Source organism: Sabethes cyaneus, chromosome 2 (assembly GCF_943734655.1).
Source record: "Sabethes cyaneus chromosome 2, idSabCyanKW18_F2, whole genome shotgun sequence".
Taxonomy (NCBI): domain Eukaryota; kingdom Metazoa; phylum Arthropoda; class Insecta; order Diptera; family Culicidae; genus Sabethes; species Sabethes cyaneus.
Window position 1 is genome coordinate 104,145,340 of NC_071354.1, and position 144,179 is coordinate 104,289,518.

Genomic DNA, 144,179 nt, shown 5'->3' on the forward strand with positions numbered 1-144,179 from the left:
TGGTGCGACTTGCATGAATAATCCAAAACACTTTAGATTTCGGTTTGTTATTCGCACAACCGCTCGAGTGCAAGGCAAAAGCCATAAAAACTTAAACCCCAGCCACGGTCTAGGTTACTTCGATACGATCAAATATTGATAATTTACAGCATTTCAGAATAGCAGATAGTGTCATGCTCATGCTCGCTAGTCACCGCAGTAGTGCTATTGGCCCGACTCATCCTGTGTTATCCGTAACTGAAAACAGCATCGAATTGCTTCGTGATTGTTTATTCTGCAAACGTAATTCTCTTCCTGCATCAACTAAGCGCTAAAAGTACTCATCGTGCCAGAACCTGAAAATGCAAAACAAATATCACAAAAACGCTACGAAAAAAAACGGTTGTGAAGCCATCATCGTGACGAAGGAATGCATCACGTTTGCTGGCTGTCACCACTGCGATATCCTGATCCGAAGGCATATGACTAGGTATCTCGGCAACCAACGGGACCACACCATCAGGCATCAGTACCTCATGTGAAGGCAGAGCAGGCAAGTTGCTTGCACAATCGGGCCTTTTTCTAATATAAATGCATTGCACTTCTCAGTTAGGTTAGTGTTCCGCCCAGTATGTTGTGCCGTTTCATGTATAAACGCAAATATGTTCGATAGCCTTGACACATGCGAAAAACACTCGAATTTTTCATAATTGAAATTATAAAACATTCATTTGAATGCGAGCGATAAAATAAAGAATCTGTGGAAATTATCCAATTTGGCTATTCTACGACAGCTTTAATTTTTCTAAAGTTCATTATAATGTGAATTACAAAACGCTTTTTATGCATAATTTTATTATCCTCTTCAGTTATCAAAATGTACTTAGAATGTGGAATGGATCAATACAATTCCGTAGGAATTTGTGTACATCTTTGAAAAAATAATCTGGATGCAATCACTTGTGGAATTTCCAAATTGCGTATGTCTCAAGATCAAAGTTGAGAACTGAGTAAAAATTAGATCCCATATTATCACTAGACTTTTCAATAACGGCAGGTAATCTATGTAATTTTGATGTCATGCAAACGTTAATGGAAAAATAAATGTAGAACACAAAATCCATTTCAAAAGTTCATTCCGATTCATTTCCTCCCTTTCTCCCTGTAATGCAGCAACGTGACTAAATTGGGACTGCATAAAGCATAACCAATCTAAAAAATTATTTGTGAATCAATTCGTTCGTTGCTTTAATTGCCGCCGTAAAAGACTTGTACCGATAAAATGACAGGCATAGCATAACCATTCACTAGAAAATCGATATATTAGTGCCTGTCAATAATCTATAACAAATTACGTTTTAATTGTGCACCACCTGCTTCCCCGATGTGTCGACATGACAAATGAGCGTCCGATGGAGTGAAACTCATTAAAGACATATTACAATAATTAAAGTTGCTCTTGAGTTGCTCTTGAGTCGAGTATAATGAAATCAATTACGACGAGCTCGTGTAACTTATTTTTAAAACATCCAGCACTTTTTAATTAATTCGACGCCAAGAGAATGCGGGAGAAGAATAGGTACGTTACAGCTGGGCTGCTATGTACTTACTTAACACAATGCGGATAGGTCAGTGCTTGCCATCAGAAGCCAGCCAGACAGCTATCCTTCAAGTCGGATAGCCGCAGAACATTCCCCCAGTGAGCGGGATAAGCTAATTAATGTGCACGCCAATGGATTTCGCTTTACTCATGAGAACGGCAAACTGAGTCAGTACCGGAGCCAGTTTCTCAGAGCTTCTGTCAATTTTCCAAACTTTCAGGGTAACTTTAAGCTACTCAAGAAGCATATATTTTGAAAAGTAAACGGCATCCTCAATGTTTAGGCTGCAAAAAAAGGATTAATGAAAAAAATTTAAAAAAAGGAAAAAAGGATTATTCCATGAACTTACATGAAGTTTTTAGGCCAAAAACTTTATAATTTCTAGACAAGTGATGTCCCTGGTTTCGCTGAATTTATACCTACCTGATAATAAATATAGCATGGCTTTTTACGCAATGTGCTACAAGCGTCGTTTTGTCAAGTGCTCACCGCACAAGTAAGATGTACAGTGCTCTCAGACAGTACGGATCGTTGAATTCCTTGGAAATCCGGATGATAAGCCCAACATTGCGATTAGCCTTCGCTATGATATAAGAGTAGTGCTCCCTAAATGCCAAACAAAATTCCAAGGTTCTTGAAAGATGAAACTAGTTCAATTATTTCATCCTCAATCTCGTACTGCCAATGCAATGGATGCTTTTCAGAAGTGATGGAAATTACGGCACGTGCAAACTAGGCTACCATCCATTGTAGCTGCTTGCAGTCTTCAACGGATCTCTCCCGCAAGAAAATTTTCAGGTCATCTGCATAGAACAGTTTGCATGCTTCGGGTACTAAGAGGCAAACATCGTTGATGAATATGGAGAAAAACAACGGTCCGAGATTGCTCCCTTATGGTACACCAGAAAGGTTTCCCAAAGCGTTCGTTTGATGAGACCCAAGTTTCACACACAGTCGACGGTTTGCGAGATATGACGTTATCCCTTCCACAAAGCTAATTTGTGCACCTAGCCGATTTAAAAGGCGATTAAAATTTTATGATTGACTCTATCAAATGCTGATCTTAGATCCGTGTAGACGGTATCAATTTGAGCACCTTCACTCATGCTTTTACTGGGCAGTGCGACGTAAACTGTAGTTGATTTGTAAAAACAGATCTTACAGGATAGAAACTGTGCTGATCAGTTAAGATGGTGCATTTGACTGCTTGTATCAGTTGCCTACTAACTAACGTTTCTTAGCAGTTTTGAGGCAGCACTTAGCGAAGTAACTGAATTAAACTGAACTGAACTAAATTGTAAGCGATAGTCAAGCAGTGGAACCACCAACAAAGGCGAAGGTTTAGAAGGCTCCCGGAGTCCCTCAAATATATCCAGATATGACCAAACCTGACCTTAGATAGCAGACTTGGCTTCCATTAACCTAGTTTTTAAATTTTAGTGTGATTTAAGGAGTCGCACGATGAGTTTTTGTTCATGGACGAAACTGGCCACTTGTCCGGGTGTTCCAGAAGTGCCCGGAACTTGTCCAGATGTAACCAACGTGGTACTAGGTCTTGATCTAATTTTTTAACCCTGGCGCAATTTGAGGTTTCGCATGATAAGTTTTTATTCGTGTTTGATACTGGCCATTTCCCACAGCGATAACTTAATCCGGAACATTTCCGGTTAGTCCCTATACACCACAAAACTCCTAAAATGGTCGCCAATGGGCATATGTTGCATAAAAAATCAATTTCGACTGTGATTTATATTCATTTTGGAAGTGCTCTTGAAGATTTTCATTCACTTTATATGAGCAATCTGCTCTTCAAAAATTGGCTCAGAGGTGTAGGATGGCAATACAAACCAACTGGCATTGGCCGTTTTAATGATCTATTTTATTTTTCAATAACGGTATTTTGAATACCGTGATTCACACGTAAGTGGCGTTCTACAGAACACTAATCTTCCCGGTGGCACTCTACGAACATGAATCATGGACGCTACAGGAAGCTGATAAACGAGTTCTTGGGACTTTGAACGTTAAAAATTCTGAGATCTATAGTTATAGTGGCAACATGGATAATGAAGTGTAGCACAGACGCATGAATCACGAGCTGCATTAAGTGTACAAATACACAGAAGCCGCTTTTTACGTAGCGTGTAGGGCGCTTTATCACTGCATATTAACGTTGGTGTTGCTTAGCAACTTAGGAACTATATTGGCTCATTTCATTTTGTCTGATTTTTATTTTCAGGTATGAAAAATTCAAATATGTCACTTTGTAAATCTCGCATGTGCATAGTAGTTTTTGTTGTTGAAAAAATGCTGTGAGACTTTGAAATCGCCAATCGCTTCATTGCTCAGTCTCTCTATGCAATGCCCTCAATTTCCTCGCAGCTGAAAGACCTCCTTTATGTTTCCTGTTTTTAAAAAAGGAAACAGGCGTAATGTCGAACACTACCGCGGAATTACTTCTCTGTGTGCTTGCTCCAAGGTTTTGGAGGCAATTGTTTATAAGCATCTCTTGTTCCATTCCAAGAACAATATATCTACATCGCAGCATGGCTTTTTTCCTGGAAGATCAGTATCAACTAATCTGATGGAGTTTACCTCTGTATGCTTACGTGCAATGGACCAGCGTCATCAAGTTGACGCAATTTACACAGACTTAAAGGCAGCTTTTGATCGCGTCGACCACGGAATTTTACTTGCTAAACTCAGTAAATTGGGCGTCTTCGCTGGTTTAATTGCTTGGTTTGAATCCTATTTACGAGACCGCAGAATGGTTGTTAATGTTGGTTCTTAAACAATACTGGAGTACTTCAGGGCAGCACTTTAGGACCGCTAATGTGTTCTTTGTTTGTCAACGATATCTCTCGTCTATTACCACCGGGCACGAGATTACTATATGCGGATGATGCCAAAATCTATATGATTTTTTGTAACAACGACGATTGCCGGAGACTTCAAGAATTGATCAACCGGTTTGCAGAGTGATGCGATTGCAATTGTATGACAATAAGCATTCCAAAATGTGCCGTTATCAGTTTCTCTCGAAAAAAACCCGAATTAATCCACCTAGCGGCGTGACCTAGCCTTTCTACTGCCACAATAATCATTATTTAATTTCTCAGGAACATCTATAATTAACTTGACTATATTTTTAAATATCCGTATTCCTCAAAATCCTTATTTGCCAGTAAAATTCACAACGTATTGCGTAGAATAATTATATTTTCTTTCCTTGGGTGCGTAAATACTTGTAAGCGTCATTTATGTTATTTGATGAACACCTTATTTAGTTTTATAATCGGTCGGCCTTAACTTTTGGGTTTCAGAGCCACATACGAAACTTGTTTTGAACTGACAATATGAAATATATGTTCATAACAGATTTTTTGATATTTTTTTTGAGTGGTTTTAGCCCAAAGGGTAGATTTTTTTTGATATTTTGATATTAATACCATGCGTTCAAAAGTTAGCATCTTTGAAAAACAAGAGCTCAGAAAAATTATTATATACTTCACTTGTGAGAAAAAGGATTTCGACAACAAAATGATTAATCTCAAAATTTTACTATTAGTTCGCTTGGCTTCAATTTTGCAATATATCTGAATTAGAAAAAATAACTGAATAGAGCATTAGATATGAAAAAGAGAAATTGAACTTTTTCTTAGCTGGCGCTCCTTCAGATAATTATTTTTGCATGAAAATCAAAACTTGAGCTTCTTTTGAATGTACTTTCATGAAAAGATAGTCATTAGCTTGATCGCATCGTTTTTACAATGTTAGAGGGTTAGGAAAAAATAGTGCAAAAGCTTAACCATAAACATGCTTGAGAATAGGAAATATGATCGATATGATTTCCAGTGCTTGTCATTTTTGATTTATTTATTAAAACATGCTACATGACATAAGACATCTGTCCTTTAAAATGTCACTAACGAAAACAAATCTTACAAAGTTACTACCGTGCAACGTGTACTTCCTATTTTTCATATAACATTTCTAAGCTCTAGTATCTATGGATTGAAAAGAGCATATATTGATGCGCAAAATTTGTTTGAAATTTGTATAAATTTATTTGGAAAAATCAACTCACTAGTATTTTGATCCTATACATCACTATACTTATATACTTAAATTAACTGCTTTTCTCCGCTTTTTGCTTTTCGTGTACAATTGTGAGTAACAGCAAGTGAAGAAAATGACAATTGAAATCTAAAATCAAAGAAAAGAAAAAACTTTGCAATTGAATCCCGCTATTTAATATTTATTTGCAACAGATACGTAGTTCGCCTACGACGTGCAGGCTTCATCAGTGTCTTATTTCAAAGCGTATACGTATCTGTCGCGAATAAATATTAAATAGTGGAATTTAGTCGGTAAAAGTTTTTTTATTTTCTTTTATTTCAGAGTTCGTATTCCACTAAGAGGCTTCAAAAACTTCTGACTATTGACATGTTTCTCACTTTTCTTGAATTTCATTGCAAATTGTCATCACATACACATACATACATACATACATACATGCATACATACATACATACATACATACATACATACATGCATACATGCATACATGCATACATGCATACATACATACATACATACATACATACATACATACATACATACATACATACATACATACATACATACATACATACATACATACATACATACATACATACATACATACATACATACATACATACATACATCGTACACATTGAATACAATCAACATTTGATTGATACGTTTTGATTTCACACGTTTTAACGGTTTAATATACGGTGCTTAAGTGTTAAAGTTTTAATAACTTTTGAATGAACCGTCCGATTTTAAATAACTCGGTTTCGTTTGATAGATCTCAGCAGTAATTTTCAAATAATAATAAAATGTGTGATGTTTTTCATTGAATTAATTCTTAAATGTTACAAAAATATGTTTTAAATACTATTTTTTCACATTTCTTTATGTAACTTTCAAACTGCAAGTCCAATCATCATGAAATTTGGAAGTTAAGGGTTTGTAAGGCTCCTCTTTCATATGCAATCAATTTTGTTTAAATCGGTTAAGGGATCTATGAGATAATGAAGTCCCATATTTTTCGTATTTTTATACATAACTTTTGAACTAAAAGTCCGATCAGTATGAAATTCAATAGCGACCAATGGGACACCTAGACCTTTCATTTGACACTAAGAACATTAAAATCGGTCCAGCCATCTCCGAGAAAAGTGAGTGAGATTAAAAGCGTTACATACACACACACACACACACACACACACACATACATACACACACACAGAAAATGCTCAGTTTTCGAAACTGAGTCGAATGGTATATAACATTCGGCCCGCAGGACCTTCTTTCCATTTTCGGTTTTCCAAGTGATTTCTATACCTTTATACTATATATTTATATAGTAGAAAGGCAAAACATACATTGTTGTATGATTACCGCATTAACGGTCAAATTCTACAACGTAGTGATAGTGTTACCGATCTTGGAGTTGTTTTGGATAAACAATTAACTTCTTTAGATTTTAGACTTTAGACTTCACTATGAACTGATCATCAACAAAGCTTCACGACAGCTAGGAACGATACCTAGGATTGGTAACGAGTTTCAGGACCCCGGGACTTTACGAACTTTATATTGCTCGCTGGTTCGCTCGGTTTTGGAAACAAGCTGCGCCGTTTGGAAGCCCCATTTTGAGAGTTGGTCTCTTCGTATTGAAAGAACCCAGAAACGTTTCGTCCGAAAAATATGCCGCAAGTTACCTTGGAAGAATCCTGACAATCTGCTATCGTACGAGAATTTGTGCCTTTTAATTGGTATTGCTCCGCTTCAGCAACGACGGAAAGACATCGTCGCTAATACGGTACACAAAATACTAGTGGGGAAATACGACAGTCCCGCTATACTCTCATCACTCCTGCTACACTGCCCGCTGCGACCTCAACAACACCAACAGCTTTTACATGTGGGAACACACCGCACCAACTACGGCATGCACCAATCGATCCGTTATTTGGCAACTGAATACAACCATCGAAGGCAGAATTTTAATTTTTGACACTTGACCAATGTTATTTTTCTTTGTATTGTATCAATGTTTTACGTATATTGTACACAAGAAAAGATGCTGGGGGTTTGCGCCACCTAGAGAATGCATAGTTTGTGCAACTCTAGGTGGCTTTTCCCAGCCTATTTCATTCAGGCCACGTTTCGGTTGAAATTAAAATGAATAAATAAATAAAAAACTAAAAATATAAATTAATAAATTAAGGTTATTTATGTAATACCATTACCATGATATTGAATTTATAAAGGTGTATTTTTTATCTTAATTTTCGAATATCCAGGTTGGTGCAATATAACCGGTGCTTACATACTGAGTATCGCTTCGTATGGCAATTTAGCATCGTTTGCTTCGTGCCTCGTTCGTTGCATTTTTCCGAAAGTGGTTGTTTTTGAATGTCATTTTGAATTCACTAGAGTACACTTAGCAATGACGCGTTTACGAACCGGAACTTATATTGAAGCGTTATAAACGGGGTATCTCGTTCGTTCGAGTCATGAAATCGGTTACCTAGCTTTTGTACATCTCCCTGATAAAGTAGTCAGGATATTTAAGTATGTTTTATCTAATAATTCTTCGCGCGCGTTTTCGAAAAGTTGATAGCACATAATCTTCATAATCGTCTCGGTAAACTAATTTCTCGTAGTTTTTTTTCTTATATCGACATCTCGAATTTATACTTCCTGTTTCACAATGGCCACGTAACCAAACACATCCTCAAACCGTTGGTGAGCTCGAATGACAGTTATCGCACCACCTACCTTGCTGGATCCAAATCAATTCCTTTCCACTAACAACAATTTCTTCTTCTGACAATTGTGGATGATGCAGAGGATTTCTCGGTCTCTAGTAGCAGCAAGTGTCGGACTAACACTCCATTCCCTCCCAAATTGACCTACACTAGACGTGGTCAGCTTTGCTGTTGATTATCACAAAGAAATGAATCACCAGAAAATGCACACTGAGAATGATATGCTACTCCCAAGTATCATTCTGATGGTTCTTTGTGAAATTTCAGCTGCTCTAGATCAATCGCAGGCAACACACGAGCGGTCAAACTACGCTATGCTGCTAAATGCACTAAAGTCGCTTTTTACGCGGTTTGTTTTTTACGTGATTAATTTTACGCGAATTTCGGAATTTACGCGGTTTTTTTCGCGCATTTTAGAATTTACACGGTTTTTACACGATTTTTGGAATTAACACAGAAGTACCCTATGAGTCTATATTTACGCGTAGTTTTGGAATTTACGAGGTTTTTTTTACGCGGTTTTGATTTACGCAGAACGTATGCTTTGCGGAAAAAGCGACTTAAGTGTGCTAAAATAGTGGAAGTAGTGCAATGCTATAGCAGGCTGCGGTGAGCTGTGAATGTGACCAGAATGCCCGACGAAAGAGTAGCCAAAAGTATTTTCAACAGAGTAGCAAGAAAAGGCCAACTTCGGGGCAGACCTAGCAACCAATAGATGTGCGCTGTCGGGGACGATGCTCATTCAACTGGTATTCCAAGATCGATACCAGACTGTCGCCACTAAAGTAAAAGTAAATTATGTTTCACCAGTATTTAGCATATAAATTATTATATACTTATTTATAGAAAATTTCAATACTATAACTCTTTGATTTTTTAAAATAAAAATTGAGATTATTATTTTGTATAATAATACACTTAATTATAACTTTTCTTTAAGAAATTAAGCCGTCGTTCTCAATTATGATAATGCAAAAGAGGCGATTAGGAGGGGTTTCAATATAGAAGATTTTGACACCAAAATTTTATGGTGAGTGCCTAAGAACAAGAAAAAGCTGCATGAAAACTTTATCTTTCTTTGAAGGCCTTGTCAATGACATTAACGAAGACCACATTTAAATGAAAGGTAGAACTGAAAAGTGCGTAACAAATCGGATATAACTAGAATCAACTGTTTTTGATCAATGCTTCCTGGAATTACTCTATAGATAAAACGGTCGAGATAAAGTAGCACATCCAAATCAATAGTTTTGCCATCGCATCCCTTGTCTAGCCTAAGTTAGGTTCTGTCTGACGATTATTCGTTTTATCTGTAGCAACAGGCAGCAGATTCTGAGTATGTTTTTTATCTCACTACTATGCTGTGCTCTCTTTCAGCTTAAGTGGAAAGTAACCCTTACTCGACGACTTCGCTGCCGCGAATGACTGGACTCGTCACCGCTGATTAATCAATTTGTCGCCGCTTATATGTGGCTATTTACAGTCTGTTAGAAACTCAATCGGCCATTAAATTGTTATGTGCTAAACGTTTGCACATGATAGCACCCCACGAACCAATGCAGCATGATCTGCACTTACAGGACCCGCGGCAATGCGAAATCTAGCTATCTCTCCAGTGAGGATGCGGAGGTTTATTCCCATACTCCCGCTTCACGATGTCACACTGGATGGCTGTGAGCTGCATACAAATCCAATTCCCTACAGGCGATTGGCCGGCAGCATCAGCATCTGTTTGCAAAAGAGAATAAATTTTGCACTCCAAAGCCTGAGGTCAATGGATTAGTACAAAGGCGAAAAGTGACACAACAATACCCGTCAGACAACCGGCTATGGATGTGATTAAACACTTCCTGCACATTTTTAATTGTGTCATTAATTATCGTGCTGCGTGATTAATTTCATGTGATATACCGGTTTGACTTCTATATAACAGGGCATGTAGTATTTATTACTGCGGAAAGGAATAACGTTTGGGTTTCATCCCACCTCTAAATGAGCAAAATAAGATTGGAATGCAATGAGAAAATGATAGCTTTACATTATGTTAAAAACCATCTTTCTATTGGCAGCAGACACCTGTTTCAACATAAACTTCTTATAAAATTTAAATTTTAAGGTAGTTTTAACTATTAACCTAGAATTGGAATGTAAGTTACTTGCACGGTATAATGCGGTTGAGAAAAATTCATCAGTATTACCAAATTATGTTGTAGGAAAGATGTATGATCCGTGAGTAAGGTCTGTTGGAGCTATTTGCTATCAAGCTATATAATTTGGTAAAGCTGTTGTAAGTATTCCAATTCTTTTTGCTATCCAATTAGAAAACATTAAATTGTTGCTCACTAAACTTTTTGCGAAATGTCGAAAGCATGCCATCAGTATCTGTCGGCCGTACAGTAGTTTGTAATGTACTTGAAAAGGATATGAAACTTTTAAACGGCATCAGCAAAAAGTGTAAGATATTATGTGTATGATTATATAAAACATAATTGGAAGGATTCTGAAAATTTTTAATCATTGCTGTACTCTATTCTTAGTCTAAAGGATTTTGCTAAAGGATATTTTACATAATTTACTTTCGACCGTAACATTATAGCTAACAAAAAGTATCATGCAAAAGGCAAAGGGACGACCTGAATCACGCACTTTTGCGGTTTAGGAAGCTGCAAACCATAAAAGAAGCGCGTAATATGGCAGAGAAACCACGTGCTGCACAATACGTACACACTCAAAGGTTAACAGAAACAAATGAGACTTACTAGATTATTTTTATTTGGAGAGTTCGAAAACTCGAAATGAAAAATTTAGTTGCATACAAGGGGTTTGGACCTAATGGACAAATCACTAAAATTCAGAAAGTTCACAATATATGGAAAAACTGATTCCTAGTAACAACGTTAAAATCTGGCTGGGAATCTAGCGTACCATCGATTCGGGCGAAATTGATCAGCCGGGTGAAATTGATCACCGCGGACCAACGAGTAAAAACTCATTATTCTACGTTTATACTGATTCATAAAGTTGTGTATGCACCCATTCATATAAAGATTGAGTAACAGATCAAAGTCACTTGGATTTCAGCAAGATTGATCTTGTAAATGGCTTGATTTTTGAAAATTTACTATTTTAATCGACTCGCAATTTTCAACATGCCCGATAAAACTCTTTGCCGTTAACACAAATTTTGTTGCAGCAGGAAGTTTTAATGGAACTAATTCGGTTCTCTAATTATCTGGCTGTGCTTTGATAGTTTCCATAAATAAAATAATGCGATGGAAATTGTTTAATTTGACCTTTTACAAAATAAAACGATTGATAACATCATGAACTGAGACAACATAGATTTCTAGTTCGCTATGGCTGCGAAATGGAGCTGCCACCTGCGATGGTTTGTTCTTTCTGTGAAGCAGAATTGAGATTCATAAAAGAGTGCAAAAGACAGACAATACTTCGCACAAATTTTACAAACGATCGGTATGGCAGTTGCATGAGAGTGCCAGAGATCGGTTTGTGCTTAGGGGCATTAGGGGCATAATGAGCACCCTAACTTGTTGGCTGATTTAAGCACCCAAAATGACAGAATTTTTAAAGTGCCGTCATTGCAAAACATACATTCACTATCGATAATTAAAGGCATACTGTTAACAAATTGAAAAATAATTGATATGATGACGAAAATTGCAATTTAAACTTATGCTTCAAAAACTAAAAATCGGTCAGTGTGTGGGGCACAATGAGCACCCCCTGGGGCATAATGAGCACCCTTATAAACACATGCTTGAAGGGTGTATATAAGAACAACAACCACACACACACTCACACACATGCATATACACATATATAAACACATACATACTCATATACACATACACATACACACCCATACAAACAGAAGCATAAAACGTATCAAAACGCCGATAAAACTATTGACCGCAAGCCACTTAAAGGCAATTAAGCCGTGGAGGTTGCTCCTGGAGCACACAAGGAAAGTTTCGGATGACGATTAAGTTAGCTGTGTTTTAGTGTTGAAGACATATGATTTTCCGTTTCTCTCTAACAGCTGGTATACGAGGGTTCTGATTTCGCGGGTAGTAATATCGTAGCATCGAACCTCCATATACAAAATATGGACCACCAGCTCTTGTTCTGCAGTGGGAGCGAAAACAGTTTTGAAGGAATCAATTTGGTCCACCTCCTGCCCCGAGATTGCCCTTTCGTATGGCCTCATATACCGAGCTAACGTCTGCCGCAGAATGCCGTGGTACCTGACGGCTTGTTTTGTAAGTATTCCGTCTTACCTTAGAGTGGTCAAGGCCACTTGCAAAGCCTTTTCGACCAATTATGTCTTCCGGATTCTCTTGGCATATTCATACCACCACTGTAAACAAGCATTGACGCGATAAACAAAGAAACTGACAGTTTAGTTAATGTGACATAGTGCTCATTTCACCCCACCTAAGGGTGCCCATTTCGCCCCCAGTCAATTAGTTAAAGTAAAAATGGGTTTTTACACTAATTATAGTATAAAATCAAAACTTCAATGAAGGTGAAATTTGAGATACAATGTATACATCATGTTGCAGTGTGCACTTGATAGTTTAAGATATTAAAATTGTCGTAAAAGCTTATTTAGTAGTGCACCAAAATTATAATTTTTTCAGCGTCTGAGAACCAAGTTGAGTTTTTAATATAACTCCGTGTTTTAAAAGTAGAGATCACTCATTTTTTGATAAATAGATACTGTAGTACCTACAGCAGTGTTTCGCATGCCATAGAATGTTACAAAATGCGTACTTCCGTAAAAAAGAGGGGTGCCCATTTCGCCCCGTGTGCTCATTATGCCCCTAATCCCCCTACATAGCGAAATGCAACTACAGTGAGGAAAATTCGTTTAAACGCATGGTAATATTTTAATGTTTTAACCTAACAAAATATTATAAACAAACCATAATAATATCAAATCGTGGTTGCCTAAATTTGTAATATGCAGCAATACCGATTTCAATTTTAAGTCCTTCGAGAGTTGAGAAAAGGACAAAAATGGGTTTTAATAAAGGAAATTCGTTTAAACGCATTTTAACTTTTATTGGTTCCAACAAGGATGTGAGCAATATTTTAACAGTTAACAATACTTAACATTTCGTTAGCTTTACGCTATTTTGAATTGTTTCGAAAATCCTGTCCGCAATCTAATCGACGAGCTTTTGTAGTATTGCGACATGAATGGATCTCCAAAGATTCTTTAACTGCAGTTTCGAGCTCCCGTACTGTTCCAAACTGTCATCCATCTTGGTTAACAAGCTGCACTAGAATCCTCCAAAGGGTTTCAATTGGGTTTAACTCTGGGATACGTGTAGGCCATTTCAAAACATTGATTTCTCGCTCGCAATGTTCTCTTACTAACGTGGAAGGCTGCGTTATCTTACTGGAAAATGAAATCTTCTGCCATAATATTCTCGGTAAAGGGAGCCAAGACCTCTTGCAACAATTCTACGTACTTTTCGGACTCCATCGTGGTTGAAATCGTCACACTAGGTGTTATTCAGTTACGCGAAATGCAGCTCAAACCACAAGCATTCCGCCATCAAAGATTCTGTTCAGTTTGACTTCTGGTTCCTTCCTCAAATCACTCCAGTAATAAGCCCAGTAGTCGGGGCAAGCGAGATTGAATTTCTTCTCGACCGAAAAATTTACACTGCTCCATTCTTTTTTCCACAACATGTGCTTTTGGGCGAATTCCATCCTAGCTTGGATATGAGATGGAGTAAGATTAGGTTTTTTGGACTTTTATGTGTACTTTAAGTGTCCACATCCTCGCAATATTTGTGCAATTCGCTTCTTTGTAATCGAGAGCCTAAGTTCCTCCTCTATTTCTGCAGAAAAATACCATCCTGTTTCGCCCAGCTGCACTATTCGATGACGGATAGTTTTTTATTTGGGCGTTCCTCTTGGTATACTTCTTTATACCAATATTTTTCACCTTTCTTGACTAGATTTCGTATTATTAGTTCGAATCGGTTTATTCTGCTTGCTATTTCACGGTTGCTTGATTCAACATCCTTCAATTTACGGGCCACTTTTGCTCTGAGTCACTTAAATACTTTCCTTTCACTATTTTGCCTTCTGACCAACAACATAAAAGTACCAGTCTATGTTTTGCTTACCTATGCAATCATAGTATACTAAAATGACAGCTAGCTAAGGATTTGTCCTCTCAGGAACGACCAAAAGCGGTTTTTGTTAGTATGCGCTTAAACGAATTTCCCAAACCATTATTAAATATGTTGGTTTATCGGAGTCATGAGTAGCATTCAAACCAAATCAATATATACACAAAATCTACTCTCAATTACCAGTCGCATAAAGTTGTACTGACATATTCTTTTTTGGTTGTTGAATCATATCAGCCAAAATTGACCATGCGTTTAAACGAATTTTCCCCACTGTATACATTCAAAGAGACAGTCAAGCTCCCGTATATGAGGAGAATAAAATTATTTGTTTCACTAAATAGGTGAAGATTATATACGTAAATCGTACATTTACACATATATACAGCTATGTTTAAACAAAAAATCGCGAATGCGATGCTAAAATTTGCTTAATATCTTTTTTATCGTTCATATTTATTTAGCAGCCGCATCATCCATGCTAATGTAGAGCTGTCTGTCTGATTTTTGTGCTAGTTGCTATACGCGACATTGTTGCATATATGCAGGATGTTATATTGCCTATCTCGATTACGCCAGATTTTATACTGCACGCTAGGTTATTACTGTCAGAGCATATGGTTTGATAGCAATATCGTCTTGATTTCTGCGTGATCAATTTCACCCGTTATTTGTGATTTTTCAATTTCACGATTACATTAAGTTTTATCTAAAATAACACTATTTATATACGATGTACATGATACTGTCGTGTAGCCAGTACTACAGTACTTATTTTAAAATTCAATTATCTTCCTAAATATGTTTCTATTCAAAGATATTAAAAAAATACTCGAAAAAGTGATCAATTTCACCCGAATTCACGGTATGTGATTACTTTGTGAATAAGATATTAGAAGTGTAGCGTTTGAATGAAAGATTTCAAATGCTAATAGCTACTATACTACTGAACGAAACATAACATTAATGTCGTTGGATAAATAAAATGTCCAGCAATTTTATAGTAACACTAGCTGAATGCCCGATCTTACTCAGGGCGCCTTTGTCTCACAGCCAATTGTACATCAGTTATTGTAACCGAAACGTTTATGCAATAATATAACGCTTGTTTCCCTTTTGGACGTACCTCCCCATTCGTCAGCTCCACCTCTTTTGTCAACCCGGCCACTGGCACATCTGTTTTCTTTACGGAAATCCCTTTAAAACCCTATAAAGAAAGAGAAACAAACACATTTTTCCTATTTGCGTTTTTTTTATTCAGCCGAGAGCCGGGGTGGCTCTTGCCGTATCAAGAATTCCTCTCCATTGTACTCGGTCCTGGGCTACTCGTCGCCAATTCGTTGCGCGTCTCGACACACACAAGTCAGCTTCAACCTGGTCGAGCCATCTAGCAGGTTGAGCCCTTCTATTCCTGATGCCGGTGGGGTTCTTGAAGAGAACGGATTTCACTACACAGTCGTCCGGCATCCTTGCGACGTGGCCGGCCCACCGAAGTCTCCCAACTTTCGCCAGGTGTACGATGGGAACCTCTCCAAGCAGCGCCTGTAGCTCGTGACTCATACGCCTAAAAATAGTCCGCAACGCCATTCGTTCAAAGACGGTAAGTGCACGTATGTCTTCCGTAAGCAAAACTACTGTCTCAAGTCCGTAGAGGACTACCGGTCTTATTAGCGTTTTGTACATCGTCAGCTTTGTGCGGCGGCGTATGCTCTTGGATCGAAGCGTCTTGCGGAGGGAAAATCAGGCTCGATTTCCAGCTTGAATGCGTCGTTGAATCTCCTTACTCGTATTATTGTGTCAACTCTCAACTCATCAACCACTTCCAGTTCATCGCCGTCAATAGTCACTGTCCGTGGGAGGCAAGCGTTGCTTTCTCGGGAGCCTCTTCCTACCATATATTTGGTTTTCGACGCATTAATTTGTAACCCTATCCTCCTAGCCTCCGTTTTAAGACTGGCGTAGATTACCTCCGCCGTCCCACGGTCTCTGGTAATGATGTCGAGGTCGTCTGCAAAGGCTAGGAGTTGGCTACTCTTGCTGAAGATCGTTCCTCTCGTTTCGATGCCCACTCACCGGATCACACCTTCAATAGCGATATTGAACAACATACAGGACAGTCCATCTCCTTGCCGTAACCCTCTGCGCCATTCGAAAGGACTTGATAGTGTCCCCGAAACGCGCACGTAGCACATCACTCGTTCCAGAGTAGCTTTGATCAGCCGCGTTCCTCTTTGCACCTTCCGCTTTTAATAATGGCCACATGCATAATTACACTTGACAAATCTACAGCTGCGAGCATCACAGTTTAGTGTTTTGTATTCTTAGTTTTTCTGTTGTACGGATAAATTGTTACAGTGATGTGGGCGTTACTCCCCATTCCTATCAGCAACCTCCGGTCATCAGCTCCCCCTTTTGTCTCGTCATCACTCATGGGAGAACCGTCCAAACATTTCGGAGCCTCCCCGCTGTTATGAACCCCCTCCCCCTTTTGTCAACCCCTTCATGTATGCCAAGTTTCATAAAGAACGGTTAAGACGTTTCGGAGTTATGGTGTCCCCTCTATTAGCCCCCCCCTCTTTGTCAACCGCAAGTGCTAATTCCCTGATGTCAAGGAACATGTGTGCCAAGTTTGGTGGAGATCGGTCAAGGCGTTCTGAAGTTATTGTGGAACATACGAACAAACAAGTGGAACAAACTTTAAATGCATGTAAAGTTTCAAAGCCGATTTTCTCCATACATTTCCCTTGTGATCGCTTTGCTTCACAGGTACGAACAACAATTATGTACTCCAAGCGATTTGGATCCAAATGATAACGTATGAGACCACTTTGTAACCACACCCCCTTTCCAATGCGTGCCATTATAATAATCGGTAAGCTGTGAAACAGTGGCCAGAGTTGAAAGGAGAATAGTTGAGTCAACTAGAAGTTAGTTAGGCGCGTTGCGCAGTCTCCTTTTGTCCAGCGCCTCTATGGCTCAAAGGTACAAGTACCAGCGAGCCACACGCCCTGGCGGGTGTTGTGGGTTCGAATCCGGTTATAATCTCTGATTATAGCTTGGTTCGACCCATGCACCTTTCAGCATTGGACAAAAGGTAGGAGTCACAATGACGACTTGTTAAACGTAGCTACGTATCCCCCCCTTACCTTTCCACTTTTACCCCTTCATTTTCCAAAAAAAATCATTACTTTCCCCTACTGTCCCTTCATCAATTGTAAAACCATCGTTTCAAAAAATATTAAACAATTAGAAGTGTTTTTTATTCGCCTGAATTGTCGGTCCTCCCAGAGGATATCGATAACGGCAAATCTGACGCCAAAAAGGAACGCGTGGCCCCGCTCTTCACCCCTAATATGGATTTCATCAAGCTCGAGGCCGAGCTCACTAAAGCAGGCCAGCGACAGCGCTTCTAGTTGTGCAGTGTGCAGTTCGAGCAGATGAAAAAAATTTCTGGTTGAAACCCAAACGCCACACTATACTCATGACATTCCCTGGACGAAACTACTGAAGATGGTCCTACGTGGTCTGCCACCAATTGAGGTGACAATCGTACAAATTGAACTGTGGAGAATATTGGACTGCAGCCACATGCCATCTACCCTATGAATCGTCGAGCTAAAGCCAAGAGCAGGTCTCGGGATCAGTTGATTCTGGTCCACTTCACCACCATCGGGGCAGTGCTCAACATTCGGGACTTGTTTCGAATTATTGTGAAGTGGGAGCCCTACCGCTCGCGGCATCGCATCGTGATGTGACCCAATGTACCAAATGCTCACTAAGCAGCAAGCATATTGAACTGCTCGACTTTCTCAACGTGAAGAAGATCAACATCGCCTTCACGACGGAAACCCACCTCAAACCGAAGGCTAACCTCCACCTACCCGACTTTCGACTTCGACTTTTGAGACTCGATCGAACAAGTGCAGTAAGAGGAGGTGTAGTTGCTGCGAGGCGCACGTAAAATTCCGCCTACTGCCGAGCTTCAACCTGAAGGTCATCGAGGCCACAGGAGTCGAAATCAGTACGCCGATGGACCCAATCAACTAACTAACTTGGTGGTGGGAGAAGTACGTTATTGTCGGTGACCTCAATGTTCGCCGTGAAGTGTGGGCCAACCGAAGGATCAAAATGGAACAATATTGGTGGAAGATTTTAAGGCCGACCACTATAACATCCTGGCGCCGGACAGTCCAACTAGAATCTCTAGATCAAGACTCCAGTTCATTTTGGACCTTTTTATAACGAACGGCCATCTCCGTAGTACCAGAGATCTTCGAAGCCGACCGTTCGGTAAAATTTTTTATGTTCCCAAACGTTACTAAAGATCCGTAAATGTCGATATACACCATCGACATTTTTACCAAACGTTCGGCTGTTGAGATTTCGCCGAAATTTTACCGAACTCGGTGCTTATTTTTAAGTGTGTACCCGTGATGCTGAAGCGTACTGCCTCAACCGATACGGCAGACAGTCGACCCTGACAAAACTACCATCGTGCCAACTGGATCGAACTTCAACGTATCTTCCACGACAACATCGATTCCGAACAGCCTCTGCGTATGCCGGAACTGATCAATCAGGCGCTGGAATCCCTGCATCCCCCGTTGCCCAGCTCAACAACACCAGATGAGCTCCTTTTTTCAAATAGATTCCACCGCCAAACATTTGATGAGATTGCGTAATATATACCGACGCCAATACCAGCGTACTGGTGACCGGCCGAAAAAAAATCCTAAAAAAGAAGCCAAAGCCTATCCCTCCTCTTGTCTCGTCAGATGACTCAGGCGATGGAATTTTACTGATCGCTCCAAGTGAAAAGGGGATGCGGTGGGTCAGCAGTTTGGAATGTCTCACAATCTGGGACAGAATATTGTCAGCCCACACGAGTATTCTCGAATCGGAGGTTGATCGATCAGACATTTTGGTACCTGAAGAAGAAACAATCACCGCTGATGACCTGATGGTCGATGCCAAGGGATCTAAAAACATGAAGACCCCCGGATGTGATAGCACGATCAACATCGAGCTCAAGCATTTGAGCTACGACTCGTTTACTTTTGTAGCAAACCGGTTCAACCGGTGCTGGGAGTTCGGCTACTTCCCGTCGATGTGGAATTTAGCTAAACTTATCCCAGGACTGAAACCGGGGAAAGATCCTGCTGTTTCCTAGAACTATAGGCCCATTAGCTTGCTCTCTGCCCTCTCCAAGCTGTTTGAAAAGTCAATCCAAAGCCGTAAGCTTTCGTTCGCTGATGAGAATGGTATCTTCCTGGAGGAACAATTTGGATTTCACAAAGGAAGGTCCACCATCCATCAACATCATCGAGTTACCAACATAATCCAGCGAAACACGCCGGTATCCAAGACGTCAGCAATGGCGTTCTTGGATATCGAAAAGGCATTCGACAATGTGTGGCATTGTTTAAACTGCATCGACACTATTTTCCAATGATCAGATCATCAGAAGCTATCTGTCAGACAGAGTGTTCCGGATATCTCTGGATAGTGCCTGTTCCTCTGAATAGTGTCACACCTGCATGTGTGCCCTCTGACATCTGACATCCCTGATCCCTCCCCTCCCCGAAGGCGGGATATGGTCTCAGTTTGCGGATAACACAGCAATCATGTTCGAAGATCGTGTCATACATGCCCTCAAATGCAATCTTCAGAGAGATCTGGATACTCCGACAGAATATTTTACGAGCTGGTGAATCGTCATCAATGCGGTTAAAACTCAGGCTATCCTTTTCCAACACTCGGCTGATTCCGCTCGATTGCAGAAGACAATGTGAATCGATGCCGATAATCCACGTACCTGTGGCCATTCATGCCAAAAGGGAAGGACATCTGACTGGTACGTCGCATTAGCCAAGAAGAGCTTGATGTTATTAGTTACCAATGGCCATTCTCAGGGCCACAAACAATTGAAGAAGGTCAAATGCATTTTTTCTCGTGCAAGTTCGGTAAGCACTCATAATTGAAAATTACTTTTGTCGTTATAAATTTTAGTTAATGTACCTAAAACGTAGCACCAAGTACAGGCAAGCCTTAGCGGCAGTTGTGCAACTACTAAGCTATAACAAAATACCATAAAACCTGAGACGAGACGTAACATCTCGTAGCAGTTTTTAAGACCATTTTAGGCCAGCACTGATTGGCCAAATTGGACTGCTTTGCATGCATGAAAAAAAAAACAAAAAGGGCACTATTGTACTTACATTCATTTTCTATATAGGCTTCATCAATATCAATTATATTTAAAAAATCAAAAGCTCTTAAAGCTCTTAAAGTGCACCCTTCACTGAGATAATCGAATAAAAATATGGATGGCACCCAAACTCATATTGCAGAGGCTTATCAAAATTCTACCAACGATTTTTATTCGCGGGGTTGCTGATTGCAGGCGAATATTCAATATTCCATATTGAATATATTGATTCATTACGTGTATAATGCGGAAATTAGGGTACCATTTCTGCGCCTTATAGACTGTATCATTCAATCAGACTTCACCTTTCTGCGACAGCTGATTCAGGAGACCAGAATTAACGGCAGATCGTGGGCGGTTTCATGTTTTGTTTGCCCAAGACAAAAGCGAATAATTGAAAAGCTAGGGCCTGCAATGTAAAATTGTGACGAACGACAGCGAAGCGCGAACGACTAGAAAGGTGTATAATCGGATTTACATAATAACATCGTTTAAATGCATGATATCGATTCTTTTTCAGCAAACAGATTACTAAGCACTCATATTTTCGTCTTCGCATCCCATCAAAACCAGTCATCAGACGAGTGTGCTAAGTGATGCAAAATTACGTGCTGCTTTTTTCAGTTTCCGTTCGCGAATATAAAACCTCCATCCGTCCCTAGCGGGAATATTAAACAAAGTCTTCCCCATCCGCTGGGGCGAAAGAACGGCTTGAAGACAACTTTTGTGATTTTACGGCGCGGCGGAAGTCAAGCCTCTTGAGTTACTTTCTCTTCTTATTCCAGTCATTCATTATAACAGGTTAACACACGCCCTTCAGTTTTATCATAATTACGGAATTATCATAGCTACGTGAATAAAAGTTATTATTGCTTCTGAATCTGAACTAATAGAATATTCAGTTTCGCTCTTTGAACAACCCGGTTTTTTAGTCTTGATATACCTACATGCTTTTCAGACATGTGATTTCAATAATTGATTTTAATTAGCCTTATTTTGGGTGACAAACGGTAAATTTAAAGTTAATCAACATGCAAGTCACGAAAAGAATGCTGACTTTCGAGTAAGTACATATGCATGCAGTGACCGGCTGGAACTTTGGTCAACAAAGCAATAAATGAATCAATAACCTTGAGAATCGAGAATTCATTTAGGCCTATCAAAAGAGAAGTGTGGAATTAATGAATTTCGTATCGGTTCAGCTTTAGAATTGCTTCTCCCAAAATCCAGTTATTGGAGTAGACTCTAGACTGCAGAATTTATCTATCTATTTTAGCAAATTTGCATACTTCGTATTTCGAATATCATTTAAAGAAGATATGGTCTAGAGCAGTAGTTCCTTTTTTGGTTCGCGAACCCCCTGGTGGAACTACTACTCGTATACTATTTTGCTGCGAGCTAAATTTTTGGCGAATCCTTGGAGTTCACGAACTCCCATTTGGGAAACGTTGGTCTAGAAGGTTAAAAAACTACAAGGTATACAGCCCTTAGGGTTGTACGAAAGGGTGACGTAGGACTATATCAGATCATTACATCAAAGTCTAATGTAAACTGCATTTCTGGCATATGTATGTTTATAGGAATCTGTGAGTGTCATTGTTTAAGTCAATGTTTAAAAGAGAAGAGCGAAATATTCAGATTCAAGTCTTCATTGACTGTAATGGTGGCTTGGAAAATAGGTGGACGGGGGTTCTTAAGTACAACGCCTGCAACCATTGAGACATAGAATTTTCTTTTAAAAATCACTTGTGTGCATCATAAAGGTTGAAATAGTAATGAATGATCTGCCCACAGATTATTGTATTGAATATTATTATGCGCAGTTTGACATGTTTCAATAATCTTACTTTAAGTCGCTTGTGGCCTTTAAAAGGGCCATTGGTTACAAATAACATTAAAGCCAAATCACGTTCATCGTAAATATGACTTGTCATTCGAATGTCCTTCTCTTTTGACATGAATGGCAACAGGCGTGTAAGTTAACTGCGTCGATTCACTGTCTTTTGCTCCGAGAAGGTTTTATTAGTTTACTTTCACAGCTTACCGCTTGTTACATAGCAGAAAATATGGCACACACGCCAAAATTTCTGTTTTATTTGTATGAGAGTCCTTATCCTCCTACCACAGGGGTTCTCGAACCATCATAAAATAAATTCATGCCTCCAAAAACCCCCTCATGGTCCCTTTTGCTTGGTTAGTTCTCGAGTTATAAGGAAATTTGTATATTAATTGTATGGAAGCCATCCCCCCCCCGCTTCGAAGGGGAAGGGGTCTCAGTACTCCATAGAAAAAAATCCTGCCTTCTAGAACCTTGACATGCCAAATGTGGCTCCATTTGCATGATTAGTTCTCGAGTTTTGAGGATTTGTCTTTCATTTGTATGGGAGCCCCTCCCCCTCTTAGAAAGGGAAAGGAGAAAGGGGTCTCTCAGTACACCATAGAAAACAATCCTGCCGTCTAAAACCCCCACATGCCAAATTTGGTAACATAACTTTCGTAATGATTGATATATTTCCACAATATTAATGTATATTCATTGTGTATGTATATGCAACTCTTAGGCAAAATATTAGCCAAATTACTTGAAAAATAAAAATTTATTTCCCATAGTGATTAAAAAATCCCCTTCAGAGATAGCTGGGGGCTACTTTTGACATCTCTAAGCAAATGAATAAATTTTATTATAACAACATTATTTGGTCAAATATATGATTAGTTTTAATGAATTAATTAAGATTCATATATATCTAGATATTTTCCAATAATTGACTTTATTTTATTTAGAAGAAAACCAAATTTGAAATAGATTCGGGTAAGGGATCTAGTTTTTGACCCTGTGCTAGTTTTCACACCACTGCTGAAACATTCATCAAATAGATTCCTAAGAAAAAGGTAGAGAAAAGCTATTATGTGGGATATTGTCAAGGTTGTTATTTAGCTAGAAATTTTGCAATACCCCACCATAATTTGAGTCTGTACGTCCAAATAATCAAGTTTTTTAAACTGGGACTGGAGTTCGAGTGTTTTCTTTTCGTCTAGTGAAAACAGATAGCGAATCAAAATTTCCATAAATTGTGTATATTAGGACACTGAATTCATGCAATATGTTATTATACAAAGAAAAGGCAATATTTCTGTCCAATTTTCTTTTGTTGCAGTTCGTATTTGTTTTTTTATGATGTAATTAAAGACGTTTAAAAAAGTACGAAAATTGAAACGCGTAATTGTTTGTGTTCTAGATTTCGACCGATCGAAAAAGCCTGCTGTATGCGTTCAAAGACGCTTGTTTCATTTTTCGACCTCGTTCAAAAGCCTTGGAAGTGGAAACTAACCAGACCCGAAAGTAATTGTATGATTTCAGGCGTTTTCCGGGATTGCATTTCATACATTTTCCATCTGTTCATTCAAAGGAGAAGGGTAATTGAAATAGTCTACAAAAAAGGTTTACGGTTTAGTTTTAAAAAATATAATACCAATGTGATATTACAGAAACGTTGCAGTTATTTTTTTGCATTAAATTCGTAAATTTAAACAACCCTCGACTTTGAAAAAACATTACTTTGTACTTGGGTCGAATATTAGAACACGCAAGGGTCGAAAACTAAAACGACGGGTCGAAAATTAGCCCAATGAGATATTGAATTGAAACGGAAAAATGAGTGAAAAATATACATCGACTAGTATTTCCTTTTAAATGTTAATTGAATATATATATCCTTTTGTACTATTCTATCATATTTTCGAAAAAATAGCGCTATTTGGAAGGTATATTGCATTTTGTTAGCCATGCGTTGATTTCGTAGGTCGAATTATAGTGTCCTTACCCTGTACTCTTAACAACGCGACTATTTTGGACTTCTTTGTTCGCTTGTTGGCAGTTTAAGATGAAGTTTTCGTGTCTCGGTTTGGTATTTCATCTGTCGAAACACTGTTTCCAGGGAGCCCTTTCAATTTTTTCTTTGGTTTACACTTTAGATAACTCTTTAGAAATTCCTTGAATGACCAGCCACCCAGTCTCGTGAAGGTTTATTATTTACGAAACTGGAACAATTCTGTCCTGTTTTGTCCAATAAATTCGAATAATTTCCTGGAGATCAGATGTTCCTACGCAAAAGCCCCATTTGGACAATGTACAGAGATGGTCCGCAAAATGATACCTCCCGCAATTCCCGCCCGCATGTCTAACAGCTTCTGCATGGGACATCTGACCGCATCTTACCAACTTGAGACATTCCTGTAAATTTACCAAAGAAACCGCAATATATCTTCGACTATTGTTAGCTTTACGATAATTCCGCACCATTTTTCAACTTAGAAGAAGTAAACAAATATAAAGTATAAAGAAGTAAACAAATATAAACAAATATAAATTTTTTCAAAATATCAATTGATTTCGATTTGCAATTTACACAGCAATTTCCAGAATATGATAAAAGAATAGTTTTTGAATATAAATTGAGATATTACCGTTATCTGGAATAGCGTGAACAATGTTTACACAGAATAAGTTCCAGTAGCTGATAATTACCTCCGTGCGACTTTCAGAGTTCTTCTTGTTTTGACAAACAGCAGTGGCAGATTTTTAAAACTTATTCTACGCCCAGAGGTAGATTAAATGTTTTTTCATAAAATGACATGGATGTGATATGAAATCTATCAGGCTTTCTGTTGAAAATAATTAAAAATTTAAAGTGTCCAAATTAGCCCCGCGGAACAACGATTCCATTTGCTTGATTAGTTTTCGAGTTCTAAGGATATTTGTGTTTCATTTGTATAAGAGCCCTCCTCTTACACCCTCGATAAAATTGCTCTCTTACCCCCTACATAAAATTGCTGGTCCTTTTATCTATCCAACGACATATAAATTATTCAGTTCCGTTAAGTAGTTTAGTAGTTATTAGCATTTGAAATAAATTTTTCATTCAAACGTTACGGTTCTATTTTCGTTTTCACAAAGTGCTACCCAGTCCCAGTATAGTAAACAAAGACGCAGTCCTACGTCAAAAGAGATGTTTTTGTGATTGTACCTTGAAGCAACGATAAAAGTTTATATATATGGGTCATTCCACGGGAAATTTACAGTCAAAATTTTTTTTTCTCCGAAATATTTTTTTACGTTCTTTGTTCAAAAAAAATCGACACGTATTTTTTTATTTCGATGTTACTGTTGGAATTCGTAGGATATGATTTTTTAAAGCATTGAAATCCGAAAAAACCCGAATTAATCCACCTAGCGGTGTGACCTAGCCTTTCTACTGCCGCAATAATTATTTTTTAATTTCTCAGGAACATCCATAATTAACTTGACTATATTTTTAAATATCCGTTCCTTATTTTTCAAATTCCTTATTCAAAAAAGTAATATCTGAATTTGAAAAAATAACTGAGTAGAGCATTAGATATGAAAAACGAAAAAGAGAAATTGGACTTTTTCTTAGTTGGCGTTCTTTCAGTTAATTATTTTTGCATGAAAATCAAAACTTGAGCTTCTTTTGAATAAACTTTAATGAAAAAATAGTCATTAGCTTGATCGTATCGTTTATACGATATTGCCCGTTAGATGTTTTAAGAAACGATGAGATCAAAGAAATAACAGCAGCACCATAAACATGCTTGAGGATGGCCATATGATCGATATAATTTTCGGTGCTTGTTATTTTTGCTGGTATGAGTGGACCCATATTTATTTATTTATTAAAACATGATACATGACATATGATATTATCTTTTAAAGTGTCACTAGCGAAAACAAATCGTACAGAATTATTAGTAACCTTTCTTCCTCTTTTTCATATAAAATTTCTAAGCTCTAGCATCTATCGATTGGAAAAGCATCGATTGATGCGAAAAATTTGTTTGAAATTGGTATAAGTTAATTTGGGAAAATCAACTCATTAGGGGCCGTGCAATAATTACGTAAGGGCTTTTTCCTCATTTTTGAACCCCCCTCCCGCTATATAAGATTTTGTAAGATTTTGGCCAATCCCCCCTCCCCCCATAAAAAAATCTTAGTAAGATTTTTTGAAACATCAAAACTCAAGTTTTATTCAAAAAGTTATACACTGAAAGAATATTGAAACAGTTAACAAAGTTTAAACAAGTTTATAAAAACCAAAGTTCAAAAAAATTAATAAAAAAAAAACCAAAATCCATTATCTGTTGTAAATCTCTTTATGGGCCTCTCACGAACAGAACGTATTTCAGCATTGAGGTTATCAATAAATGTTGGTGTATGCTCAAAAACTCACTAGCGTTCACTTAATTCGCATTGATCCACTCTAAATCGTCTAAACACGTGTCCTCGTCAAGTAGCGTACAAAGAACTTCTTTGCCTCTTCTAGATGATACGCGGCATGGTCTTATGTTGGAATTGGCACTCCGTTGCGTCTAATGTACAGATCTGTAATGATCACCCGCGGTTTCCTTTGAAGCAAAATACTGACCCCACTCTGGTCACATGCGGCATTCAAGATCTATAGGAACAGAAGAACAATACATCCCAAGAAACATTTTTGTTGTATAGTAGCTTAGCACTAGTTCCATTGGTATAGCATAAGCAATTGCAACGAAATATGTTGGAATAATCCCGCTTTCCACGAGCGATAATGGCGGCTGATGGGTACAACTTTCTGAAGGGCGTAGTTAGGTTATGACATTCAATGCAGGAGCGGTTACTGCGGTTACTATGGAAGCCACTACGGTTGTTTGGTGATTGGTAAACATTGTTTAGTTTTCGCAGACCAGCCGAAAAGGAATTTAGTTGAAGAGAATCGAATTTTTGTACTTTCTTGGCTATCATTTTGTGAAATAGTCTTTGCATTGGGTCAATGTGACAATATTTCAGCAAAGAATAGTTACAAAACTGCGCTTCCGTATAACTAAATTCCTTTTCGGCTGGTCTACGAAAACTAAACAATGTTTACATTTTTCCACTCAACCAGCAAACAACCGTAGTGGTTTCCATAGTAACCGCAGTAACCGCTCCTGCATTGAATGTCAAAACCGAGCTGTGCCCTTCAGAAAGTTGTACCCATCAGCCACCCTCATCGCTCGTGGAAAGCTGGATAGCATAAACCGATGACATCAGATGGCTCAAGAACAAGTAGCTCAACTGTTGTTTCCCTGAGTGGGCAAGGCTAAAATACTCAGCAGGTTGCTGTGCCTTTCCTTGCAGTATGAAGGATTTCGACACTTCAAAACTTATCTATTTGAAATTTTTAGTAACAAGTAATATGGGTTGCTATTGAAAATGTGAATTTTTCATAATTTTTTCGAGTGTGAAAATCTTACGTAAGAAATGATTAAACCCCCCTCCCCCTCAAATAAGATTTTGTAAAATTTCGCGGAACACCCCCTCCCCCCATTATGCCTTACGTAATTAGTGCACGGCCCCAAAGCAGCGATATTGGGAGTTGGGACTTAGCATTAACACCGCCAAAACGAAGTACATCCCAGTATCTTTTGAACAGTCTACAAACACAACAGATAATACAAAGTCAATAAATAACTTAAGTTTACTATAAACTCAAACACCATACGAACCGTTGCTTTTCAAGTGATGGCACTTTTCTAGAGGTAGGAAAATCAAAATTTCTCACTTATCTACCTTAAGTTTACTTACCTGAAAAACAATCTTTCATCATATTTTATTTGTGGTACAGTTACTCTGTTATACTTAATTTTCATGACTTCTGCCTAATTTTGATAAAAAATCAGAGGGGTTGTGTACAAGACACGACCGCATATATAGGTAACGCAGGACTACGTAAGTCTCTTTGTAGTGATAGTAGCATGCACTCTTAAAAGATTCTACCTGTAAATAGTTCGGATTTAGTTAAAGCTAGGTTGAAACTGCTCAAAATGCCCTTAAAGTGTACAAACTCAAACTTTGGGTAAAAATTTCAACCAATTTTGGCTACTTGCTACCGATAATTGAATTATTCTCTATGACAAATAACGCAATTTTAAGTTCCTACTACCAATTTTTTGGTTGAAAAACTACTCAAAATCTGAGTTTGTACACTTTAAGGGCATTTTGAGTAGTTTCAACCTAACTTTAACTAAATCCGACCAATTTACAGGTAGAATCATTTAAGAGTGTGTATTCATGCTTGTAATCATTCGATTCTTCATGTATACAAGCTATATGCAACATATATACATGCTACATGCGTTATATGTAACATTTATCAAAGTAGTAACATTGCATACGTTTAGTTCTCAAAACATTGTGCATTTGAAAACAATTTAACAAAATCAAGAACACAAACTATTGCTTGCCTGCTACCTTACAGAAATCAAAGATTGTTTTTATTACCCATGGTTCCCCACGTTGAAGGGAATTTACCAATTCAATCCTATTTTATCAACAGTACATCTTTTCACTACACTTCTAATGAAACGGCAAGCATGCGTATTCATACAGAGTCGTATTATAACCGAATAGTACAGCTGTAGCATATTTTTCCAACACAGATATCGACTTCGCCGAGGTTTAATCGTCTCGCAGTAAAGAATTTGCGATCTGTTGGGACAACGAACTTGTGTCATTTTTTCTGGCACACTTACCTAACACAGACATCAAATTGGACTAGGTTTGATCGCGTTCGTAAGAAATCTGATGGCTCGAGAGGGCTTTGTTACTCTTTCTGGTGTACTTCCCAAGCAAGGACATCAAAATGGTCTAGGTTGAACCGCGGTGTTAAGAAATCTTGTTGAAATGAGGAAACTTTGTCACTTATTTTGGCTTACTTCCCAAGCACAGATGTCAAATTGGTATAGGTTTAGATCATCGTAAAGAATCTACCAACCAATCACGAAGCGAGAATTCTGGTAAAACATAGGTTCATTATTTTCAATTTTTCAATAGTTCAACATCAAGAATCCATACTTTTCTTCATTTGGGTCAATTCTTAGAAGATTTTCCGATCGATTGGTGTAAGAATATTGAAAATCGATCGGAAAACCGCTGAGCTATTAGCGCTCAAAACCTTTCATTTTTCGTGACGCTCGCATTTTTCGATTTTTTGGAATGACACCCTATCTCAAAACTTGCCGTAAGACGTAGTCCTACGTCAAAACCAACATTTCCTATACCTCTCCATAGCATCTTACTACCAGTCATCCGAGAGCCCTGAAAAGTGATTTGATACCGTACGAGAGCCTGAATATGTTTGCGACATTTCAATTCGAAAAAATTAAATTTCGCAACATGAACGCAATATATAAAAGCAATGTATAGTTGTATAGTTGGTAAAACTATTTATTGGTTCAGGCGTCAAACATTATATTGCGATTAGCGATAAACACAAAAGAAACTAAGATGCATGGGAGAGTAATGTTTCTGCGTTGAATAAATTTATTGTCGCGCAAAATTGAGCTGTTTCCGAAATGTACAATATGCGCTGCAAAGTAACGACATCTGTTGTATTCAACAGGGAAACATTGATAGTTTCAAGCATACTGTCACGCATGACGCATGATAAAACACTAGCGCCAACTTCTGTTATTTATTATCAGAAACTAGAGGCGATGTCCTATTGCACAATAATTTGCTAAAATGCCATATTATTTTCGCGACGATTGTACTCCAAAACCATCCGACGAATTGGGTCATGAAATCCAAAGTTAATGCTGTATGAATCGATACGTCGAAGATATCTGGAGATCTGGAGATAAAGGACCTTTTTGCAATAAAATCCCCATTATGCACTGCGACGAGTTTTTGCGAGCGTGTGTTTAGCTATCAGCCACGGTCGTTCATCTTGTTCGCCACTGCAACACTGCAGTTGATACCGCATCGCTCGCGAAACCCGTCACAGTAAACTACAAACAGATAAATAGTAGAGATGAAGCAAAATCTGTATCCATACATCTTAGTATGCCGCTCGCGCTTATGTGCTGTTGGCATTGGGTTGCTTCGTGAGCAGACTGTGCAGAAAGATGCTTGCGAGTATTAGGTATTAGATTGCATTTTTTTTTTTTTTTTTTACGAGTTGGGAAATCTGCTGAGCACCTTAGAAGATACGGTACTATCAGACACCTGAAAAGATACCTCAGGGAGTGGGGTTTAGGTATCCCGACCCCCCTAATGGGGCGTGAGGATCCCGACCCACTAAAACCCTACTCGAGTCTCCAGCCTCAATCCCCCCTGGCACCACCTTATCGGTATTACTTCAGGGAGGGGCTATTGTGCTTAATGCACTCGCTTAGATAACTACTGGACTATGATAGTTAGGCTGTTTATTCGCCGTTGATCGGCTCTCCAGTGGTTTTGTAGCTCGAGTACAATCTGGGTAGCAGCCGCATTGACCGCTCCCCAGATGTCCGAGCTGGAACACATCTTTTGGACTAGGTTATCCGGGGTAGTGTCCTGTCCGCTCACTGCCATCATGCTGCTTCTCGCGCCCGCGAAACGAGGGCATATGAAGAAAGCATGTTCTGCCGTTTCCTCAACATCCACGCATTCGGGACACGCGGGGGACTCCGCATGCCCAAACTTATGCAGATACTGTCTGAAGCAACCATGCCCTGACAGAATCTGTGTCAGGTGGAAGTTGACTTCGCCGTGGCGCCTGTTGACCCACCCAGATAGTTCCGGGATAAGTCGATGTGTCCACCGACCTTTTGTGGAATTAGACCATGCCCGCTGCCATGTGGTCATCGAGGCCGATCTTGTGGTACTCCGTATGCCTCTAGTTCCACGTTGGTTGAAGCACTCTACGTCTTCGCTGATGATAATGCCAATAGGCATCATACCTGCTAAGACGCAGATTGCGTCATGTGAAACTATGCGATATGCACTCGCCACTCTCAAGCACATGAGACGATAGGTGCTTTCCAGCTTGGCTAGATAGCTTTTGGTACCTAACGCCGATGACCACACCGGTCCGCCATACCTAAGTATAGACTGGACCACGTTGGCTAATAGCCTTCGCTTGCTGCCATATACCGCAGAGCTATTAGACATCATACGAGACAATGCCGAAATAGCTGTGGAAGCCTTCTTGCAGGCATAGTCGACGTGGCTCCCGAACTTGAGCTTGTCGTCGACCATGACTCCCAAAAGTTTTAAGGACCGCGTTGACGAAATAGTGCAGTCCCCGACGCTGATCTTTGCTTGCTGTACCGACTTGCGGTTGTTCACCACGATAACCTCCGTTTTATGATGCGCTAGCTCCAGTTTCCTGGATCGCATCCAATCTTCAACAATGCTTATAGAGTGGGCAGCCGTCAACTCAACCTCTCTGATAGATTCACCATAGACTTCCAGGGTGATATCATCCGCAAAGCCGACAATCACCACCCCTACCGGGAACTTTAGCTTCAACACCTCGTCATACATGACGTTCCACAACACCGGGCCCAGTATGGAACCTTGCGGAACCCCTGCGGTGATTGGAACGCACTTCTGACCCTCCTCCGTGTTGTAGCATAGCACACGATTCTGGAAATAATTTTCCAGGATCCTGTACAGCGACACCGGCACTTGGACGTTCCGAAGCGAGTTGGCTATGGAGTCCCAGCTAGCGCTATTAAACGCATTTCTCACGTCAAGCGTGACAACTGCGCAATAGCGGATACCTGTCCTCTTGCGCTGGATTGCCACCTCGGCTGTCTTAGTGACAGACAAGATTGCATCCACCGTAGATTTGCCTTTTCGGAAGCCGAATTGATTCCTTGACAGACCGTTTGTACCCTCCGTGTACTGTACGAGTCTGTTAAGGATAACCTTCTCCAGCACCTTACCGGCAGTATCGAGCAGACAGATCGGCCTATATGACGAGGGAACACCCGGAGGTTTTCCCGGCTTCGGCAACAGCACGAGGTTCTGTCGCTTCCATCTGTCCGGGAAGTGGCCAGCTTCCAGGCATCTCCTCATTACTGCTCCAAATAACTCGGGAGCCTCTAACATAGCCGCTTTAATGGCCATATTCGGGATTCCGTCTGGCCCCGGTGCCTTGCTCACCTTAAGGGATTTAGCGATCTCAATGAGCTCCTCATTCGTAACCGTCACTTCGTCCCCGACCGCCAAACCGCCGTCGCCCACGTTACTTTGGATGTTCGGCTGGGAGGCCGACCATCCTGCGCTATGGTCTGAGATACAGGAACGTCGGCCGTGGGACGACTCAGCGGCCTGGGGCCAGGGCCTTGGCTCGTGGCGCGGAAAGAGGCCCTCGATGATCCGCTCCAGCATCTCTGGCGATTGCTCTGAGGGCGCCATCACTCCCTTGGTCTTTGCCATTACGACCCTGTAGGCATCACCCCACGGGTTCGCATTGGCACTAGCACATAACCTTTCAAAGCAGGCTCGTTTACTAGCTTTTATCCCACTCTTAAGCGCTGCGCGTGCAGCAGCAAGTGCTACTCGACATTCAGCCCTGCCTTCGTCCGAACGAGCTCTTTGCATAATTCTCCTCGCACGAAAGCAGGCTCCGCGGAGTTCCGCAATTTCATCTGTCCACCAGTAAGCCGGTGACCTGCCATACCTATGTCGACCTTTCCTAGGCATGGTAGCGTCACATGCTCGCGACAGTACCTCAACCAAATGATCAGCGTTCGGATCGGGCATACCACGATCACCGCACTCTCTTCGGATTGCTTCCACAAATACTTCGGGATCGAAGTATGAAGTCTTCCATCCACGGGTGGTTGGAGTGTCGGCTCTACTCGCCGCCTGCCGTCTCGTTATCTGACCGACACCATAGCGGACCGCCTGATGGTCGCTGTGAGTGTAGCCATTGTCTACCCTCCAGTCTCCTATCAGACCAGGACTGCCGAATGTCACGTCGATGATAGACTCCGCACCGCTCCTACTGAAGGTACTTGTGGTGCCGACGTTGACCAGATCTACGTTGAGCTTTGCCAGAGCTTCAAGCAGAATCCGGCCCCTGTGGTTCGTGCGACGACTTCCCCACTCTACCGCCCAAGCGTTAAAGTCGCCCGCCACAACCAACGGCCTTAGACCAGTCAGCACAACTGATACTCGGTCTACCATCCGCGTGAACTGCTCGATAGACCAACTCGGCGGAGCATAGCAGCTGCAGTAGAACACTCCACCCACTTTGGCAACCACGAATCCCTCGTCTGCAGTTGACACAACATCTTGAACCGGGAACCTGCTTGTCGTCCATATAGCCGCCGTCCCGGACCTATCCGACACCCAGTTACCGTTTCCGGCAGGGATGCGGTATGGGTCCGAGATGATTGCAATGTCCGTCAACGACTCAGTAACTGCTTGGTACAACAGCTGCTGAGCCGCGTGGCAGTGGTTCAAGTTCAGTTGCGTTACCTGCACTACGCCCGGGTTTTAGTCGCCAGCGCGCCTGCCGGGCACTTCGGGCCTCCTGTTGTGTGCTTAGCGTCCCGTTGGCCGGTACATATCAGGCACTTGGGTGGCGCAGTACAGTCCCTCGCTATATGACCCGTACCGCCACATCTCCTACACAAGTGGCTTCGGTCTGGCCCCTTACAGCTCCAGGATCTGTGCCCTCTCTCAAAGCACCGGAAGCAGGCCTCCGGCTGCTGGAACACGCTCAGTGGGCACACGGACCATCCCACCTTCAGCTTAGCCACCTTCAGGGCTGCATTTCGGTCTTCCAGTGGAAGTCTTATAGTTGCTACCTGGGTTCCCGCCGGTCCCTTACGCAGACGAACTGCCTCGGTAGTCACCACCACTTTGCATTGCTCGTTGAGAGCTCGTGCTAATTCGCCCGCTTGGGTGATCTCGTCCAGGTTTTTAAGCTGGAGAGTCATCTCGGGCGTTAGTGCGCGGATCTGCACGCTATCGCCAAGGACCTTTTCTGCCAGCACTTTGTAAGCGGAACCCTTTTCAGTGGCGTTCTTTTTGAGTTCAAGAATCATGTCGCCTGTGCGAGAGCGGCGGATACTCCGCACATCCGCGCCAAGACCCTTCAACTGATCATGCCCTCTCATGGCCTTTAAAACTTCCGCATATTTCGGCCCCTCAGTTTTGAGGATAAGGGCATCGCCTTTGCTCCTTTTTTTCCTAGCCACTTTCGGTGGAGCTCGATCCTCCTCTTTCTTCCTGGCCTTCTTCTTTTTAACCAACTCCCACTGGTTGTCGGACGCTAACAGCGTCTTGTTACCCTCAGTAGGTTCTTCAGTTGGCTTACGACCCTCTGCTATCATGCGCTTCTTTGGACCCGTGGGGGTTTCTTCCCCTGGGGACTGCCTTGCGCGTTTGGCGGATGCCTTGTCGTTAGACTGCTCCGTAGTCGCGAGTGCCACGGAATGGTCAGTCATTGACGGGCAGGCATCTGTTTGTGCAGACCTTGATACAAGCGTCTTCTCTTTCTCTGCAACTTTTACTCGCGCTTCGAGTTCGCTGTGCTCCTTCGTCGCAGCACGCATGGTGCTCCGAAGCATGAGCAGACTTTGTTTCAGGTCCTTCGCTAAGGTGCTGCGACCTGCCACGAACTCGATAATGGCATCGAGTTGATGAGACGCCGCTACCACTCTTGGTAGCATGTCTCTCTTGCCTGCCACTGCTTTTATTAGCGACGGGCCGTTCATTGCTGCGTCCGGCGTAGATGCAGTTGGAGCGACAGGTGTGCCGTTTCCTTTTCCGCTTACGCTGGCGCTTCTACTGGTATCCATCGGCGGAGACCTCTGGATACCACTTCTTGCGAACGGATTGTCTAATCCGTCCGCGCTCACTGAAGTTATTATTTTATTTTGATTGCTCATATAGAATCCCACGAGTTGAGGGGAAAGAAGAGTCCGCCGCATCAGAGCCCCTCATGATGCGGTAAGGGCTGTTTACTGTGGAGGGCGCTCTGGTACTCCACAGGCTCCGTTTGAGGCTGAGTATTTATGAACCCCCCCCACCATTCATCCCTCGGCACGGGTCGCATGACACCTTGGATTAGGGGTTTATCCATTCTTGTTTTTACTTTTAGCCATGGATAACAGCTATTAAAACCATCCTCCTTTGGGGGCTTTGGACCCTCTGCTCAGGTTCTCAGTATTTTCAGGTTCATCGAACATGCTTCTACCGAGATCCGTCATTTGCAGGCGGAGAGTTTACACTCAGCCTTCGCGTGAGTGCCCCCTTCTCTGTCCGCATACGACCCTAGTTTCCACCGGTTGTCCGATTTCCACTAAGGAACGTATCCCGGATGGTACCACGGGGAGGTAGAGAGAGGAGTTGCTAAATAAGAGGCTGTGGAACTTCGTGGTAGTTCTGGAGCGCATTATTCAACCATTTACCATCCAGGTATTAGATTGCATGCATAGATAGCAACAACGGTTGTTTGTCGTACACTTTTGTCAGTGGAGTAAGCATTGGAATCTTTGCTTCTCGCACGCGCTCGCCTCTGGCTCGATTTGCAACATTCGAGATAAACTCAATATGAAAGAAAATATGCAAAGTTTGGAAGCTTTTAATTGATGTCAAGAAATAAATGGAACGTTCATACTCCATTGTGATATTAAACCATAGTTATCCTTCACGTACGGCTTCTTACTGTAAATATAAAACGTTAAAATACACATACGTGTTACCATTCAGGTCCGATTTAATTCTTGTAAATTGTCAATAAAATCGATTAAAAAGTAGTTTTACAGTTTTACATGTATCATGTATGTATCTAATAACCTGCAAGTCCAGAATTATCATTTCAGTAGCCGGTATCTTGGCGATAGGCAAACTTATTGCGTAAAGGTAGAACCGGTTAGTCTCAAGTTCAATTTCCAGTCCAAATTAATTCCATTTTCAACTAGATTTAAAGCCCAGTTTCGTGTCGTATTTTAACTCGAATTTCAAGTCTAGTGTACAATTTGAACCGGTCTTCGTGTCCTATTTTAAGCCCAACTTCATCTTCGATGTTGAGATCAATTTCAAGTCTAATTTAATTCTACTTTCAACACCGATTTTTAGTCTTATATTAAGTACCATTTCAAGGTCAATTCAGATCCAATTTCATATTCCATTATTGGTCCAAATTCATTTCTGATTGAATTACAAATTCAAATCCCAATTTTAAGTCCGATGAATTCTGAATTCAATTTCGTGTTCTCTGATGCGCCCAGGCTGGTATATGTTTTCCGCCTTCTCTATAAAATTCAATGTGTAAAAATCTTGCAACTAGACTCTGAAATTCGAAGTTTTCGATCTATTTGACCAGCTTATTTACGATAAGTAAATTAATTGCGAGAAAATAAATCCGCCATCTTACGATTTTCTGATTTTACCAGGCCAAAACATGCTTTTGAAAAGTCCGTGCCCACCCTTGTTTTATTTCTATCTGGGCATATTTGTGAATATATGATACTTACTAAACATTCGACGTGTATGGATATTCTTTCATGCAAAGCAAACATACCACTGTTAGAGAAGACGTATCTATTTCAAATGTTTAATGTGTTATCTGTAATTCTTTTATCAAAATTATGTACATGTTTTTGAATTATGACGTCCACTGACGATAAAGTCATAGAGTTCTGTTATTATTTATGACGGTAGTGTCTTGTTTTTGGCCACATTAAATCATCTGCGACCTAGGCAGACCTACTCTGCCATCCCCATCCTTTCAAACCGCTTGCAATTTTCATGATAATTATGCATCGCCTGCATCACACCTTATCGCTCCGTGCAGTATTAAAGCTCACAGCATCATTTAGGTGTTGACCCCTGTGTCGCTTGCAATCCAGCTTGGAGCTGCTGGTCACACTTTTAAACAAAGACAAACCGAGCCTCGTTTGTGTTGCACTTTTTCGGCAGCCCCACCGTTAACCGCAACCACTTTCCATGGCACGAGGGCATAGTCAAGGCAGAGAACTGTGTATTTCTTCCCGTGAGGCCTTCCCCTAAGCACCGGCGATATAACACTGTCTGCTGGGCTACCCCAACGGTGCTATTGGTGTGGCTGTCATACTCCATACTGTAGTCGTAACTGTTCTCATCACCAATCCCGTTCCCATAGCCGTCACCGTCACTATCCTCGTTTTCCGTACGTTCTCTGGAAATAGAGTTGTTGGATAGTTCGTCGTAGATAGAGGAGCCACCACCGTCGACACTAAATAGACTTAAGCCGCACCGTACGACCACACGGTCTCCCTCGGATAATAGTCGAAAGTCGGGATCTCTTTGACAGTGTTTGCTCGCCTTCATGACCTCGAACGAAACGCAGTGCCTGTAGAGTACAAGAGAAAACAGTTACTGTTGACAAATATCAATATTTTGCTTGAAAGTTTTTTGCTTTGTTTACTATGTATATTACGACAACGATGTAAATGAATTGATGTACAAAACATGGTTAAATATTTATTATGTGAAATATTTCAATTGCACGTGAAGCATGAACATAAATTTACATATCGCACAATATCCAAAAATGAACCTAAACATGAGATCCTAATTTCAATTTCTCTATATCAACGTAATCGCAATCTAGAAACTCACATATGTAAGCTTACACGTGCGTGTGTGTGGCTTATGCACCTGAAACGGGATTCTTAAGACTAGCAGACAGCTACCCTACTCTTCGTGCAACGAAAATGCCTTCACAGCACACCGTGCAAGGAAAGGTAAAGAAACATTCTCTTCCGCCCACCGTTTTGTTCGTGAAAGGATTCAGTTGAATCCAAAGCAGGCCGAGACATTTCTGTTACATTGTGTGAGCATTTTCGCTCCAGTGTTCATGTTACACATGTTTATGTTTAGATTTCCACCAGCGCTGCACGTGACTGGAGTTTCTGACGAGCCAGCAAGAAATTGTTCTCCACTTTATCCTTCAGCCGGCCACCGTTCACCGACCGGGCGGGAATTTCTACGAGTGTAAGCGCAGTGAATGGCATCTTCGTTTCGCCACGACGCCGACGAGTATTACCGGATCGGATGAAATTACTTTTAGGAGCAATTTCACTCGGTTGCACGCTTTTTGGCACCGAGATGTGGAAGAGGACAAATAAGAAAATGAATATTCTTCTGAGCTGTGGCAAAAGAGTGTGACGATTGTCGAGTAATGAGTTGCATGTATTTTTGGACAGCTCTATTGCGCAAAATTATGTATTTAACATAGATTAAAGGCTCGGCTGAACACCTCTCCATCTAACATTATCACATAGAACTGAACCCATGGTATACTCGAAATACAAGATCGGCTACAAGACATATGTTTTGTTAACTAAAGTCTGTTTCAGTTAATAATTGGCTGCTTCTTCCAAGTTACTACAGCGTCTTTAATTGTCGTACCAAGAAACTAGTCAGGAAGAATGATCGCTAACGCTCTCAAATTTCCAAAATAGACTGTAAAAAACCGTGCTCAAACGTTTCCGGAAAATATTGATGCGCAAAGCAAACCAAACGTAGAAATGTAACATATGACCGAAAACTACGAGTGAAGATCATCAGGGCAGTCCGAAATCTTCCTCACATCTCCGGACGTGATTCGGCGAAAAGGTTCGCTGCGGTGCGAATTTGCACACGAAAAGGATTTTGGTCATACCATTCGAACAAACAACAAAGCGATGAAACAGAACCTGTTTGCCAAAAACCGAGCAAGGAAATTGTACGACCAAGTTCTGACCAAAAATCGGGTCAAAAATATTACCTTGCTAAACGTTTCATTAGGTATATTCTACTGTAATATATGAATTCCAGAAACTCTACAGCCAATGAATGAATTTCAGAAAATGCTTTTTGACGAAATTTTGAAATTACTATGATAAGCAACATAGGTAGGTATTTTATATAGTGACATCAAATTTCTAATAAAAGAAAGATTAATTTGGTGGTTAGAATTCAAAATCTAATGCACTATGGGCAAAAATGAGCTCATTTTCCCAATAATTAGAGGCCGCTGGTTTGGAATCTTACAAGATACCTAATCCTATGTAAAAAAATGCAAGGAATCGATTGGTGGTAGCCCCATCTTGTGCAGACTTTGTGAATTCTGTCCATTCTGCCGTCATATCCCCAAAAATCAAGTCAAAAGCTTATTAAACAGTTTAAAAACTTATTTGCCGCCCGTGAAACGAACTCATATAATTTCGAAATGTGCTCAAAACAGTAGAAGAATCAAATCCCATCCATTCCATGCTGTGCGAAATGAAAGCATAGTCCATTTTGCCCAATTCACCCCTAAATATAGCAAGACACATCAAATTGCATCACCGAAGAAAGCTGTAGAAAAATACCTATTCCTTTTCAAACTTTTAGACAATAAAATATAACCAATCAGTACCCAGCTAGCATTTTCATACGTATAAAAAAGGTAAAAATCAGCATTACGTACAGATATACATGCTAATAAATCGTATTTGATGCGCAAAATTGGCATATCCGTACTATTTTGGAGGTGATATACGTGATTACGAATAATTTTGAGCGTTACGACTATATAAGTATTTATATACGATAATATCCTATTAAGCGCGAGTCGCTCTGTACTACTATACGATTTTGTACAGAAAATTCTGAAATTTTGTTCATGTCTTCCTCAGTTTTGACCTCCTTGGGATGGTTCCATAGTGCCTGCTTCATAATAGCCCAGTATTTTTTAATGGGCCTTAGTTCCGATGCGTTGGAGGGATTCATGTCTTTGGGTACGAAACTAACCCCGTTCGTATCACTCCGGGACATTCTTTGAATAGTGACACGAAGCTAGATCCGGCCAGAAGATCGTAGGGCCCTTGTATTGCTTCAACAGAGAAAACAGACGCCTCTGTAGACAGTAGATGAAATAGATTTGCCCGTTTACAGTCCCTGTAGTCACGAACGGCGCACCCCGTTTGCCATATGAGCAGATCGCTTGCCAAATCATGTATTCCTGTATGTAAACTTTTAAAGTTTGTGCATCCCTACTTCCTACGGTACATTAAACTTGTGCTGGGCGGTGATGTACAGTAGCCTCGGAAGCTGCCGAAAGTCCGCCTTGACATAAGTCTCATCTTCCATGATGAGACAATGAGGCTTCGTCAGCATCTCGATGTACAGTTTCCGGGCCCGTGACTTTCCCACCGTATTTTGCTGTTCGTTACAATTCGGAGCCTCCTGCATTTTGTACGTATGAAGTCCCGCCTGGTCCTTGGCTCTCTGAACGAAAGACTTGGACAGATTCAACATTTTGGTCACCTCCCTGACCGAAGCATTGGGATTCTTCCTAAAACGCTTCCACGCCATGCAAGTGATCCTGATCAGTAATAGAATACCCATTTTGACCGCATTTCTCCTTCCGTTCGATGCTCAGAGTTTCATAGTAACGTTTAATCACTCGACTCACCGTTGACTGCACGGTTCCGTGTTGTTTTCCGATGTCCCGATGAGAGAGTTGAGCGTTTCTTCCGTGGTGCAATTTGATGTGGGAATAGCATCAGTTCATTTGAAAAACATGAGGAGAATTGAATGTCATCGATTTTGTACCGTAAAGAATTCACAAGCGGTCCATTTTGCCTGATTCTCTCCCAGGTCTGCACGTTCATTAGGTATTGCATAAAAAATGCGTAATTTTTCAACGATGTTGTCTTAGAGCGCATCTTCTAATACTATTGGGGTGGCCATAAATTCACCTTAGGGTAATACAAACTTTTGTTTCTTTGAATACGTCCAAAATATTTTTTTTTCTTCAGTAAAATTGTAGAACATACTAAAATAGGTAACTTTGCTGAATACAGTAGCTATACATCTTTTACTAGTTGCGAGATATAATAATTTTAAGAATTTAAAAATAACACTATAAAATCAATTCTGCCCAATAACTTTACATCCAATTTTTTTTATTGCTTTCAACTGTTCTCCAAAGTTATTCAGTATGTTAAGTTACACATTATTTCAATGTTTTTCAATAAATAAGTTGGATCGAGCTTTAATCGCTTTAATTAGGTTTTACTATGTATTTAGGGGTGAATTGGACAAAATGGACTATTCTTGCATTTCGTACAGTATGGAATGGATGGAAGTTGATTCTTCAGATATTTAGACAACATTTGGAAGTTATTTGAGTTTATTTCACGAGCGGCAAATAAGTTTTTATACTGTTTAATTAACTTTTGCCATAATTTTTGGGGATTATAAGGCAAAATGGACGTCTTCCCAAAGTATGTACAAAATGGAACTAACATGTAAGACTCCAAACCGGGGACTTCTAAGTATTGGGATTACGAGCTCATTTTTGCCCATTGTGCAATGTTCCAGCAGTTTTCCAGTGCTCAACTTTACATTGCGTAATATGCTTTGGCACGCTAAGGCACGTGCCCCACCGTCTCTAAAAATTCAATGTGCCGTAAGCGCACCTAATTCCGCACATTGTTCCTAATTCTGCGCACCTTACATTTTAGTTAAAAGCCCCAAATTCCGCCAATTTTTTAATATGATATATGAAATACGGATAATATATAAATGCGAGAGACATTTACAGTGAGACACTTTCTTCAAATCTAGTTTTTGAATTCTAGTGTGATTTGAGGTTTCGCATGATGTGTTTTGGTTAAGGTCGCAAAGTGACCATTTCCTTCGGGGCACTTAAACAGGAACACCTCCGGATGGTCCTAATATGGCTCGAAATCCCTAAAATAGTTGTCAATGGATAAAAAAGCAAAACCTAAGTGCTACATTCCGTTATCAAAACGACAGACTTCGCAGCCAACTGTTAGAGTGCAGGACAATTGCAGGGCCAGTTGCTACGATCCTATTGACTCTAACAACCTCTCCTAGTCGAGATTCGAGCATACGACGACTGGTTTATTAAGCCAGTGTCATACCTTGAAGCCAACTGGAACATCAATAGATATAAGATACAAAAAAAACAATATCAATAGAAAATTTTCTCTAGTACTTGATTGGTTGAGCATGGTTAGAAAATGTATTTTCTTTCGAATTCGAAAGAAAATACAAAAGAATACGGTGATCAAAACAATTGAAACATGGTTAGAAAAATAGAACTACTCTTTTAATACCTCGAAATAGTAAACAGTTTAAAAAAAGTTGAATTTTTGCGAACCTTGATTTCAATATCATATGATATTTCTTAAATTTGCAACGAAACTAACAAATGGCATCTAAGATGGCCATCAATTTATTTTTCACTTCATTTGAAAACCCTATCTTTCTCGAGTTCTTTAGGCTATAGAGCCCACAGATAATTGATTGTATACAAAAAAATTTACTAATATTCCACTAATTTTTTTTTGCGCCCGAATTTTCCAATTCCATTTTAAAGGGGGAGGGAGGTGGCAAAAAATTTAAAAATAATTTGCAATGGCCTAACTGCAGCAAAATAACACGAATGGTCAGAAAATAAGAATTATTCTTTTAATACCTGGAAATAGTGGATCCCTCGTTCGCCAAGGGGCCTGACAGTTTCAAAAACAGTGGAATTTTTAGCAAATTTGGAGATCTATATCATGTGGTATTTCCTAAATTTGCAATGAAATAACTATCAAATGGTCCGGTTCTGTAAAGAACAAGAACAGGGCTTGCAAATGGAGTGAAAATTTTTTTGGCGGTCATCTTGGATAAGGTCGCCATATTGGATTTCATCAATAAATCGCCGTTTTCGCCATGAGCCCCCCAACCAATTTTCATTTTAGGACCACCATTGGAAAGCTGAGAAAAAATGCAACAAGAAACATTCATAAAATTAGTTGTATATTGTCATTAACTGAATGAAACAACCAGTTATCTATAGCAAGGTTTTCAATTTTCATAAGAAATACACATGAATTTAGTCAAAAAAAGACCTCGTGTCAATAGTCGCCCCGTTTCAACGAGAATTACTCATATGAGTTATAACCATTTTAGGTAATTTTGCTTTACTAAAAATGATGTAGACCTTAGAATTTAAGTTCAATTTCAGGTTTAATTTAATTCCAATTTCACCTGCGATTTCAAGTATATTTTGAACTTCAAATTCAAGTCACTTGGAGGTTCAATTAAAATTTTATATCATGACCAATCCCATTTTAAGACTATTTTCAAGTCTTTTAGCGATCTCGTTTACCGCTTAGTTGGTTTTGATGTACGAAGCTGGTCCAATAAGTCAGTCGTCGTATGTTTGAATCTCTGCTAGAAGGGCCTGCAAGATAAAGTCAGTAGGTTTGTTGCACCGTAACTGTCTTGTACTCTAATAGCCGGACGTGAAGTCTATCGATAAAGAAGGGTCAAGTCTTAGAAAGGATGTTTATGCTCAAGGCTTTTTGTAGCTCCGATCTCAAGTCCAATTTCAAATCCGATTCAATGTCCGATTTTAAAACCAATTTGATGTCGATTTTAATTTCAATTTCAACTCCGATTTAAAGTTAGGCCTAATTGAATATCCAATTTGAAGCTTTCTAAGTCCAATTTAAAATCCAATTTTGTGTCAAATTTCAATCCCAATTTCAAGTTTATTTTCAAGTCAGATTTCACGGAGAGTAACCGTCGACAGTGGAGATCTCTGATTTCATCCCTTTGTTTTGCCGGACCAGTGGACATGGTCACATAAGTATACCGTCATCCGGGGATACTTGTAACACTTTTGAACTTTGACTTAGTATAACTTTCGAAGTATACCGTTTAGGTCCAAGTGTAAGTAGCCAAAACTTGTATAGTGGTGAGTACTTTTGATTTATGATTATGAGAAAAAATATAAACTAAATGAATCTGTACAATGAACCGAAAATAGGGGTGTTGCAAGTTACCCAGTAAACGGGGTTACTTGCAACACTTTTCTGATTTTGCGTTTCTTATGATTTTATATCTGATTTCAAACCGCGAATGACTATTTTGAATGTATTTTTAGTAAAACAAGAGATACTGGAGGCGTTTTTTGTTTCCCAATTTCGTCTATCGCTTTTTTAAAGCTATTCGGTGAAAATGCAGCATGTTGGCGAACTCCAAATTGCCGTTTCAAGACATGTGGAATTTTTCACAATGTTAATTTTTCTGGAGATGGTGGTAGACAAAATAATATCGTACAGATGCAAACTTACTTTGTACATACTGTTTATTACGATAATTTTCATTTTTACAAGTGCTGCAAGCCGTGTCATATTCGAAGTAACAACACGAATTCATCGTTTCTTCTCCAAGTTCAAAATATAAACAAAGCTCAAAGTTGCTATTTGTTAGCTTATATGATGCACTTATTGTGTACAAGAACCAAACAATAAAAAATAATTCCATGTCAATGAACTGACGCAACTTTGCACATCCATTTTTCCTACTCTGAAAGTGAAATTACTTTCCAATCGTATAAAAGCAAGCAAAACAATGATGTAATGGATTAAACTTAACTAAACAATAGGTAAACGTCCCGTCTTTAAAATGGGAATGGGTACAAATGGTTATGTTAACAAACAAATGCGTTAGAGCTGTCAAAAGCGCGATGCGCCAAAGTGTTGCAAGTAACCCCGGTGTTGCAAGTATCCCCGGATGACGGTACTTAACAAAAAGCACCGATGTCGGTAAAGTTTTACCGTAATCCGAACAGCTAAACCTACGGTAAATTTTTTTATGCTGCCAAATATTTTTAATGATTCGCAAACGTCGATATACACCACCGAAATATTTACCGAACATTCGGCTGTTTAATTTTACCGAAATTAAATTTTACCGAATCTTTTGAGTGTGTAAGTAAGTAAAATTTCATATCGTATTTTAAGTCCGATTTGCAATCTAACTGAATTCTAATTCATGTCCAACTTAAAATCTGTTTTCAACTCCAATTTGATTCCATTTTCATGTTCAATTTCGTGGTTCAATGTAAGGTCTAATTTTAGGTTCAGTTTGAAACCCAATTTCAAGTTCAAGTTCAAATTAAAATCAAAATTCTAATATAATGTCAAGGTAACTTTTAAGTTTAATTTCGAATCCAATTTCAAGTCTACGGGCCAGACTAACGTACATTTCCCGCCTGTTCCGTAAAAGATATTGTAAAAAATGTCTTCATGGTGGAGCTGGGTGTCCAGAGTTTTTAACTTAATCTGATGGTAATTTTGCGATAAGTAAGTAAATTAATTGCGTGAAAAAGATTCGCCATCCTAAGGTTACTTGACAATCTTCAGGCCAAACCTTGCTTTTAAAAGGCCGTTACCCCACTTTCTGTTTATATCTGGGTACGCCAGGGGTATGTAACACGTTTGCACAAAACTCCAAACCTGTTGAATATTTTACCAATTGTAATATTTCAATTGATTGCGAGTTTCATGCTCAAATACTTTAAAATATTTCAATCTCATAGCACATACAGCACATTGTTGAAGCTTTTACAAGACACGTACAATTTTCTTCTCAAGCATGTCATTTCTCATGGGTTGAACAAGGAAACATTCCAATCACGTTGGAAATAACAAAAAGATAACTGATATGACACACCCGGGCTTGAGTCAATCAACCATTGATTGCTGCAGTAGAGTTACCACCGTAGAGCGACAACACTGTTGACGTCACGCTACTAAATTTGCAAACCATTTCAACCAATCAATCTAATCTAAATGTAATCTTGCTGCTGTTAGTATCAACAAATAAATTACTAAATTGTTAATTTCTTAATATTAAAAGTGATGGTTCGCTTCTAGTATTTTAGTTCTATTTCCAAAACTGTTCTCGGTTTGTTCGCACGACGATTGGATTGACATCTCGGTTTGAGTGCATTTGTGTAACGAGATGGATTTGACTAGAGTGCTTGATCATATCATTCATAACTGAAAACATGTCAACCTGAAGATAATTGTGAAGTATATCGGTTAAGCAAACAGTTTGCATCTCTAGGTAGGTACTTGTATTTATTTGACTCTTTTTCATAATAAAGGAAACGTTCGTTTGTTGGACTATCACTTACCCACTCGGTTGGTAATAGCTGGAAACAGCGTGCGGATTTCTCAGTTCACGCCCGTCACGGTGTGTGGCTCTTGCGGTGTTATTTTCTGCTCCTTTCCGATGCTGCTGAGAGGCCACCACCACCGGCAGTAGCTTTGCCGTCTCTGCGGAAAGAAATAAAATATGCATGAAGTGTCAAATATTAGCTTTTGTCTCCAAACTACAAGAGCTCACGGAACGAAATTTACTTTTTGCCTCGCAATTGGTTTTATTTTAGAAAATTAAATACGCTACTCAGCTGCCTGTTTATCCTAATCGGATTAATAATAATATTGATCCAGCAATGCTTTTTCGTTGATTAAAATTGTGTGTGCTTGGGAGCTAAGGCAAAACAGCATGACTGAACAAATAGTATACATCAGTTTTTACAATCTGTTACCAAAACTACTACATGTTGGCAGTAGCTGTTTATATGAATCAAATATTTTAAGTTAACTCTCTTATGCGAGATGTGTATATATTTTTGTGCAGAACGAATATTGAATGAATTGAGAAAAATTATATGCAAAATGTGAACACTAATGAATTGTACAGGTGGATTTGAAACCGTTACTTATCTTTCATATTTTTTCCCTAATTCATCCTATTTTCATTCTTCTGATTTACCTAAGAAAGTTAAAAATAACTTGATTACCTAGCTAAATCGATATAAAAATACAAAAAGTTATTTTTCGTTAAAAAAACGCAGTTTATCCAAAGTGATTATTTAGGATTATTTAGCCGTTAGGAAAACATTCAGAAATATTTCTAAACTTTTGAAAAAAATTATACAGATTTCATGAGCATCATGAAACCATTTTCTGTTTCTATGTGCCATTTAGTGAAAAAAAGCTGTCGAATAATTTCCAAAACTATTTACTTGTTGACGATTACAAAAACTATATACCCAATTTGTAATTGAGAAAAATAAGGAAAATCAACGGTCCTTGCTTTACAGTGTGTATGCATCGCAAAGTTATTATTTGTTTCGGAACTGCACAATAAATTTTCCAAGTTTGCCTATAAAATGACCTTCTGAACCAGGATCGCTGCTTACACCAGGTTTTGCCTGTATCCGGTGGTTTTGCTGGTTACAAATGTTATCGTGTGGTTTTGGTGCAAAAAGTTATCCCATTTCATTACCCAGCAACAAAATGGAAACTTTAGTAACACGTTTTGGTTAGCATCAGTGGCCTCTAAGTGGAATGTCCAATGGACTAGAAGTTGCTCTGCAATGAGCTTCGAGCTGAATTATATCTGCCGTATATAAAAGAGTTCCGTAATTATTTTTTGGTTCATCTAATTCCGTACTTAATTCAAGGATGTGTATCTTTCTGTTGCAAAGGAAACGTGTATATTGGAGTAATAGTGAAATCGTTTTTAAATTCACAATTAAATCAAAATCCACAAAAATTCGTTTCACATTACTCAAATGAGGCGAGAAAGATACTCAAATTATATTTCTATTTTCCATAATTTGATTAAACCCCGTCCAACGTTTTGCGAGCGATTCATGGACAAATCATTGGTAATTATGATTTGGATTCAAACTCCGAACTGTTGCCCACTAGCATTTTTATTTTTCGAAAGACTTTCCTACGATTCTTCGTGATTATTCATTAGAGTAAGGTATGGCATAAGTGCGACATTTGAAGTTGTCTTTAATCTTCATGAGATTTAAAAAAGCACGACAGTAAAATATATTTAATTTTGATGTAACAGCTTAATATATTCACATTCAACTATAAATCATCTGAAGTAAGAGTATTAAAAATTCATTATTTTTCTGATCAGGTTCAGAATCGTTCTTTTGGCAAACCAGCAAGGCGTTGCCCGCGAGGCAAAAGTTCGGAGTAGTAGCTAGCAAAGCCGTAGTATCTCCAATCTGCGATACGTTCCAGGTAAGAATATACTCAATTTTCGCCTTTGTCATTCGTTGCTGGTGTACTGCAGCTTCGGTCAAACTAAAACTTTTTGCAACCATTTATTTTCAATAGCAGATAGACGCTGTTAAGCTTCTATCCAAAAATCTGTAGAGCACCTGCAGAAGATTGTTCCTGCATTTCTGATATCTGTATTACAATTCTTACAAGTGCATTATCTATGCACTTTTGCCTTGTCCATGGATTGCACTTTTACCCCATTACCTACGTTGTGGGATTTGATGAAATTATCTAAAACAGAAATTTGTTTTGCAAACTTTTCTTGTAGCATTTTCAAAAGATATGTTTGAGTAATGTGAAACGTTGCATCAACTATGTTTATATTGCGTTTTCCGTATCACGAAATAAAACGTCCAACCACACTAAATTAAACATTTCCATTTAATTCTATATTTAATGTTCAAGATGGACTTTGAGCTGTCTAAGTATTTACATATGTGTACCAATGTTGTCAAATTATCGGCACTGATAAATAATTGAATCGCAGTTTTGCCCCTCCTGACTCTATCACAAGAAAGTGGAAGGTTACATCAGATACCCTAACGCCTGTTAGCGTAGGACTACGCAAAGCTGTTATTTATAAATATAATTTTACTGCGTTCTTGGGGTGCACTTTATGATACGAAAAATAAATGACTACTTAAGACTGTCGCTGTGGCTTTATTACCCAATGCCTTTCTGGCATACAAGAAAAATCACATCAACCATTGGTTTTTTGAGCGGCTTAGTTATATGTTTTCACCTTAGAAAATTGACTTTGCATTGGACAAAAAACAGAAACTGGGTAAGGACTTAAGTACCTAGAAAATTAATTTAGAATAAAACAGCCGATTTAGCTAATTTCCACTTGAAGATATGTTTCTTTATAATAAAATGTTTTACTGAATTTGCTTTACAAAACGTTAAAATTGTATTGAAAAATTGACGGAATGGAGTTTCAAGAAATAGGCACCAATTTTAAAACCAAGCTCGAATTGAATAACTGAAAACTGACTTCTCAATTAGGCACAAACGTAAATGATCAATTTTAATTTATTTCCGTGATATCTTTGTAATTTGCTAAGTTAATTTTAGTGAAAAGAAAATTAGTTCTAAGACATCTTCAACCATTGTTCTGTGGCTCTTAAAAAGGCAGGCTGGCAAAGGGTGAACATGTGCATTCCATAACCTCTGTTCATTAATTCCTATTCCTACCCCCACGAGGTGCCGGCTGGGGTACGCAACTTCGGTTGCCGTATGCTAACAGGAAAGGGGGCACAGTGGCTCCCGCCCACATTAAGATGGCAGCCCCATCAGCGGGATAAGGACCTTAGGTTAACAGCCTACTGTACCAGAACATAAAAAAGTTACCGAAAATGAAAGAAGAAATCTCTCTGGATTATTGGCAACGACCTTTAGCATGAAAACACGGACACGAATCGGAACATGGAATATACTGACCCTTGCCCAGCAGGACAAGCTAGCTCAACTTGCAAGGGAAGCTAGTTGCCTGAAGCTTGAAATCCTGAGGCTGAGGAAGGTCCGCTGCCCAAGCAACACAGCTTGTTATAGAATAGTATAACATTACATACATCAGAACTTCTCTATTACCAGAAAAGCGCAAAACATTGAAGTCTAATGAAACAACAATTGAAAGAAGTATGTATCAGGTTAATTCAAACCATTTTAAAACGTTATTATAGCATAAGCTACAACTTGTTCTTCCAGTAGTTTAAATTTAGTAATGAAGACAGAATAAGAACTTCGTGTTGACATGTTGACAAAAACAAACATTATTCATTTGTTATGAGCTGTCAAATAAATTCATGTTATCACAAAACGTCTCAAAACCTTAATAATAATGACACATGTTTTCAAAGTACGTTTATAGTACTCTTAAACGACTACTTTCCATGAATATTATTTTCTAACTTGTTTTGTGTGTTACTTGGGTGACCGGGTACTGGCGAACACAAGACATCATCCGGGCAAGTCTTGCTCTACTCTGGCATACGAGGTGAAAATGCTATTCGGCAAAGAGGAGTTGGATTCATACTGAGCCCAGGGGCACATGCGGCCCTGATGAAGTGGGAACCGATAATTGAGCGAATAATCGTTGCCAGATTTAGAACACGCCAGAATGCCAGAATGCGCCAACAAATGCTGCCGACCTGCAGGAGAAAGAGAGCTTTTACAGCCAGCTGAACAGCGTGGTTGAGAAAATCCCGAAGGGGGACATCCAAATTCACATGGGCGACTTCAACGCGAAGATTGGCTCAAACAACGCGGACCTTGAACGCGTCATGGGACGCCATGGCCTAGGAGAGATGAGCGAAAACGGGGAGCTGTTTACAGAATTCTGTGGTAATAACGACATGGTCATTGGTGGATCGCTCTTCCCCCATAGACCAGTACATAAAGTCACGTGCCGAATAGAAAACCAAGTCGACCACATCTGCATCAGCCCGAAATGGCGAAGGAGCCTTCTTGATGTACGCAACAAACACAGCGCTGATATTGCATCCGACCATCATCTTGTTATCGCTGAGATACGTCTGCGCGTTGCACGTGTCCAACGACGGGAGGAGAAATTTGGGTGCTGCTGCGACGTCCGCCGATTGGAGAATCCTGTGGTAAAAGGGGCTTTTGTCGAACAACTTGAATCTCGAGCCTCGGAGTTGACACCTGGTGGAACCGTCAAAGAGCAATGGACCGGCATCAAGAACGCCTTCATCATGACTAGTGATGAAACCCTCGGCAAAGCGCGCAGCGGGCGGAGGGAGAGGATTTCGGATGAAACATGGAGGAAGATCGACGAGCGGAGAGGGGCGAAATCCGGCATTGAGCGAGCGCGAACCAGATCGACTAAGACGCCCGTTAACGATACGCCGAACTAGAGAGGGCTGTTAAACGTGCTTGTAGGCGGTACAAGAGAGCCTGGACTAACTGCCTAGCCGAACAAGGACTAACTCCCGCCGCCGCCAATGGTGATATCCGTTTGTTGTACGATAGTTCTCGCCGCCTTAGTGGTGCCAGGATGAATACAAAGATGCCGCTAAAGGATAGAGCTGGTCAGCTATTGATTGACCGTACAGAACAGCTTAAGCGATGGACTGAACATTTTGAACAACTCTTCCAAGTTTCAAATGTCAGAGACCAACAAAACCAGCAGCGTATGACGCCTACAGTTCGTCGAATCAATTGCGTGAACTCGGAGGCGCCTTCGCTGGATGAAATTGTAGCAGCCATCTAGAGTATGAAATCCAATAGAGCGCCAGGGATAGATCGTATTTCAGCCGAAATGCTCAAAGCTGACCCATCTTTGTCAGCCCAGATGATGCATCAGCTTTTCAGCAATATTTGGGAAACTGCAACTTTTCCGGTGGACTGGATGCAGGGCATATTGGTCAAAGTCCCTAAGAAAGAAGACCTAATTGAATGCTGTAACTGGCGTGGCATCACGTTGCTCTGTATTACTCTCAAAGTACACTGTAAGGTAATCCTCAACTGGATCCAGGAGAAGATCGACGCTACTCTCCGGCGGCAGCAAGCTGGATTCCGTGCTGGCCGATCATGTGTAGACCATATCACAACGCTCCGCATTATATTGGAGCAGATAAACGAATTCCAAAACTCTCTTCTGTTCGTTGACTTCGAAAAGGCGTTCGACCGACTCAACCACGAAAACATCTGGGCGCACTTAGGCGTAGATAATCTCAGATAAGCTAATCCATCTCATCGAGGCTCAGTACGAGGCGTTCTCGTGCAAGGTTTTGCACGACGGCGTCTTGTTCGACCCCATAAGGGTTACTGCTGGCGTGAGACAGGGCTGCATTTTATCACCGCTTCTGTTTGTCATCGTTATGGATGAGATATTAGTTGGAGCAATTGACAGTAGACCAAATCGAGGATTGCCTTAGAATCCTCTAACGATGGAGCAGCTAAATGACCTCGACCTAACCGACGACATTATCTTGCTCGCACAACGCCGAAGCGATATGCAGAGCAAGTTAGATGACCTCTCCGAGAGCTCCCAGGCAGCAGGTCTCACAGTCAATGTAGCGAAAACTAAGTCTATGGTAATGAACACTGACAATTCCACCAACTTCACAGTAGCGGGACAACAAGTTGAGCAGGTAGACGCCTTTCAATTGCTTGGTAGCCAAACAACGCCCGATGTTGGTACCAAGACTGATATAGCCACACGGATCAGGAAGGCCAGGGGTGATGCTTTACGAGTTTTTCGTCATTAATTTTCGGAGCTAACCGGCAAAATTCACGTACTATATACGTTTGAACGCTTCGTAGAAACTAAATCTGTGATCAAGTAGTCTCTGTTTCATTAGAATTGGAAATTTTTACGTTCTCTCATTCCATTATCTACGTAACTAAAAGGCGTAGCTTGCCGATACACTACTAGCAAGCCGTGAAACTGTTACTGTTTTTGCAACACGTAGCAACGAAAACTGATAATATTTTGTGTTGCGTTTCAGTGTGTCTAGATGGACTCGGCATAAAAGGAAGAGCTAAGAGATTGTGAGCTGAAATATCCAATATTCAATGAAATGGCAGTAATTAGTTATAAAAACGAAGGATTTCACTCCCAAATATACCTGATAAATGCAATAGCAGCAACAGGTTCATACCCGAAAATACTAAAACGTGATTGACTGGAAGCTTATGTAAATTCACTAAAACCTTTTTGTGAAAATCACAGAATAGGCGCACGTTTTGTGAATCGATGGGTATGCATTCCAGCAAAATCCGTTTAGAATTCACTGAGCTATTACCGTTCAAAATCTATCACTTTTTCGTGTCACGATCATTTTCGTTTTCGCAGCATACCACCCAATTAAAGTAAGACGTAGTCCTACGTCAAAATAAATCTCACGCTAAGTTTGGTTGTAGTGCAAAACAATACCTACTATGATCTTTTCATGATAATGACAGTAGTATTATTATTTTAAATCTATTGTGTGGCTGCGATTTTTTTTAAATTTTGACTGAACATGGTGGAAAGTATTACAAATCGACTGGTATACTCAGATTTTATGGAGATTTTTTTTTTATAATAACGATCTGAGGAACACTGTGCTGAACCTTTCAACTTTAAAAATGATCCACTGTTCAATACAAACTTCATTCAAACTAAATAAAAATTTTTACGATACAAAACCGTAGTCAAAATTTTCGCTGAAAGAGGAAAAGCTCTCCCTCTCTCGCTTTACATCACGAATTTTGCATGTTTTATAAGCAATTTTTTGTACAATTATGCTCGGATCATGGACTTATCCACTTCCGCATGATGATTGTTCACAGGCAAGCTGTCGACACACGAACAACTGATTCATCTTCTGATTGATTGCCAGACAGATTGCCTATCAGAATTTTAAAAGTGTTTTCCAAGGTTATTTTCAATCATGGGTTGCCCTCTGCCGTGTATATCACTACAGAGCTGGCAACTGGGATGCTGCTCTGCCGTTCGTGGTGGAATGGAAATAAAAACGAGTAACGATAATAAAATTGGGTAGGTATTTTGCATATACACATAAGCGCTATAGCCTCCACCTGGTTTCTGCGATTCGAACAAAACAAAAAGCTACGCACGGGTGAAGCTTCGAGAGACTTCATTTTCCGGTAATGACTTCGGTTTCTGCCGCCTCGGAAGTGCTGACAAGTCGGAAATTTGATTTTGCTTCCAGTCAGGCAAAGGTTCAGGTAATTGAAATTGAATTGCTTATTCATTGTTTAAATTGTTCGTTCATTTCAAGTTATAATTTTTTAAACTCGAATTGGAATCGGATGGAAACGTTTAGTTTCATTTGTATATTTAATGTAAATACTAGGTTGGCTAAACCGGAAAATAACCCAGACAGAGTAATTTAAAAACTAAGCGAAAATAAATACATTTATCTGAGACTGCCATTAGAAGTATTGTCTGACGATTTAATTTCCAGATGGTTTACGCAACGCCAGGAAGACAGGAGGTTTTTCGAAACAGCCATAACTTTTCTTCGCAGACATACGCTACTTACCAGCGAGCAGCTGCAGTCTGACAGCCGTTCGACAGTTGCTTCCTTGGCAGCCCCGTTTTTGCACCAACGACGGGCAATGCTTGCCTCCGTTATGCGACGGCTGTCGAATAGTCCTGTTGCGAGTGGACGTTCCGGAGCCGCAGAGTGCGTCACATTCACTCCACGGTCCCCAAGCGCTGACAACGCAATCGATTACTGAAAAGAGCAAAAAAAACATTAATGGTGAATCATTAATAAAAATCATTATCAGCTCAACTGGATATTAGGATGTGCATACGATTATAAAATTCCCAAAATTCATCCTTTATATTTTACTCATGATTCACACGAGAGCAGGACTTATTAATTTGGCCAACAAATTTGGAATTTCCTGTTTTGTCCATTAATCCAAACGTGATGAGACAAAATATATAGTTTTTAAAGTTTTACGTTTATTGCAAGCGCAGATTTGTATTACGCTCTGTATAGATTATACTCGGGAATATTCAGGAATTAAAACGTTTATTCACCCACCCCACCCTGAATGACACCTTTATACATAAGCTTCTACTCTACGCTATGCCCGCAGTTCGGTCATCCTGACAAAATACGTCGTCCTCGATGTGCATTATTATAAATCATAATTTTTTTGGTTTCCATAATTTCATGTTTGTAGGATCGAGTACGCTATAAATGAAATTTAATCAAATTTGAATAATCTGACATCCTGTAACCACACAACGATTGTTTGGAAGTACTAATTTTTATTACAATTGTGTTTACAATTTGGTTGAACTTCCAGGAATAGCATGGTGAGGAATATAAACCTAATCTCCTCTTTGGTAAACTGTATTTAATTTACATTTTGCATCTTACTTACTTACTTTACTTTACTTTAGTGGCAACGGTCCGTTACCGATCCTGCGCCGAACGAATTATAGTTCTCCAGTACCGTCGGTCCTGGGCTGCCGTTCTCCAATCCCCACGAACACCAGCTGAACGTGCATCGTCTTCGACAGCACACACCCACCGGGTGCGGGGTCTGCCTCGGAGTCTACGGCCTCTTCCTGGTTCTCTGCTGAAAATAGTTTTGGCTACTCTTTCATCGGGCATTCTGGCCACGTGTCCAGCCCACCGCAGCCTGCCACATTGCACTACCGTCACTATATCAGCATATTTGTATACTTGGTACAGCTCGTGATTCATGCGTCTGCGCCACACTCCATTTTCCATTTTGCCACCAAGTATAGATCGCAGAATTTTACGTTCAAAAACCCCAAGCACTCGCCGATCAGCTTCCTTTAGCGTCCATGATTCGTGTCCGTAAAGGGCCACCGGGAGGATTAGTGTTCTGTAGAGCGCCAGTTTTGTGCGAATTTGCAAGCTACGGGACTTCAGCTGGCTACGTAATCCGTAGAAAGCCCGATTCGCGGCTGCAACTCGTCGTTTCACTTCGCGGCTTACATCGTTGTCACATGTCACGAGTGTACCAAGGTATATAAATTCCTCCACTACTTCATATCGTTCCCCATCTAACTCCACCTCGGCACCAACACCACTTGAGCTCCCACGTTCCCTACCAGCAACCATGTACTTCGTTTTGGCGGTATTAATGGTAAGTCCCAATCTCGCAGCTTCCCTTTTAAAGGGCCTAAAGGCCTCTTCTACTGCTCTACGGTTGATTCCGATGATATCGACGTCATCCGCAAAACCAAGAAGCATGTGAGATTTCGTGATGATAGTTCCATTCCTTTCCACGTTTGCTCTTCGTAATGCACCTTCCAAGGCAATGTTGAATAGCAGGTTAGAGAGTGCGTCCCCTTGCTTCAGTCCATCCAACGTCACGAAAGCAGCTGAGGTCTCACCCGCTATTCTAACGCATGATTTGGATCCATCCAGCGTCGCTGCATCATACTGCCTTTTTTAGAGTGGTTTTAACGACAAGGTCGTCAGAGTCCATTTATGACAGTCAGTATGGCACCGAATATCAGCCTTCCCTTCCCTTCTTCAGTGTACCAACATGCTCTCATAGACTCGGGAAACTATCACAAAAAAAAATTAGTTCAACTAACCTGCTAGCCGTAATAAGATCTTGCATCTTGAAGCACTAAACATTGCATTCTATAGGTTCTATTACTTTTTGAGACATAAATTACACTAAATACTGAGTTTTCTGCCCAATTAAAATTCATCACTATATTTTCCCTTTTTCGTCGTCCATTGAGACACAGAAAACTTTAATTTATCAGCCGAACAGTTATTTGGTAAGATATTATAATGATTTTGCCAAAACTGTTCACTTCAATTGATACGTAAAACTTTACTTCGTTTCGATTGCAATCCGAATCCGCGACCGTCATTGTTGTACGTTACCAAGGAAACGGGTGTATATGTAGAGTGATGCCATATTTACGTTAAGCATAAAATTGACCAATAATTTTCGCTATTAATTTTTTTTAGTCACTTTAACCAGTTTTTGGTCATTCATTACTTCTGCGGGGTTGGGATTTGAACCCGGGTCCTCGGCGTGAGAGGAGTGAATGCTAACCACTACGCCGGGATTGACCTCTGCTATTAAATCAATGGTCATAGAGTGTCGAAAATATATTTAAAAAATTCACCGTAAACAGCATTTTATGTGGTAGAATTACTGTCGGATCTCGTTCAACAGGAAACATGGATACGCTATTCTACGTTTCATAATTGTTCATTACAGATTATTACCTACTACTAGCAACTCTGTTCTCGTCGTGAAAGTACTGAAATCAGTAAAAAATGCAACTCTGAACCAACTTTTCAAAAGGGCCAATCTGTAAAATGTAAACAAACCGAGTGAGGGTTTCTTTCACTATGCTAGTCCAGCAAAAAACAACCCTCACTCGGTTTGTTCTCATTTTGCAGATTGGCTATTTTCAAAAGTTGATGCCGAACTGGACTCTGACGACCTTCACCTTAACCCAGAGGATCATTCACCACCTACTGCTTTTTATTGTTGTAATTGCTATTACTCTAATTTTTATTAAATCTCTTTATTCAGGATTGTTATGAAAAATATGAGATGATATGTCATGATGAGCTGTTAAAGTATAAAACTATAGTCAACTTGTACCAAATGGATCATGAATGTTTTATCTGATGACAATACCCCTACCCGTCATCTTCTGCTTGCGTTAATGATCATTATTATTATTAGATGAATATTCATAAAATTTGTATACTCGAGAGCTCGACAAGCGGCCAAGTAACATTTTGGGTGTTATTGCACTCTTATTATGGCAATTAAGACCAAAATTAGTCATGAAAACCGCCATAAGGGTACAATAAAAAAAACTCACGTTGTTGCTTGGGCGGCTAATGAAACTTTCCCCTTCTTTTATCTTCATTCAACTGTTACAATTGCAATAAAATTCGGCCACATTCGACGTTTTTATAAAGTTTTGATCATAGATAATAGTAAAAATCAAATCAGAAAGGTTGTGTTCCAGGCGTGACCGCGTAGTTGGCGTAGGACTACGTTAGGCTGGTTTTCGCGAAGAAACCTCGAATATTAAACAAAACTTTTTACACCATATTGGTATTGGGGAGACACTCCAGTAGTTGTGGTGGTACCAGTAGTGGTGAAAACACGAATTATTCCATCATTTTTGCAAATTTTGGTACAAATTTGATAAGTATCAAACTACCAGTACCAATATTATTTGGTAAGTAACAAACTTCTATCAAAATCTGCAAAAATAATGGAATGATTCGAGTTTCCACCACCCTATGTGTAGCATAAAATAGCGTAAATTGCGAAAAAACAAACAGCATAATGATAGGGTAGACGCACCATTAGTGGTGGTAGTACCAGTAGTGGTGGAAACTCGAATTATTTCATTATTTTTGCGGATTTTGGTACAAGTTTGATACTTATCAATTAATACTGTAATCGATAGTTTGATACATATCAAACTTGTACCAAAATCTGCAAAAATAATGGTATAATAAAATGGAAGTACATTATTATTATTATCAGTATTTTCAAAAATAGTGAAATACCTTTTTTCCGGAAAAAGTTTGAGTTAGAAAAACTCTTTTCTCTTAAATATGCCCATTTTGTGATGTATGGAAGAATTGTAGGCCATATAATTATCTATCTTCAAAAAAAATTTCATCAAGTTCTGAGATGTCCTCCCAGGTAATCAATAAGCATTAGTATAAGCAGTAAATCGATTGTTAATTAGCATCCCTGGCGTTTTATACTGCAGGTTGCTGTTTATCAGCCTTTTGACTGCATAACTGTTGTAAATTGGCATCCACAATTCTATTTAAATTTTTCTTGTCGGTAACTAGCTGCAAATAAGCATTGCCTGCACTATATGAGGGCTAGCAGTAAAGTAGCCGCATATTTTGCCAAAATAGCATTTAAGTAGCATTTAAGGCAACTTAAATGCTTATTGGCTTGCATTTAAATTGCATTGGAAATGCTTATTGGTTACCTGGGCTTTTTTGGAGAATCGATTTTTAGTTTCTAAAATGCTTTTTTCTTAGTGTAGAAATTAATTTTCATTTTTTCAGTGTTTTTTATGAAAATTTAGAAAATTTTCTAAAAGTCACCAATCATTTTTTGTAGGTTCTCTAATTTTCGAGTTATATTTTTACCTTTGTCTATACCTATAAAAGAGGATTTCTGTCTGTCTGTCCGTATGTTCCTTTTAGAATCGAAAACTACTGGACCGATCGGCGTGAAAATTTGCATGTAGGGGTTTTTGGGGCTACGGAAGGTTCTCTCGATGGCAAAATTCCCCTCCCCCACTAAGAGGGGGGGCTCCCATACAAATCTATGCCTATAAAAATGGATTTCTATCTGTCTGCCCGCATGTTTCTTATAGAATCGAAAACTACTGAATCGATCGGCGTGGAAATTTGCATGTAGGGGTTTTTGAGGCTACGGAAGGTTCTCTCGATGGCAAAAGTCCCCTTCCCCACTAAGAGGGGGGGCTCCCATTCAAATCTATGCCTATAAAAATGGATTTCTATCTGTCTGCCCGCATGTTTCTTATAGAATCGAAAACTACTGAATCGATCGGCGTGGAAATTTGCATGTAGGGGTTTTTGAGGCTACGGAAGGTTCTCTCGATGGCAAAAGTCCCCTTCCCCACTAAGAGGGGGGGCTCCCATTCAAATCTATGCCTACAAAAATGGATTTCTGTCTGTCTGCCCGCATGTTCCTTATAGAATCGAAAACAACTGAACCGATCGGCGTGAAAATTTGCATGTAGGGGTTTTTGGGGCCAGGGAAGGTTCTTATGATGGTTACAAACCCCTCCCCCACTAAGAGGGGGGGGGGGGCTCCCATACAAATGAAACACAACTTTCTGCATAACTCGAGAACTAATCAAGCAAATGGAACAAAATTTTACATGTGGGTGTTTTTGGAGACAAGAATTTTTTGAATTGAGACCCCTCCCCACTTTAGGAGGGGGGCTCCCATACAAATGAAATACAAATTTCTTCATAACACGAAAACTAATTAATCAAATGGAACCATATTTGGCATGTGGATGTTTTTGGAGGCAAGAATTTTTTCTATGGTGAATTGAAACCTCGCCGCACTTTAGGAGGGGGAGGGGGGCTCCTATACAAATGAAATACAAATTTCTTATTAATCAACTGGAACCATATTTGGCACGTGGGTGTTTTTGGAGGCATGATTTTTTTCTATTATTAATTAGGACCCCTTACCTTTTTAGGAGAGGGGCTCCCAAGCAAATGAAATACAAATTTCCCCATAACTCGAGAAGTTATCAAGGAAATGGAACCAAATTTGGCATGTGGAGTGGCATGTGGAGGCAGGAATTTTTTTAATCTTTTGTTTATTTGTTTATTTGTTGGTGTAAAAATCATCGGACATCATGTGATCTTAATGATAAAAGATACTACGTTTAACATAAAACACATAAGGATATGTCGCAGTCGCTGTCTAAATGCCGTTGTTGTTATGTGGAAGTCAAATAATGACGCCGCGTTGAAGCTAGCCGACATGAAGCGGATGGGGTCATGTTGTCCATATGACACATTACGCTGTGGTAAGAATAATAGATTCCTGGGCCGTAAAGATCTTTCTGGTGTATATAAGTTAAGCCGCTGCAAAATGTTCGGGGCATCGATTTCACCGGACAAAATTTTCCCGACAAATACGGCTTGTGCTTCGAATCTTCTTCACTCTAATGTTTGTATTCCGAGTAGCTGGCAGCGATCCGCATATTCTGGCAACTGGTGTTCGTTACGCCATGGAAGAAAGCGTAAAGCATACCGTACAAATCTTCGTTGCACGGTTTCAATTTTTGCTATCCAGTTGGCGTTGAATGGACACCAAACCACTGAGTTAGACTCAAGAATAGAGCGCACCAGCGCACAATACAGTGATCGAAGACAAATAGGATCCCGAAATTCTTCAGTGATCTTGCAAATAAATCCGAGCTGTCTATTAGCCTTGGCAACTATTTCGTTGTAGTGTGGCCTAAAGGTGAGTGACGTATCCAGAGTTACACCCAGATCACGAACCGTATATACTCTAGTTACAATCTGACCACACATAGTATAGTTGAATGTAACCGGGTTGGACTTGCGATGGAATGAAATCGCACACCACTTCTCGATACTGACGGTTAGTAGATTATTGGAGCACCATTGCAGAAAAATGTTAACTAAGCGCTGGAGCTCTAAGCAGTCAGCAGTATTTCTGACAGTTTTAAATAGTTTGATATCGTCTGCATAAAGCATGCGGCAATCTTCTGGAAGCAGGAGCGATATGTCGTTGATAAACAGCATAAAGAGCAGCGGTCCTAAATTGCTGCCCTGTGGAATGCCAGAGAGGTTGGAGAAATACTCGGATTGCACTTTACCCAGCTTCACGCAGAGCATTCGATCTAACAGGTAGGATCGAAACCATCGCACAGGGCTGGAGCCAACACCTAGCTTATCCAGCTTAGCCAGTAGTATGCTGTGGTCAACACGGTCAAATGCAGCTTTTAGGTCTGTGTAGACAGCATCAATCTGGGCACCTACGCTCATGGTTTGTAAACATTTGGCTGCGAACTGCACAAGGTTTGTAGCAGTGGAACGTTTTGGATAAAACCCATGTTGATCCAATGAGATGTAATGCCTACAGCAGGCGAAGAGGGCATCATTTATTATTATTTCAAATACTTTCGAACATGCGCAGAGAGATGTGATGCCTCTGTAGTTTTTTACATTTCATCTGTCACCCTTTTTATGCACTGGAAACATAGCTGAAAGCTTCCAAGTTGTAGGAAATAGGCTCTGTTGTAGTGATAAATTAAACAGCAGGCGTAATGGACGGATAAACACAGCAGCACATTTTTTCAAACTACATGATGGAATTCCATCGGGTCCGGCGGCAAATGAGCATTTAAGTTTGTTAATGGCAGCTTCAACGTGACGATCAGTAATCGCGGGTAGACTAAAATCCAAGACGTCCCCAGGAGTGTTGCATAATGCTGTATTGATTTGCGCGGTTGTAGCAACGGAATCACGGAAATTGTGCTGAAAATGTTGGGCGAAAAAAGCATATTTTTCTGGCATCGTTCTGCCATGACTATCTCCCAAAAATATATCTCTAGGCAATCCTTCCTCTTTCCTTTTGCTGTTAACGAACGACCAGAAGATTCTCGGATTTGATCTGATATTATGCTGCATTATGTTTGTATAAATACCGGTTGTATTTGCGATATAGGTTACTAGCACGATTAAAATTCTGTTTCAGTGAAGCATTTCGCACTCTGCAGTATTTCCGTAAAGCCTGAGCTCGCTGCCGCTTGAGTTGTCGTAAACCTGGATTCGACCACGGTGGCTTACGCAGCGGTCTGCGGGGAGGAGTGCAATGAACTAGTGCATTATTAACAGCATCGTTAAAGTAGGCGATTGCTTCGTCGACAGGGGGATTGACTTCAAGAAATCGCCAGTCGATACGAGACATGACATTGCTCAAAGACTCAAAATCAGTTCTGCGAAAGTCCAAACCCGGTTCAACTGGAGTGTCTTCGAATTGTATGGGCAAGTTCTGGTTTACCGTTACATTCAGCGTTGGGTGATTAGAATCGAGAGGTACAAGTGGCTCAACAGCTTCGATCAACTCACATAGAGTCTCGTTGTTCGTGAATTAAATCAAGAAGACGATCGTTGGAATTGATCACGTTATTGATTTGTGATAGACTGTGCAGATTAAAGTCATCTAACAAATCGGAACTAGCAGCAGTAATATTTGAATGGAGATAGTCAATGGAAGTGGCGTCATTACTCATGCGAATCCATCGCAGTCCGGGTTGATTATAATCTCCAAATAGCAACGATAAATCATTAGGCTGCAAACTAGACATAATAGAGCCGATAGAATTAACATGGTCTTCGATAGCGTTGGCGTCAGTTCGGCGATCCGGGGGCAAATACATTACACCAATACTAATTTTGCGAGTTGGTGTTTTGATAATCACCCACAGCTGCTCAATTTTGTCACTAACTGGAGTCGGGTCAACGTAGCTAATTAGCCGAGTTGAGACAGCAACTAAAACTCCTCCACCACGTGTCTTGGTACTGTTAAGGTGATTGCGATCGCATCGGTAAACGCTAAAAAAACTACCAAATAGTTGCGCAAATAATGATGGTTTGAGACCCTCACCCCTGTGGTAGGGGGATAAGGACTCTCATACAAATAAAATAGAAATTTTTGCGTAACTCAAAAACTAATCGAACTCGAGAAATTTTAGACTCTTTCATAAAACATTAATCAATAACAAGACCACCAAAAACTATCAATAGTAACATTAGATAATTCAGCGCGAGACGGCCACAGGCCGCGAGTGTTGCCGGCGACCTGCCGTCGGAAGCGCTGGCCACTGCGGGGGGCAGCCCCCCCTTTTTTTACTACTTTTTTACTACCCCTCTATTACTTTCCTTCAGTTGGGTCACCCCTGCGAAATGGTACTTTCTACGAAAAGATTTTCCGTGAAATGGTACATCCCGCGTAAGGTTTTTCGCGAAATGGTATTCTGCGAAACTCTATATTCCGCGTTATGGTCTACCGAGAATTGGTGGTCCGCAAAATGGTATTCGGCGAAATGGTTTGTAATGATGGCGAATATTTAAATGCTATCCGCTTTATTTTATCAGACTAAGCAATGGGGGGAGTTGATTTCTACTTTACTGTGAGGAAAATTTATATATTAAAACACCCATGAACTCCCCAGAAACTTGCAAAACTCAAGATTGTGACAAAGGTCATCCGAGATTCACGATTTATGTACAACACAGTTTAATTTGTGGCAATACGAGGTTTGTCGGGTCAGCTAGTAATATATAATAATAATAATAAAAATTATAAAATTTAAAAAATCACTTTCTTTTCTTTTCTCTGCAAAACTAAAGACAACAATTCAGTTCAGCTATGTTTGTGCAGCAAAACACAAGTTCAACTATTTCATAGCAAACGACCAAGCATGTCAAGTGGAAATCATTTTGCTTTGGTAAAAGTAATTGAAACTACCGGTCGGTCGAATGAGTACCATTTCCGTTGCCAGCTGGCCGCCAGAAGAGCAGAAGACAGAGAGCAGGGAGGATTGCTGAGTCACGACTGCCAATAGCACAGAAGACGCTTCTTCGATTCGTTCCATCAGCATCGATTGGAGGTGAACAAATATAGTAAAAGCACATCCAGAAGGGTGATGATATAAGTGTAGCTGGCAGGAGACAAGTTTTGAATGTTATCCTTGGCTCACCTAGACAGCAGCATTGTTGGGCCTTGCTTCCTTACTTAAAGATGTTAAAGAAGCTACGTCTCGCGAGGGCGCCTGTTTCGGGAGACTAGATCTGACATAGCTGATTCAACGTAATATGTAGGTATATCAATATGTATGTCAGTATCAAATATATTTAAGTGCTGTGGGAAAGCAGGAGAGATATACTCGCCCTCTGGGCGTCGGATCGATTGCGCGCATTACGACCGATTTTTGTATTGAAGGACAATGAAAGTAATGTCTTATCCCATTATCGCTGCACTTGCCTGAATAATAAAACACACTTACAAACTTTTTTTTAACTTTTAATGTGCTAATCAGCTGAAATATCATGACATGTGACTTTTCGCATTGTTTATTCCTTTGTTTTTCATCAAGAAAAGCCCTACCTATGACTGCATCCCACATCTCGTACTGATAGCTTTATTACTTCGGACCCATGGATCTGAGTCTTACCTGTAACCAAGCAACATAGATGGCTGACGGTAATATTAATTGCGAGGCTGTAAACCTACCCCTTTATAAAGCCCAGCTGGCTCCCGCTCGTCGTACCTATAGTGTGCTCGGTGTGCGTATTGCTACCTTGGGCAGACTTTAGCCGCTTTGGAGCGTTTGTATCCAACCAGTTCAACGTTTCGATTGAAAATAAATGGCTTAGTTAGAATGGTTTCTTTTCAGTGCAGTGCAGTCGCGGGCAGAGAGCTGTCGGAATACTTTTGCAGCCGTTCCAGTGAATGACGTTGCAATAAAATGGTTTTATTAGCGTGTGAATTGAGAAATTACGGCATCGCACTTAATGGAGTAACGATCTTTACTGTTCAAGTGTACTTTTTTTTCTTTATGGTAATTTGACATTAAACGTTTTATACCGCTGAGTTCAATAGAATTCCGTTAGAGCATAACAGTTGGAGTAAAGTTCACTTCAGAAAACAAAAGTGCAAAATTTATTTTACCGTTCCATTTCATACCGGTGGATAAGAATCTATTTATGTTTACTGATACAGCTCGAATACGTTCATTGAATTTCATGGTGGTGATAATATTCTATCCAATTTTAAACTTGGTGCTGCAAATCTCAGTTGGCTTAGAGGTATGACGCTGGTCTAATAAGCCAATCGTCGTATATTCGAATCTCGGCTGAAAGAGGTTGTTAGCGTCAATAGGACGGTAGTACTAGTCCCACGATTGTCCTGTAATGAACAACTGACGCCGAAGTTAGAATGGCCACTTTTTTGATAAATGTTTTATCATAGTTCGTTGTAATATACAAAAGGAATATTTCCTCTAAACCCACTCTTCTTATAATCCCCCATCGTAAGATAATTGTAACTGATTTAACTTATATAATTACAGCTACAGGAGTAGTAATTTTAAGCATTATTGCTTGGAATATTTATACTGAATAGATAAAGGTTCTATGTAGCAATAAAGCTCGACTTGCGTCATCGGCCCTGATCGGACATCATGTTACGTACAAGAGAACTGACGCTACTGGACCACGACCAAATTGCAATTACTGGAAACAACAAGGCTTGCATCATTGAAAAGATAATCAATAACTTTTGCATTAAAAGCGAATGGGTTGCTTAACTCGGTTGCACCTCAATTTCGATTCAAGTGACCGATTAATGAGCGATTGGATACACTGCAGTCACTTTAAACGAAGTTTTACTTTTCGCTTTTTAGGCGAAAGAATTTAGAATTTAGTGGTTTGCCCTTTATTTTTAATACAGTAAGGCTTGTTTGCGACAAAATCTGGACACCTCAATTTTGCAATAAAACAAATTTGCTAGAAGTTTAATCATGGAACAATTTTATATCATTTATGTGTGTATCGTCAATAATTATCAAACAAATTAACATTACTTATTTGGTCTGCATGAAACATTGGCAAACTTTGGAGTTTACCCTTGCCATGAGGGTCAATGCAGACTTGTTGACAACCAATTTAGCTGCGTTTGTGGATTCGCATCCTTCGGTATAATATGGACTCCATTAGCATCATACCATTCCAAAACATCTTTCGCGTAGTGACAGGATGCGAAATCAGGCCAAAACAGCGAGGGTACATCATGGCTGTGTAGGAACTGTAATAATCGTTTCTGCAGGCATTCTTCACGGTAATTTCCTTGTTAACCGTTCCCGTAGTGATGTAACTTTTGCTTGCTCCACCACAGCTGCATATGGCCTGCCATACTAAATATTTTTTGGGGAACTTGGCTTTCTTCTTTGTCCTAAAATGCTCTGCAACGCCATTCCGTTTCATGGCAGTGTAAAAAGACATACCAGGAAGCTGTTTAAAGTCTTCTAGGACATACGTTTCATCGTCCATTATAACGCATGGAAACTTCGTTAAATATTCGCGATAAAGCTTACGCGCGCGTGTTTTGGCCGTCGTGTTTTGCTTATTATTACGGTTTGGCACAGTCCTCACCTTGAAAGACTTCATACCTTGTCGTTGCTTAGAAGTGTGCAAGAATGTTGGCGACATTTTTATTTTAAGAGCAATGGTACGTACAGAAATGTATTTCCGAAGCTGTGTGAGTTTAGGGGTGTTGTCGTGAATAAGCCTTATGCTATTAGTATGAAAATAAATTTTATATTTGATGCCGAATGCCAGGGAGTGACAGATAAGAAGAACCAGGCCAGTAGTCGCATGTGGCTACACGTCAGACCAGAGAAAGGTATAGAAAGACTAGAGCTGGGGAAAAAGAACCCACCGTCTAAAACACCGTATGTATGGGTAACGGCGAATAACGGCGAGTAACGGCGCTAGCATTCAGGTGGAAGGAGTACTTCTAGACGCTGTTGAATGGAAAGGTAAACATGGAGATCAGCAGGAACGGGATTGAAATTGTCAACGATGTCCCAGCCACCAACACAGGAGGAGGTTAAGAAAACGATGGCGCTGCTGGAAAGGAAAGTATCGCGGTTGGACTTCCAAAAGCGGAGAGCGAGCGGCTGTAGGTAGCAATCCATTGGATTACTGTTAAGATCTAGGCGGAAGATCAAATACCAAATGAGTGGACTCCACTCGAGTGGTTGGATTACCACATTTGCCCTATTTTTACAAAAGGATGATGGCTCGAGTGTAAAAATTATTACGTAAAAATTATAAAAAAAGCATTACGTTGCTTGATTCTGCCTGTAAGGTATTCTTCAGTATGCCGTTCTATAGACTGAGACGGTAGTTTTTGACGTAGAACTACGTCTTTCCGCAGGATGTCAATCCAACATTTGGATTCAAGCCCGCGAAAGAGTGAAGGATTTTGAACTTCCAATTTCGAACGGATTCTAATAGTTCGCATACCATTTGAATCATAAAAGATGCAGTAATTGTATGGTTTTCTTGAAAAGATTGTTTTCTAATCGCTAGATAGTGAACATCAACGGAAACTTTCAAGTTAAAATTTTCCCATACATTTTCTGTGGAATAGCGTTACTTTCAGCGTTACAGAGCTATTATCGTTATTCATTCGCTGCTCGACTTCCGAGCTGATCACTGCTACTTTATACTTCGATCTAAGCTGGATCCCACCAGTGGTAATCCGACTTAGATATCATCGTTTGGAAATTTAGTGTAGTGTGCAAACTGCACTTCCGATCGTAAGCAAAGCATAATTCTAGGTACTACATTCCGATTTGGAAACTTGATCTTCTGTTTTTATACGACAAACTTCGCAGCCAACTGTAAGAGTACAGGACAGTTGCAGGGCTGCTACGATTCCATGGACTATAATGTCGTCTCTAAATCGAGATTCGTACATGCGACGTCTTGCTTGTTAGACCAGTGTCATACCTCGAGGCCAACTAAGACAAACAGGTGTCCTGGACTGGCTAATATGAATCAATTTTCATGCCTTGATGGTTGCAACCACGAAACGAGAGAGCAGACAAAAAAGAATATGTTCAGATGGCAAAGAATAGAATTAAATGGTATTTGCATGACAAGCTTGCTTATTGATAATTGTTAGTGCGGACAAACGTACACTAAATATAGTAGGGCATTGTCGTTATCGTCAGGCCACTGTTATGGTCAGGCCATCACGATTTTACAGTTTTAGTAACTCATGATATCTATGATACAACCATTGTAAAACTTCTTACTGTGATAGCTAACTTTTCACAATATTGTGAGTTTCAAGCGTGTATTCAAAACACCCGTACTAAATTCAGTGACTAAATCTTACAAAAAAAGTTTTCCAGGCGCAAAGAACTTTTCTCCATGAAATGATTCATGAAATGCAATTATCGAGATAAATTTTAAAAATATATTAAGTGTGTTGTGCTGCACACGAAGACTATAGAAAAATCCCCCCCAGTAAGGTGTTTGCGAAGGCTAAGGTGGAATACTAGAAAAGCGCTATTTGTAAAGGTCGGACCACTTGAGTAGTCATGCTTGGGCCACCATAATTTTAAGCGCAGAAGCGCAATAATCACTAGAGAATGTCAGTCACGTAAAATGTGATGAAATAAAGCCAAATTAATACGATAAAAACCTAGATTTTTGTTGTTTTTTTTTTATTGTAGATGTACACTTCGGAAAAGGCGTAGATGTAGCAATATTAATTTTACAAGATCGCCAAAATTTCGCAAAAATGCACTTAAAAATAGGGTATTAGTACCTAAATGAGCCGTTGTTTACGGAATTCATTCCTTTCATGTCTTTATAAAGAATTTCAACACGTATGTCTTAAATAATCTGCGGTGGCCCAACCTGTACAACATGGTCCGTCTATGACAACATTTTTTGTCTTAACGTAAATGCCTATAACTTTTTTGTTTTTTGAGCAATCAGTTCAAAACTTTCCGGAAATATACCTTATTCTTAGACCTGTGTAACGATGTATTTAGATTTCCAAAATTCCTTTTGAAACGAAAGTTATGGGCGAACTCCAAAACGTGGCCCAACCACGACGACACTCCCCTATTATTTACATTTTGATGAAACCAAAGCCAATGGCTCTTATTATTGCCAATCACATATTATTTTGAAGTTTTAATTTTTTTCCTAGAATTTTGTTATTAGCGGGGTGCATGAGGGAGATTTCTAAAATACCCCAATTTTGGCAGTGTTCAAAATATTTGTTATTGGCATCACAAAATACAAAATACATACCAAAAATACGAAACACTTATTTAGGAAGATTCCATTATTTACTTAACGATATTTTACGCCTCACTTATATCAATATGGCGTAAAAATTCAAAGTTTTTTCGTAAAAACCCGCCTAACCTAGTTCTACGCCAACTACGGAACTATTGTCTGGAACACAACCTTTCTGTTTTTTTTTTACAATTTACGGAAGGAACGGAAGAAAAAAGTAATGAAAAAAGAGTCGATAGTATCTGACCCGGCATGCAGGGGAAAAAGCGGAAGATGAGGGGGTTGTGTATCGCAATCTTTTATCCAAGCTGGTTTTCAGGTCGCTGCATGACGGATCAGATCTTTACAGCTTGCAGACTCATCATCTGTTTGTGAACTTTGAGGCGACGTACGATACAGCCAAACGAAATGAACACTGTAATATGGCAGCCCCATCACGAGACACGGTAGCCTGGTCCTAGTACGGCTACCTATCTAAATCCAACATATTAAACAGAGTCAAGAAAATTCTACTCGGAACATTCGGCAAGTGTAAAAGCGACAAAATGGGGACATGGCATGGAAACTTGGTATCTGGAACCCCAGATCGCTAAATTTCATTGGCGGTGATTCGCTATGACGGCACCGCACGACCTCTTTTCCACCTACAGAACTGCCCGTAGCTGAATGCGTGAAAATTATTTTCGACATATTCTGTCTTTTGCCCTCTTTAATCGCTATTCTGCTTCACGCAAACTCGAAACTAATGTAGGTGTCTCCACTGCGGCGCCGTCATAGCGAATAGGGTGCTGCTCGTCATCGAGGCATTGCAGGAGATCTGTCGCAATGGCAAGAAGGTATAGAGGATCCGTGGCGGCAGAGCCCAGTTTTACAAGAGCGGTGGGACGACCAACGAGCTGAGAACGGGCTTCGAAGTGATGGGCAAAATGTAGCAACGCGTAATGGACGGGAAAGCGATCAACGAGACGATGTGCATGCTGAGGATAAACAGCCATTTCTTCAACGATTTAACGTGTATTGTTTACACGAAGGTAGACCCGACGATGAGAAGGAAGCGTTCTATGCGCAGCTGCAGGCAACGTACGATAGCTGCTCACCACGGGACATCAAGATCGTCATCGGGAATATGAACGCCCAGGTCGGCAGGGAAGCAATGTATTTTAAAAATAACACAACATCAGCAGCCTAAACATACCGTATACTAGTCTTGTACGTCTTTATCAAAAATATACGTTTCATTGATTAAACAGCATTCGTCTCCATTGCATTCTCGCAACTTTATATCTTTAAATAATTAAAACTAATAACTATAATTGCGCGATCATTCTGAATTCTTTATTCAGTTGTTTTTTTTTTCAATTTGAATAATCAATTTTCTACAACTCACTATTAGACATCACTTTAGAGCAAACTATAGCTGCAGAGATACAATTTGAAAAAGAAAACAAATGCGCCCTTTTAAAAAGTGATTCCTTAGTCAAAATAGTGTGAATATCTGTGGAAGGTGTATTTTTTCTCCCATTTCGAACGTAGGTAATGTTTTGTATAAATAGTTCAAATTTTGTCATTTACCTATTTTACGTAGAACTGCTGAAATTAAAAAGTTGCAGAAATGTGCTCACCTTCAGGAAATCGTGAATATCTCAGCGAAATTTGAACACATGCCAGAAATATGCGTTTTAATTAGTTTTTAGTATTGTTTCGTATAATACAGACTGAATTTAGTTTGAAATTTAAAATAACTTCCATAAAAACGTGTAAAAAGCGAGTTTATATACCTATTATTGACTTATATTAAATTCTCTCGAATGCTAAAAAAAGGAGCTTACGAAGGCTTTAAGAACGTCATTGAAAGTTCCGAAATTTATTTGAGTAATAAAATTGCATTTTCCCCTCTTCGTTCAGTACTTATTTGTTCCGCGCTCGCCGACGCTTAAATGGGAAAAAGTTGGACGTTGGACGTTGGACAAGCCGAAAGCGTACAACAGCAATCACCCGTTGTCATTCGCCTGCCGGCGGGAACTGTTGTCATTGCTTTGAATGAGTCTTTTGAAGCACACGACCGTGCCTGGCAATACAAATAAAACACGCCGTAAGGTAAGTCGTTATGCGTGATCAGGCTTCCTGCGAATTTGTTTATACGCGAAACAATATTGGATATTTGTGACTTGTGTTAATTTGTGCGTTACGAGGGGGACATAACTTTTACCTTCTCTTTCAAAAACAGCTGTGAGTTGGTTTTTATAAAAGTCAGATTTTAGCTCTTGAATCAGGAGTAATTTTAAATCTATTACCGAGTACATATATATTAAGGACTCTTAAAGTGTAAGTACTCATTGTATGCAACAGCAATCAACCGAAACACTTGAAGATGAAGTGTTCCCATCAAAACCAGTTTATCCAATCAAATCAATGGACCACCAGTGTATGCTATATAATGACAATAAACGTCTTACCATCTCCTGTTGTTACTACCATCTTCTTCTCTGCCTTTGCCTACGAGAGCCGCAGCATGCCGCAACACATATAACTACAATACACACCAAGGTGTGACCACGAAGGATGGCCGCAACGGGCTCTGAATGGACCAGAAAGGTGTATAATGCGGGAGCTTTTGTGCAATTTATGAAGCATAAAATAGCATTACAACTACTATTACTGCTACTTAATGCCGTATTTCGTATACCAACTCAAAACGGTATAGGTAACAATGACAAACCAAATAAAACGCTAGAACCCGAGCGTCGTAAGTTTTACGAGGCTATTCTGTAAGCAAGTGCTTGTCAAAAGGGACATGATACTAATTAAGAAATATCAAATGCTTTCCGAGAAAACATCATCTCAAATTAATCACGGCTAGCTTTTTATAGGAAATAATTGTTAGAGCTCAGAATCTAACACCAGTCTATTACAAATAGAGTTAATTAGGACTGTTGGCTAATTACACCTTGTCTAAAAGAAGCGAGCAGAAGGCGATTGATAGCTGTTGGAAATCTGTTAAATTTCAATCGTTCAATTTTCATTAAAAAAAAATACGACACCAATTAAAAAATTGAATGAATATAACTATCATCAAGTATGTATTTGTTAATTTACTTCGCGGCAATACAAACAATTCTTTATGCTTCGTTTAGCTACAGCGCAAATTCTTGTCATCTCGACGAACAGGTGAGTGACACGACAAATGTTGATCGTAGACAAAACTGAACTAAATTGGCATGCATCCATAAATTATGCTAATAGTTTGTACAAACAAATTGTGGTAACCTTAATGTTATACCTTTGAGTTACACATTCATGTATAAGGTTTATTAGACATTCGTTATTTTTAAGCAACAAAAATCATAGCACCAACCATGTCAAACTTTCGTGCTGCACCATAAAAGACGCATGGTCACCCGGGAATAAATTCATACTTTCCCTTCTAATGTTTTTTTTCGTATGATAGGAAAAGTTTCACTCTATGAGGTACCTTTACGTAAAACAAAATAATAATTTCAGCATAAATTTGCAACCGAATTTAGTAAACTTTTGCCTTTAAGTCCGAAATTTGGGTCTGCTTTTAGTAACTATAACAGACGAAGGATTTGAAGGAAGAAATAGATAAACAAAACTTTGACCGTTCGTTCGAGCGCAACTTTTCCCCTAGTTATCATTCTCTCTGTACACTCTGGCGCACGGCGTAAATGAGAAAATTTACGCGGAGATTTTTTCAGGGCCAATCCTCCGGCCGGCATTCGGCCATTAAATAAGCTAAAGCTGCATCTGGGCTGAATGATGAATGAGAGGGTCAACCTTCTGGAAATTTTCAATTGAAAGATTTACTTCTGCTGATTCTCTGATTAGCCAGAAGTTTTTCCGTGCTTTTCTGTCGACCCCCGGGTACAATTTGCCAACAAAACTTCTGCTCTCCGTTCTTACTTTGGCAAGACCGGTACCAAAGAAGATGTATGGTTGAAATAAAGCACATATATTTTATAAGTTATTTACAGTCGTTGACGATCAAGCTGACCGATCAAGCTGACCGATAAAGCTACAATTTCTTTGAGGTAGTTGTCGATATTGATTAATAAGTAAAAAAAAATAATACTCTCTTCAAAAATTTATTTTCTTACGAAGTAGGGGGACTTCGGGTTTTAAAAATAATACAACATCAGCAACCTAAACATACCGTGTACTAGTTAAGAAACGAGTTCAATATCGGTGCTTAAATTTAAATTCAGCGAGGTAGATACAAAAAGAATGTCGCTCACCTAATGTCTTTACCGTAACAAACAAAGCGCCTCCATCGATTGCTAAAGCAAAGAGGACGCGTGGCTTTTTATCAACTTTATTTGTACGCTCAAAACATCCTTCGGGAAAACGAAACTCAAACTTGTTATGAATACGAAAAATATTTAAACATACAGCCGTTCTTTTCTTCACCATTTGGTGGTTTAATTGAGCGAAAAAAGTTCGATTTGTGGACTAGTATCTTGAAATAAACTATTGAAATTTATGTACGTTAACTCCTGTTTGATTGTTTTTCCCTTTGCTGACCCTGTTGCAACATTGATAAGTTTAGCGAAAGGTAAAGCATAGCAATCGGACACACCAGATCGTGTACCAGAAAGAGTAGAAAGACAAACAAATAACAGAATGAAACCGAGCTGACCGTACCGACCTAGAAAATGAAAGCGGTGAGAGCGGAACTAACAAACGTATCAATGATTGGATTTGTTTCTCTTCCTGACAGATTTCATTGGCTTTGTAGTTTTATTTTGCTGATTGGAGGGAAAGTCTACCCGATTTATGCAAGCAACAAATCTATATGCTGTAGGTACTTTGTAGCGGAACGGACGATTGATATGTAAACCGGAGGGAACATTCCTGTGATGAAATTCAAGATTGGCCGCTATCTAATGCTGATACATTTTACAATGCTGCAGGGTAGAGAAAAAAATAAACCGGTAATTTGTTAGATCCGATATACATCGCTCGAGGTGAAATTAAGCTTCAGTCCATTTCTTTTGATGTAGAATGTTGCAGGTGTGTGTTTAGGACAAAATATCAAATCACTTACAATTCCATGTTCTAGTCACCAATCTTCTCCATTGATCCATTTCAAATAAATACAAATAAATTTTGACAGTTCAGTCTAATACTGACTGACATGCCAAGCGGTGGACTTTGTTTAATTTGGCCTGCACTGTTACTTCATCTTCATTCACCTTCGGCCACCATATAAGAGGAGGATTATCTAAAAGGATAATTAAGGTTTCAGTCCCCAGGTTGTGCCAAACTGTGAACTGCATACCGAGATGGCCGAAATCGCTTTCTTAAGAGAATAGTCTAGGTGAGTAGTCCAGTTCAGTTTTTGATTCAAGGTAATACCTAGATGTTTAACTTCATTGCTGAAGCATAGTCTGTCATCATTCACTGTAGGGGCGTACTGGGAGCCAAAGGGCCCACCGGACCTATGATATTAGGGGCCCCAGTTTGCAATATTCTCATGATAGTAAATTAACACAAAAAAAGACATCTACTCAAAAGACATCAGTGTTACAAGGACAGTAAATCGAATGAATATAGGCTCTATTTTGTAAGTCATGTCGTGCAACTCGACTCGACTCAGGCACTGTCGAGTGCCGAGTATCGGGAGAACGGGCAGCATAGCGGCTCGATGCTCAAAACAAACTCAGTCGTTATTAGGACCGAGTTACCAGCTTTTAGCATGTGCGTCATATTAGCGGTTCACGGTACTTTAGTTTTGACGCATTTTTCTTCAACCCAATCTTCGCTGCTTTGAGTTTTAGTTTGTTCAGCCACCACCCCAGATGCTGTTCTATCGACAATATCCATTTCATTGGGAAAACAGACGAGCTAACTAGATTTGCTGAAGATTGTGCCTTTGTGTTGCTTCTTTGATAACATCCTGTAACGACATGTTGAACAGCCCACATGAGGAACCATCACGTTGATAAAGTCCCCTGCGAAGTTAGAATGGCCATGATTTTACGGTCGATGGTATCATACGCAACTTTGAAATCAATGAAATAATTGTCCGTTGAATTCTCTATTCATGGACTATTTGGAGGATCTGCCGCAGCGTGAACATTTGATTTGATTTGCGTGATAAATGATATGATGTAAATAGTTCAATATATATGAGTAGCTTACTGCGTCTACACGTCAGAACAGAACAGTTCATAGTGCAGGCGATTCCCGTGCCGAGTTATAGCTATCCCTGGGATTCAACTCTTGGATTCTCCTAAAGAATCATGCTTCTATAAGCAAGGTATTTTGTGCGAATCCTCTGTAGAATTTCTTCACACGATTTCAATGTGAGGAATGCCCGAGACTCTGCACGAATCTTTTTGGTTCATCCTGGTAGAACTGCGGAAAAAAGAACCCACCATCTAAAAACGCCAGTACGAAGATCACGTGCTCGCCAGTCCAGAGGAGAGGTTCGTCAGCAACGACACACGGAGTTTCCACAAAACGGTCAGGTGCAAGAATTTTGCCATGCCTGTGATGAGCAATGATAGTGCTGGTAACCTGCTTACTGACCAAACGACGGTAGCAGCCAGGTGGAAGAGTATTTCCAGACGCTGTTGAATAGAGAAGTAAACACGAATATCAGCAGCTACAGGATAAGAATTTTGAGTGAAGGCCAAACTGTGGAGCTACCAACACAGGAGGAGGTCAAAAGAGCAATCAGTGAGCTGAAAAACGGTAAGGTTGCTGTAAAGGATGGCATCCTGGCAGAACTTCTAAAAACGGGGAGCGAGCAGTTGTACGAAACAATTCGCCACCTCATTGTCAGGAACAGAATATGGGAGGAAAATAAATATCGGAGGAGTGGTTGATTGGCCTCATTTCCCATAATTTTAAAAACGGACATCGACATGAGAGAAAAAGTATCGAGGCATTACGTTACTCAATTTTGCCTATAAGGTGCTCTCCCTACCCAAGCAACAATTTGGGTTTTATTACACTCCTATGATGGCATTTAAGACCAAAATTAGTCTTCAAGACCACCATAAGAGTACAATAAAACTCACATTGTTGCTTGGGTATTCTGTGTTTTAGACTGAGTCCGTTAGCTGAGTTCTTCGTTGGCGAGTATCAAGCTGGTTTTCATGAGGGTCGCTTCTGGATGGATCAGATATTTACCATGTGTCTAGTAACTGACGAGTTCCGGGAGTACAACTTGCAGACTCATAATATTTTTATGGATTTCAAGGCGGCAGACGATTCAGTCAAACGAAATGAGCTGTGACAGTTAACGCTAGGACATGGTTTTCCCACAGGACTAGTTACGTTGATTCGTGTGACGCTGGATGAGTAAAAATTATGAGTCAGAATAGCAGATGAGACCTCGAGACGTCGATACCAAAATCAAAAGTAGAGCAGCGAAAGAAGCCTTTTGGTCATTTATTGAGAAATTGGGACTTACCATTAACACCGCCAAAACGAAGTACATGGTGTGTAAATGGAGTGTAGCGCAGACGCATGAACCACGAGCTATCTTAAGAATGCAAATATGCTGTTATAATGAAGATAGCACAGTGTGGCAGTCTGCGCTGGATTGGTGACGTGTCTAGAAGGCCCGACGAAAGAGTAGCCAAAATTATTTTAAGCAGAGAATCAAGAAGAGGCCGTAGACTGCGGAGTAGACATCGCACTGATAGATGTGCGCAATCGAGGATGATGCACGTTCAGCTGGTGTTCGAGGGGTTTGAAAAAAGGTAGGACCATAATTCATTCGACGCAGGATCGATAACGGACCATCGCACAGTGGAAAATACTGGGACAAAACACCCAAAATGGAGTTGACGTTTTTCATGAAATAGTATTTTTCTATGAAAGTAGACAGACTAAATAACAATATTCCAAAATTTCAGAGCACTGGGAATGATACAGCTTTTTGGAGAATTTTTTGAATCTGAGGTTTGTGTAACAACTTCCCATATTTTTCATTTAATGCAAGTTTCAAAAAACTGTTTTTAATCGTACCCCGTTAGGTATTTGCATACAAATAAAACGTGATTTGGTATTGAAATGATTATAGATTAACACCTTATTTTGCAAATTGACGAAAATCAAGTACACTCTAAAATATATTTGCTTCAAATATCAAAATAGTAACAGACACGTGACTTCGCATTTTCAAAATTGAGCATCTTTTTTTGGGAACGGAAGGTAACCGTCATTTTTTCATATATTATGTAAAATTTAGTCTACTTTCCAAAAATCATATCCGCATTTTGCGCAGATTTGCGCAAAGACTAAATATATTGAATTTTAAAGAACCATTTGTTTTTAAGCAATTCCGCTTTGTAATTACTTCTAGCAACACTATTACAGATATTTTTAAAGTATATCTTTGAGCATTTAGCAGCTAAAGGTTAGTACCAGGCCAGCAGAGCAGCAGTGACACTTTGATATTCAAATTTTAGTGAATAAACATGGTTATTGGCTGGAGAAAGTGATATTTTTAAAATTCAAAATAATTTTTAAATGTGGCTCAACGTTATGGATTGCTGAGTGTTACAAGGCCATTACTACTTCTCCTAATTATCCCAATGCAATAAAACACAAAATAAAAATAATAGCTCAAATAGTTATAAAACTTTTCTTAGAAAATTATTTTAGAGACACCCTAATTATTGATTTTTTTTAAATATTTGAAAACTTTAAGTTTTAGTAGTCAATTTGGTTCACAGTTATATACAAAATATGCAAGTTCCATGCTACTTTACCAATTTTATTACCGTCATCCGGGGCGAGATTGTACCAAAAAAGCATATGTTTTTGTTCTTTAGCTCAGTATACACGCAATTTAGGAACTAAGTTGATTTCAAACCTGTCAAATTATACTAAATTGTTCAATTAACAACTACCGTAGAGATGGTTTAGTTACAATGAAACCTTATTTTACTGGAAGTACATGAACTTTGGCACAATCTCACCCCTTCTAGGGGGTGACATTGTGCCAAAAAGATAAAGTTAGGCTAAAAATCTAAACAGTGAACATTAGCATGTTTATAAACAATACACATAAATATCAGTATAAAGTAGTTAATATGGGGCTGTCCATGAGCTAAGTGGACTATTAGGGGCAGGGGATCGGCCAAAAACAACGCATCATACAAAAAGTATGAAGGAAAATAACCCGGGGAGGTCTGAAATAACTAAAAATGAGTTCGTAGTCAATGGACAGCCTTTATATAGCCAGTAGCGCTTCGAGGGTTAACAAAGGGGAGATATATGAAGGGGTGTATCCCAAGGGGGCATACCTATTTGATCATTTAACTACAGTAACCATTACTTCGTTCGAGAACCCGCAGCCGCAGAACATCCCACGCCCCTCCCCCTCCTTAAAACTTGCAGTTTATACACGGTATAATATATTCGTCTTATATTAGAGTGTTTATTCAAAGTATCTGAAATTTCCAGAGAAAAAGTAAAAATTAGTTTAAATTATTCAGCAGACATATGATGCTGTTTGCTCTAAAATGGATGATGCAATCTAATCTGTCAAAATATTGTTCTCAATAGTAAGGAATGTGAGAGTACTGGTGTATACTGACGTATTTTTGTTATGTATGTGAAATCCACAAATAGGATCGATCATTATGGCTTGGCACAATCTCACCCCCATGAAGCTCGAAAAGTACAAAGTTTCGAAAAATATTATTTTCGTAATCAAAACTTATCCAACGCATAATAACCTTTCAATACAATGTAAATTATTAGTTTATATACCTTCAAAATAGCAAGTTGATGCGATTTCTTGTTTGGGTTGGTTTGTGGCGGACATTTTTTACAAGCGTTATTTCCGAGTATTTTTGATCGCGAACTTCGAAGCCCTGTTTGGGCTAAATAGTTTGCTAATATTATCTGTGTTCCACTCTAAGTTATGAATAAATATGTTATGTTCATCATCAGTTTGAATTTAGGTCACCAGTTTCTATAGATATAATAAATTTTCACAAATAAACATTTTTGGTTTTTGGCCCAATCTCACCCCCGTGGCACAATCTCACCCCGGATGGCGGTAGTTTTGTCTCAGTTTTGTTCTGACTGGCGCCACTGTGCGTCGCCAGTAGTAAAGTAAACTGAGTATGGAGCTTAAGCCGACAGTTCAATATTTATAAGTAGTCAAATAACTGCGCATGAAATACTAATTCTACTTTTAAATACTCAGAATTGAAGCTGGTAATATTTTCGGAGCTTGGACCCCAACAGCTCAACTTAAATGATTTCATGAATCAAGGGGCCCAGCAATCGAACATTCATGAGTCATAGAAGAAGTTTAATTGAAAGAGAAATTTTGATTTAAAGTTCGGGACTCCAAAAGTCCCATTTGAAGCTGAATTTTCAATCATCAAATCGGTTGATTTCATGAATCATGGGGCCCCAGGAATTGAACATTCGTGAGTCGTAGAAAGAGTTTAACTGAAATAAAAATTTTGGAAAATCTCATTTTGTGTAACAACGAAATTTTTATTGGGGCCCACCGGGCATTTGCCCGGTTGCCCGGTGGGCCAGTCCGCCCCTGACCAGGCTTGTTATTTCCTCACTCATTGTGCAAAAAGTGCAACTTTTTTTGTTCCACACAATGAGCAGAACTGCTTTCAGAAATGAGAAGTAAATCCACACAATGAGAAACAGACTAAACACAATGAGAAAAACTGACGTGCAGAAAAATTTCTTAATGCGCTCTTTAAATGAGCAACTTTCGGTTTTGCTCCCGGTCCTCTCGGTAGCTACAGCAGTAAACCTGGAAACAAAACAACCGGTGCGCGTACAGCAGCTATAGACTCAGAGGCGTCATGTTACAATTCTTTTTGTACACAATGAATAAATTCTTTAATACAATAGCCTTTGTTTCTTACCGGCTTGGGTCGTCTTGGTTGGTCTCCTGGAAAAAACTACAAAATGGCGGACTTGCAACCCACGCCAACACCAATGGTCACTGAGCGGAATAAAACTATAACGAGCAAACTTCAAAGACAAGCAAAAGGAAGTGCAAATTTAAATAAATTTACAGCTCGAAAATTACCAGACCATACATTTATTTTTTTTTTAAAACAAAAGTGTTAGTATTTTTGGTACCTGCGCATTTTCAAACAAAAACTTCCTTCTGGCACACCGCGTGCCGGGATGGTTGCTGCTGCTATTCGTTGGTCGACTTGGTGATGACGGGCGATGCGAAGGGCGATCCAGGGGCTGCACAAACTTTGAGGGCTTACGGAAAAGGACGCAGCGGCGTCCCACTTCGATGACAGGGTGTCCACTATATTCCTCACAGGGCCTAATGACAAACGGCCGAATGGTAATTTGCTGGTACGGTGGGTGATCCAAATCTATCAGTAGCACTGTCTACTCGCTATCGAGCAATGTACTGTTACTGGCCTAATGACAAACGGCCAAACTAACCCGGAGACACTGCGCATTCAACCAACTGCAGTTGGCGGCAACCCGAATTTGACGAACGGATTAGCGTCCCGAGATGGCGTTAATTGTAATAACTTTTACGGTACTTGGCGATATTCCACTGGTCCTTTGACCCCGCGCACTAATAACCTCCGGGTGTTAACTATTTTTCAGACGGCGTTTTCACAAAGGAGCTCTTTTTACGGTCCTTTGAGCACAGGAACCGACCACCTCCGGGCTTACCATTCATTTTAATAGTCATCTCGCGCCGGCAGTTGCGGGCACTTTTTAAGCATCATCAGTCCGCTTTCCGCCCTGAACCCCCCTTGCATTTCATCCCGCTGCCCCGTTGTTTTTCCTACGGCTGCTGATGGTACTAAATCTATGACAATTTTTTATCGTTTTATGTTGGTGTCCCGATCAAACTTTAACTGTATGATAATTTTAAAGTAACGTTGCATGCAAAATATTTATTTAATCTATCCCTAACCATAAAATTGAATCCTAAATAATATCAAGCAAAGCTAAACTAACCAAAAAATATAACATGCAACAAATAAATAACAAAAAAAAGAAAATAATTTAAATAAATAACATTCGAGGACACCAACTTGGGCTATTAAACATAAAATAAACATCTCTCAAATATGCAAGCACAGAGAACTGACATTTATTTTACATTTAGACATTTACTTACAATATTAACAAAAAAAAATTAACAATATAAATAATGGTAATTATCAAGCTGGCCCAGTGACCAAAGGATTTTATTGTGACCGTGGCAAAATATGGTCACAATTTTCCCCGAGTCGGATTAAAAAAAAACTGAGGGTTTTTTTTTCTATTTGAGTGCTGACATCCGATGCGACTACTTCTCTTCCAGTATCAGTGCAAATTGTGGGATGATTGTTTCATGATAATCAGAGGATCTCTATCCCGCATTTTGTATGACACTAGAAGAGTGAGCCTGTCCACCATTCGTCATCGTTTAATGCGACAACTTCTCCCTCAGTATCAGTTCAATTCGTGAGATGATTTGTCATGGGAACCAGAGGAACTCTTTCTCACGAATTGTATGACACTAGTGGAGTGTGCCTGACCACCAACGTCACCGTACGATGCGACAACTTCTCCCTTAGTATCAGTTCAATTCGTGAGATGATTTGTCATAGAAACCAGAGGAACTCTTTCTCACGAATTGTATGACACTAGTGGAGTGTGCCTGGCCATCAACGGCAGATGCGACTACTGCTCCCTGAGTATCAGGTCAATTCATGAGATAGAATCCCGAAGAACTCTTTCTCATGAATTGTGTGACACAGGCAGTGAGCCTGTCCATCTTCGGGATGCGACTACTTCTCCTCCAAAACCTGTACCATTCCATGGATGATTTTTCATATTAGACAGAGGATCTATATCCACTGAATTGCATTAGGTATTAAAGCAGTGAGCCTGGCCATCCGCAGGATGCGACTACTTCTCCTCCAATGCCAGAACTATTCAGTGAATGATCATGTGAAACAGAGGATCTCTTTCCATGGGATCGAATTAGATTTTAAAGCAGTGAGCCTGCCCATCCAAACACTCCATCCGAAAACTGTCAAAATCAGAATCAATCAAACTCTCCGATTGTCCTTACGGAAGATTTTCAGTGTTTATTATCGAATCTCCGTGTTGCGTCAGATAAAAGATTTTTCTGCCATTGCCGCGCATGTTGAGTAGGAATGTCTAACAGAACCGATTACTAACTAATTTTACTCCACCGAAGCCTATCAAACATCCGGCTATCTGTTTTTCTTTTCCTCGTCGCAAATATCAATTTGGACCAAACGAATTTCAATTTCCTTCTCATTCGTGCTATTCGGTCATTCATTTCATTCATCCATCCCTACTGTAAATTACTACGTTCATTCTAGACCTTTTAATCAACATCAGTCATACAATTCAACCATTCCTTTCATTCTTCCTTCGCATTCATTCACATCACGCACTCACATCAATCGCAACTTCATACTACACTATTTATGCTAGGGCGCCCTAATATTAACTTATTCTATACATTATCATCAAAACTATGATGCACGATGTAAACTAGTTCACTCATCATGAATTTCCCTATAAAACATCTCAACTCGTGAGAACAGAAAGTGGGAAACACATGGAATGATACTATTCACGTTAAGCGTGTAATGTCGACTGGCTGCGTACGTGCGCAGACTGCAACATACAGCTTGACACAACACAACCCTGTCGTCGACTAGTTAACTTATGTTTACGGTTCTGTTCTGTCAAAATCATCCCAATATTAATCTCACCTGCGGAACACATCGCGCTCAAGGCGATAATTTTAAGCAATTTTAGGACAGAAAAGCAGATTATACGGACAATTTTCGGTAAGTATATGTAATTAATGATCTTCTTTTCGATTTTTCTTGTAGGTTCAACATGTTTTCGAAAAATGGAGCTATGCAGACGGAGAAGCAGAGGAATGGTGTTCACGAGTTTTTTTTTTAATAAAGTGATGCACTTTTTAGTGTTTATGCCGTGTTTTTTTTTCTTTGTGGAATCAGAGGATGTGTTTTTCTATATTTTCGCGCTAGTCCAGAACGAAGGGGGCTTTTCGCGTCAACGGGTACGTGGTTATTTACGCGTCTATTCTGCGATTTGCGATTTTGGACCGCGTCTAGGTCGTTTTTTAAAACAGTATGGACAATAATTTGTCGGGCAGCCGTGTACGCCACACCTCGGCTATAAAAGATTCCGCGTGGCTCACGGCACATCGTCATATGATGTCCGGCTCGGTCGCAGTTAAACCATGTGTTGTTTATGGGAGAACATGGGCATTGAGCAAGTCGTCGAAGTTAAACTTTTCAAACGATTTTGAGAGCCTGAAGTTCCTGCTACGGGCTCAGCTTGTGAGGGGGCATTCTTCTTATTCTGAGAGTTTGCGCTTTGCTGATTTTTTCCAAACGATTAATAAGAACGATTGTTTTGTGTTGCTAGTGGACAGATGGTTTCTACTACGGGGGTTAAAGGAAACTTGCGCACTACTTTGTAGCGACTGTGACTGGTTCTTTGTTTTCGTTGATTTAGAATTCGTATCGTCAACTACCTGGACGGTACTATCGTTTCCGAAAACACGGTTGTAAGAGGAAAAATTTATCGAGTCTAACTTTTGTCCCACAGACACAAGCGAGACTTAATCGAATATCGGGGTAAACGCAAGAGCGCGTTTGTAATCCGGGCGAATGTTCTGTAATAATATCTGAAGCTTTTCGTAATCAGGAATTTGTACATTCATCGTACGAAACAGCTTTTGAACCTCAAAGTAAAAGTCATGAAAAGATTCCTTCCTCTGCTGCGGTCCCTGGTATATGGTTTAATTCCTCGTCGGTTAAACATTCCATCTTCATCGCATAGTACCATCCTAACAACACGTCACTTGCCTGGTCAAATGTTAAGTGCTTAAAGGCCATCATGAAAAAAATAAAAAAATTTGCAAAAAAAAATCTCACGCAATCACTCTTAAGAGACCCCCTCTTATTTTTCTACGCCTTTCGCATAGAAAAACCACAAAATTTTCTCACCCACACTCGCAGTCAGAATTAGCAAACACCAAACACTCACTAATTAGTTCGAACAGCAGAAAACTACCGAACGAACTAAATTTTCCCCCACAATCACTATCCCGAACACTCGATGTAGCACTCTCAAAACTAAATGTCACTACTTTTCCCGAACGTTCACGCTGAAAAATCCATCCAATTTGGCCAAATTTGTAAAAACCACGACAGAAAAACGGAATTAAGCCTGCTTTTTCTGTAAATGATTGCAATTTGCAGCGCAGCAAAGATCAACACAACAGTGTCTGACGTTTATGTCAATGCTGCAGATAGCAACGATGGATGAGCATAACTTATCGATCGGTGTTCGACGTTTCTACTCATACGAACGCGTAGCTTTCGGCACTCGATATATAGGATTTTTTTTTTCATCACCCGCAACGATTCATTTTATCACTTTTTGCTTCCTTCGGAAAATCTTCGAATTTTAATACAAAACTGATGACAATGAATAAACGAATAGTGAAATGAATTTTCCCCAGGAGACCGACTAAAAAAAGGGGCTTATTTCTGGTCTAAGAACTAAGCCACTTTTTTTTATATTTTTGCGTTGGGCGCCAATTGTTACACTTCTTTTTCAACACAATGAATAAATTCTTTAATACAATAGCCTTTGTTTCTTACCGGCTTGGGTCGTCTTGGTTGGTCTCCTGGAAAAAACTACAAAATGGCGGACTTGCAACTCACGCCAACACCAATGGTCACTGAGCGGAATAAAACTATAACGAGCAAACTTCAAAGACAAGCAAAAGGAAGTGCAAATTTAAATAAATTTACAGCTCGAAAATTACCAGACCATACATTTATTTTTTTTTTAAAACAAAAGTGTTAGTATTTTTGGTACCTGCGCATTTTCAAACAAAAACTTCCTTCTGGCACACCGCGTGCCGGGATGGTTGCTGCTGCTATTCGTTGGTCGACTTGGTGATGACGGGCGATGCGAAGGGCGATCCAGGGGCTGCACAAACTTTGAGGGCTTACGGAAAAGGACGCAGCGGCGTCCCACTTCGATGACAGGGTGTCCACTATATTCCTCACAGGGCCTAATGACAAACGGTCGAATGGTAATTTGCTGGTACGGTGGGTGATCCAAATCTATCAGTAGCACTGTCTACTCGCTATCGAGCAATGTACTGTTACTGGCCTAATGACAAACGGCCAAACTAACCCGGAGACACTGCGCATTCAACCAACTGCAGTTGGCGGCAACCCGAATTTGACGAACGGATTAGCGTCCCGAGATGGCGTTAATTGTAATAACTTTTACGGTACTTGGCGATATTCCACTGGTCCTTTGACCCCGCGCACTAATAACCTCCGGGTGTTAACTATTTTTCAGACGGCGTTTTCACAAAGGAGCTCTTTTTACGGTCCTTTGAGCACAGGAACCGACCACCTCCGGGCTTACTATTCATTTTACTAGTCATCTCGCGCCGGCAGTTGCGGGCACTTTTTAAGCATCATCAGTCCGCTTTCCGCCCTGAACCCCCCTTGCATTTCATCCCGCTGCCCCGTTGTTTTTCCTACGGCTGCTGATGGTACTAAATCTATGACAATTTTTTATCGTTTTATGTTGGTGTCCCGATCAAACTTTAACTGTATGATAATTTTAAAGTAACGTTGCATGCAAAATATTTATTTAATCTATCCCTAACCATAAAATTGAATCCTAAATAATATCAAGCAAAACTAAACTAACCAAAAAATATAACATGCAACAAATAAATAACAAAAAAAAAGAAAATAATTTAAATAAATAACATTCGAGGACACCAACTTGGGCTATTAAACATAAAATAAACATCTCTCAAATATGCAAGCACAGAGAACTGACATTTATTTTACATTTAGACATTTACTTACAATATTAACAAAAAAAAATTAACAATATAAATAATGGTAATTATCAAGCTGGCCCAGTGACCAAAGGATTTTATTGTGACCGTGGCAAAATATGGTCACAGTCAAGACAATCAAAAGTCGTTATATTTTGAATCTTAGCGGAGAATTGCCTTTGTTTATAATGGGACTTTCCTGTTGGTACGCGATAAGAAGCATATGTATGGGAATTCAAATGTTGCCATATCTAAATAACATTTTTCGCACTGTTGCCGTAGTGACATGCCTAACCATATGATGCAGTTGCGTTCACGGGCAGCCAAACTCAACTGAATATACTAAATGTAAGAATCATGATTCAACTGCATTAATGGATTAATATTTTTCTGATGGCAATGACCGCTACTGACAATCGTCGTTTTTTCTCAACGCACTACCCATGTTAAAACTACCCGTAGTTGTCATACGTCAGCGCATCGCATCACCTTATTCAAAGTGTATTAACATTCTCCTCAATGAGTAGCACAGTGTGCGGTTGCTCATACAACTGCGTTCAGCAAGAAAGAGCACAGTTAAAATGAAACGGAGCAGAATAAATCGCGTTGAAGACTGAGCACAGTTTGAATTTTTCTCTTCTCTTTTTTTCTTCTGAGGAGGTGCCATCCTTGCCCCTGAGTGTAAGGGGAGTAACAGGGTGTCTCTTCAGCCTAGTAAATGGTAAATGACTATTTTGATGGGGTTTATATTGAACTCCTCTTGTAAACTCCACAAAATAGTATTATTTAGAGTTCCTCCTTCCTTCAAATTTGCCTCTGACGATAAGTAGTACGTCGTCGATGTACGCAATGTATTCATAACCGTGCTGTGATAGCTTGTGCAAGAGTGCGTCCACCATCAGTGGCCAAAGCAAGGGGGACAGAACCTTTCATTGAGGACATCTTTTAATCGCTGAAATCGTGATCGGTAACCGGTAATCGCTCGACTCGATTAATCGAGTAATCGATTAGAGCATGGAATAATCGAATAATTTCTAATCGAATACTGCCGGCACGAGTAATTCCATAATCGAATAGTTCAAAGGAGATAAAAAAATGCGAATAATCCCCATTAATCGTTCATAATCGTACGATTAATCTAATTTTTTAAGCGAATTATTCGAATATTTGTGGTCGAATAATACTAGCACGATTACTTATCTAATCGATTAGTGCATACAACGCTAATCGATTAATCGGTAATCGAATAATTAAAAATTTCGGACATCACTAATCGTGATCGACGTATCTCCTAATCAGGCTGTGATTTCGCTGCTTGAAAACATTGCTTGAATCCAGCTTATTGTCGTCTGGCTGGTTACTTTGTTAAGAAGAGCCGTATTAATTAAAGCGAAACACGTGTTTTCGAAAGCGCGTTCATTGTCAAGAAAAGCACGAAGTGCCGTCACTGGCGCGACTTTCCGCCGACAATCCGCGACAATCCGCCTTATTAGATTGCTCATTGCTTTACCGAGGGGAATTCTTTAAGAACTCATTAAGGATGAAACTGTCCGTAATTTTTTAACAGAAGCGTTTGTGGCAGACTTATCTGCCTTGGGTATGAATACCACCCTAACTTTCCATCAGCTCACGCCGAGATACGTCCCAACGTAAAGCTGGCCCGGAAGAGGTTGATAACCTCGGACATTATAATTATTAAGGCCCTTCGAGTCTATCATTCTGCTCAACACTGCACCCGACTTTTGGCACTCTTTCTTTCGTTAGAGGCTTTGGACTTGCTGCTCTAGTTCTCAATAGTATTAGGTTCTATCCAGCAATATTCAAAATCTCTAATTGCGCTCTACTATAATTGATACTTGATTCAATTCAATTGGTTCAAAAAATACAATTTTAGTGTTATTACTTTGTCAAGAAATCTCGAAAAATGACCTTAAGGTAAACACAATTTCGAACAGCAGCTGGCATTTTATGTATAGATTTAAAAGAGGAAGCAATTGAACAATCGAAATCCAATTGCTCCCTCACTTAAATCTTAAATATATTGAGCTATATTAGCCTTTCCTCAATTATTACATGAACGAATATTGATATTTCTCTTTGATTGTATACATCAGCGTATACATACCTCCCAGTTGGCCTCGAGCTAAGACGCCGGTTCTAATAAGTCAGGCGTCGTATGTTCGAACCTCGGCTGGGAGAGGCGGTTAGACTCAATAGGATCGTAGCACTGACCCCGCACTGTCCTGTAGTCTAACAGCTGGTTGCGAAGTCTGTCGTATAAAACCAGAAGGTCAAATTTCGATAACGGAATTAGCACCCAGGCTTTTGCTTTGCTTTTGTATACATCAGCGATTTTGATGATTATAGTCCATCTGGGTGGATGTCCTATTTCCATATGCTGACCTAGAATATGCAACCTCAACATATCGGCAGCTTGAGAATGAATCGTCACGATTACAAACTAAGCACAAAATACAGGTATACGACAGAGTCTTCCCATCGGTCGAGCTCATACCAGTGCTAGAGTAGGTACCTTGGCGTGTACATAATAATCACAATCTCATTGAGATGGGTTGCCGTTCGCCAATCATAATTTCGTTAATGGTTCAATAATTTGATTATAGATTTCACCTTCATCACGCTTCAACTGTCATCTTTTCATCGTCTCCGCTGGTATCTACAGTCATTGGAGTTGGGGGAATTGGGACGGCAATTCTCAAGAAACAGCGTTCAATAACGAAGGTTGAAAGAAAACCATACATAAAAGCATATTTTACAATGGGGACGCATGATGGTCTGTTTGGATTTAGGCTATTGATCGTTTTGAATAGGCCGTGCCTCAGCGGGTCGGGTTTCAACTTGGCGTAGGAGTTTCCCAGTTTACTATTTCTGTAGCAATCTAAAAGCAGTAGCGCATTTTTGTAAATTGAGTGGCAAATGCTGTGAACTAATTTACTAATGACAAATGCATCTTAACATTATTATTCCAAAACGTAATGCAGTATTTCAAATTTAAATTAAATTAAAAATTACAGATATTCTTAATAAAAATTGTCACTGGGTAAATTTCTAACAAGTTAGTTGATTTTGGAATTGTAAATATACAGTTAGATAGAATATAGCAACAAAATAAAACGTAAAGTTGCATTCCTCGGCTCGGGCGGAACGGAATTCGACACACATTTAAACAACATGTACATGGAAACCTTTGGCACAAATGCAGTGAATGCTCTCTATGGGGCTAATAATTTTAAAATATTGCTTACAATTTATTTGAATGAATGTTCAAATTTTAGATCAACATTTATTGAATTAATGTTATTATCTCCATTGAAGTCACGTTAGATTCAGCAGATAGTTGATAAAAATAAAAATTCTTAAGCCAACAATCCCTAATATAACCCTGCGTTGGCAGTTCTTACGAAAGAGGTCTAAAGAACCGAAAACTAAAATGACTTGCAAATTGGGGTGCATGACAATTGTTCAGTTCGCAAAACATTATGACATGTAGCCAACATTATAGGTGTTATGACTTATGACAGCATTGGCTCGACACCATCCAAGGCGGACGATTGAAGTATCAGCAAATAGCTGAAAGCTCATTAGTTCGTTGCTAATATTTGTGAAAGTGGCCTAATGAGTAAATACCAGCTTAGCAGCGCTATGGAATTGAAGAAAGTACGTGTTCACACATTATGGCTGTGGCTCTGAATAAATTTGTGTTAATATTCCTGTGCCCGATACTACGATGCATTGCAACCCACGAAGTACTCTGCTGCATAACCAGCACGCTAGTATGCAAAGTAGGGTAATGTCGTTATCGTCGGGCCACTGTTATGGACGGGCCACCACGATTTTTTCAGTTTTATTAACTCGTGATTCCTACGTACAAGTATTGTAAAACTTCTTACTGTGACAGCTAACTTTTCACAATATTGTGAGTTTCAATCGTGTATTCAAAACACGCGTACTGAATTCACTGATTGAATCAGTACAAAAAAAAGTTTTCTAGGGGCAGTTAACTTTTCTTCAAGAAATGATTCATGAAATGCAATTATCGGGATAAATATTAAAAATTTATTAAGTGTGTTGTGCTCTACACGAAGGCTATTGAAAAATCCCGTCCAGTTAGGTGTTTGTGTAGGGTAAGGGGAAATGCTACAAAAGCGCTTATTTTAAAGGTTGGGCCACTTGTGTAGTCATGGTTGGGCCACCATAATTTTAAGCACAGAAGCGCAATATTCGCTAGAGAACATCAATCGCGGGAAATGCGATGAAATAAAGCAAAATTAGTACAATAAAAACCTAGGTTGCTGTTGATTTTTCATTGCAGTAGTACACTTCGCGATTGTAGTAATATTGATTTTACAAGATCACCTAAAATTTCGCAAAGATGTTATTAAAAATAGGGTATTTATACTTATATGGGCCGTTGTTCACGGAATTCATTCTTTTGATGTTTCTACATAGAATTTCAAAACGTATTTCTTGGATTGAGAGCGGTGGCCCAACCTGTACAACGTGGCCCGAGTATGACAACATTTTTTGTCTTCACGTAAATGCCTATAACTTTATTATTTATCAAGCAATCAGTTCAAGATTTTCCAGCAATATAGCCTATTCTTAGACCTTTCCAACGATCCATTTAGATTTTAGAAATTCTCTTTGAAACGGAAGTTATGGGCGAATGTCAAAAGGCGGGCCCAACCACGACGACATTCCCCTACATGATCACAACGCAAATGCTGCGAAGAATTCACCATAGACTCATGGACTCATGTTTAAGCATAAAAAACAAAACAACGTTTAGCAAACAAACTTCCAAGCTGCTTCGTCACGAAAACAAATTTAGTTTACAACCGATAATCACCTTTTTAATACTCAATTATTTTCAATACAAATTATTAGGGTGAATGAACACCAAATGGAGGATGCTCTGATTTATAAAGCTGATTATTTTTTGACGTAGGACTACGTCTTTGTTTACTATCTGGGGCTGTGTAGTACTTTGTGAAAACGAAAATAGAAATGTAACGTTTGAATGAAAGATTTCAAATGCTAATAACTACTAAACTACTGAACGAAACTGAACAATTTATATGTCGTTGGAAAGATAAAATGACCAGCAATTTTATGGAGGGGGCGAGAGAGCAATTGTATGGACGGCGTAAGAGGGGGCACTCCTATACAAATGAAACACAAATTTCCTCAAAACTCGAGAACTAATCAAGCAAATGGAACCAAATTTGGCATTTGGAGGTTTTAGAACGCAGGTTTTTTTTTATGGTGAACTGAGACCCCTTCCTCTTCTAAGAGGGGGGGGGGCTCCCATACAAATAAAATCTAGAACTAATCAAGCAAATGTAACCAAATTTGGTAAGTGGGGGTTTCGGAAGGGAAAAATATTTTCTATGGTGAATTGAGACGCCTCCCCTCTTTAGGAGGGGGGGCTCCTATACGAATAATATACAAATTTCCTCATAATTCGAGAACTAATCAATCAAAAGGAACCAAATTTGGCATGTGGGGGTTTTTGGAGGTGAGATTTTTTTCTATGGTGTACTGAGACCTCTTCCCCTTCTAATATTGGAGGCTTCCATACAAATGAAATACAAATTTCTTCATAACTCTAGAACTTATCGAGCAAATGGAACAAAATTTGGCATGTGGGGTTTAAGAAGGTAGGATTTTTTTCTATGGTGTACTGAGACCCCTTACCCTTCTAAGAAGGGGTGCTCCCATACAAATGAAATACAAATTTCCTCATAAATCTAGAACTAATCAAGCATATGGAACTAAATTTGGCATGAGGGGTTTATGGAGGCCTGAATTTTTTTTATGATGGATTGACACCCCTCATCCCTGTGGTCGGAGGATAAGGACTCTCATACAAATAAAACAGAAATTTTTGCGTATGTGCCATATTTTCTACGATGTAGCAAGCGGTAAGCTGTGAAAGTAAACTAGTAAAACCTTTTCGAAGCAAAATACAGTGAATCGACGCCGTTAACTTACGTTATTCATGTCAAGGACATTCGAATGGCACGGCATATTTGCGATGAACGTGCTTTGGCTTTAATGTTATTTGTAAGCAATGGCCCTTTTAAAGGCCACAAGCGAGTAAAAGTAAGATTATTGAAACATGTCAAGCGCTACGCATAATCATATTTAATACAATAATCTGTAGGTTGGTCATTCATTACTATTTCAACCTTTATGATGCACACAAGTGATTTTTAAAAGAAATTTTTTATTTCTCATTGGTTGCAGGCGTTGTACTTATGAACCCCCGTCCACGTATGTTCATCTGAATATTTCGCTCTTCTCTTTTAAACAATCACTTAAACAATGGCACTCACAGATTCTTATAAACATACATATGCCAGAAATGCAGTTTACATTAGTCTTTGATCTAATGATCTGATATAGTCCTACGTCACACATTCGTACAACCCTGCTGCAACCCTGGGCTGTATACCTTGTAGTTTTTAATTATAATTATGATAGTTCTTGGTTGATGTTATTGCGCGAACGTCGGGCGCTCACCGGGTCGCTCGCGGCCCGGGCCTGTTGACGTAAAAGACATCTGCCAACTCGAATAACAGTGATCGCACCACCCGCCTCCGTGGATCCATATCAATTCCTTTCTACTAACAACAACTCCTTCCTGTGACACTTGTGGATGATGCAGAGGATTCCTCGGTCTCTAGTAGCAGCAAGTGTCGGACTAACATTCCTTTCCCTTCCAAATTTACCTGCATGGGCGTGGCCAGCTTTTCTATTGATCATCACAAAGAATTAGATCACCAGAAAATGCACACTGAGAATGATCTACTACTCCCAAGCATCATTCTAATGGTTATTTGTTCAATCTCAGCTGATCTAGATCAATCGCGGGCAACTCACGGGCGGTCAAACTATGCTGTGCTATGCTATGCTTTTGAGTATATTTCTAGTAAAACAAGTAATACTGGAGGCATGTTTTGTTTCCCAATTTTGTCTATCGCTGTTTTAAAGATATGAAATGTCCTTTATCCTCAGCAGTCCATCACGTGATCCTGCATTTTAAACCTCGTTCCCAGCAAGTTAGAGGCACAGTTCAAGGAGTTCCTCATGTTATTCAAATGCTGCGGGATTTATATTGTGGTGAGATATTGATGGCGTCGTTACTCAAACACTCTTTAAAGCTAATCAGAATTTTTTTTGACTAATAATACTGAAATTTGAAAATATTTTAGACTAGTTTCCAACACGCAGGACGATTGCAATTCGATCGAACTAAGTTCATATTTCTGAATATTCAAAATACAACGTTCAGAAATAATACAAAATCGTGTATGCTTGCATCCGGTAAGGAAAGGAGCTTAATTCTTCCGAAATTTTCCAATAAGTGCGACAGATTGTTCAAAGCAAGGCCAATAATTAATCACGTTAATTGAAATTTCATTCTGTGCCACTTCCTCAACATATCTGCGTTAATGAACAAATACGTGTGGCATAAATTAAAACCCAGTATGGGAATAAAATTCACCAGACAAGCTGCATAAGTTATTCTTTTTTTTCTATCCATCTTGCATGATTAAGTTGCGAACCGCCCAAGTAAGTACTTTGTTGGACTCCGAAATAATTTCTTAGTGTAAAATACTATGTCTAATAAAGAGACTTTGCCAATATTTGTCGTTTCTAATTAGGACGTATGGATATTTTCATCACATTATAGTCTAGGATAGATAAATGTATGACACAGATAAAGTTCGCATTTCCTGTATAACAACATAATATAATAGCAACAATGCCACCACCAAGATAGATAGCAATACACGCAGTGCGCTGAAGATGGATAGATGAAAATCGAAGCGTGAAATAAGCAATTTAATAGATGATGCTCAAATACCTTGATTATACACTAGTGCTGCAGTGTAGTAGTTCTACGATAGCAGTAAGGATGAGATCCGGTGTGGTCATGCCGCAAGCTAGCCACATCAAGCCGCAACCACTTAGCGTTGAAATTCAGTGGCTGGATGTGAATTATTTCGTGTCTGGCAACAGCGAAACCGTTTCCGCTATGCTGCGGAATCTCACCATGTGCAACCACACATGAACTGCTCTGGAAGGAAAGCTCTGAGCCATTATCGTTGGCACAACATTCAAATTAGCTGAGTAAATTGACAACTCGTATGGTGAATTTCAACAAAACCAATTACGATATTGTCACTGCTAATGGATTGGGACTTCCTAACTAATTATTGCTTCCTAGCATGAAATTTACCCTTTTTGTGCAAGACCTATTGTTTCTTTAATAGCAAAACAAAAACCATTTGGATTTAAATGAAATTTGGATAAAAAAAAAATTTTATCATTGATATTCTAAAATTTTAGAAATGCTTTTACACTCATAGGCTAGGTGTACTACTTTATTTTCCTAAATATCTACATCAATGCATAGATTAAAAAACTGATTCAGGAATCGCAAGCAAACCTGCATTCACCCGTTCACTTATGTGAACTAGCTGTTCTGAACGACTTAGTCGCCCAACATTATATGAAATATGACTCATTGTGGTATGTAATATATGTAACAGCGCTGAAAAAGGTTAAACTTTAGATAAAGCCATGGAGTATCCAAAGCCCTAACCAAAAAGGTATTGAAAATATTAAAAATTGTCACCAGGTTTCACAAATTGTCACCAGGCAAACCATTTATAGAGAAATCCTTAACCCGTTGGACATTGTATTAGCCAATAAATCGCTCCGCTGCAAACTCTAGCTTTAACTTCCTTCCATAACGGCTGGTAAAACAATTTTGCTAATTAGAGCCTCGCCAAATAGGAAACCCCTTTTAATTAAACTCATCCGGTTAAATTTGCTACTGCATATGGGTATTAATCAAGCCCTTTAATTATTTCCGTTCCGTGCATGGCAGACGGAACAGCCAGACCCCTGAATGAGTTCATCGAAAACGAAAACATTGTTTGACATGAAAATCAACAGTGATTAGTTTGTCGAAGGGTAGCTAAACTAATAGTAGTCTTTCAAGTTTGGCTCCCATTAGTAATGTAATGCTTGTCTACTTTTTAAACTACCAAACATTGCATGATTTCCTCTGTGTAATTATTGTACAGTACCTATAGTATATTAAAATATAATGACACACCGTCTGCCTGGTTAGTGACTCATTACCAACAAAAAAATAAAATTAATTACAGGACCAGGTGGCACACAGATTGCATGACTATTAGTTTCTTTGGAAGTATTTCAGTCTGCTGCAAATATGGGACTCCACAGTAATTATTATTCCTATCACGCAAAATCACGAATATATTTCACACGTAAATGTAATTTATTTTTACTTTAACCTTCGTAATTCAATAAAGCACTTTTTACAACAGGTAAATGGCCACTTTCCTTAGCATGCACATGGTCTACTGAAAGAAAACAAAACCTGTGTCATACTCATACAGGTTTGAATTTCATATTTTCACAAAAATGTATTCTCAGGAAACAACAAAAAAAATCCTCAGGAAACAAACGGACAAACCGCATCCGAATTCAAGATTCATTTTGCTGGAGCTGGTTAAACGTTGTACAAGATTTGTGTTTTTTTTTCGCTGAAAACGTTGTACAAGATTTGTGTTTTTTTTTCGCTGAATGAATCAAATCAACCGGTAGCTTCCTACGGAGTGCCATAGAATCAGCATAGCATAGCGAAATGAACACTTTCCCCGAGGCTACTGTAACCGGCCCGGCATTGCTGACTGCATTTTACGGATTGTCCTTTCGAGATTTCAGCAAACCGTACACCACCGCACATTTTTTTAGAGATTTTTTTTTCAAAGCGCTTACGAAGTACTGACGAAGTCCGTGTAGGTTTCATCATTCTGTAACAAACGGCTCCCCATAGGCTGCCGGACCAGGCGGTTTACGTTACATCTTGGCCCAGCCGTTCCAGAGCGCTATCGGAGGAATGCTGCCGAGATCAAACGACCGCTCCTATACACGGCATCTAAAGCGTACTTTCAAAAGCTTAAATTATGGGATAATACTGCTGCTTCCAGTGGGAATACCTTTTTTCGTGGGTTGGGGTGGGTGGTGAATTCTATGGTAAAACAAAGAGAAAGTGTTATTGGAAAGCATTGTTTGCCAAGACCGCTTCAAGCGTTAGAGAGATAAAAGAAAGTATGAAACAGTCACTTTAACATTTTGAAGTGGTGAGAAAGACCAGTGATTCACACAAAAATAGGATGAAAATGTGCACTGTAGGTTGCAACTATATCGATAATTATCGTATGAATTATATAAACACTAGCTGACCCGACAAACTTCGTATTGCCACAAATTAACCTGTGTTGTACATAAATCATGAATCTCGGATGATCTTTGTCACTTCTCGAGTTTTGCAAGCCCCCCAGTGGGCGGCGCTTCCGACGGCGGGTCACCGGCAACACTCGCGACCGGCTCGTCCTGAATGATCTAGTGTTACTATAGATAGTTTTTGTGGTCTTGTTATTGATTAATGTTTTATGGAAGAGTCTCGAATTTCTCGAGTTGGATTAGTTTTTGAGTTTCGCAAAAATTTCTGTTTTATTTGTATGAGAGTCCATATCCCCCTACCACAGGGGTGAGAGGTCTCTAACTATCATAAAATAAATTCAAGACTCAAAAATCTCCTACATGCTAAATTTGATTCCATTTGCTTGATTAGTACTCAAATTATAAGGAAATTTGTATTTCATTTGTATGGGAGCCCACCCTCTTAAAAGGGAAAGGGGTCGTAATACACCACAGAAAACAAATTCTGCCATCTAAAACTCTCACATGCCAAATTTGGTTCCATTTGCTTGATTAGTTCTAAAGTTATGAGCAAATTTGTATTTCGTTTGAATGGGAGCCCCCCCCCCCTCCTAAAAAGGTAAGAAGTCCTAATTCATCATGGGAAAAATGGTTGCCTTCAAAAACACCCACATGCCAAATATGGTTCCATTTGCTTGATTAGTTCTCGAATTATGAGAAAATTTGTATTTCATTTGTGTAGAAGCCCCCCTCTTGAAGTGTGGAAGGAAGTGTGGTGTAGAAAATATTTTTGCCTCCAAAAACCTCCACATGCCGAATTTGGTTCTATTTGCTTGATTAGTTCTCGAGTTATGGGGAAATTTGTATTTCATTTGTATTGGAGCCCCCCCTCCTAATGTGGGAAGAGGTCCTAATTCATCACAGAAAAAATTCTTGCCTCCAAAAACACCTACACGCCAAATTTGGTTCCATTTGCTGGATTAGTTCTCGAGTTATGAGGAAATTTGTATGGAAACCCCTCCTCTTAAAGGGGAGAGGAGTTATAATTCCCCTTATAAAGAGGGGAGGGGTCTCAAATTACCCTAGAATAAATTCTTGTCACCGAAAACACCCACATGCCAAATTTGGTTCTATTTGCTTGATTAGTTCTCAAGTTATGCAGAAATTTGTGTTTCATTTGTATGGGAGCCCCCCCTCTTAGTGGGGGGAGGGGTCTCTAACCATCACTAAAACCTTTCCTGGCCCCAAAAACCTCTACATGCAAATTTTCACGCCGATTGGTTCAGTAGTTTTTGATTCTATAAGGAACACAGGACAGACAGACAGACAGACAGACAGACAGACAGACAGACAGACAGACAGACAGACAGACAGACAGACAGACAGACAGACAGACAGACAGACAGACAGACAGACAGACAGACAGACAGACAGACAGACAGACAGACAGACAGACAGACAGACAGACAGACAGACAGACAGACAGACAGACAGACAGACAGACAGACAGACAGACAGACAGACAGACAGACAGACAGACAGACAGACAGACAGACAGACAGACAGACAGACAGACAGACAGACAGACAGACAGACAGACAGACAGACAGACAGACAGACAGACAGACAGACAGACAGACAGACAGACAGACAGACAGACAGACAGACAGACAGACAGACAGACAGACAGACAGACAGACAGACAGACAGACAGACAGACAGACAGACAGACAGACAGACAGACAGACAGACAGACAGACAGACAGACAGACAGACAGACAGACAGACAGACAGACAGACAGACAGACAGACAGACAGACAGACAGACAGACAGACAGACAGACAGACAGACAGACAGACAGACAGACAGACAGACAGACAGACAGACAGACAGACAGACAGACAGACAGACAGACAGACAGACAGACAGACAGACAGACAGACAGACAGACAGACAGACAGACAGACAGACAGACAGACAGACAGACAGACAGACAGACAGACAGACAGACAGACAGACAGACAGACAGACAGACAGACAGACAGACAGACAGACAGACAGACAGACAGACAGACAGACAGACAGACAGACAGACAGACAGACAGACAGACAGACAGACAGACAGACAGACAGACAGACAGACAGACAGACAGACAGACAGACAGACAGACAGACAGACAGACAGACAGACAGACAGACAGACAGACAGACAGACAGACAGACAGACAGACAGACAGACAGACAGACAGACAGACAGACAGACAGACAGACAGACAGACAGACAGACAGACAGACAGACAGACAGACAGACAGACAGACAGACAGACAGACAGACAGACAGACAGACAGACAGACAGACAGACAGACAGACAGACAGACAGACAGACAGACAGACAGACAGACAGACAGACAGACAGACAGACAGACAGACAGACAGACAGACAGACAGACAGACAGACAGACAGACAGACAGACAGACAGACAGACAGACAGACAGACAGACAGACAGACAGACAGACAGACAGACAGACAGACAGACAGACAGACAGACAGACAGACAGACAGACAGACAGACAGACAGACAGACAGACAGACAGACAGACAGACAGACAGACAGACAGACAGACAGACAGACAGACAGACAGACAGACAGACAGACAGACAGACAGACAGACAGACAGACAGACAGACAGACAGACAGACAGACAGACAGACAGACAGACAGACAGACAGACAGACAGACAGACAGACAGACAGACAGACAGACAGACAGACAGACAGACAGACAGACAGACAGACAGACAGACAGACAGACAGACAGACAGACAGACAGACAGACAGACAGACAGACAGACAGACAGACAGACAGACAGACAGACAGACAGACAGACAGACAGACAGACAGACAGACAGACAGACAGACAGACAGACAGACAGACAGACAGACAGACAGACAGACAGACAGACAGACAGACAGACAGACAGACAGACAGACAGACAGACAGACAGACAGACAGACAGACAGACAGACAGACAGACAGACAGACAGACAGACAGACAGACAGACAGACAGACAGACAGACAGACAGACAGACAGACAGACAGACAGACAGACAGACAGACAGACAGACAGACAGACAGACAGACAGACAGACAGACAGACAGACAGACAGACAGACAGACAGACAGACAGACAGACAGACAGACAGACAGACAGACAGACAGACAGACAGACAGACAGACAGACAGACAGACAGACAGACAGACAGACAGACAGACAGACAGACAGACAGACAGACAGACAGACAGACAGACAGACAGACAGACAGACAGACAGACAGACAGACAGACAGACAGACAGACAGACAGACAGACAGACAGACAGACAGACAGACAGACAGACAGACAGACAGACAGACAGACAGACAGACAGACAGACAGACAGACAGACAGACAGACAGACAGACAGACAGACAGACAGACAGACAGACAGACAGACAGACAGACAGACAGACAGACAGACAGACAGACAGACAGACAGACAGACAGACAGACAGACAGACAGACAGACAGACAGACAGACAGACAGACAGACAGACAGACAGACAGACAGACAGACAGACAGACAGACAGACAGACAGACAGACAGACAGACAGACAGACAGACAGACAGACAGACAGACAGACAGACAGACAGACAGACAGACAGACAGACAGACAGACAGACAGACAGACAGACAGACAGACAGACAGACAGACAGACAGACAGACAGACAGACAGACAGACAGACAGACAGACAGACAGACAGACAGACAGACAGACAGACAGACAGACAGACAGACAGACAGACAGACAGACAGACAGACAGACAGACAGACAGACAGACAGACAGACAGACAGACAGACAGACAGACAGACAGACAGACAGACAGACAGACAGACAGACAGACAGACAGACAGACAGACAGACAGACAGACAGACAGACAGACAGACAGACAGACAGACAGACAGACAGACAGACAGACAGACAGACAGACAGACAGACAGACAGACAGACAGACAGACAGACAGACAGACAGACAGACAGACAGACAGACAGACAGACAGACAGACAGACAGACAGACAGACAGACAGACAGACAGACAGACAGACAGACAGACAGACAGACAGACAGACAGACAGACAGACAGACAGACAGACAGACAGACAGACAGACAGACAGACAGACAGACAGACAGACAGACAGACAGACAGACAGACAGACAGACAGACAGACAGACAGACAGACAGACAGACAGACAGACAGACAGACAGACAGACAGACAGACAGACAGACAGACAGACAGACAGACAGACAGACAGACAGACAGACAGACAGACAGACAGACAGACAGACAGACAGACAGACAGACAGACAGACAGACAGACAGACAGACAGACAGACAGACGGACAGACAGACAGACAGACAGACAGACAGACGGACAGACAGACAGACAGACAGACAGACAGACAGACAGACAGACAGACAGACAGACAGACAGACAGACAGACAGACAGACAGACAGACAGACAGACAGACAGACAGACAGACAGACAGACAGACAGACAGACAGACAGACAGACAGACAGACAGACAGACAGACAGACAGACAGACAGACAGACAGACAGACAGACAGACAGACAGACAGACAGACAGACAGACAGACAGACAGACAGACAGACAGACAGACAGACAGACAGACAGACAGACAGACAGACAGACAGACAGACAGACAGACAGACAGACAGACAGACAGACAGACAGACAGACAGACAGACAGACAGACAGACAGACAGACAGACAGACAGACAGACAGACAGACAGACAGACAGACAGACAGACAGACAGACAGACAGACAGACAGACAGACAGACAGACAGACAGACGGACAGACAGACAGACAGACAGACAGACAGACAGACAGACAGACAGACAGACAGACAGTCTGTTCTTTATAGGTATAGATTATATAAACGAAGAACAAACAGAAAAAGGACGGTATTTCAATTTCATATTTGTTGGTCCTCCGGTGAGTGCTCCAAGGGAGCACTTGAGTGCTCTCCGACGCATTGAAGAGTCGCAAGTTCGACGTCGTAGCGCAACAGGAAGTGTGCTGGAAGGGTTTAACGATGGATATACCATCTACCAGAACTGCGGCAACACGCACGAGCCAGGTACAGTTTTCATAGTCATTGGCAAGATGCAGAAACGGGTGCTTAGGTGGTGGCCAATCAATCCTCGAATATGCAGGTCAAGAATCAGGTGCCTCTTCTTCATCATAAGCATTATAAACGTGAACAGCCGTCACCTCACAAGTACCGATAACGATAATAAGGAATTCTACGCGCAGTTGTAGCGTAAAAACGAGCACTGCCCAAATCTTGATATTAGTATCGTCATCGGGGATTTCAACGCTGAGGTCGGCCAGGAGGAGGAATTCAAACCGAGTCAAAGATCGATCACCTTTTGATTGGCTTTTGACACTTCTCAAACATCATTGGTATCAGATACTATCGAAGCTCTTACGTTGACTGGGACCTACCTCACTACCTAGTGATGAATAAGATCCGCAAAAAACTCTCCGTTGTGAACAGCATTTGGTACCAACGCCAGCTTCGGTTAAATCTAGCGTAGTCGAAGCAGCCAAACTTCGCCGTAAATTACGCGCAATCTCTCGAAACCGCGCTGTCAGAAGCTACAAAGCAGAAGCCCCCCTCAAGGATTGTTTATTGTTTATTGTTTATATGCTTTGACGGTTTTTCGGCTTTCAGTCAAGTGGATTTAGCAAACGATTGTCTTGCTTTTACTTATCCGACGTTTCGGTGATTTATTTCACCTTTTTCTAAGGATTAGATGCTTAATCGTTTTTTGTCATATCTTTGTGTCGTATTCCTATTGTGCAACCTAATAACATGGCGTCTACTTTGTATGTATTTTATTGAATTTGAAATCGTGACCCGAATTCAGTGACCCGAATAAAACAAACCGCAAAACCCCGCTTTCTGGACCAGTTTTCAAATGCAAACAAAACGCAAAACGTACCTTAAACTTCATATTTCAAATTCAATAATATACATACAAAGTAAACGCCATGTTATTAAGTTGCACAATAGGAATACGACACAAATATATGACAAAAAACGATTAAGCTTTTAATCCTTAGAAAAAGGTGGAATAAATCACCGAAACGTCGGATAAGTAAAAGCAAGACAATCGTTTGCTAAATCCACTTGACTGAAAGCCGAAAAACCGTCAAAGCATAATAATTTAAAGTCGATAAACTCTCCCTCTACGTTTATTGTTTATATGTATAAAATTTATCTGACTATAAGACTATATAAATTGATGTTGCAATACCATCAATACAGCCATTAGCAGTATAACGGAGAGCTTCATTGAGCATGTTGGGGGATGGGATCGTTGCCTCCAGTGTTCGATAGCTCTTGGTGGGTAATTGGGGATCCAGCCCCCAGCATCGACGGAATTCTGCCCCCAGCAGAATGACCAGTTCTCCGAGTATTATCAGGTAAAATCCAGAGGATGGAACCGCCTTTCGGGAATGATGGCCAGTAAAATCACTCCATGTACAGAAAAGATATACACTTTATTTACTGCACAATTAACGGAATCGAACTTTAATAAAAGCAATTTCTTATCATAGTTGAACACTTATATATAATTAGACATTTAACAAATAAAACCCAGCATGCGGTTCCATCGCCCATGCTATCCGATGGTTGATTTGGATGCGACTGACTTATTGCTCCAGCAGTAAGCCGAAGGGATCCTTCGGGCTAATCATGCGATGTTATTTCGGTGGTCCAGAAATGAGATAAACTCTCCGCTCTTATCAGCATCACCTCTGCGCTGATGAGTTGGTTGGATGTGATTTCTGCGTTGATCGATTGGTTTGATGCTATCTCGTTCTGTGATATATGCGGATGCGATCTCGTTCTGTGATATAATATTGTCATCGAAAGGGTTGTAGTGCTGGGTGGGAAACCGTACTCCTTAACATCCTCACCCACCCAGAAATTGTACGCATTTCTGAAAAGAAAGAAAGCAGATCCTCTTCGACGGGACGGGATTTTTGGGAAGGATATCCCCTGAATTTTCATCATCCGGTGCCGGCAGGATACGAAATTTCCCTGCTGGTTGCACTGAAACTTCCTGTGGCTGCCTTCAGGTTGCCTGTTGAGGGATGTAGCTTGTAGAACGAATAAGTTGTCCTTAGTAACGGCCAGCCTTCCATCTTCATTAGCGAATACCGGCTGCAATTGTTTGTTATTTCATTCAAACCTCACCCACCGTTGGAGGGAGTAGTTGGTCTCAATCCAATAGACTAGTCTTTTCATAATAGTTGCATAAAATTTACGCCGATGTAATCAAACTTCCGTGCTTGAAGGCTTTTTTCTAATGTATTTGACGACGAGTTAGGATTCTGGATAACCCTTTCAATGTCACTGGCACCTTTCATCGAAAACCGGTTGATGTAGATCTTTAGTGGTTAGATACGGGGTGGGCTTGGCTCTGTCGCCGTATTGAAATCCTGGGTTTATGCTTCTTGGTATGGTAAGTCTCGCGAAGCTGCACCGAAGTAGTGGATCCTTTACATATTCCCAAGCTGCCGGTATTTAACCTTCCGATGTGTTCCTTTTTAGAGAATTTTACCCTTGGCCAACCTTTGTCCGGTTCCTTGGAATCGTCGAAATAGGATGTCTATTGATTCGCACGATTTCGATAAAATGTCTTCCTTCTTTGGTAGGATGACGGTGTACCAACCGTCTGAATGCCGTCACACAGTTCACCGGATTGTTTCTTCACCGTGGATGTGCCCAGTTTTCTCGAAGTGGATATGTTGCACCTTATTTGTGAAGATTGAGTTTGTTCCGAAAACCCGCCGCAAATCACCCAGCCAAACACGGATTCCTTTAATAGAGGCAGTTGTTCTCCCAATGTAATTTTTCGGCCGCTTTCAAAGAATTCAAAGAACGCTTCAATCCCGAGAACCATGTCCACACCATGGGACTGAAAGAATGCAGGGTCTGCCAGATTAACACCGCTAGGAAATTTCCACCTGCTCGTATTGATTTTTGTTGCCGGGAGATTTGCCGTTATTCTTGGGAGAACTAGGAATGTAAGTTCACGGGCGTACTCTGAAACTCGAGAACGCACCAAAGTTCTTAAACCTTGCTTCACCGTTGAAATAGTTTGACCAATTCCAGCGACGGTTATATTAACAGGTTCTCGGTCAACCTTTAACCGTTGGGTCAAGCGCTCAGTAATAAAGTTACTCTCCGACCCAGAATCCAGTAGAGCACGCGCCTTATGCTGATTCCCATTATCGTCTTCCACTATGACGACAGCTGTAGCTAAAAGCACCTGAGATGTACACTGACTCGCTGCAATAGATACGCTTAAGTTTGAGACTGCCATATTCATGCCTTGGGTAGGAATTGGATTGGATGATTCCTGTGATAGCGCAGAAGGAATTGGCTCGTTATCCTCCACATTCGCAATAACCTTGGTTTCCCCTTCCTTTGATTTGAAGCATACTAGCGTATGGTGGCGGCCGTTGCAGATTCGACAGGAAAATTTAGATATACAATCCTTTGCATGGTGTCCGGTCCGAAAACAATTGCGACAAAGACCATGAGTTTTCAGTAGTGTGTCGCGTTCCAACACCTCCATTTGTTGAAACGTGGGGCACTGATATAGTGGATGATTCAACGTACAAGCTACGCAGCGTCCCCCAGACGCTTGATTAGAATTATAGCAAACCTTGGCTATTGGTTGGTTTTGCCTTGGTAGTGGTTGTTGGACACCCTTAGTGTCGCAGAACCTGGATGGTAAACAATCCAAAACCTGTACTCTGCGCCGCAGAAATTCCATTAAATCCACTAATGTATCCTGTTCCCTTGTTGATGATACCTCTTCCCACCCTCTTCTAGTGACCGGATCCAATCGCGCAGTGAGAATGTTTACTAGAAGGAGGTCCTTGTAGTCCTCCGGTTGGACTATTTGATCCAAGGTTTTAACTATTCTCTCGGCACCTTCGACGAGAATATGCAAGTCGGCTACAGATTCCTTGTTAAGTGTGGGCAGATTAAAGAGTGCCTGTACCTGCCGTTTTCTAAGCTGCTTGCAGTTGTTGTAACGTTTTAGCAGCAAGGCCCACGCCACCTGATAATTAGCCCTCGTAATTTGTAGCGGATCGATGAGGGTTTTTGGCTCTCCCTGTAGGCAACCTTTTAGATAATGGAATTTTTCCACTTCGGGTAAATCTTCTTTCCAGTGGATGAGCGACGTAAACAAATCCCGAAAGCTCAACCACTCATCGATGTCTCCATTAAAAGTTTGCAGTTTTATTTGTGGCAACCGAACGTGCTCGATTACACTGTGCGTCGAAACATCTCCTATCCTGATCGACTGCTCGGCTTGTGGTTCCTCGAGCAGCTTGATTTTGTCCATAAGGAAGGATTTAACCTCGTAATAGCGGTCACTAAATTCCATTCGTTCCTTCTCCAAACCGGCGGTTTCTGGATTGAAATCCTCGTGGGCAAAGATCTCCACCAATACATCGCTGAATCCTTCCCATAACTTATCTAGCTTGCAAAACCGAACTTGGATTTCGCTAACTGTAGTAGAATCCTTAAAGGCTTGCATGAATCTCCAAATGTCATTGAAAGATAGCTGGATCTCCTTCATCCTTGCGGTTAGTGCCTTCATGGAGGGCACCTTCTTCGCTGCTGGCATTGTGTTGGCGTTTAGTTAAACGAATGAGCAGAGGAAATAGATGTGGTGTAGTAGGCTATAACGAATCCTAGCTAAGCTAGGCATATACTGTAAAATTTCACTGACCCACAGAAAACCCAGCTCCGCCCTCCGTATATAAGAAATGTTCTCGAGCCTTGTGATGTCAATAATCAATCGGTAACACACACAAAACCTTTCCGCCAGAAATGACCGAATATTTCACCAAGCAATAAGCCGTAAATCCGAACGTTGATTAAATTATCCGAACAACAATCAGTTGCCTCATAGGCATCAAGGCTCACCAAGTTTAAAGCAAGACGAAGAGGATTGATTTTAATTTAGTGTATTATCTGCATGCCTAGCCACAGCAGTACATATACTAAGTTTTTTTTTTACCTTAACGAAATATTTGATGCGCCTCCTCTCCGATGCTTTAGGATACCAGCATGGACCAATCCAGGTTGTCCAATCTAGCCGGTTAACCACTGGACAGCTAATTGTAGTCTCGAGAAATACTATGGCGACGGACAGCGTCACCGGCAATGGTATACCAGTTGTATTGTGAACAATTGGGTCCTTTGCTCGTCCACTCGACAACCGATAAAATCCAGATCCGTAGCTGACGAATCTGCTCGACTAAATCCAAGCCAAGATGATAAAGCGGCAATGGCGGCTGATCCAAATCCCGCCAGGTTCCAGAGGTTGATCCTATTGTAAGATGAAGTGATAGCAATGGCGGTCCTCCCAAGCCATGCCAAACCTAGGCGCGTTGATTCCTTTGTGCGGTACAATAGAGGCGGGAACAATGGCGGTCCACCCAAGCCACGCCGATCCAATTAGCGTCCAAACCAAATCGTACGAGTATCGACCCTGTGTCGATGAATCCAACTTCGAACCGGGTTCCGATCCGGCTCGAAGGACCAAAATGTTGGGGGATGGGATCGTTGCCTCCAGTGTTCGATAGCTCTTGGTGGGTAATTGGGGATCCAGCCCCCAGCATCGACGGAATTCTGCCCCCAGCAGAATGACCAGTTCTCCGAGTATTATCAGGTAAAATCCAGAGGATGGAACCGCCTTTCGGGAATGATGGCCAGTAAAATCACTCCATGTACAGAAAAGATATACACTTTATTTACTGCACAATTAACGGAATCGAACTTTAATAAAAGCAATTTCTTATCATAGTTGAACACTTATATATAATTAGACATTTAACAAATAAAACCCAGCATGCGGTTCCATCGCCCATGCTATCCGATGGTTGATTTGGATGCGACTGACTTATTGCTCCAGCAGTAAGCCGAAGGGATCCTTCGGGCTAATCATGCGATGTTATTTCGGTGGTCCAGAAATGAGATAAACTCTCCGCTCTTATCAGCATCACCTCTGCGCTGATGAGTTGGTTGGATGTGATTTCTGCGTTGATCGATTGGTTTGATGCTATCTCGTTCTGTGATATATGCGGATGCGATCTCGTTCTGTGATATAATATTGTCATCGAAAGGGTTGTAGTGCTGGGTGGGAAACCGTACTCCTTAACAGAGCAAGTGGCACGCAATCAGTGGAACGACTGGTTTGACGATAAATGTAGGGGTTATTTGAAAAGGAGAATACTGCGCTGGAGGCCAACATGCGCAATACCACACGTCAGAACATGGCAAAACACGGTGACCGTACGAGAGCCATAAATACGATAACCATACGGACGGTTGCCATACGTACGAATGCCATATAAACGAATGCCATAATGTATGTTTGCCATAATGGACGGAAGCCATAATGTACGTTTTCCGTAATCCATATATTCAACGTTCCTAGATGATTCAGGGCGAGCCGGCCGCAGGCAACGGCGAGTGTTCGCCAGTGACCTGCCGTCGGAAGCGCCGGCCACTGCGGGGGGCAGCCCCCCGCAGAAATCACATCTGTCTAGGTTTATTCGTTTTCCTAGGTTTACCGTCCTCTAGTTAGTTTTCCCTAGTCCTCGCATCGAGATACTCTTTATTAAATGAAAAGCGGCAAAGCCGCTTTTTTGATCTGAATCAGTCAGGCCTCTTGCGACGTGGTCGCGCTGGTCCTTTAAGCTATGAACTGGTCGAAGTGTAGTTCTGAGCCTCCATACCAAAAATATGAATTATGGCAAACGTGCATAATGGCTCCCGTCCATTATGGCAAACATACATTATGGCATTCGTCTGTATGGCTCCCGTCTATTATGGCGAACATACATTAGGGCATTCGTCTGTATGGCAATCGTACGTATGGCAAACGTATATATGGCTGATGGGGTGTCGTCAGCCGAAATGTGTCGAGATAAGAATGGCAGTATTATGACGGACAAAGTGTACCCTGTATAAAAAGATCATTAGAACAGTTAAGCTGGAATCACACGGACCATCAGCGAACATCATCGGCAACGTATCGTAACGAAACGTCAGTGATGGTCGCTTACATTTTCAATATGCGCATTCACACGCGTCCGGAACGTTCCATCACGGAACGTCAAGGCACTCGTGTGAATATGCTAATTGAAAATGCATGCAACCATCACTGACGTTCCGTTACGATGCGTTGCCGTTGATGTTCGTTGACGGCCAGTGTGATTCCAGCTTTATTCTCTACGGGCAAGAAACGTGGGCATTCGCTCTAGGAGGACCAGCGAGTGCTCGGAGTTTTCGAAAGTCAAGTGCTAAAAGAATGATTTTGGCGGCGTACAGGAGAACGGAATATGCAGGCGGAGGATTAACATTGAACTCGCACAACTCTATGGTGCACCGAACATCCAAAAGATGACTAAAGCTGGGGGTTACGATGGGTAAAGCATGTTACAAGAATGCCGGACAACTACTATGCAAAAAAAGGTATTTGTTTCAAATCCGGTAGGAACAAGACGACCAGGGTCATATCGAGCAAGAGTGTTAGACCAAGTGGAGCGAAATCTGGTGGAGAGTGCACGGTGACCAAGGAATTGGAGACCGCAAGCCCACAACGGAATAAATTGGAGAAATTTTGTGCATAAGGCTATGTCCAGGACGATAAATCAATTAAGTAAGTAAATATTGAGAACAGTGAGACAAACAGACGCAGCGAGAGAGCTGAAAAGAACGGCATCAGGTTATACTAAAGGTATGGACTGATGAGACCACCTACGGACTGGTGGGAAGATCTCATATGCCCTATTTACAAAAAGGGTCATTGACTCGAATGCACCAATTTACCGAGGTATTACTCTCCTCAATTCTGCATACAAAATTCCCCCCGCATCCTGTTTCTCAGACTGAGGCCGTTGCAGGAAACCTTTCGAGAGGGTCGCTCCCCGACGGACCAAATGTTCACCTTGCGACAAATTCTCGATAAATGCCGGGATTTAACCTGCAGACTCACCATTTGTTTGTAGACTTCATGGTGGCGTACGATTCAGTTAAAGGAAATGAGCCGTGGCAGATTATGCATTAACATAGTCTTCCAATAAAACTGATTAGGAGGATACGTGCTACCCTTGATGGTTCAATATCAAGTGTCAGGAAAGCGGGTGATACATAGGACTCGTTTGTGACGTAAGATGGTTTGAAACAGGATGACGGACAACCAATTTGCTGTTCAACATTGCAAGAGAAGATGCTATTCGAAGGGCAGACTTGCAGAGAACCGGTACCATCGTCACGAAATCTCATATACTCCTAGGGTTTGCGAATGACATCGATATCAACGGTGTTAACCGCAGATCTGTGGAAGAAGCGTATACGAATCTTAAGAAAGAAGCTACGAGGATAGGGCTTACCACATGAACTCTACCAAAACAAAGTATACGGTAGTTGGTAGAGAGTGTGGTAGCCCTTCGGGTGCTGCAACTGTAGTGGTGATAGATTAGGCTGACCAGACGTCCTGGATTATGCGGAACTGTTTCGGATTTGGATAGCTTGTCCCAGATTACAAAGCGTCCCGGAAAGTGTCCTGCATTGATTTTTTTTTAATCGAAACAGTTTCTAAGGATGAAACATAGGAAATTATGTTACATTGCATGAAAAAACCTACTGCTGACACCGCTCGTCAGCCGGTGCATACCCTCCCCAGTCACGGCCCCGGTCAGCCGGCACCTTGAACTCCTCATCTGACCAACGCAACGTCGCTGGTGACTGTTCTCTTCATTTTCAGCTTTCGCTTCAGTATCCTCAGTATTTCAATACTGGACGAACCCGGGGACAATTTGGTGCAGTCAGTTCTTTTTACATGAACTGAAGTCCATTGTCTATTATAGCATGCAAGCGGAAACTGCGACAGGCTATCATGGGACCTAATGACGGACAAAATCCGCCTGGTGAGGCACATACCCCTCTGTATCTCCGAATTCTTATCCGTCATAAAACACTGATTTTCACACGGATGCCAATGAAACAGATCCCTTGCCAAGTCATGACCTTTTATCACGAATCTATCTCCAACACCAATCTCGAATCTGTTACAAACCCTACCGCGAGTCAGAGCACCGCTGGGATTGGCTGAAGTCGGCCTTCTCTAAAGCTTATTCATCATCGAATCATGCATCGCGTTTCGTCACCACCCGGCCGTAGAGCCCATGAGACCGGATTCTAGCCTTTATTTATTGTTTGAGGCTTCTGTTGGGCTCCCTACTTGCTCGGTAACAGCGGTCAGTATTTAGTTTTTTAGCCAAAGCACAATCCCTGATGCTGAGATCAGCCTTGACTTTCCGAATGACCCTCAACCGCAGTTGACAATCAAGAGTTCAACTCTAACGTATGGCCTGCACCATACGGACAGCCCTGAGAATTTCTTTACACTCCTCAATTACTCACACCACAGCTCTTTTGGGATAATCAGTCAGTCCCACCAGCTCCCGAGTCGACGCTGATGGATTCTGCAGGTAACGGCACACAATTACTTTCATTTCTCCTCCTGCATGAAGAATATCTCGAAACCACGTTACTTTTAAGCTGCGAAAAAATATACCGCGCAGAGCAGAACTGTTTACCGATAACACAACGCTACCAAAAGCTAGCATCCACGGACACTGAGAGCGCCGCCGTTATCGCCCAAATGAAGTACCCAATTTCTAAATGATCCCATCTTTACTACCGAACCTATTCAGCAAATAAGCCATTCAATATGTCCCGCATTCATCCAAATAAAATCTGGTCGCTTTATGATAGATGGAGATACTTTGGAAGAGATTGACGAATTTGTTTGGTACGTAGGTACCTTTGTACATTAGTGACATGTGATTTTAAAATGTTTGGAAAAAGAGCGACTTACTGTAGATGTTTATCCCCTATTTATACCTTCAATCTGAAATTTTTCGTTCATGTTTTACATCGCTACTGTTCCCTTCGCTATCAGATCTAAACTTTTTCTGTCGTCTAGGGATGTTTTCGAGAAACTAAGATAAGACTTAATCCACATAACGAAGTGATCTGACGTTTCCGCTACGTTATTATTTACCATTTTACGTGACAATCAGAAGAAATTATGTCATAGTACGACAAATTTAATTTTCCATTGACTTGACTCTAATCGTCTTCAAGAAGATAGTAGAAAATGCTGCATAGTGGAAAATGGCCAAACATGGAATAATTAAACTGAAATTACTCGAGTTAGAGAAAAAACCAGTTTTTTATTTTCACATATATTTGAAATAAAATTTTAAGCTTCCAGAAATGGCCAAGTTTGATTTTTCCCGCTTGCCCCTTTTTGAGATATTCTATTCTGAAAAAGAACAAAAACACAGGAAAAACGTTAGAACTCATTATACGCATGAGTTTTCAACATACAATATTCCACAAAAATATGTCTCTTGATAAAAGAAACAACTTTGTAAAACATTATGATGCAATAAAACCATTAAATTTGAAGTAATTAGGGCAAAAGTGATTTTTGAGAGGTCTTTATATAAAACGCCCTATGAGATAGAAAATATAAAAAATACGCCTACTATGTCTTTGGCAAAGTTACTTATATAATCTTTAGTTACAACTTTGTCGAAGAAATTATCCTTCTATCTCTTTTCTACAAAAAGTTATTATATGTTATGTGTTTACAAGCCAAACTGGAACTTAGCTGTTAATTTCACTTTAATTGTCTTTTATAATTGAAGAAAAAGTAAAAGTAAATTTCCAGTTAGTTTTCGTTTCTAGACCACTGTGCAGTGGTGTATCGATAGATTATAGATCTCGACGAATGTTAAGAAGCACTATTTTTAACGTGACTTAAATGATACATTATAGCTCTATGACAAAATGTGGTAAACAGAGAATGATGTGAAATACTACTTTAGTTTTCATTAACATATACTTTTCAAATCAAATCATCCTCTGTTTGACAACTGAATATATGTTTTAAAGAGCCAATTTACAAATGTCGCCAATGGGGAAAACCTGCTAACACTCCAGTCGCGTTAGTCACCAAATTCTGCCGAAGAGTAGTGTGGTTAGATGTTACATTTTACAGAAGAAAAGCATATTATATCTAGTATTCGTTAAAGTAAACTGCTTATTTTCGAATCTTTTGATTTATTTTCACTATTTTATAAATCAAACTCTAGACCCTAGAAGAATATATCTGATCCAAATAATAAAGTTTCATTGCTATCGTGATTAAGCACAATACAAGAAAAACGTTTCTGTGCTTAAAAAGGAAAACATAATATGTGTAGTTATTCAATCACACCTACGCATAGTTAGGAGCTGCATTCAATTTAATCGACTATTGTTGACTTCTTCGAAAGCCTGAGACAGTCTCTGAGAGCTTCACAGCAGATGTTGTCGCTAGTCGGATTACACTGTCTGGGAAAAAGTTTTACGAGTCAAGTTGGTAAACCGCATCTCATCTGTGTAACGAACAAGTTTGGCGGCCCAAAAGGAAGTAGAATAAAACTTAGTCGTCAACAGTGTATCTGTACTATGTGCACTGGTTATACATTTCACCAAGATAGCAACTTTAAGTTGTATGTTACTAAACGAAGATACATGTGCAATTGGTGCAAAAGCATGGCGAAAAGTAAGGGTGTATTTTATACACTGAATGTTCAATCACTGACAACGATGTAGGATACGCGGAAAAAACGAAAATAATAAAAATAGTGATTTTATTTGCTTTTTTCTTAAACTAGAACTAGGTGATATTCCAAAATCACGCTTCTCAGTCTAGCATCACGAGAAATGGACGATTTTGAACGATAATAATCCTGTCAATTCTCAGTAGATTTTGATGATTCGCATACTATTCGACTCATAAAAGATCCGGTAATTGTGTAGTTTCACAAAAATATTGTTTTCTAATCACCAGATAGAAGAAATGAATGAAAATTTTCAATGTCAAATTTTCTCACATATTTTCCTTGCTTCCCAGGCACGGACGACCATTACATACACAAAGCGTGCGGCTGCTCCTAATGATTCAAGAAAAGAAAGGAGCAGAAACTTACAACACTTCCATAGTCCATTCTTGCATTCTCACCGTGTAAAAACTATTGTAATGCTATAGAATGAATGCTGCTCGACTTCCAATTACTAAATTACTAATCAAGTTTTACCTGCAATCGCCATTCTCCCTTGCTACATCACGTTGCATCAGATTCAGATTTACTCGCGGACTGACTACTATGAATTAATTTATGTGCCTTGACGATTGCAGCAACAGTTCGGAAATAAGGCACGCATCCCCCGTGTAAAAAAGTATTGGGTGTAATTCTATAACGTACTCTTTTATATTTTTTAGAACTGTTAAAAACGGCAGCGATCAAACTGCCAGCACTGCTGATAGTAGTGTCAGCACCGGGCATCTCACGCCTACCGATATCAATTGTGTGAAAGAGCGACGATAAACTAGGTTAGAGCCAATAAATTGTAAGAGCTGACTCAGCAAAGAAGCCTAGTGAAAAACGCGTTTACCGCATTCGTAAAAGTTACTTGAAATTTGTATTTTTCATCAAAAATTATATTTAGTGTATGCTAGTTGATATATACTAAAATACACTATTGGTCATTCTTACGGTGTTCAACGCCAACCAAATCAATTTCGGGAATTGACTATTATAGTTAGTGTCAAAGAGGATTGCGCCTTCAACGAATGAGTATGTATTAGGAGAAAATATTCTAACCGTAAGTTGATAAAAATGTGAACCTCTAGAGTAGATCCAGAGTTAAAATTGCAAAAGCCCGTTGGCCTATTTACCTTCAAAATCATCTAAACAGCTTACTTGTATATTAATTAGGTTTAGCTGGAACTAAAATTAGGTTGAGATTGTCGTGTCGAAATTAAGAGAGTTACCATAAAGTAAGTTTAAATTCATTTATAAATATTATCTGAAAATTAAGTTGAACGATTAAATTACAGTTTTGAAGCTGCTTACCGTATGTAACTGCTGTCGAAGGTAATTCATCCGAAATTGGACAATACTCAACAAGAACATTTCATACACTTTCTACCCCCTAGAAAATGTAGCCGCAAACTAAGTCCAAACATTACACACATAGCTAGAACTAACTCGGCAAGTCAAAAAACTATCTATTTAAATGCTAAACGCGAAGGGTATTTTATTACTAAAATAATTAAATTATATCAGTCATCCATATCAAATCAATGCTGTACTGCCATCGTTACACTTTCGTTCATAAAATTAGCTTTCATTGAGGAATTTAATTTCATTAATACAAAGCTGTAGGATATTTCACACCAATCAAATCGCTTTATAGTCCCATGTTTTCGCATTGGAGCAATAATTCGTAATGATCGGCGATTATGACGGTAATGATGATGACCTACCTCCACAGTATGCTTTGAAATCGCCACAGCAGTCGCCGAGCTTTAAACAGGCGTGGTCGCAGTAGCATGGCTTAACATTTAAATCTGCCGTCATTGCATTTGGCGGCACTTTTTGCACAACACAAGCGGAATCCCGGCCGCTACAGCAGAGGGCCGCATCGCGGCATGAACCGCTACCACCATAAGCACCTACCACAAAAAGTGCTACCAACTGTAACAACATCAAAGCCACACACATTTTTACTGCCTGCCTATTTTTGTGTACGTTGTTTGCTTCGCACCGATTGTGCGAGAACGAGAACTCGCAGATTCCGACGCCAGATATGAAAGAGAAACACTTTAGCTCAACCAATTACACCACTAATCTGCTTTCTTATCCTTACGGAACGGCTGCGACTTTGTCAAGCTTTGCGGTTTGCGGAACATTATTCTTAGCCATAAATACCGTGGTTGCGAAATTAGTCATCAACTTAGACTTTATAGTAGATCAACATTTACGATGGTTGCAACTGGTAGACGCATTGCCAGCGCGGATGTTGGAAATCTGAAAAACTGAAAAAGAAATGGTTACGCATTAGGTAAAATATTAAATGGCAAAAAGAGTACAATTTTCAAGTTTTCTGGTACCCTTTGGGTTAAAACCCCTCTAAAAAAAAGTTTTCTGGTTAGATACATAAACAAATTCATCTTAAACTAAAAATTAAGCTCCATTCGATAGATTTTTATAAAAGTAAATTATGTTATTGAATAGTTAATGGTAAAGGGTCGAAACTTGAAACCCTTGTTAGATTTTATTAGAGAATTCTGGACCAACTGCAACTGGTGAGGTGCGTAAAATTTTTTACGTCAATAATCAAATAAACAATAAACAATAAACAATAAAAATCTTCATGAAAGTAGTTGCAGTTTATACTACTTTTACTAATATACCACTCATCAATACAATAATAAAACTTGTTCATGAGTAAAATTACACTTTTGGAATAAAACACAGACAATAAAATATAACCCATTAGTACCAAAAGCCTATTTATTTTATTCAACTTCTATACCATGACCGAACGCTCGCACCTTACATCTAACTCCACTCATAAGATTCTGTGCAACATCTGAGTGCAGCTTCTTTTGTAAGGAAACCTACTTTTTCTTCAAGTCTTCCTCAGATTTTACCTCCTTGGGATGCTTCCGCCAGGTTGCCAGGTTGAAAGCAGTAGTCTAGGAAGATCAGATTAATAATAAATACGTCAGAGATCACATACATGAAAGGAAGAGACTCCAAGGAACCAAACGCGTGCCTCTTACGGATGGTAACTCTTGACGGCGACGAGCTAGAAGTCAAGGACGAGGTAGATGAATTCGTGTATTTTGGATTGCTGGTGACCGCGGACAACATTAGTAAGGAAATCCAGCGGCGCATTCAAGCGGAAAATCGAGCCTATTTTGCCCTTCGCTATACGCTACGATCAAGAAGCACACGCTACCGTACGAATCTGATAATGCACAAATCTTTTATTAGGTCAGTAGTTTCTTATGGACTCGTTAGGTCGCTCACGGAGGATATATGCGCCCTTGCCGTATCCGAACGAAAGGGTACTGCGGATATTTGGCGAAGTACTGAAAGCGAAGAGTGGTGGAGACGTTTGAATCACGAGCCACAGGCATTGTTTGGAGTTAATCCCATCGTACATTTGGCGAAAGTCAGTAGGCTATGGTGGGCTATACACGTCGTAAGAATGCCGGACGATAGTGCGACGGAAATAGTTGTCTTCAACAACCTCACTGGCACCAGGAGCACGGGGCTCAACGTGCAAGATGGCACGATCACGTCGAAAGTGATTTGTGACTTTTGAGACGACTAGAAAATTGGCGACGAGTGGCCAAAGTTCGAGTTAAATGGAGGCGACTGCTTGAATCAGCACGAGCTACCCCGGCTTTAGGCTACTGACGTTGACTACGATATATTGTGTCATCCACGTTTATCGTACGCAACTACCGACTACTGCACTACTGCGGATCAAATTTTCACTTTCCGACAAATCCTCCAGGAATGTCGGCAGTACAATGTGCCCACGCATAATATATTCGTGAGTTTCCGGGAAACATACGACTCAGTCGAGCGCGAACAGCTATGGCAGAAAATGTACGAGGACGGTTTTCAGGGCAAACTGACGCGGCTGATCAAAACTATCATGAAGCGAGTGATGTGCTACGTGCGTCAGGGGCACTCTCGAGTCCCTCCGAATCGCGCAAGGTGCTGTGGCAAGGGGATGAACTGTTCTGTTCTGTAACATAATAATAGTTATTTAAAATTAAATTGAAGCTGTGATCCGGTGAGCAGGCGTCGAAATGAGAGGAACGATCATCAGCAAAAGTAGCAAGCTGGTAGCCTTCGCAGGCTACTTTGACATCATTACTAGAAACTTTAAGACGGTGGAGGCAATCTACCATAGACTAAAAAAAGGCTATCAGGATTGGCTTACAAATCAAAAATTAAATATGTGGATGGAAGAGGTTCCAGAGCAAATAACGTTCGCCTCCCACGGACAGTGAATTTTGCTGGCAGTGAACTGGAAGTGGTTGAGTTCATATATCTGGAACGCCTAGTCATCGCTGATAATAATATGAGTAAGTAATTTAACGAAGTCCGGAAGTCGATCCTACTTTTTTCTCCGCAAGACGCTTCGCCTCCGCACGAAGCTGACGATGTACAAAACCCAAATCAGACCGGTAGTCCTCTACGGACTTGAGACAGTAACTTTACTTACGGAAGACATAATTACGGAAGACGGAAATGTTATGCGGACTATTTTTGATGAAAACAGGAACAGCGGACTATTTACAAACGGAAAACAGAGAGTGGCGTAGGCCTATGAATCACGAGCTGCAGGCACTACCTGAAGAGATTCCCATCGCACATCTGGCGAAAGTTGTGAGACTACGGTGGGCCGGCCACGTCGCAAGGATGCCAGACGACTGTGCAGTAAAATCCGTTCTTTTCAAGACTACCACCAGCACCAAGTATAACGAGACCCAACGTGTTACGTGCTAGCTTGCCCGCTAAAAACTATTAAAACGACTAGAGGAACACCGTGGTGGAACTCTCATCTCGCGGAACTAAAGAAACGATGCAGGAGAGCCTGGAATAGACGTCGGAGGGATGGCGTGGAGCCTTTCAAGCAGGCCCGGAAAGCCTACGCAAAGGCTCTACGATCTTCAGCACGCACGAGCTGGCACAGGTTCTGTAGCAACGTTTCCAGTTTCGGCGAGGCAAGTCGACTTAACGAAATACTGTCAAAACCGAAAGATTATCAGGTTAATAACATTCGAAGTTCGAACGGTGAATACTGTTCGAATGACAATTAAATCCTGGAATGTCTCTTTTATAGTCACTTTCCGGGCTGTTCGAAACGATCCAGAAATCGTTTTAGGTGGCTTAGACTCATGGGCTTTTGCTCGGAGACTTGTCACAACTGAAGCGATTGAGTGGGCCGTGAACAGCTTCTCTCCATACAAATCTCCTGGAACAGATGGAATATACCCTATTCTACTGCAAAAAGGATTCAAGTACTTCAAACACATTCTGAGAAGGATGTTTGTGTGTAGTATTGCTATTGGGTACATCCCAACTCAATGGCGTGAAATAACCATTAAGTTTATTCCTAAAGGTGGACGCGCGACATACGAGCAAGCAAAAAGTTTTAGACCAATCAGTCTAACGTCTTTCTTGCTTAAATCACTTGAGCGGATTGTTGATCACCACATCCGCGAAACAAGCTTAGTAGAAGTTCCTCTTCATTCAGCACAGCATGCTTATCAAAGTGGCAAGTCTACAACCACTTTATTACATGATGTGGTGGATAAAATTGAGGTTGCTTTTTCACAAAAGGAATCTTGCTTAGGAACTTTTTTGGATATTGAAGGCGCGTATCTTTCGCTTCCATTTTGGAGGCTGCTCGTTATCATAATGTGCCTTCAATAATCATAAAGGGGATAGAACAAATGCTTAGTAACCGATTGCTTTTTTCGTCCTTACGACAAGCAAGCATTTGGAAGCAAAATGTTTGTGGATGTCCACAAGGTGGCGTTCTCTCGCCTCTTTTATGGAACCTTGTGGCGGACGGCCTATTGAGGAAACTCAATGGTCTAGGCTATCCGTCATATGGTTTTGCGGATGACTATCTCATCCTAGTAGTTGGAAAGTGCATAAGCACATTATTTGACTTAATGCAGCAGGCACTACGCGTCGTGGAAACGTGGTGCCAAGAAACTGCACTTTCGGTAAATCCGTGCAAAACATCTATCGTCTTATTTTCAAGACGTAGAAATACCAATGGAGCTCGCGCTCTGCGCTTTTACGATTCGGATGTTGATGTTGTGAACGAAGTGAAGTACGTGGGGTTGATTCTCAACTCCAAGCTTGACTGGTCCTCAAATATTGATTTCCGAATTAAAAAAAGCGTGCATGGCCTTTGGGCAATGTAGACGAGCAATTGGCAACTCTTGGGGGCCTAAACCCAAATACATACACTGGTTATACACGGTCGTTGTCAGACCAATACTGGCGTATGGTAGTCTTGTATGGTGGCAGAGAGGGGAAGTTGTGACTGTCCAGACAAAGCTAAACCATCTTCAAAGGATGTGTTTAATGGCAATGTCTGGTGCATTTACTACAACTCCTACTGCCGCCCTAGAAGCTATTTTCAATATTAAACCTCTACACTTCCACCTGAAGCAAGAGGCACTAATATGTGCTTATCGACTACACGCGATTGGCCTTTGGCAGTCTGTGGACGGTTCCACTGGTCATACTCGATTGTGTCGCAAATTGTTGCTGAGGACAAGTTTGCCATTGCTCCTAGCGATGGAACGCTCATGCGTACTTTCCCGTATAGGACTTTCTCAAGTGACTTTCCTCCTAGAGAGGATTGGATGTCAGGCTACATGGAAAGGAAAATTTCCGACTATGTGGTCTTTTATACCGATGGTTCCTTGTACGAAGGTCGCGCGGGTGCTGGTGTTTACTGCCGTGAGCTGGAATTGGAGGAATCCTATTCGTTGGGTAGTTACTGCACCGTTTTTCAAGCTGAAATCTTTGCAATTATGTGCGGAGCTCAGTTTGCACTTCAGAAAGAACTGATAGGCAAGATTATCTACTTCTGTCCTGACAGTCAAGCCGCTATAAAAGCCCTTTGTGCGGCTAATTCTAAATCTAAGACAGTCATCGCATGCCACACCCAATTAGAAGAACTAAGCATTCTAAATGCCGTTCATCTGGTTTGGGTTCCTGGCCATTCTGGTATAACCGGAAATGAATGGGCTGATGAACTAGCAAGATCTGGAGCAGAAAAGTCGGTTTTCGGACCGGAACCTGCTTTACCAATTGCGGCATGTTGGATAAAACAAAAGATTCGATCTTGGTTTTCATCTGAACATGTACGTTATTGGGAAAAACTTGAAACTTGTCGTCAAACGAAAAGTTTCATTGTTAAGCCTTGTGAGAAGGTTGCGAAATTTCTTTTGCAACACTCAAAGGTAAATTGCAGTATTCTTGTCAGATCACTGACTGGTCACTGCAGACTAAATTATCATATGGCTACGATTCAGCGAGCTGAATCGTTTCATTGTAATTTATGTGAATCCGACTACGGTACATCATATCGCGTAATTTGCAACTGTCCTGCAGTAGCACAATTGCGTCATAGGATCTTTGAATCCTACGTCTTAAATGAATCGGATTTTAGGAAACTAAAATTACGAGACATTTTGATGTTCCTTACCGAAAGCGGTATTGAGCTATAAGCTCTTATTTATCATGAGTATACCCCCCAGGGGGTGTACTTTTGATAAGTTAACTACCAAGGATTGCAGTATCCCCTCGGGGGTACAAAAATCTTTCGGTATATATATGTTTGTGTTTGTCCAAATTCCTCATCCACCCCTTCCTATTCCTCCTGTTTTCCTTCCCGTCCTCATCAGGTAAATGATGACACGGGCAAGATGGGCAAGGCACAAATCTTCCACATGATTGTGAGGAACGTGCTGCTCGAGCCAAAGATGCTGATACCTGATACCTGATACATGCTAGATGGCACGACCACGTTGGAGCCGATCTGCATGTATCGAGATGATCAACGAATAAACGAAAAGGCCCAGAACAGAGCACAATGAAGAGGAATTCTTGATACATCAAGAGCCATGCTGCTAGAATGAATGAATACCATGGAATTATCTTAGACTCCAAGCCAAATTCTATCGACCATTATAACGCAATAATACACAAGGCAAATAACATGCTAGGTTTCATTAAACGTTTAAGCTACATTTTTTGGATCCATACACAATTAGGTTGGACAACATTTCCTCTTCCATCATACGAAGTACGCTGCATGCATATAAATATACAATCATTATTATTATTTATTTATTTATACAATCATTAAAAGAGCGTCGTAAATATGCAATGGTCTTATTTGTAAACGATATCGTATCGCAGCATATTGACTCAGCAACCCTTTTATCAAAACTGAACTTTTATACACCTACTCGGCAACTTCGTAGTCGAAATTTATTTGCCGTAAGCCATTATCGGACAAATTAGGCAAAATTCGGTCCATTAAATCGTATGATGGCCTAGTACAATCAAAACTGCGAAACCATTGACTTTACAATGTCTCGGCATAGACTTAAACATTACTTTCAGTCAACACGTAATCGTAACGCGTAGCGAACGATACAAAAGAATAAGTACACTTTTTAATCTTCATTTAATTATAAGACTTTTATATGAGAAAATTGTATATATTATACTAGTCTACATCGGTTGACGAAATAAATAAATAAATAAATAAATAAACAACCGAAAAAATCGGACAGGTTGTGTACAATACACGACCGCATACAGATGACGCAGGACTACGTAAGTCTCTTTGTGGCGATAGTAGCATGTATCCATGCATGTAATAATTCGATTCTTTATGTATAAATGCTACATGCAGCATATATAGGATTTGTTGAGACTGCAGGTTGAGTATATTCAATTATTTTCGAATCAGCGATTGAATTCATTCATCAGCAATTGCAACCATTTTATGTTTAAAAAACCCGCCAATAAAATCCAATTGGAATCCAACATAATCCAATTGGAATCCTTTATAATCTAATTGAAATCCAATAAAATCTAATGTAACCCAATTGGAATCCTATACAATGCAATTGAAATCCAAAATAATCCAATTGGAATCCAATGTGATCCAATATAATCCAATTGGAATCCAATGTAATCCAATGTGATCCAATATAATCCAATTGGAATCCAATATAATCCAATTGGAAAACAATGTAATCTAATTGGAATCCGATGTCATCCTATTGGAATCCAATGTATATAATCCAATATAATCCAATTGGAATCCAATACAGGTATACCTCGATAGTACGTACCCTCGTTAATACGTATCCTCGATAGTACGTACCCTCGTTAATACGTATCCTCGATAGTACGTACCCTCCATAATACATACATATTGCCTCGATAGTACGTACATTTTCCAGCAACAAATTTCATGCATTATTAAGCATTATACAACAACGCTTTAAAGCCAAAAATTGTGATTCGATAGTACGTACATTTCGGTAATACGTACGCTAAACGAAGCAGAGGTATACGATCTATCGAAGTATACCTGTATACTTCAATTGGAATCCAATGTAATCCAACTGGAATCCAATATACTCCGATTGGAATCCAATGCAATCCAATTGGAAAACTATGCAATCTTGCTGGAATCCAGTGTAATCCAATTGGAATCCAATGTAATCCAATTGGAATCCAACATAATCCGATTGGAATCCAATATAATGCAATTGGAATACGATATAATCCAATTGGAATCCAATGTAATCCAACACAATCCAACGTAATCGAATTGGGATTCAACTGGATTCCAACGTAATCCAATTGGAATCCTATTCAATCCAACTGGATTCCAATGTAATCCAATTGGAACCCCGTGTAATCCCCGTGGAATACAATGTAATCCAATTAGAATACAATATTATCTAATTGGAATCCATTGTAATCCAATTGGAATCCAATATAATTCGACATACTCCAATTGGAATCCAATGTAATCCAACCGGAATCCAACTGCAATCCAATATACTCCAATTGGAATCCAATGTAATCCAACTGGAATCCAATATACCCCAATTGGAATCCAATGTAATCCAATATAATCCAATTGGAATCCATTATAATATATGGGTCCATTCCACGTCAAGTGTCCGAGTCACCTGTAATCGACCTTCTCGGATTTTCACCAAACTCGGCCAGATTGTTCGTTTTAAGTCAAGAAGCAAAAACCCCAAGTTTGGTGCCGATTGGACTTTCCCTCGATTTTTGGAAACCGTACCCCCCCCCCCCCCCCCCCCCCTTTTATTAGAAAAAGCATCATTTTCGTCAAATTCGCTTATTTTCTTTTGCTTATATGTTCGTAAATATTCAATTTAGAAAAAAAACTTTTTTCCACATTTTCATGGCAAATTATCTGAGGAATCCGACAAAAATATTAGTTTTTTGCGGCAGTGCTGCCAAATACTTTTATTTTCGATCTGAAAACTAAATTTGTATTTTTCTCTCAATGAGTGCAATTTGATCTCAAAAATTTCAACACCATCGTGTTCCTCAGACTTTTTTACATAAGAATCACTCAAAACCACGAGGTGTTCCGTCCCGTTCTCGAGATATAGCGTTTTGAAACAAACAATTCGAATTTCTCATGTAAAACTGTAAACAAAATTAAATTTCCTAGCAATAAGCAAATAACAAAAGAAGCAAAATTATTCTGGTTTAATCTAATGAAGCATTGCGCTGTTGTGGAAGCACATAAACAGTATATAATACAACTAAAGTTTGTTTTTGAGCGTCTTAGCGCAATACGAAAATTTAGTGAACGAAAAGTCAAACAAACAATTCCTAGATTCTTATGCCTTCAACCATGTGAGATGGCTAGCAGCAGAGGTGACACATTGTCACCTACCATGAAAAAGCTATTCAAATTTACCATGATTCTTGTACAAGTAATATGTTCTCAGATAATTTTACCACCTTTCATGGTCATGTCTAGTAATTTTGACTACGATTCTGTTATTTTTGTTATGTATCGGGGTAACGACGAAAGTAACGCATAGTAATTTTAACCAGAACACTGTTTAAGCTAAACAAAAATCTTTTCTGCAAAAATTCATTGGTGTGTCCTCTTAATTTTACCCTCTAATATGGTATCAATTACCATGATTTTTGTTTCAGTGTATATATGTATTTGACTTGATGATATCAAAAAATTACTATGTTAAAATGGTTTGGTTGTGCTGCAGGTTGAGAAATCCAAATTTTTGCAAGTCGATAATTTTTTACAGTGTTTTATTCATTCTCATGATTGAAAGCTACTAAATAAGTAAAAGTTGTTTGCAAACTGTTTTGTACTTTACTGCCTTATGCTGAGTTGACAGTCAAATAAACATTAGTATCACTACGGGTCCCTCCTGCCCTATCTTGTCCATCATTTTCGAAAGAAATAAACGTAATGCTTGACTATGGAAACTATGTGAAGTATTGCCAGCAACTAACTGATGCAAAGCAGCAAATGAAACATTCTAAACTATTCTCGGATAAGAGAGTTGCTGATTTTCCTCGCTTTGAGAATTCTGCGTCACGTCACATGAACAAATGCAAGACAACAGTTTCGAACAAATTCTTGCAGTGCCTATATGATAACAATCTGGCAAAAGGAAAAGATGACCGTTCACTTTTCGATAACGTTTCACCTTCAGGATATCAATTTGGACTAATTTCAATCTTGTTGAAAGCGGTTGCAAAAAAGGGGTGGTTTTATACTTTAGGAAAATTGCTTACCTTCAGGACATCACATTGGATCACATAGATTTAATGCTGAAACGATAACATCGGCTGAAGAAGAGGGGTGGTTTTGCACTTTGAGGTACTTCCCAAGCACAGATATCAAATTGTTATAGGTTTAAGCGCCGTAAAGAATCTTTGACCTATTGGGATAAGGAGTTTCTGTCACTTTGTTGCAAAAAACGTGCAAACCATGATGACGCTTTTTCTTCGTTCAAGCAGGATGCGAGGATTTCTAGTTGAACAATGCTTCATTATTTCCAGTTTTTCAATAGTGTACGCTTACGAAATAAAAGCGTTCTTCATTTGAGCCAATTCTTAGATGGTGGATCGATTAGCGGGAAACCACTAAGCTATTTGCGTTCAAAACCTGACCACTTTTCGAGAAAGATTTTTTGGAATGATACCCTACCCAGCCAAACTTTGCCGTATGACGTCAAAAACTGTCTTCAATTTTAGACTTGAACGACCATTAGTCTGAATATGGAATGAACAGGTAGAGTTTAAAAATTCTTAAACTTACGCATATTTCATAGTGTAATAAATTGGTTCACGAAAAAAAAACACTTTTCAACGACATCGACAAAATGTCTTTATCTAGCTCTTTATTTATTCGTTTAGCGTTGACGCAACGGTAAAAGTACATGTTTCCACGTTGTTGCGCTATTCTATTTGTGTAAGAACACATCTCAGGCCGATCGAACGCTTGTCGATGTTTTCTTAACCTAATTTTGTTTGTGTATCATAAATTTGCTTGAGAAACACAGGAGCTGTTACTTCACAACTTTGTTGTTGCTCATGGAAAATGAGAAGTTTTCCCGACAGCAGTAAACGCGCTTTTGTGCTCTCTGAGGGCGGAATTAATTAAATTTATCTGAATTAATTGCATCCCAGACTTCGGGCGTGAGCCTTATGACTGAAGGATGCGTTGTACATTGAGCTCGAGTGCTTTGGGAGTCGCAAATTGCACATTTGTGGCCAAATACGGTTCGTACCGTTCATGTGCGCAACATACCATTCGTTCTAAAACGTCAGCTGAAATTTCAACATTTATGCTGTATTTTCGACAGAGAATGTTTATCCTGGTGTAGAGCTGAAAGCCACCATATTATGATGATGATGAATAAAGGAGATAACAAATGAGTGCTGTATACTCACTCTATGAGAATGGTCAGAACTAGAATTATCATGCAACCCACACTAAAGACAATTTCAACCAAGCAACGCACGCTAGTAAACATCGTTCATCCTAATTCTACTTTTTGCCGCATATAAAAAGGTTACATATTGATTGAGGTTTAATAGCAATATTATAAAGATTTCGTGGCTAATATCCATGAATGGTATTCATAGTAATCTTAATAAGCTCAAATACAAATACGATAATCAAAAATTAATAAATCATTTCCTCACAACTTTTATATGTACTTCCTAAGAGCATACAAATTTATTCCGCTGGCTGGACAATTCGTAGCATACTTTCTAAATTTGAATATTAATACAATCGTTAGCGTGCCAAAATCATAAACGGCAATTTTAGAATTCAAATATTAGGTCAACTGCCACTGGACAAACATACATATTGGTTACATAGCAAGTCAAATATTATGATATAAAACTGAACACAGAGGTGAAGGCAAAGAGCGTGCCCTCCCCTGGTGTTCGTCAGTAGTGGCGTACAATAATGTGCTCAGCAGAAGTCTCAATCATCATATCCTATGGTAAAAGGAGAAAAAGCAAAAGTGTTGTCATCCAGACGAGCAACTATATTATTCAAGTGCAGTTCAGCGGGTGGACAAGTGCTCAAGTAGTTTTCTCTTGGTTTGTTACATTTTTTCACACCCCAGTAATCACCTAACGAGGTTGACTCTGTCCTCGGTAAGCTGCGCTCAGCCCCATACATACACGTATTGTGAATTGTGACAAGCTTGGGAAGTGTAACTTTTTCAGCCAACCCCCATCAGCTACTGCAGCAGTGGAAAACTATTAGCACTACAAACCGATGGCCCGCTGAATGGTGTAGAAACAGTTGGGAAGTGTTGAATAAATAAACCAAGCAAAAATATCATACAGCAAAAAGCAACTCCAAATGTGCTGCGATAAGGTTGAGCATTATTTCCAAGTAATTTATTTCATCGGGACCACACGAAGTCATATAATGTGGTTATTGGCAATGGCCAGAGTTTTGTACTTAGGATTTATGAGACCGGTTCAGTTATATTTTTAATATATACTGTAAGTTTTTCCGTGCAATATTAGATATGAGTTTCTAGCGAAAATTTTCGTACAAATAGCGCCCAAGCTCCCACGATGTGTGTTTTTGTCATAACTCAATGATTGTTAACGAATGGCACACTTCATTTGACGCAGAATTTCCACACCATTTGTTATTAACACATTTTCAGATAAACTTTCACTGCAGGAATATGTTTTATTTGCTGTGGTTCACTACAAAATCAAAAAAACTTAACATATAGATAATTACGAAAAGTTTTCAATGGTTGACACTTCCAATACAAAGACTAGACTACAGAGGCGGCAAGGTACTCGAAAGCCGCTAAATATTGAATCAAAACAGAGAGTTACCTTTATTTACAATGGTAATTCTCCGCTTTGGTTCAAAATTTAGCGGTTTTTGAGTGCCTTGTCGACTCTGTAATCTATAGTCTGTGTAACTTCCAGCAGAGTAAAAGACCAAACAGAATGCTGCGTCAACGCGTTCGTCAGCGTTATGCTGACAGTTTTCCCATGGGTTTACTGTCAAAATTAACGCAGCATCCTGTTTGGCCCTTAAGCGCCGCCAGGAGGAGGAGTGTTAAAAAATTCATGAGGCTGTACCAACTGTTATTTTAACCTATCGTTTCTCGTAAGAGCTTTGTGCCGCGGGCCTAAATGTGAAGAGATAAGGATGGAGGTATTTTGACAGACGACTTTACAGTGATCGAAAGGTGAAAGCAACACTACGATGAAGAGGGCTTCGTAGCCGCAAGGTTACCAAGTCTGCTTTGACAAGTAAATGGCCATGTGCTCGAATCTTAATAGAATCAGGCCAATCGATGTCAAGTATGGATTTATTCTCAGGCCCCTCATTATCATTTCTTCATGCTGAATTCAATATTACCCCAATGAAGCCTCTTGACAGTGCAAACATTCTCGTAGTTTAAGTGTACTGGTCAGAGAAGCACAATGAATCTTCGCCAGGGACAACTATACTAAGGAATAGTACCAGCAACAAGTAGGTAAAGTAGAGCAAGCTAGGAAGTGTAAAACTCAACCTGAATAGTGTGTCGGAGAAAGACATCAACTGTTTCGTCAATTGATTGTTATGATTTGGGATATAAAACAACTCTGCGGTAAAGGTCTTCCAACCCGATATTTCTGGCAAATACCGCAATATTTGGGAACATCCTTCGCTTCCTGACTCCTTCTTCTTCTTCAGCAGCATAGAGCCGGGGTGGCTCGTGCTGTTTCAAGCACTCGTCTCTATTCAACTCGGTCTTGGGCCACTCGTCGCCAATTTCCTAGTCGTCTCAGAAGTCGCAAATCGCTTTCGACCTGGTCGAGCCATCGTGCACGTTGGCCCCCCCTGTTCCTGGTGCCGGTGGGGGTCCATCCATTCCTCCGGTAGCTTTTCCTCCTCCCAAATCCTCGAAATAACCCAGTGCAGAGCCTTTGCTAGCGTTTCTCCGCCATGTTTATAAAGCTCTGCCGGTAGGCGATCCTTCCCAGCGGCTTTATTGGTCTTCAGCAACCTGATTTCTCGTTTGACTTCTTGGAGATCAGGTGCTAGGACATCACTATCTTCCATGGGCGCTTCTAGGTTAATTTCCGTTCCGCCTCCTTCTGCGACTTCGCCATTGAGGTGTTCATCGAAGAACTGCTTCCACCTGTCGACCACCTCGCGCTCGTTTGTAATTAGATTCCCTCCCTCGTCCCTACACATGTCAGGTTTCGGCGTGTAGCCCTTCCGAGTTTGGTTCACCTTCTCATAAAACTTGCGCGTGTCATTAGCTCGGAATAGTTGCTCCAATTCTTCACGATCACTGTCCTCCTTTTGGCGCTTTTTTCTCCTCAGGATCGTGGTCAACTTGTTCCTAGCTCGTCGGTACTTGGCCAGGTTCTCTCTAGTGGCAATACTTAGATAATTTTTCCAAGCATTTTTTTCTCCTCCACCGCTTGTTGGCATTCCCCATCAAACCAATCATTTTGTGTACTCCGAGGCTCAATACCTAGTGCCGCGGTAGCGGCCTCTCCGATGGCCGAGCGTATTCTGCCCCAACCGTCTTCGAGGTTTGAAGCACCTAACTCCTCGGAAGAAGGCAGTGCCTCATTCAGTACTCGCGCGTAGTTCTCGGCAGCTTGTGGGTTATCTAGCTGCCTGATGTTCAGACGAGGAGGGCGGCTTTGACGTGTCCGGTATACGGTGGACAGCTTTGAGCGCACATGTACTGCTACTAGGTAATGGTCAGAATCGATATCCGCACCCCGACGGGAGCGTACGTTCGTGATGTTAGAGAAGAACCGGCCCTCTATGAGAACGTGGTCAATTTGGTTCATTGTACGTTGGTCAGGTGATCTCCAGGTGGCTTTGTGGATATCCTTGCGCGGGAAAAAGGTGCTTCGGATCACCAGGCCTCGGGAAGCTGCGAAGTTTATACATCGTTGGCCGTTATCGTTTGTGTCGGTGTGCAGGCTATGGGGTCCTACCACCGGTCTATACATTTCTTCCATACCGATCTGGGCGTTCATATCCCCGATGACGATCTTGATGTCCCGTGACGAGCAGCTGTCGTACGTTGCCTCCAGCCTCGCGTAGAACGCTTCTTTCTCATCGTCGGGTCTACCTTCGTGCGGGCAGTGCACGTTAATGATGCTATAGTGAAGAAACGGCCCTTTATCCTCAATACACTCAATACACACATTCTCTCGCTGATCGCCTTCCAATCTATCACGCGATCCTGCATTCCGCCCAGCACTACAAAGCCAGTTCCCAGTTCGTTGGTAGCGCCACCGCTCTGGTAAAACTTGGCCTTTCCGCCACGGATCTTCCATACCTTCTCTCCTTTGCGACAGATTTCCTGCAGAGCTACGATGCCGAGTTTGCGGGGTTCCAGCTGTTCAATCAGCACCCGCTCGCAACCTGCGAAATTTAGCGATCTGCAGTTCCAAGTCCCGAGTATCCATTCGTCGTTCTTATTCCGTCGCCTAGGTCGATGCCGAATATTCCGCTCCGAATATGCTTGAATGTTGTTAGTTTAAGTTTATTTAGGTATGTAGCCGTACTGGGGCAACAGTACCGAGTCTCGCGATGGGGCTGCCATCTTATAGTGCCGAGACTCACTACCTCCTTCCCGGTTAGTATACGACCTTAGTTTCCACCGGGGTTGGTAACCCGATCTCCGCTAAGGTTGCTCGTATTCCGGCTGGTACCACGAGGAGGTCGGGATCGGAGTTGCTGGATAAGAGGCTAGCGACCACTATGGGGTCTATATTCCGCATTATCCAGCCGCTTACTGACTGCTCATCGGATTTTAGCATTTTTCGTACCGATCGACAAAACCGCTTTGCTGCTGATTTTCTAGCTGTACCGAGACGCAACGTATACAGTATTTCGGAAGCCCCTTATCCATCAGACCCAGTCGAGCATCCCGCAGTCTGCGTTCATCATGGTCGTCCCGGTCCTACGGTTGGAACTGGAGGAGGGGTTTTCCCCAGCAAACATTTTCGTACGTATATCAAAGTAACAAATATGATATATGTACCGATATATATCTAGAAAAATCGCATTCGATGCACGAAACCGGCATATGCGTACTGTTTTGGAGGCGATATACGTACTGCAAATTATATGAAAACAATTCACATTCATAAGTATCTGTATACGATGAAATTCGACTCAACATGATTAGTTCCATAATGCTATACAATTCTGTGACGGAAATCGTATGTGAATCAGTTGCTATCATTTTGTACGAATAAATGTAAACTAGGGTGCGCTTTATTAAACTTTATGTACGATTTCAAGTTTGTTTATCGATATTTAAGATGATTTTCACACATTATTATACGATTTGTGGTTTGCTGAGTCCTGCCTGTGGACTCAGGCAAGTGCTTATCATCTGGCGACGTTATATTGCCTGAAGTGTTTCCACCTTCCAGCGGCTTCATCTCTCTGCCTTCTTCTACGGAGCATACCACACTCATGGGTTGCACTGTGATAGAGCGCATGTTGGATTTTATCAAAATGTAGGGGATTGCGGACCAAAATCGACAGCTTCTTTATTGCTGTGGCGGAGCCAAACTTCACTAGCATCGTTCGTACCGAAACGTGGCTCGACGAGAAAATCTATTTAGCGCAGTTGTTTGGCGATTCATCTACGATTTTCTGTTACGAACGGAGTTTACAAAATAGCAACAAATCACGCGGTGGCGATGTGCTAATTACCGTCTCAACGAGGTTAAGTGCTTCCAGCGATCTCTCCTCCATATGCAATACACTTGAACTTTCGCCTGATCGCAAAGCATTAAGGATACCATCAGTTCTATCGAGGCTATTTACTCGGCACTCAGCCTTTAGGACTTACGCTATTATACGGCAATTATAATCAATCCTGTCTCGTTTGGAGTTTTCATAGGCATGCACCACCTGTGGTAGACAACTTGTGATGGAATATTTCAGCGGCTTGTGCTACTCTCTTGGACGCAAATAAATACGGTAGTCAATAGAAATTCACGCCTGGTTGATCTTGTTTTGTTCAGCAAATATGCTACCTCGTTTTTCACGGTCTATGAAGCTGTTGATCCTGTAGTTCACCTTGACGCTAGTAGTGGATGTGCCAGTATCTATGGAGTTTGAAGGTATTGGGGACTTGCTAGTGACTTGGCCTTTCGAAATGCAAATTTTTCTGCCTTAGCCGATCAGCAATCAACCTTAACTCAAATATCCACTCGCTGCTGGATCTAATGAAATTGCTTCATGTGTTCTAAAGAAATGCGCCACTGCTATTGTTCGCCTGCTAGCAATGTTGTTGCAAATTTCTTTCCGGCAGAATACATTTCTTACATCATGGAAAAAATCCATCATGCTTCCAGTGCACAAAAAAGGAGATAAGAGAAACGAGGAAAATTATCACTGGTTGATAACGTGTTGGAAATTAATGTTCCACGACGCACTTTTCATGTACAGCTCACAATACTAATCCATCGATCAGCATGGATTTTTCCTAGAAGATCAGTCGCCACTAATCTAACATAGCATTTTTCGGTGCCTTCGATCGTGTCGACTACGAAATATTGTTAAATCGGATGGAGAAACTTGGAACTTCTGTCGCTTTCACCAGATGGATGAAGTCATACTGTTGGGTTATGTCGACCAACTCTGAATAGCGACACGTGTTTTTATTGTGTGAAGCTTTAAGCTAAAAAATATGTTTATTTTAAAGAAATTTTACAAGAAAGCAATTCAATTTAACCTTACAAATTTGGTGTACACTTTCTGGAAGTGGTGTGGCCTGATCCGCACTTTCCACAGCATCAAACTTTCATCTGTACATACATTTTACTGTTAGTATTAAGTTTAACTAATTCACTTTTTATCGATCAGTACTTACATATTTTAGTTTTACACTTTTGTTTAGAGTAAGTTATAACTGCATGTAAACTTGTCTTAGTATTTAGATTTAAGAATAAGATAACAAATTTGCATGAATAGAATAACAAATTTAGCGAAATAATTAGAAATGAGAATTTTAACTGTGAATCGATGCGTGTACCGAACAATTATGTTTCTTCTCGCTTTGTCCGTTTTGACGTTCCAACTGTATCTGACGTTCGTCAGTCTCGATGTCACTCTTCGCTGACAGCCGGCGGTATGCTGCCGTTAGGAGCGTTACCGCACCGAAGGGTCCCGTCGTGACACATACCTTACTGGCCGCAGTTTATGTGTACGAATAATACGTTAACAACCAGTGTCTCCAAATGCGATGTTATCTCATTTCTCTGTAAACTGAGCCCGATTACTTTCAATTACTCTAATTTGGGTCATGCACTACAAGGGGTTAATCACATTCGTGACCTAGGAAGGAATTTTGACTGAGCGTTCACCTTTCGTTTGCACTTTGAAGAAATCATCTCATGGGCTAATAGGCAACTTGGATTCATTTTTAAAATTGCTAATGGTTCCGGGATCCGTTTTACCTTCGTTCGCAATACTGCGCTTTAATACGCCCATTACTTGAGTCCTGCTCAATAGTCTGGTGTCTGTAACTGGATTACGGAGATTGAAGCGGTGCAAAAAAATTCGTACGAATGTTACCATACCCGTTGAACTCCATATAATGGTGCAAATTACTCGGACTCGAAATTCTCGAAAAGAGGCGTATGACAGCTTAGAGGATTACAGTCTAGAATGATGAACCGGCGCTAGATAACCTAGCATGAACGATATCGTTGGCAGTTCCCAGCTGTTCCAATGTCCTGTATGGTGCAGTTTTTCATGGTAATAATCGTATCCATTATTACATTATGCACAACTCCTTTCAAATACATTTAGCGGTACTATAACAGAACAAACAATTATATCAGGTATACACGGATAATTTCAACCCACATCAAAGAATAGCTCACAATCATGTTTCTCTGTGCCGGGAATGAATTAATGGAATTTCCATCACGCCACATTCGTCTTGATTGGGAATTCATCCAGACAAAATTTTCAACATTTTACGCTTACGTTTTACTTATTATGATGGTTCTTTTACTGTTTTAATAAAAAAAATCGCAACTATTCTATCGGAAATTCCCAATATTTTTATTGTAAAAAATGTTATGTCTGTTGTAAACAAATTTTCACATCTAACCGTAAACATTTAACTATGCATTTCATCTGAAACATAAGCCCAACATGACTTTTCCCTCGCTAAATCCTAACTCTGCACCACTGTGCACTTTAGCTGCGAGGTACATGAATGGAAGAGACTTTGATTTGCGTTGCTAGCTGATCGAAAAGCTTTTGTATTCGAACTGGTTTTCCATTTCTCACGTATTTCACGGAAACAATCTCGCGTTCGTCTTTTTTCCTTTTACAGTCTCTAGCTGGTAACACAGTTAGCACTCAACAAAATGCAATTGCTGGCGCTGCAGAAAGTCAAACGAATTGTTTCCATAAACATTTCTTTCATGTTGGAGTCCCTCAAAGGATTCGATCGAAATCCTGCTAGGAAAACATGGTTAGAGCCACGGTCACCGTCAATGGAACAAAACCGCAGCATCAAATGTTAAAGTTCAATACATATGCAAAAAAATAGAGCAATTGATATTATCATTTTATTCGTTCAGTCTTTGTTGTCACGTTACATACCTACTGTGTTGCTAACGCATGTCATTGTGTATAAAATTTTTTTCTTTCATACAGAAGGCGTAAACTAACAAAGGACACATATGGAAGAAAAACACTCACAACGCTTCTAGTGAATGGCTTTTTGATTATGCTCCCACATCAATATCATTTAAGAGATTTCGATGAACGAAGGCAACCCTACTTTAAGCGCAATCTGATACTAGATAGACACACTACCTAGTAGCCAATCAATTATTCCTTCCTGCTTCCTGTATGGAAAGGGTCGATAATAGAATCAGCTCAGTCGATATTGTGTTCTGTTCAATGGTTATTGACGAGTAGGCACATTGAACAAACAACACTAGATATTTGAATCTAATTTTAGGCTTAGCAATTACTAAACGTAACGATAAATACAGGCATTCCTGAGTACTGAGATAGGTCACTGCGAAGCATCAATCAAGTCCTATTTCAGAATACAGTGGTAACCCGATTTTGTCACTCCTCGACTTTGTCACTCCCAGATTTTGTCACGTTTTTAACCCGATTTTGTCACCCCCAATTTTGTCACGTTTTTTACCCGATTTTGTCACACTTTTGATTTATCAAAAGTTTAGTTTGAAAATCATTTTCAAACATGTCAAATGTGTTAAAACACTGTGAAAAGAATTGTATTCAACAAGTTGATTATCGTGTAGTTTCCACAAAAGTTGTTTATTATCTCCACAACTATAATGGCTAGTAGGTTCCTTTCTTTAGCAAAGTTCTTTATAATAATCTTCTCAAAAATTTTGTAGAACATTGTTTTGCTCTATCTCTTACTGCTTGAAAAATAAATTTTCTATCTTACTTTTAGGGAGGTTAATCAAAGAATCGCTCATACCACAAGAAAGAGCTTTTTACGCTGTGAAATTTCTCTGAACATAGTTAACCAGTATAATCAACCATTTCGGCGCAATTAAAAAACGCGTGTTTTCATATCTTTGGGACCTGTGCTGTGAAAGGGTGACAAATGACCACAGAGAGGTAGAGAGGTTTTACCTCCCCCCCCTCGCTTACTTTTACCCCCTGCTAACTTTTACCTCCCCTGCTAACTTTTACCCCTCCTGCTAACTTTTACCCCCCCTGCTAACTCTTACCCCCCTGCTAACTTTTACCCCCTGCTAACTTTACCCCTTGCTAACTTTTACCCCCCTGCTAACTTTTACCCCCCCTGCTAACTTTTACCACCCTGCCAACTTTTACCCCCTGCTAACTCTTGCCCCCTGCTAACTTTTACCCCCTGCTAACTTTACCCCCCTGCTAACTTTTACCCCCCTGCTAGCTTTTACCTTTCCTGCTAACTTTTACCTCCCTGCTAACCTCTTACCCCCCTCTGCTAGCCTCTACCCCCTTTGCTAGCCTCTACCCCCTTTGCTAGCCTCTACCCCCTACTAACTTTTACCCCCCTGCTAACTTTTACCCTCCCTTGCTAACTTTTACCCCCCTGCTAACTTTTCCGCCCCTGCTAACCTTTACTCCCTCCTGCTAACTTTTACCCTCTCCCATGCTAACTTTTACCCCCCTGCTAGCTTTTACCTCCCTATTAACTTTTACCCCCCCCCCCCTGCTAACTTTTACCCCCCCTGCTGACTTTTACCACCCCTGCTAACTTTTACCCCCCTCTTTGCTAACTTTTACCCCCCCTGCTAACTTTTACCTCCCTCCCTGCTAACTTTTACCCCTCCTGCTAACTTTTACCCCCACTTCCTGTTATCTTTTACCCCCTGCTAAATTTTACCCCCCCCCCCCCCACTACTAAGCTACCCCCCCTGGCAAGCTACCCCCCTCTGCTAAGCTACCCCCGCCCCTGCTTAGCTACCTCCCTGCTTAGCTACCCCCAGCTAAGCTACTGTGTTACCTCACTCATTACGAATATAAGTTATATACGGGGGAGGGCCTCGTAACTGACAAACTTTGTGGTTTTTCGTTTAATTGATCATAAATTCGAATAGAGTATACAAATATCAGCTTTTTTTTTTTTTATTTTGTTTTTTTGTGTTTATTTACATAAAAAATATGTACAAATTTTAATTTTCATATTCGCAACTTAAATAGAAAGATAATTCATCAATGTTAATTGTACCACTAGCTCTACAGACATATGCAATGTATAAAATAAAGATTTTTAATATTTTATTTCGTTTGGTAGTTGGTATGTTCAGAAGCGAGGGCCGCAGCAATGCTTCAAAAGACATTCTTTGCCATCCGCCCAGTATCGTTGTAATTTTCTGTTGAACGAATGCCCACGCAGGTGACGTGCGAGGACATTCAGAGAACTTGTGTTGGAGCGTTTCAGTAGCAGCATTGCAGTGTACACAATTTTCTCCATCCGCTCGGTGTATTGTTCTCATCAACTTTCGATGCTCCGTCTTTTCATTCACCAGCATATATAAGTCACTTCGGTGGCTTGATGACAATTTTTTCGTCCCAATGTTTGTCCAAATTCGCTTCCAGTTTAACCCTGGATTTCTCCTCTCAATTCGTGGCGTTTCCGTCCGTTCACGATAGAAACGATGGATTAAGTCACTGGATGGGTACTCTCGTGTAAGTGGAGGAAGAAGAGGAATTTGCTGGGAAATTAGCTTTAGACAGGGTAGATCTATAGTGGGAGCAATTCCTTGATTTAGAAGGGATTGATAGTAGGGAAGGGAACCACTTGCCTGTAGATATCTGTTTATCAGAAGCGCTTTACATTTCAACGCCGGCAATTGCAAATTTAATCCACCTGAATCTCTGTCACGAGCCATTTGTTCCATTGGAACACGCGCTGGTAGCCCTCGCCATAAGAAATAGCCCATAGTGGAAGTTATTTTAGCTGTATGAATGCAGTACGGCAGGAGAATTTGTGAAACGTACCAAATCTTTGCCGTAATGAAGGTGTTCAAGAGCACTACTTTTTGCTGTAAATTTAAATCTCTTAGCGAGTGCAGCCTCAGCTGCTGGGAAAATGTTGTAACTAAAGCATTCCAATTGATTTTAGTCATATCGCGTATCGAATTTGTAAAGATAATTCCCAGAATCTTTACAGTTTCACTATTCTGCAACCATGGTATATTTATCGGGTCTCCATCAATTTTCCCAACGTCAATAGCGACTGTTTTATGCCGGTTTAGTTTGGCGCCGGCAGCTCGTTCGAAATTTTCAAATAATTCATTGATACCTTCAATCATTTGTGTATTGGTAGCTATCACAGAGACATCATCTGCGTAATCCACCACTAGATCGGGACCGATCTGTTGTTCCACCTGTTTGAGAAACGGATGGAGATAGATAACAAAAAGCAGCATCGAGAGCGGGTCTCCTTGCCGGACAGAGCGCTCGATAGAGAAACGTTGTGAGAGATGTCCGTTAACAAGTAGACGAGAATACGATTGTGCTGCAATTCGTCGGAGAAGTGTAACGAATGCTGGATCTATTCCTAGTTGGAGCATGGTTCCATGAGGGAAGGAGAGGGACACTCGATCAAAAGCATGATCAAGGTCTAGCTTATTAATTTTCCTTTTTGTTTTCTAGCTATCAGTTGTGCGATCCGATCTTTCAGAGCGAGAGTAGCTTCGAATATTGAGCGCCCTTCGTTAGAGCACTTTTGAGTAACGCTCAGTACTCGGTGTGTCACTTGCGGTTGCCAAAGTGGGTGGAGTGTTCTACTGCAGCTGTTATGCTCCACCGAGTTGATCTATCGAGCAGTTTACGTGGATGGTAGACCGAGTATCAGTTGTGCTGACTAGTCTAAGGCCGTTGGTTGTGGCGGTCGACTTTAACGCTTTGGCGGTAGAGTGGGGAAGTCGTCGCACGAACCATACGGGTCGCATTCTGCTTGAAGCTCTGGCAAAGCTCAACGTAGATCTGGCCAACGTCGGCACCACAAGTACCTTCAGTAGGAACGGTGCGGAGTCTATCATTGACGTGACATTCGGCAGTCCTGGACTGATAGGAGACTGGAGGGTAGACAATGGTTACACTCACAGTAACCATCAGGCGGTCCGCTATGGTGTCGGTCTAATAACGAGACGGCAGGCGGCGAGTAGAGCCGACACTCCAACCACTCGTGGATGGAAGACATCCTACTTCAATTTCGAAGTATTTGTGAAAGCAATCCGAAGAGAGTGCGGTGATCGCGATATGCCCGATCCGAACGCTGATCGTTTGGTTGAGGTACTGTTGCGAGCGTGTGACCACCATGCCTAGGAACAGCCAACCTAAATATGGTAGGTCACCGGCTTGCTGGTGGGCAGATGAAACTGCGGAACTCCGCAGAGTGTGCTTTTGGGCGAGGGGAATTATGCACAGAGCTCGTTCGGACGAAGGCAGGACTGACGAGTGGCATAAAATCTAGTAAAAGGTTAAGTGCTAGTGCCAATGCGAACCCGCGAGGTGATGCCTACAGGGTCGTAATGGCAAAGACCAAAAGCGTGATGGCGCCCGCCGAGCAATCGCCAGAGATGTTGGAGCAGATCATCGAGTGCCTCTTTCCGCGCCACGAGCCAAGGCCCTGGCCCCAGGCCGCTGAGTCGTCCCACGGCCGACGCTCCAGTATCTCAGACCATAGCGTAGGATGGTCGGCCTCCCAGCCGAACATCCAAAGTAACGTGGGCGACGGCGGTTTAGAGGTCGGGGAGGAAGTGACGGTTACGAACGAGGAACTCGAGAACGCTAAATCCCAAGGTGAGCAAGGCACCGGGGCCAGACGGAATCCCAAATATGGTCATTAAAGCGGCTATCCTAGAGGATCCCGAATTATTCGGGGCAGTAATGAGTAAATGCCTGGAAGCTGACCACTTCCCGGACAGATGGAAGCGACAGAACCTGGTCCTATTGCCGAAGCCTGGAAAACCTCCGGGTGTCCTTTCGTCATATAGGCCAATCTGTCTGCTACATACTGCCGACAAGGTGCTGAAGGGGGCTATTGTTAACAGACTCGTACAGTACACTGAGGGTACAAACGGTCTGTCAAGGAACCAATTCGGCTTCCGAAAAGGCAAATCTACGGTGGATGCCATCTTGTCTGTCACTAAGACAGCCGAGGTGGTAATCTAGCGCAAGTGGACGGGTATCCGCTATTGCGCCGTTGTCACGCTCGACCTGAAAAATGCGTTAAATGCGCTAGCTGGAACTCCACAGTCAACTCGCTTCGGAACGTCCAAGTGCCGGTGTAGCTGTACAGGATTCTGGAAAATTATTTCCAGAATCGTGTACTATTCTACAACACGGAGGAGGGTCAGAAGTGCGTTCCAATCACCGCAGGGGTTCTGCAAGGTTCCATACTGGGCCCGGTGCTGAATTCTTGTTTTTGAAAGATGATAACTCTTGAACACATAGTCAGAAAGTTGTGAAGTTAATGTCAAAATGTCAAAAACCTGTTCTGAACACATTTTTGATATTATCAATTTAAAACAAATTTCGAATGTGGTTCTGGAGCACCAGAAGCGAGTTTGATGCCCGTTAGAGGGCTAAGTTCCACATTATCATATCATCATCACCAATAAAAGTCACACATTACCACATTACCCAACTTTGAGGTTTATATTTTGTTTTCAATTAACATCTGTGCGTCCCTATTGTAAACACCTCGGTGAAATAACGCAGCACACATTCCTTAAATCTTTATTTCTCCTCAAGGAATAATCGAGTTCATAACTAATATTCTAATAGTAACACTGATACCGTTTAAATAAGACGAATTCTTAAACCAAGTTCAACTCCAATCAGAAGATTACAATTTGAAAATAATTTCATTTTATTTTAAATTTCAGCTCATTTCACCATTCATTACAAAGTTTCGAGCCTGAATGCTTTTCCCATAATCAACGGCGACAGTCATGACATACTGCAATGTCAATCTATGAGATTAACCGTCAACTGTCAGCAACATCACAGAAAGCCAAAATTGTGCGCGTCAAACCAGTGGAAACAGATTTTTGTAGGCGTTCAGAGTCGCAGAGACGGAGCATGTGAAATTCATCGTGGTTGCGTGAGATTATGGCTGGCACTCATTTCACCTAACAAGCCTCTGTGTTTGACAAACTCGATTACATTGACCGACAAATTCGAGAAAAAATACTCTGAAAAACTGATTTTAATTACCGTAGATTTCATTTTTCAAACATTCTTGGAATTTGCTAAGCAAAAATCTATAAATAACAAAATTCTGCTGGAAAATTTTAGTAAAACTGAAAATTACGATTATTAAGAAAAAACCTCGTGAGACCTCGAACATTCCGATGAACAATGCGGCTCCTAACATTAAGCAAAACCTCCGTTGATCAGTGTTATAATTAATTGGATTTGAAACTTTCGTCGAAGCTGGCTGGTAGATCTCGGCCAGTCAAAGAAAACTCAATCAGAGCTGACACTTTATCTTCTCCGCTTATCCTAAACGTTTCGGCCCTTGAGGCTATCGTATACGCTCTCAATTCATTCATATCGACAGAGAGTAGTAGATGATGTAAATCACTTCTACGTGACCTAAGGCCTGTTCGACTGGCACCGTCGACCTACACATTATGGGCTGAACATATCTGATCCATTGACTAGCTCACAATGTCTACAGCATCACATATCACCTCTCTACTCTTTTGTATTTGTCATATCACATCACCATGTAGTTGTCATATCATCTTCGAATTACAGATGATATCGACTCCCGACTGATAAACTAGTTTTTCTTTGTAATCATTTTACCATGTATCTACGAGAAAATATATAGAACGAAAGCATTATAATAGCTCAGGTGTGATGAATATTCCATAATATTTCGCAATTACGTTTACAGAAGCATATAAGGTTAAAACTTTTGATTTATCTATCTGTCATGCTGCATACCGCATGGAAATTAGTTTTTGCACGCTAGAATAACCTCCACGCAATGCAACTGAGAAACGGAATTTTGTAAAGGAAAATGATAAATGAAAATGGCAAATGAACGCCGGTAATATGGAAAATTCAGCTGTCCAACCGGATTGCAGTCTGAAGCTTGATGAAGGTAAATAGTGCCACAAAAACAAAGACGACTTATAGAGCGGCACGAGAAAGTTTTATGACAGGCAAATGGAATGATGGAAGGGCCTAGCGCCTGTTCTGACATAATTTCATGCCTATGGTGCACGAAACCCGCACTAATAGCCTAATGTCTAACCAATTTTTTTGCAGCGAAAACATTTTCAGTACCTACCTAGCTTATGATGCTTGACGTCACGTCACATTGAATTTAGGAGGCAGAATTATTTCCTTTCATTTTGCAGTCTTCGAGCCTATTTTGCTTGATTGGAAATTCTTGTCGGTCGAAAATACCTCCGAATGGCACAAACTACGAATCGCTTTCGGCTTCAATTTTATTCTCAGCGGTTTATAGTTTAAAATTTCCCGTTCTGGGAGGGTAACATAATCGCAATGCTTTATTTACCTACCTTCGAAAGACTGCTTGGAAATATGTTGTACTTAACGCAGTTTAGAAAATTTTTATGTACCAAAAGCAATTTTTATGCATCTAAAATCCGATACTACACCAACATTTTGAATGATTTAGCAATAATATCTTAATTCTTTTATAATCACTAAAAATTTTGGACCAATCTACTACAATGTTTTGACGGATTTACAGTTTCACAGCAACAGTGACTATTCCGCCTTCAAAGATACTTTGCGCGATCAAATTCGTCCGCAAGCAACCATGAATAATGCATGCTAACCTAGCGCAAACCTGCCTCGGCTTACTTGTCAAAGACAATTTAATCTTCTTTGCATCAAAATATGTTAACCGCTGTGCTATCCTACAGGATACAGTGGTTGACAATCGGACTACTTTCAGTAGCTATATTGTTTGTTTATTGTATTTTAATTCTTCTACTTCTTCTTCTTCTTTTATTTTATTGAATATCTTAACATAATTTGTGGAAAATCACGACGTTTGCTTTAAAAAATCGTCCAAATACGTGCTAAAAATTAGCAAAACGAAGAAGATTAGATTATTTGTTAGTTTTCCTCGGGCCCCGATTTGCCAACCACTGCACTGCTGCCACGGCTAGTAAGCTGTGCCTCTTACGCCCACAAAGTTCAGACTCACACACCCGATGGCGCATAATAAGTGCGGTGTAAATCAAAGGCGTGAAAACGACTGATGAATAAATATTCATATCTTGGGGCTACGAATTGATGAATGAAAACAATATTAACATAGAGTACGGTGTATGGACTATATAGCAGACATGTTTACGTGGGGGTGGATCACAAGCAATCGATAACTAAGCTTTTCCAATGCCTGCCATAGGCCTTATCGACTTCAATATTTAGAGTGAAAAACTTAAAAGCGGGATGAAATCAAAGATAAACTTTGCTTATCGATTAATTTATGTTCAAAGCTCAAAAGAAGAGAAATTTGTAGTGCATGGCAAAAGTCCACTCGTAAATCTTTTAAAGTTCCATAAATACTAAATTATACACTATACGATGCACAAAACCTTTTCAGAGCTGCTACCGGGAAGTTGTTGTATAACTGCTGGTGATATGAGAATAAAATGATGAAAAGAACGAGGAAAAATTGTTCTCGTGTTTGACTCCCTTCGCTATGACATCATTCATAAACAAAACCCGACAAGTAAATATTTATTATTTATTTTGCTAGTGATTGATAAAACGGTTACCGGTTAGAATGTAAAACGAATTAATTATACAATTTCTCTCCTACAACTGCCCTAAAGAAATATTCAGCCATCGCTGTAAATACGAAAAAATTTACGAATAAATAACATTATGTCCCCTTTTTATTTCGGGCTGTGTTTTGTTTACAAAACTCATAACTCATAGAAGTCTTTTCTAAATGAATCGTTTGTTTGAGAAACCCCACATGTGCTTTTGACACAATCGTAGGAAAACAACAAAAAACTGATTTTCTCGAAATATTTTCAACTTCAAATAGAAGGGGTACGTGGAACCAATCTTTTCCCAGAATTTGAGAGAAAATGTAGAAATTTCCAAGGATTCAAAAGTGCCAAAAACTCATGAAAATTGACTCATGTCAAATGGCGGTTGTGGGGTTTCTCAAACAAACGATTCAAATGTCTAACAAAAATACAAAAACCAAGTTTAGTTTATTGTTGCACCGCCTTCGATTTACATCGTACAGACTGAATATCTTAAATTAAGTTTAGTTTGATCTTATTCTATTCGAGAAGACTGTTCTCGTCGACTCAAAGTCGAAATAATCTCCAACTTCATTGAAGTTATCATCGGGTTATAGTGGCCATAACACGTGCGATGGTGAGGAACTGGGCGTTAGCGACAACCTTTTGCGCTAGTTTCGCTCATATCTGAGCAATCGACAGTTGGTGGTTGCCATTGGAGATTGTAGGTCCGATAGCTATCTAGCCTCCTCAGGTATTCCTCAGGGAAGCCATCTAGAACCTTTGATCTTTTTGCTCTACTTCAACGATGTTAATTTGGCTATCAAATGCCCACGATTCTCGTATGCGGATGACCTGAAAATGTTTTCCCAGATCCGTTCGACAGACGATTGTCACTTTCTCCTAAATCAGTTGGAGGCCTTTGCCACTTGGTGCGATGTGAACCGCATGTTAGTGAACCCGGAGAAGTGTTCAATAATCACTTTATCCAGAAAGAAAGACCCGATCCTGTTTTGTTATGAGCTGAATGGCACACCCATCGAATTTGTTTCGTATATTAAAGATCTGGGAGTTATCTTGGATCCGCAGATAACGTA

The 144,179-nt window shown here is 40.4% G+C and overlaps 1 protein-coding gene across 1 annotated transcript; it reads right to left on the reverse strand.

Annotated features, from left to right (window-relative positions):
* Nucleotides 1–37,481: 37,481 nt before the first annotated feature.
* On the reverse strand, nucleotides 37,482–115,595 carry LOC128735800 (somatomedin-B and thrombospondin type-1 domain-containing protein-like). Its single transcript, XM_053830285.1, has 5 exons — nucleotides 115,553–115,595; nucleotides 115,170–115,442; nucleotides 54,541–54,735; nucleotides 46,567–46,708; nucleotides 37,482–37,941 (listed from the first exon to the last, which is right to left on the reverse strand). Exons 1-5 carry the CDS (start codon nucleotides 115,593–115,595, stop codon nucleotides 37,482–37,484), a joined length of 1,113 nt encoding a protein of 370 aa, XP_053686260.1.
* Between the last annotated feature and the right edge of the window lie 28,584 nt (nucleotides 115,596–144,179).

Coding starts and splice junctions, on each gene's coding strand:
- LOC128735800 (XM_053830285.1), bottom strand. CDS start 115,595: ATGTTCCGCAAACCGCAAAGCTTGACAAAGTCGCAGCCGTTCC. Junction 115,443..115,552: donor GACAAAGTCGCAGCCGTTCC/GTAAGGATAAGA, acceptor ATCGGTGCGAAG/CAAACAACGTACACAAAAAT. Junction 37,942..46,566: donor AGCTATTACCAACCGAGTGG/GTAAGTGATAGT, acceptor TGTACTCTACAG/GCACTGCGTTTCGTTCGAGG.